We start from the raw sequence: 144,179 nt of genomic DNA, 5'->3' as shown, positions 1-144,179 counted from the left end.
TCCAAATAGAATGTGATCTCTCAAAAATGAGATAGGTTATTTTAGGCCTCAAAATCACTATCATGTAGCATTTTATTATTCATCAATAACCCTCATGAGCTCTGAGTTATGACCCTCAGAATATTGACCTCGAAAGGCACTTAGAGCACCTTGGAGACTCCTTAGTACGGGGTGGCCACAGATGATGGATGGTCTTCGTGGTTGGAACAAGGGTGTGACTAGGGTTCACCGGCACACTTGGAGCTAATGGCACTAACAATTTGATGCCATGATTAGTGGTTTCAAATTTATGTTGTGGTGCACCTATGAACTGAGGCACACTGTGAGTTTTGACATTGAGCGAGATCACTGTGCCAAATCTAAACAGAATGTGATCTCTCAAAAATGACATAGGTTATTTTAGGTCTCAACATCACTGTCCTATATCATTCAATGGTTCATTGATAGCCCTCACAAGGTCCAAGTTATGACCGTTGAAAGATCGACCTCGAAATGCACTTAGACAACCTTGGAGACTCCTCAGTACAAGGTGGCCACAAATGATGGATGGTCTCCATGGCCAAAACAAGAGTGTGACTAGGTTTCATCCACCCATCTAGAGCTAATAGTGCTAAAAATTCAATGCCAAAATTAGTGGTTTCAAAGTTACATTATGGTGCACCTATGAACTGAGGCACACTACAAATTTTGGCATTGAGCAAGATCGTTGTGCCAAATTCAAATAGAATGTGATCTCTCAAAAATTAGATAGGTTATTTTAGGCCTCAACATCATTGTCCTATAGCATTTGATAGTTCATTGATAGCCCTCATGAGCTCCAAGTTATGACCATCAAAAGATCAACCTCGAAATGCATTTACAGCACCTTGGAGACTCCTCGATACGAGGTGACCACAAATGATGGATGGTCTCTATGGTCAGAATAAGGGTGTGATTAAGGTTCACCTACCCATCTGAAGCTAATGGTGCTGACGATTCCATGCCAAGATCAGCAGTTTCAAAGTTACATTGTGGTGCACCTATGAATTGAGGCACACTACAAGTTTTGGCATCAAGTGAGATCATTGTGCCGAATCCAAATAGAATATGATCTCTCAAAAATGAGATAGGTTATTTTAGGACTCAACATCACCATCCTGTAGCATTTTATAATTCATCGATAGCCCTCATGAGCTATGAGTTATGACCCTTGGAAGATCAACCTCAAAATGCACTTAGAGAACCTTGGGGACTCCTCGATATGGGGTGGCCACAAAAAATGTATGGTCTCCATGGCTGAAACATGGGTGTCACTAGGATTCACTCACCCACCCGGACCTAATAACATTGATGATTCAAATAGTTCTAGCCGTTAGGATTTAGATTTTGACAAGTTGTCAAGAAAATTGCAAAAGTTGCTAAGCAACTTTTTGCAGTTTTTGCGCTAAGACAAGTTTTACTGCAAATTTGATTGCAAATAGACTCTACAAACTCTTTGGGACCCTAATAATGTTCTAAACATATAGACTTACCTAAAAAGTGTTAGAGTAAATAATTAATTATTTATTATTTATTCTATTACTTAAGCTTACTTAGGTTAATGCATTTATATAATATTTTGTATTTAATGCATGTAGTGGTTAGTTGTTGACAACATGAGAGTTTTCTCCCTTCTAACATGTTTCACATTTTGTGGATATGTGCTGAGTTGTCATTCTTATCTTCTACCACCTTCCAGCTTGTTCTACAAGGTTCCATGAGCTCTTTATAAGTGGGCTCTCTCTTTGATTTTTATAACATATCATAAGGCATTGTGCATATTGTAAATACATTTTCTCCTTGTGTTTGCACATATTGTCTCTCATGTCCGTTTAGGGTTTTTGCGTTGCTCCATGCTCTTCCTCTCCTTGGCTTCTCTTTGATAGATTCTCTCATGTAGGTGATCTTGGGCATCTTCAAAGTTGGCTTTCATCAACTCCAACATGGTATCAGAGCCTTCCTATTGTTGCTTCGTTGAAGACTTTTTGAAACCGTGATTTGAAGTCACAAACCCTAGTTTGTTTGTGCAATTTTTTTTCAAATCAGGGGATTAGCAATTTTTTAGAGCACATTGGAGCCAAATGGGCATAACCATTGGATCTGGAATGTCGTTTGCAGTTAGGATTCATATAAAGTTTTTCATTTTTGGAGACAGAGCTTTGGGAGGCAAAAAAATTTTGTTGCAGGCCATTTTCATACGGATGGCACGAATTTCTGAGTGGAAAATTTTTTTTAAAATAAAAAATGAACACTACTGCTGGGTAGCCACCCAGCAGCTGCCGCCACACCACTGTGGCCTAGCCTGTAGTGGTAGCGCAACTGCGAGGCAGTCGCAGCGTGGCCGCTCCTCAGCGGCCCTCGCCACCTAGCCAGTAGGCCACCTCCTCCTGGTGGCACTTCAGAACCTCGCCACCTCCACCATCTACGACCATCGTGCTGCCTCTTTCCATCGGTGTCCTCCACCTTCACCTCAGAGCTTAGCTTGCCCAGTCAGTGGCCCTCCAGTGTCCACATCAATAGTTTGAAGTCAATCGCCACTTGACACGTGGCAAGTTCGCCACGTGGCAATGTGTCAGTACCTTTGCCACGTGGCTGCCATGTGGACTGCCATGTGGCGTACCACATGGCTTTCCTTTTTGTTGTGACAGCTTCAAAACTATCAAATTTTTTGTAGCAATTTGTTGATGTCATCATGATGTCAGCGTGATGTCATCAGACCTTCTTGCACATCGCCTTCAGGGTCATTTTTGGACCTACTCTTGGTTTTTTGGCTATAACTTGAGCATACGGAGGTATTTTTCCGATCTAAAAGAAGCGCTAAAAAGTTGATTCCAAGACGGAGACACTAGTATAGGTATTTTTAGGTTTTGATGCATTTTCATTGCCCTTTTTTCAATTAAAGTCCAAAGTTCTATTTTTGACTCCGAAAAGCATATCTTTTGAATCCCATGCCTATTTTTTGAAAACTTTATATTTTTGGAAAGCTAGTTTTGTCATATTTTTAGAAATGTGGTCCTTCTTCTAAGTTTTTGGCCCATGCTCTTTCTATCATAGTTTTGGCATTTTTTCTATATGGTGGATATCTTGAGTGTTTTAGGCCGAAAGATCATTTTCCTGGCATGGACTCTCTTGTTTTTAGCTATACTTTGTTTTGTTGTAGCATTTTTTCAATTTTGATCATTGTAGTTATCATTTTGAAGCACTTTTTTGTATCATACTAAGATAAAGTGCCACTCTTGCATTCTTGGGGTCATGAACGTTGTTTTGAGTTAGTTGTACATGCACTATTTTCATAAAGCACCATGGGGGAGATAGTTGTTTTCTGTTTTAGGCCTTCTCCTTTTGTCAAGTGAGCATCCCTTCCATGACATTAGCCCCATGTAGAGTCAGTTTGACCATGTCTTTACAGGTGTTTGTACCTCTTTCCCTCTCTCATCGTTCTTGGTTCATCTGTAGGAGACTTTGGCCTACCTTCTCAGTTGCATGTCATCACACCCCGTCTGCATTAAAGGGGGGTATGCTATTGTTCTAATGCATCCGTGGTTTGATGGTTCGTTAGTGTGAACTATGTATTCAGTGGTTGATCCTATATACAAGGTGATTGTAGTGGCTGGCTACCTATGCATTTTGGTGAGATGGATCATCTACCATATAGACATGCTTGGTTCGTGCTTTCTTCTTCCATGGAGGTTCTTCAAATCAGCAGTTTGGAAAATTTGCGGCTTCTTCATGCTTCAGTGATGCTCTTCATGACCACTCCTTGTTCCTATTTTAGGGGACACTTCCCTAGTTGGAGGCTTCTTCAATTCTTCACTAGGTTACCTCTTTTTGGGGGAGGGTTTTTCCCACGTGGTTTTCTCTCTTTCCCCATTTACAGAGGTTGCATTTTCTTGCATTGTTCATGGGTACCTAAAATGGCCTCGTTGCCAGGACCCATTTTGCATTCATCTTAGTTTTGTGAGCTTAAGGCATTTCCCTAAGTTGCACTTAAGGGGGGTGTTAGAGTATATAATTAATTATTAATTATTTATTTTATTACTTAAGCTTACTTAGGTTAATGCATTTATTTAATATTTTGTATTTAATGCATGTAGTGGTTAGTTGTTGACAACACGAGAGTTTTCTCCCTTCTAGCATGTTCCACCTTTTGTGGATATGTGCTGAGTTGTCATTTTTATCTTTTACCACCTTTCAGCTTGTTCTACAAGCTTCCATGAGCTCATTATAAGCGAGCTCTCTCTTTGTATTTTCATAACATATCATAAGGCATTGTGCATATTGTAAATACATTTTCTCCCTGTGTTTGCACATATTGTCTCTCATGTCCATTTAGGATTTTTCCCTTGTTCCATGCTCTTCCTCTCCTTGGCTTCTCTTTGACAGGTTCTCGCATGCAGGTGATCTTGGGCATCTTCGGAGTTGGCTTTCATCAACTCCAACAAAAAGCATGGAATTTACCAAAATCCACTTTATTGGACCAATTGATGGCCAAGGCTTATAGTTGCACCATGGGGTCTTGTGTCCATTAAAAATTTGGATGGTCACACGAAGATCATTAGATCTATCCCTAGACCTTATTAAGTAAAGAAAATAAAAAATGATTAGGTGCTTTGCACTAGTGTTCCCTGTATTTGATTAATGTTATTGGACTAAGAACTAATTTTCCTCTCAGTTGGGAGGGTGGGCCTAAGGGTTCAACACTAATGGGTGATGTTGAACCACTTTGGTAATGACTAGTTCATTTGGGGAGGCTTGAGACTCCATGAAAATAAATTCTTATCTATTTTACTCTTGTTTCAATGGGTGGGCCTAAGAGCTCAACATATTAGGATGATGTTAAATCACCATATTAATGAATAGCTCATTTGGAGATGGTAGCTAACCAAAGCTTAGAAGATTATTTTTCTAGTATTGTAAAAGTTTTTGTGAGAACCTTGCTACTAAAAATTTAGAGTATATACAATTTTTCCAATGATTCTAAGCATGGTAACCAGTGGAGGAAGAGTTGGCATGGTTGTAATAATGCATGGTAATCATGATGAACCAACAAAAAGAAGAAACACTATGAACCGTGATGCACTTGAACATAAAAATGATTATGGAGATGATCAAATGCAACATGTTGCTTTAGTCCCAAATGTTGACAATATACAAGTGATAAAGAGGATAGGGTGATGGACCAAAGTAACAACCTAAAATGAGTAAATTTGTAATAATGTGCCAAGTGACCCTTCTAGGTCCTGATGGTCAAATCCCATAAATGATCAACTCCAAGAGGTTTTAAGAATTCAATGAGTTTGTTTTGACATATTCACCATATTCCAACACTGACCCTTGAGTTTCAATATTTTTCAAGCCAAAATGTATAACATGCCAAAATGTTGTTTATGCAACTTTACAATTATGTAACAACAACAAGACAAATAGGTTGATAAATTTTTATTTTTTTCAAAAGACTCCTTGAATAAATGGATTTTTTTGATACCCTTTATGCTTTCACAAAACATATATAAGACTTAGATACCCTTCCTTTGGAAAATATCAATGAAATTTCACACATCTCTTATTTTTTAACAATGTAAAAAAGATGCATTTACAAAGTAACCAGTAGAAGGACTTAAGATCTGGACTCCAAACTTTTCATGGGCCCCTAAAATGACTTAAATTAGACAAATCCACTCTCAATTTTATTCTATGGGTTCCCTAACCCAAAAAGCCCCAATTCACCTTCTCAAAACCCTTATTCCTAGGGCATCACCAATCTCACACATGCCAATCCTTCTTAGACTAATTCAAAATTTAGACATCTATGTTTTATCACCACAAACATGAACCAACTCACAAAAACTTCCCTCTTCAAGGAAAATCTCTTCTTATAGGACTGTCCCCTCACTTTCAACCCTTTTTTCACCCTTTTATGTTTGGTGGCCACCAATCACTTTGGTTAGTTGATCATTTTGGGGTTAGAAGACATTATACATGTTAGGAAAATGGCATTCCATGAAGAATCAGTTAAGCATTTCATGGAATGACCATGATTAGATGAAAAAATTGTCAAAATGCTTATGAAAAGGACTGCTACAGCCAACAATCAACAAGTTAGATGAATAACCCTTCAAAAATGAAATCAAAACTTGGTCCTAAACTTCCTTACAGATCTTAGAAGATGCCTCAATGCATTAGAATATCATAAAGAACTCATAAACTCCAAAGGACCTACAAATTGCTATTAAAATCCAAGCTTTTTTATTCAACATTCTGAATTAGTCCATACATACTGCCCGTATAGTTCGTACAAACACTATTTATAATTTTCAAGGGATGCTTAATAACCCCCTCAACCACCTCCAATCATTTTCACTTCATAATCCTTCATAAAATTTAAACTATGGAGTTTCCCTCCAAAATGCTTATGTAGCTGTTACATTCAAGATTTGAATTTTCTAAAGCAATAAGCTAAATTTTAAGTGACTTATTGAATGTTTCAACTTATGAAATGACTTGAGACTATTATGATACCTTATTAGGACCTATCTAATGACTCACTTACCCTATGCAAACCTAGACATTACTAAAATTCAAATATCATGGTCCTTTACAACTTTTCAATATGAAAGTCTTTCAAAACATTATACAATATTATGACTCTTTATGCTTTCAAATGCCATGATTGATTGCAAAATGGAAAAAATAAAGTATTCTAATTGTTCATCCATACTTTCTAGATTTTTCTTATTTGATTAGTTTGATAAAAATAGTTTTAATAATCATAATGTTAGCTTTATGTCAAATAAGGAAAAAACCAAACTTGTAATAAGATATGTGCAAGAAATTATGTTTCATATAGTGATAAATGCTCTTAAAATTGTCCTTATAGCTTTGTATCACATGCAAATATAATTTGCAAGAACTTGTTCAATATATTCCTCTTATAATTCCTTACAAAGAACCTACCAAAATACAAATTAGAATGTACAACTAATTTAACCTATCTTTTTCATTATTATAAAAACCATATACAAAAAAAGTTCACATTTTACATCATAAATCTTAGGAATTCTCCCCAATACCTCCCCCCCCCAACTCTTCATGATGTACCCACATTCCAATATCATAAAAAAAATTAGTATTTTATTGTATTAAACAAGATAATCATCAATCCATCGAATCATTATGAAGAAAATAACATAAGAAGTAAATATACCTAGTTGAGTGTTCCAATAGGGTCCTCTCTCTATTTTAGGGTCTCCAACAGGGCTTCATGATCAACATTAGCAATAGTAAAAAGTTCTTTTACTTTTGGTCTCTTCAACAACTTTACATTTTTTGCTATAATAAGATGCAAATATATGAGAATTATTTTGTGCTTCTAACAATCTTCGAATGCAGGAATTTCATTCCTTCTAAGCATGTATGTCCACTGCCATGTTCTAGTGACAACCACTGAACTAGTAGGATATGTGAATCCATTATCATCTGTGATCATTTGTGCAAGTTTTTGCTTACCCCTTACACAACATGCTAACCAATAATCAGATTTCTCATCATTCCCCTATGGTGCAACCAATGCAAAGACATGTCCTGGCTAACGTAGATCTGATAGATGGTTATGCTCAAGTAAACTTTCCATGTCATCATTTCTAATAGAGTGTATGATAGAAAATGGAGTAAGATAATGTGGAGCCTGTGTGTCCACCCCCTCACTTGACTTACAATGATCCCAATCACACTGAAAACAACTAGGACAAAAGCATGCTGGCTGTCGTGTCCAAATAGTCCATGTACTAGAATCAGAGCTTTGGAATGAATGCATTTTTGATGAGTCTCTCACTGTAGTACAATTTGATCTATTAGCTACAGACCCTTCCTCAACCAACCAAAAGAACCTACATACCACTAAATCAAGAGTCCCCCCCCCCCCCCCCAGTGATAATGCTAAACTACACCAATCAACAATGCTACGAGCATCAAGAAGCTTTGTTGCTGTAATATTTAGTTGCTCCTTAACTAGAGCCCTCTTCACACATGCCCCTGCTCCATCATGTTCCCCTTTTCCATGGTCGGACTCAAAAAAACTCCAAATATGAGGCACCCCTCTATCTACATGCATCCTACACAACCAATAAAACATGCAAGCATTCTTGAATTGACCTATACAATTATTTGACCAAATGATATGTCTATCCATAGCAATTGCATGCTCATGTAAGAAATCAAAATAATTCTCGAAACAATGTTGCACAAACTCATGAGAGTGAGATCTATCATCACTCATATAAAAATGATACTCTCTAATAATCTTTCGATTATCTTTCGCACTATCAGGGGCATGTCTATATGTTATGTGAATAAAAATAGCAATTTGAATAGAGTTGTAATACTAATATTGTGTCTCATTTTGAGGTTGCAATGTGTAGTTCTCAGAAAAATCAACAACTGATATAATAGTGCCAATGGAAAAAGTCTCCTTGCACATTCTAAATTGTTCATCCAACCACTGAGACCTATGACTATATCTTACATACTTGTAAAAAAGATTTTTCCTAAAATCTAAAAATAAAACTAGCCACACTTATATCAATTTCCAACCAATTCACATCTAGAGCTCTCACCTCCACTCTTCAATGTGTATTTCACCATTTTATATACCTTTTTTTTCACTATTGTCTTTCCAAGATCTTGTTCACACCCCTCATGGAAACATGTATCAAACTTGGATAAGCCACCACATTCTGAACACTTCTCATTTAAGCAAGCATTTCTATAAAAGAAACAACCATCAACTCTATGACATAAAAGTTGATCTAGCAAGTCTGTTGATGATTTTGAAAGCCCACTAGCACCACAATCTTCCAACATTTCTTTACTATGAAAAGTAGAACGGATGGAGCATAATAGTTCATAGTGCATAGAAAACTCAATATGATATTTGCAACAACATGTATTTTGAATTTTGAGTGGCACACAATAAAATGGCTTCAAAGATTCAAAATCCCTTTGTGATATATGAAGACTTGGATGACTCTCTCTAAATTGTTTGAACACATAGTCTGACTTACCTCCAAATAGTGTTTAGGATGTGGCGTGCGGTCCTTGATGCCAATTCTCAACTTTAACATATCTTTAGCATTGGGTGATACTCATGAGTTAGAGTGAAAAAATTGTGTAATTTCTTCCGTCACATCATCGGATAGCTTCTTATCAAAATGTGGAAGTCTCCCACCAAATGCCCATGTTTTATTTTGAAGAGGATCGTCAATTTTCTCTCGTTAACTAAGTGCTCTGCTCAAAGTAGTATGATTTATATTCAAATCAATACAAGTTTGTCTCATATATCTACCCCTTCTCAAATGATGACTTACCAAAGAGGTTGTAATAACCCTTTGAGCAGCTCTATTATCCTTCGCCCTGCTATTTTTTCCAATGCTATTGAGAGCACTAAAAAGGTTCTTCACAATAATGGCATTTCTTTTCAAGTTTTTATTGACATGAATCTTCAATTTGGAAATCATAGGTCTTATCTTTTGCATCTTTAATAAGTGCATGAAAAGCCGACATTTCTCTAACACTGTCTTGTTGTTGAAAAATATTTGATATAGTCTTGAAGCCCATAACTGAATGGTTCTTTTTGATTTTTTCCTTTCCAAATTAGTAATAATCATTTCATCAATTTCAATTATCCATTTTGGTGTTTTAGAACCTTCATGTCAATTATAATTAGGAGATATGTAAGGTTCTTGTGCATTAGGTTCCTGTGCATTGTCATGTTCGACATGGTCAATTATGCAATTTGGATTATGACTTGGTAGCATTTCATCTTCAAAATTTTCATTCTCTAAATTTTACATTTTGGCATTATCATTTTCAATAGGTACATTTTCATTCCCCAACTATACATATTCATTATCTGACTCTATGATTTCACCTTTGACTAATTAATTCTCAACCTGACTAATATTTAGCATACCTTATCTTTTTCTTCAGTGTTCCATTTTGTCCCTTTCCCTATATGCCACAATGTCTTCTTTGGATATCTTCCTTTTACATTTAGCCTTTCGACAACTACTGCTCCCCATTTAGATGAAACTATCGAACACCAAATGTTATATTTTCAAACTATTTTTGAATGGTTTGGCCCCAAAATGCGAATTTTTGTAAAACCCATGAAAAAAACTAAAAAAAGTGATGTTGTTAGGTCTACAGGGACATGGAATATGTTGAAAATTGATGCCAGTAATATTAGATATCTGATATCAAATTTGATATCTGATATGCAACCTAGGGACTTTTGGAAGGAAACCTGAGTTTGGGAGTTATAGTTTATGATTTATAAATTATTTCAATTATATTACTATGTAAAGATGTATTGTAATATATTATATACATATATTAATGTAACATCAAGGTATAACATATAATCTATTAATATATAGTAATATATTATGTTATTCTTATTATAATCTATAAATATAATTTATACTATTATTATTTTTCCTATATTTTTATTAAATATAACAACGTACTATATATATTATATATTATATATATATATGTGTGTGTGTATGTATGTTATTAATATATATTATTATTATAATCTATAATATATTATTATTATGAGTTATGTTATAAATATATCATAATATATTATCTTATTAATATTATAATCTATAAATATAATATATATATATGTCCCTAGGGGTCCTATGACTCCTAGGGACATATTATAATGCTTCATATGGGTCAAAAGAGGTCATAGGTTGACCTATGACCCCCTTTGATCTATTGCATGATGACATATGTCCGATCCTAGGACCCATAGGGACATGATAGAATATTTCTTATGGTCCAAGGGGGTCATAAGTCAGTTCATAGGTTGACCTATAACCCCCTTCGATCCATTACATGATGACATATGTTTATAGGGGTCCTAAGACCCCTAAGGACGTATTAGAATCATTTAAATGGGTCAAAAGGGGAAATAGGTTGACCTATGACCCCCTTTGACTCATTAAATGATGACATATGTCCCTAAGGATCATAGGACCCCTAGGGACATAATAGAATTATTCTTATGGGTCAAAGAGCATCATAAGTTGATCTATGACCCCGTTTGACCCATTACATGACAACATATGACCCTAGGAGTCCTAGGACCCCTAGGGACATATTAGAATCGTTCAAATGGGTCAAAGGGGGTCATTGGTTCACCTATGACCTCTTTTGACCCATTACATGGTGACATATGTCCCTAGGGGTCCTAGGGACATATTAGAATCATTCTTATGGGTCAAAGGGGGTCATAGGTTGACCTATGACCCCCTTCGAACCATTACATGACGACATATGTCCCTAGGGCTCCTAGAACCCCTAGGAACATATTAGAATCATTCTTATGGGTCAAAGGTGGTTATAGGTTGACCTATAATCCCCTTCGACCCATTAAATGATGACATATGTCCCTACGAGTCCTAGGACCCCTAGGGGCATAATAGAATCATTCTTATGGGTAAAAGGGAATCATAGGTTGACCTATGAACCCCTTTGACTCATTATATGATGACATATGTCCCTAGGGGTCATAGGACCCCTAGGGACATATTAGACTCATTCAAATAGGTCAAAGGGGGTCATAGGTTGACCTATGACCCCCTTCGACCTATTAAATGATAACATGTCTCTAGGCATCCTAGGACCTCTAGGGACATAATAGAATCATTCTTATGGGTCAAAGGGGGTCATAAGTTTACCTATAACCCCCTTCAACCCATTAAATAACGATGTATGTCCATAGAGGTCCTAGGACCCCTAGGGACATAATAGAATCGTTCTTTTGGATCAATGGGGGTCATAGGTTGACATATGACCCCCTTTGACCCATTACATGATGACATATGTCCCTAGGGGTCCTAGGACCCCTAGGGACATATTAGAATTGTTCTTATGAGTCAAAGGGGGTCATAGGTCAACCTATGACCCCCTTCAACCCATTACATGATGACATATGTTGCTAGCGGTCCTAGGACCCATAGGGACATATTAGAATTGTTCAAATAGGTCAAAAGGGATCATAGGTTGACCTATGACCTTCTTCGACCCATTACATGATGACATTTATCCCTACGGGTCCTAGGACCCTTGGGGACATATTAAAATCGTTCTTATGGGTCAAAAGGTGTCATAGGTTGACCTATGATGCTCTTCGACCAATTAAATGATGACATATGTCCCTAGGCATCTGAGGACCCCTAAGGACATAGTAGAATTATTCTTATGGGTCAAAGGGGGTAATAGGTTGACCTATGACCCCTTTCAACCCATTAAATGATGACATATGTTGCTACGAGTTTTAGGACCCTTAGGGACATATTAGAATCATTCAAGTGGGTCAAAGGGGGTCATAGATTAACTTGTGACCCCCTTTGACCCATTACATGATGACATATGTCCCTAGGGGTCCTAAGACCCCTACGAACATATTAGAATTGTTCAAATAGGTCAAAGGAGGTCATAGGTCAACCTATGACCTCCTTGACCCATTAAATGATGACATATGTCCCTATGGGTCCTAAGACCCCTAGGGGCATAATAGAATCCTTCTTATGGGTCAAAGGGGGTCATAGGTTGAACTATGACCCCCGTCGACCCATTACATGACAAAATATGTCCCTAGGATTCTTAGGACCCCTAAGGACATATTAGAATCTTTCAAATGGGTGAAAGGGGGCAATCAGTTCACCTATGACCCCCTATAACCCATTACATGATGACATATGTCCCTTGGGGTCATAAGACCCCTAGGGACATATTAGAATCATTTTGATGGGTCAAAGGGGGTCATAGGTTGACGTATCATTACCTTCAACCCATTACATGATGACATATGTCCCTAGGGGTCCTAAGACCCCTAGGGACATATTAGAATAATTCTTATGTGTGAAAGGGGGTCATAGGTTGACCTATGACCCCCTTTGACCCATTACATGATGACATATGTTTCTAAGGGTCCTATGACCCCTAGGGACATAATATAATCATTCTTATGTGTCACCCATTACATGATGACATGTGTTGCTAGGAGACCTAGGACTCCTAGAGACATATTAGAATTGTTCAAATAGGTCAGAGGGGGTCATAGGTTGACCTATGACCCGATTTGACCCATTACATGACGACATATGTCCCTAGGGGTCCTAGGACCCCTAGGGACATATTGGAATTATTCCTATGGGTCAAAGGGGGTCATAAGTTGACTTATGACCCCCTTTGACCTATTAAATGATGACATATGTGGACATAATAGAATCATTCTAATGGGGCAAAGGGGATCATAGATTGACCTATGACCCCCTTTGACCCATTACATGATGATATATGTCCCTAAGGGTCCTAGGACCCTTAGGGACATATTAAAATCGTTCAAATGGGTCAAAGGGGGTCATAGGTTGACCTATGACCTCCTTTGACCTATTAAATGACAAAATATGTCCCTAGGGTTACTAGGACCCCTAGGGACATAATAGAATCAGTCTTATGCGAGAAAGGGGGTCATAGGTTGACCTATGACCCCATTCGACCTATTACATGATGACATATGTCCCTAGTGGTCTTAGGACCCCTACAGGCATATTAGAATCATTTAAATGGGTCAAAGGGGGTCATAGGTGTCCTATGATCCCCTTTGACCTGATAAATGATGACATATATCCCTAGGGGTCCGAGGACCCCTAGGTACATAATAGAATCATTCTTATGGGTCAAAAGGGGTCATAGGTTGACCTATGACCTCCTTCGACCTATTACATGACAACATATGTCCCTAGAGGTCCTAGGACCATTAGAGACATATTAAAATCATTCTAATGGATCAAAGGTGGTCATAGTTTGACCTATGACCACCTTCAACCCATTACATGATAACATATGTCCCTAGGGGTCTTAGGACCCCTAGGGACATATTAGAATCATTCTTATGGGTCCAAGGGGGTCATAGGTTGACCTATGACCCCGTTCGACCCATTACATGATGACATATGTCTCTATGGGTCCTAAGATTCCTAGGGACATAATATAATCATTCTTATAGGTCAAAGGGGGTCATAGGTTGACCTATGTCCTCTTTTGACCAATTAAATGACAACATATGTCGCTAGAAGACATAGGATACCTAGGGACATATTAAATTTTTTTAAATATGTCAAAGGGTGTCATAGGTTGACCTATAACCTGCTTTGACCCATTACATAACGACATATTTTTCTAGGGGTCATAGGATCCCTAGGGACATATTATAATCATTCTTATGGGTCAAAGGGGTCAAAGATTGACCTATGACCCTCTTTGACCCATTAAATGATGACATATGTCCCTAGGGGTCCTAGGACCCCTAAGGATATAATAGAATCATTCTTATGGGTCAAAGGGGGTCATAGGTTTACCTATGACCCCCTTCGACCCATTACATGATGACATATGTTCCTAGGGATTGTAGGTCCCCTAAGGGCATATTAGAATCACTCAAATGGGTCAAAGGGGGTCATAGGTTGACCTATGACCCCCTTCGACCCATTAAATGATGAAATATGTCCCTAGGGTTACTAGGACCCCTAGGGACATAATAGAATCATTCTAATGGGTGAAAGGGGGTAATAGGTTGACCTATGATCCCATTCAACCCATTATTGATGACATATGTTCCTAGTGGTCCTAGGACCCCTATGGACATATTAGAATCGTTCAAATGGGTCAAAGGGGGTAATAGGTTGTCCTATGATCCCCTTTGACCTGATAAATGATGAGATATGTCCCTAGGGGTCCTAGGACCCCTAGGGACATAATATAATCATTCTTATGGGTCAAAGGGGGTCATAGGTCAAAGGGGGTCATAGGTTGACCTATGACCCCCTTCGACCCATTACATGATGACATATGTCCCTAAAGGTCCTAGGACTCCTAGGGACATGTTAGAATCGTTCAAATGTGTTAAAGGGGGTCATAGGTTGACCTATAACCCCCTTCGACCCATTAAATGACAACATATGTACCTAAAAATTCTAGGACCCATAGGGACATAATAGAATTATTCTTATGGGTCAAAGGGGGCCATAGGTTGACCTATGACCCCCTTCGACCCATTACATGATAACATATGTTCCTAGGGGGTCCTAGGACCCCTAGGGACATATTAGAATCATTCAAATGGGTCAAAGGGGGTCATAGTTCAATCTATTATCCTCTTTGACTGATATGAATAATTCTAATATGTCCTTAAGTGTCCTAGGACCCCTAGGGTCATATGTCAACCTATGACCACTTTCGACTCATAAGAATGATTCTAATATGTCCCTAGGGGTCCTAGGGACATATGTCATCATGTATTGGGTCAGAGGGGGTCATAGGTCACCTTATGACCCCTTTGACCGATAAGAATGATTCTAATATGTCCTTAGGGGTCCTAAGACCCCTAGGGACATATATATATATATATATATATATATATATATATAAATATATAATAAGATAATATATTATTATATATTAATAACATAGCTCATAATAATAATATATTATAGATAATAATAATAATATATATTAATAACATACATATATATATATAATATTACGTTATTATATTTAATAAAAATATAGGAAAAATAATAATATAATATAATAATATATATTATATTTATAGATTATAATAAGAATAATATAATAAATTATATGTTATATCTTTATGTTACGTTATTATATATATAATATATTCTAATATATTTTTACATAGTAATATAAATCAAATAATTGATAAGTTATAAACTATAAATCAAAAACTCGATTTTCACTCTAAAATGTCTTGCAATTTGAAATTTCCCTCCAAAAGCAGATGGGGACTCACCGATCCATATCATATATCATATTTGAGATTGGATATCCGATTAGGCCTGGTATTTAACAAGCCTACTCCGTCAACCCAAAAAATGTGTTTGAGGAGGGTTTTAGTGACACTTAGACTTCGGGTAGCCATCTAACAATGTTATTTTGATCGAAATTGAATGAAACAAAAATTATTTTTTAATATCGATCTCTAGATTCCATTGATATAATTTCTGTCAAATTCTAGGTTTGATAAGTATTTATTAGTTAATTATCAATGAAGATTATTGTAAAGTGTTGATTGACGTACTGATTGAAAAATAGCTATAGCTTTCAAACAGTATAACATTTTTTAAATCTAAAAGTTGCGTCACATTCTATGCTTCGTGTGGTATAAGAAAAAAAATTAAAATTAAAATTTGGTAAAATTTTCTATTAGTTAAGGTGGTCAGACACGAGAGTTTTTTTTTCAAAAAAGTTTTAATAGAAAATTCATATTTAATTATTTATTTGGAATAAAAATACCAAAAAATATGCATCACATCCGCGCATGAGTCTACTTTTTAAATCTATAATTATATTAAAAAAAATTATCATTTGATTTTGATTAAGGTGGTCAGACATACACCTACTTTTTATTTTTGCCTTGAAATTTTTGTACTACTGCATTAAAATCCAAACTTTTGACCAATCAATTATTTTTTTCTCCTGATAAGGCCTAGTAGTTTAGAAACTACATTCAATTTCATACAAATTATTTTCTTACAACTTTTTGATATAAAGTCCATAACCACTTTAAAATTGTGTCAAGTTGACATAACCCTGATTTGTTGATTTTTCACTACCACTTAAGGCCATAGTTTGGTACACCATGATCTTGCACATACCCTTATGAAGAAGAATCATTTAAATTGTCAACCCGCTAATGTATATTTGAAGCATGTCTGCAAAGTATATGCACTATAAAAATCTCTTAGTTATTCTATCATTGTAAAATATAAATGATAAAAATGATGAAAATAAATAAAAATAAATAATGATGGCTATAGGAAATGTATATTCAAAACTACAACTTTCTATATATCTATCTATATCAAATGCTTAATTATAATTTCAAATATATAAGCTTATTGACACTCTAACAACCATCTAACAAGTGTCACATCATTCATTTAAATAAGAAAGAGACTTATTCTAAAATAATAACCAAAGAAAAGAGTTCTATTAGAAGTTTTCTTCTTGGATGATTGTAAAAGGAGTTTATTTAGACTCTTTTATGAAAAATGTTTATTTCTTGGATATTTGTGTTGATTTTATGTTCTACCTTTTTAGAAGTCTACTTCAAAAGCATGGTGATCTTGTATTATTTTAGATTACATCAAATCCTTCCACAATGTTATACTCCTCCTTTTTAGATTTCCTGATCATTTGGAAAATTTTAATTTCATTAATAAACATAGAAGATATGACCATCTTAGTGAAAATGGATTTCTACTACCTTCAAACATGCCACCTTTTACTCAGTCAACTTCTGATCAATACTACTCATTAACTATCTTGAACTATCTCAAAAGATGAAAAGGGTCTATGTGCCTTGTTGTCATCTTTCAAAATCTATAATCTATTCTTAATTTAATTAAGAATTAAGTGAGATATGCCCATTTTAGTGAAACTACCTTTTTTATTTTTTATGCATTTCTTGCAATTGCTCAATGTTGACAAGTGTCAACTTGGTTCTCCTTCTTCCTCACTGCATGACTAATTGTAATATCTCAAAAAATTTTTTTAATCATCTCAAGATAATTAATATTCAATAATAACCATTTATCATAATAAATCATCACAACTAAGCATTAACTATCTACACATACAAATGCTAATCAATAAATCATTCATCATAGCTAATGCTTCACAAATAAAGTTAATGTATGGAAAGAACTTGAAAATATATTATAATCATGGAATAAGTTATAAAAATAAATGGATATGCATATTATAATTTATAGGCTCACTAGCAATTGTATCAGGAATTAATCCATGAATAAGATTACCATTAGAGAAAGGAAAGTCATACATAGCAGGCTTAGTATTAAATCTATTCTTATCCTTCCTCCTTTTATCAAAACAAAACCTTGCCATCTTATCCTTTGGTCCCATTAATTATTCTTAGCAAATTGGAGACCATTCAATCCATTTCACTAAATCCCATGATACAACATATCCCATACTAGACATATACCTGTTGAAAGGATCCATTTGATCAAAAGGTATAACAAAGCCACAATAGGTGTTATTCATTGGAAAAGGCTTAAGTGAGTTAGCCAATTATCAACACTAAAATAAATATCATCCTTCAACTTTATAACATAACTTCATACTACAATCCCAGTTTTCGAAAACTAGAAAAATAAGAATAAGTCTTACCTTGGTTCATGTTCTTTCAATAGTGTCAAATATTTTTATTTTATTTTGTGAGTCCAATAAGGATTCTCTTATTGAAAATTTTGCAATGCCCTCTTTTTTTGACTTCTTATATTGGTAAGTATCTCAAGCTCTACCTCGTAGTTCATTGACATTTTATACATATGAAATATTTGTTAGACTATGAAATCTATTTTTAATTGTTACTTCTCCTTGATGTCTATCAACCTTCCTTAAACTAGAGATAACAATAGTGCATAGTGCACTCATGCAATAGGTTTACAATCCTTTGGTTCATAAATCATTTACCCATTTACCGATATTATAAAAAAGTGGAAGAGAAGTTATGGAAGTTAGTTTAGGTAGCTTGGATATTTGTTCGTCCATATGTGATTAATTAGCAAATATTTCTTAATTAATTGACTCTTTTTAGAAGAAACTAGTAACCTATTGGTTAGGTTTTTTTAATCAAGATGCAACTAGAAACTCCTTGGTTGGGTTGTCTTAACCAAGAAGCAACTAGAAACCTCTTGGTTAGGTAGTATAAAAGGGGGTCAAGGGAGGCATTTGGTGAACAAAGGAACAAGAAGATGTAGAAGCATTTGCAATGTTAGTAAATGATTTTGTAATGATAGAAAATAGTCTTGCAATGTTAGCAAGGGCACAGTGATAGCATTGGGGATAGCAATGGGGAATATCAATAGGAGAAGTTAGGAGATTATCTAAATTCTATTAGTGAGAGGCAAGGAATTTTGCATCTCTTGATTTGCTGAAGTTAATATATTCTCCATCTATAGAACTAGTTTCCCCTTAGGGGATTTTCCAAGGATGATTTATCCTAAAATTTTGTGTTCATTATGTTGTGAATTTATTTACATATTTTATTGGTGAATTTGAAGTTGTGTTATTTTTTGCTAGTATTCATGAATTATTTTTTGGTACTTTAATAATCATCTGCGATGGGAGATTATTAATCAGTGACTACAATAGAAATTTTCACATGGTATCAGAGCATTACTGATGGTAGAAATTTTTTTCCCTAGGAAAGAAATTAAGTTTTGGTCTCTTAAGAATTACTATTTCTTTAATCCCTTGAGATGGTTTCAATTGGTTTGAGAGATCAGGACATATTGGATGGTGCCTCGAATTTTTATGTTTGGAAGGCCAAAACTTCTTTATTGTTGGAAGAGAATGGTATCAAGGATTATGTTACCAGTGATGTACATGTACCAATGGATATGACATAGCTTACAACATATAAGAAGGATGATGCCAAGGTGAGGAGGATTACCCTTGATGGTGTCAAGGATCATATTGTTCCACACATCTTAGAGCTAGACATGATGAAGAAGATGTGGGATGTTATTCTAAATCTATACCAGAATGTTACCACTAATAGGAAGATGATTCTTAGATAGAAGCTAAAGAATAATTGAATGAACTATGGAGAAGACATTACAAGTTACCTCACTAGGCTTAGACTTGTCAAGGATGAGTTAAAAGTTGTTGGAGATAGTCCTAGTGATAATGAGCTAGTGAAAATATCTCTAAATGGATTTTCTAAATAATGGAGTGTCTTTGTTCAAGTTGTTAGTGGATGAGATACCTTACTCAGTTGGGATAGACTATGGACTAACTTCACTCAAGAGGATTTTAGACTAAGTATTGTCAATGGGGCCAACAAGAGTCTAAAAAGTGAGGTGGAACTTGAGAACATTGCCTTAGCAAGGAAAGGAAAAGCAAAGAAGGGATCTAGAAAAGGATAGAACTCACAACATGAGAAGAAGAAGAAGGGTCTTTCTAAGATAAAGTGTTTTGGATGTGACAAGTATGCTCACTATGTTAGAAATTTCCCAAAAAGGAAGGAGACAAGGAAGTAGGTGGTAGCTTCAGCAAGTGTAGAAGAACCCTCTAATAGAATGGAAGATGAGTTTTCACTTATATCTTGTATGGTAAGCTCAACCTCATAGACTATTTGGTATATAGATAGTGAGGTGTCATTTCATATGACAAGAGTTAGAGAATACTTCTCTAGTTATAAGGAGGAGAAAACCAATATCCATATTTCTATGGGAAACTTGTCCAAACTCAATCCAGTTGGGAAAGGGACTATTCAATTTCAAAGGGAGAATGGAAAGATAATTCTAGTTCATAATGTATTGCATGTTCTAGGCTTAGGTATGAATTTGATTTCCATATCACTTCTTCAAGATAAGGGGTATATTGTAATCTTTAGAGGGACACATGTGTTGATTAAGCACAAGGATTAGAAATCACCCTTAAATATTGGAGTTAGGAGTCATTTCTTTTATAGGTTACAGTTCGATACTCCTAAGGCATTCATGAGCAACTATAATTCTAGAGATTTTGGAGAGCTATGGCATAAGAGGATGGGCCATATTCATCATAGAGCACTCAAATTTCTTCATGAGACATGATAGGTGTTTCAAAGGTGAGCATAGAGCATCATTATGTATGTAAGGGATGTGTGTTGGGGAAGTTTGCAAAAGCATCTTTTCCAAGGACTGACACCAGATCTAAAGGTGTTCTTGATCTAATACATTTAGATGTTTGTGGACCAATGTTTTCAAAGTCTCTTAAGGGATATGAGTACTATGTTACTTTTATCAATGATTTCTCTAGGAATACCTATAGAGGAGTAGGTAGTAGATGTTATGACTAAGACATTGGGGAAGGCTAAATTCATGTTCTTTAGAGATAAGTTGGGTGTCATGCAGAACAACTTCCTTGCTAAGTGGGAGTCTTTGTTTAGGTAACTTGGATAACTATTTGTCAATATGTGATTAATTAGTAAATATTTGTTAATTAATTGACTCCTTCTAGAAGCAAATATTAACCTATTGGTTAGGTTGTCTTAATAAAGAAGCAACTAGACACCTCTTGGTCAGGTAGTATAAAAGAGGCTCAAGAGAGGCATTTGGTGAAAAAAAAAATCTATAGAAGCATTTGCAGTGTTAGAAAAGGAGTTTGCAGTGATAAAAAATAGTCTTGCAATGTTAGCAAGGGCACAGTGACAACATTGGGGATAGTAGTGGGCAATATCTGCAGGAGAAATTAAGAGGTTGTTTGAATTCTTCCAGTGAGAGGCAAGGAATTTTGTATCTCTTGATTTGCTATAGTTAATATATTTTCCACTTGTAGAACTGGTTTTCCCTAAGTAGTTTTTCCAAGGATAATTTGTCTAAAAATTTTGTGTTCATTATTTTGTGAATTTATTTCTATATTTTATTGGTGAAGTTGTAGTTGTGTTATTTTTTTATATTACTCATAAATTATTTTTTGGTAATTTAATAATAGTTTATGATAGGAGATTAATAATCAATGGCTACAATAGGAATTTTCACAATGGACTAATATGGGGGATTAACATCCTTTCAAACATAAAAAATTCTCTACATTGGCATAAGTTGTACAAGAGAAATGGTTTTTTAGCAAGCAAGTACTGTGGGCTCTTAATCGATTGAGTGTATGTCCATGCATAGAAAGGGATAGAAGAAGATCCAAAACAAAATTTCATTTTTAAGGTTTGATTTTTAAAAGTTTGTATTTAGTGATGAAAGTATATTTAAGAAAACATGAATATGAAAGTGATGAAAAGAGATTGATGCATGATAAGTTGTCGTTAAGTCACCTCATGTTAACTTTTTCACATGAATTCCCTAAACCCAACAAAAGAACATGAAATGAGAATTTCTATTAAACAAAGCTTCTTAAAAAAAAATGGAATTATGACTAAATACATTCAACTATCTTATTTACAAAAGCAATAACTAAATAATGATCTTATTCAAATTAGAGTATATCATATCAATTGTCTATATTCATCTTATACAAGTATAATGAACTTTTCAACTACTTTTCTAAATAAGGGTCAATAAAAAGACCCAAATCCATCCTAATATAATTTGCAATAAAGAAAATATAAATGAAAATTTAATAGTTATATGGAATATAATAATTTGTTTCTTTTAAAGAAGAAGGAACATGTAGAACAATTGAATAAGTCACAGAGGAGAAATTTATAACTAATAATAGAAATATTCATATATATTCCACAAGAACATATATGCCACCATTGTGGGACACTTTCTAACCCTAGAATTACAAATAGGTAGACTATCTATTAAAAGGAGGATGAAAGGAGAGTGGTGCTAATAGCATAAGCTCTTGAACTTGTTTTTTAACATAACCAATATATAACTCCCTTGAAAGAAATCTATGGTCATTTGTATTGCTGATTCCCTCCATGTTGTACTATTTATTTAATCCTTAACAAGGAATATTTTTGTGGTTACTCATAGAAATAAACCACTCTAGAGAAAATCCTAAGAATTAGGGATAACTTTAGTGGTGAATATTCACAAAATGCCAAATTTCACTCATCAGGGACCCCAAATTTGACAAAAAAATTAGCACTTTCATTGTGGCTATGTAACCTGCTCTTTATGAAAATTGAGTCCAATGATTGTACCAATTGCAAATAATGATACATAATTATTTTTATTTTGGTAATATCTTTGCCAATGGAATTTAATCTTTCCACATAGTAAATCAAATATTTTTGCCAATAGTTTTTGAGGCTTGTCTAATTTGGTGGAGACATTCACCAATATGTGGTAAATCTTTAAGTTAGGTTATATGTTAAGTAGAGATACTTTCCATGTGTCTCTATTCTAGAGATATTCCAAGTAAGGTTTTATCCTTTTAATCTTTGGCCCAAAATAGGTTTGATTGTAAATAGGTGCCATTATTCTAGAGGCTTTCTTTAAAACTTATTCTTTAAAAATTTAACTCAAAATAAGAATTATACCATTGATTTAGGACCATCTGATGATTATTATAAAGGGTTACTATGTTAGATGATATATAATTTTGGTTTCTAGGTATTTATAATTTTGGTTGTGAGTTTGTTCAATAGTTTAAATTTGCCAAGGTTTTATAGAATTTTTATGTAATGGAAACAAAATTGCTAATAAAACTAGTTTTTTTCCTAGTTTGAAAAAATATCCCCAATAGAAAAATTTTCCCCCTAAAATAGTGTTGGATTCACCATAATTTTGTACCTTTTTCCAAAGGGGGGTTTCTTAAATTTATCCCTGCTAGGAATAAAACCATCAACAATAAAATATCAAAATTTCATACAACCACCTGGAGGGGATGTAGCAACATTAGAGTGAAATATGCATGTAAACATTTTTAATCAACACTAAGATGAGCCATATGATCCAAAAGACAAGTCTTGGACAAGCTCAGGAATATATGCCATAAGTATATCATACAAGCTATCCATGGGAATTGTTAGACTTGGTGAAACAACAATGTTGGATCATCTTATTGCTTTAGAGAAACCATGTAACAACCATAAACAAGTATAGTTATAGTTTATGTTTCATGATTTTACATTTATAGATACCCATTTTGGATAACTAGAGATTATAACTCTTTGATTTTCATGACTACTTTTCTAGGTTGACCTTTCTAAAACATGTGAAAATATAGGAGGGCTATAATTATAAAGAAATAGAGGGTGTGAGTTCAAAGGAAGATGGTAATTATAATTTTAAGCATTGTTGGAAAAAAAATGAGTCAAAATATTTCATTATTGAAAGTTATTATAATTGTATGTTGTTTGAAGATCTCCTAGAATCCCTTCAAGGTCATATTTGAGGCACTAAATGGCCTTGTACAACCATAAAAGAGGAGATACATCCATAGATCATCTACAACACTCTAAAAAACTCATAGATATTTTCAATGGTGTAAAATCAAGATCAAAATCTATGTTTCCCACAAGTAAGACCACTTTTTCTCAAACCTTCTATTTTGGCATGTACTTCTAATTTGAATTATAGGTTGTCTATTTTGGAAATCTCCCACAATTTTTCATAAAATAAATTTCATTCTTTACCCTAACCCTAAATTAGGCTATTTAAGGTTCATCCATATAGTGAAAATAAATTTTTTTGGGTGCTTTTGAAGAAGGTACTATGACAAGGATTTTTCTAGGATCTAATAATACTGAAGCCAATATGGGTATGGTTATTCTATACATAATTTAATAACTTCTTATTTTATATAATATCAACTTTTTTTTCTATTGTGTTATATTAAGTTAATTTTTATGTCTTGATTTATTCCCTCATCAAATGGTATAAGAGAAAGAGTTGTTACCTATATAGACAAATCACTAATTGTGAGATAGTTTTCATTGTGACTATTGTTGTGGGTTGTTAGATAAGTGGGAAACTGCCTTCATGAAGGAACCTTAGTAGAAGGCTCAAAGGTGTTATATAAGAAAATTTTAGATCCATCTAGAGGTAAGTCCAAATAATTGCAAGATTAACTATAAAGAGGGATTGATATCTAGAGAAGAGACAAAAGTGAGGACCAATATGAAGAAGAGCAAAAAATTAAATAGTTTAAGGAAGAAAATAGAGATCTAGAGGTTCATAAGGTTATGAGGATTGTTTAAAAAATTGGGAAAAGACCCAAAATTAAATTTTTCACATTTTTAAGGAAACCCTAATCTAGAAAAGTAAAGCAATTGGATCAATGATATGGAGGATTACTTTGAGTATGAAGATTTCAAAGATTTTGAGAGGGTGGAGTTTTTGAAGAAAAAATTTAAGGGTCAATGTCATAAATGGTGGTAGGAGGATTCGTTGGGATAAGAGGGTTAGAAACAACAATTATGTGCAAATATAACTAATATTAGAAAATAATAAAGCACATAGAATAGAACAAAAGACACAAAGATTTAAGGTGCCTCGCCCTATCCCTAGGATATGTCCACTAACAACAAGTCCAATATTGTTATTATCTAGTGATTACAACTTGATTACAATCTATAATCCCTTGTAACTTAATATACCATTGTAAGAATCTACTAAATCATAATATATCATTAAATCCCTAACTATAAGCTATATTATACAATTATTTTTCCTCTTATAAAATTAGGGATAAAAAATGTCATCCAGTAGAAAACAACTCCTAATGCCTCTTACAATAATAAAGTTATTTGATCTTTTCGGGGTATTACCTCGAAAAACATCTACAGGGTTTTCCCCTTGATGCTACCCTATATTGTTACAGGGAGAACTCATAAGGATTTTCTTGAAGACTCTACAATGGCCATTTCCCCTTGACCCATCTTAGGGGTACTACAAAACCACAAATAATGATGTAGGAAAAATTAATGTTTGAGTTTGATTAGGCATGAGTTTGATTAGGCACTACATAACCACATGTTATCTATAGACTAATTAAAAAGGAAAGGAGAAGCTAAAAATGTGAAATCTAATAATGGAAAAATTTAGCAAATAATTCATTCTCATCAATTATGATATTGAATTGTTCAAGAAGATGAAAGATTTAAAACATGAAAAATGTCAATTCAAGAACACATAAAGAAATTTTATGAAGTCCTCATCAAGTTAGGTCATACAAAATCTAATAAGGAGAATGTTTCTCATTACCGTAATGGATTAATCAAAAGAATTCAAGAGGAGGTAATTTTGGTAAGAATAACTAGCATTCAAGAGGCATACTAGTTTTTCTTGAGAGTTGAGAAGAAGCTAAATAAGAAGTTCTAATAAAATTAAAGAGGGTGAGGTCAATGAGGAGTAGGTGGTGGTAAGACCTTTGGATGTGAAAATGAGGATGCAAGGAAAATGGAGATACGGGTGCTATCTAAAACCAATGGAATGAGGGTTTCAACCACTTTCATGACTAAAGTCATGGAGTATAAAGAGGACGAGGAAGAGGAAGGACTAGATAATGACTGTAGTAAGTCATTTTGATAGGAACTTGTTTTCATTGTGCTAAACAAGAGCATCAAGTTTATGAATTTCATTGATTCCAAGGAAGGGAAGATAGGAGAGAAAACTACCAAGAGAGAGTGGAACATGGAGATGAAGAAGCCCATTATGATAATTAACATTATGTAGAGATTGGAGAAAGCCTTGGAATTGGGAGAACCCCAATTAATTAGGAAGAGTTAGATATGAGAAAGATTTTTCTTTGTTATTAGTGCAAGTGTGAGGATAAATGATTTTATGGTATTACCAAGAATAAAAAAATTGGCAATTTGGTATTAGAGAAGATGGTAGAAAAGTTAAAATGAGAGAGAGAGAGAGAGAGAGAGAGAGAGAGAGAGAGAGAGAGAGAGAGAGAGAGAGAGAGAGAGAGATGTGAATATCCATACTATATAGCTTAGTTGTAGGATGAGCAGGAGATCATGGTTAATGAATTGTGACATTGTACCTACATGAATGCATGTGATATGTTATTGGGATGTTCAAGGTAGTATGACAAACATGTTATACATGATGGTTCTGAAAATACCTATCTTTGACTAAGGATGCATATCATTAGTAAAAATGGAAACTCCCAATGAGTGAAGATGCAAAGGTATGTGTTGAGAAGTCATTTTATACAATGAAAATCATAGAAATATTTATGAATATCTCTATTGAAAAGTTGATCAAATAACCAAATATAAGGTTCTAGATTCTTATTTTTCAACCGACTAGGTATCTCAATTGAAGATAAATTTTTCCATTCCTAAGGACACCTTTGGTGGTATCTATAAAGTCTATAATACTTCACAAACTTGATCACCAAAAAATTTTATTCTTTTTATTTTTTAAAATTTATGATGAATGTAAATTTTCTAACCTTGCAACTACATGGATTTCTATTATAACAAGGTGTTTGAGAAAAAATTTACTGAGATAGCATTAGCATTAACTACACATAAATAAAAAATACATGCAAATATAACCAATATAAGAAAATAAAAAAGTGCATAGATGAGAAGACAAGACACACAAATTTAGCATGGTTAACCTAATCCATAGGCTACATCCACCAATAGCAAGTCCAATATTCTTATTGTTCTATAATTACAACGCATTAAAAAATATAATCCCTTACAAATAAATACCACCACAAGAAGTTACTATCACATCACACATCAAGAAATCCCTAAACCTAAGCAGTTTTATACATGTTTTTGCTTCTTACAAAGTTAGAGCTAGATAATTTTTACAAGTTAACCTAAGAAACCTTCATCACTCAACCCTGGGCATGGTTGATGAGACAACTCAAAAATCCTTAACAATTCAACAATAATTTTTTTCCATAGTACTTCCCTGATTAGTCACCACATATCAATAATCTCCCACTTTGGGAGTGATCAAGATCCACACTATACCACCTCCCACTTAGATACTGACCTTGTAATAATATAGCTACCACATTAGGCTCTCACTAGATTGAACCACCCCAGGCTTAGCTATTCCTTTATTCTATTCAATCTACAAGACCAATACTTTTGTTAAAATAATTTATTGGTTATAATATTTATGTATCTTGTTTAACTTTAATTGTCCATCATCTAAAACTGACCAAATAAAATGGTGTTGTAACTATATATATTTTTTCTTTGAACAGAGAGAAAAAATAGTAGCAATATGAATGGCACCCTAACTATTTGTCTACAAATAATTATCCCTTTGTGGATGTCCCAATTCTTCCATGAAGAACAGGAGCCATATCATCTCTTGAATGCATTTTTAGAATCAATATAATCTACCACTATAGTGGATAAAGTATTAAAATTATATTACTAAGAAACCCATCTTACTATTATCTCACAAATAATAAATACATAAACTTTAGTACTTCACTTGGTATCAAGCACCTCTACCAAATCTTGGTCAACATAGCATTGCAAATCAGTAGTAGAGACCCAAAAAATATAAACATTTACTGGATGTTCCTCTCAAATATCTAAGAATCCTTTTGACTACATTCCAATTCTTTATCCTAGGATGATTCATATACCCACTAAAAACTCCCACTACATGTATAATATCTAACCTAGTACATACCATGCCATACATTAAGCTCTCTACATCTAAAGCATAAGGTTCCTTAGACATTTTATTCTACTCTTTCCATGTCTTTCAGCACATCTCCTTAGTAAATTTTGAAAGACCAGGAAAAGATGAGCTTACAACTTTGGCATTCTCCATAGAGAAACATTAAACACTTTTTCACATCAGCACGACAAACCTAAAAGCATGAGTCACTATCACAAGTGCAACAAGCAAGGACATCAAGCACATGACTACAGGACTAGGACTATTAGAACACCAAGATTTGAAGGTCACTGCTACAATTGCAAGAAGTATGGACATCAAGATTTTTAGTGCAAATCAAAGCCTATGTGGATACCTAATCAACTAGCAAGGGGAAATAATCATGGATATCACTATAATTGGGACTACAACACTAGGTATAGCTGTCACTACTATCAGGAATATGGACATATCCCTAAAAATTAAGACTATGAAAAAATTATGTATTGATAATATACTTAAAGAAATAGAGGTTGGCCACACTTAGAAACTTTAGAAGTATAAGTTAGAACAAGGCTATTTGCAAAGCTTGATTAAGTTCATTAGTGAGTGCCAAGAATGCTAGTTCATGCCGAGTAGATCTTCAGTTAGTGCTAAGAAAACAAATAATCTAGTGTGTGCTAAGTGAAACAAAAGGAGCCAAGAAAGTAATAAGTTCCAAGAATAAGAAAAAATTAGTGGATGCCAAGTGAATCCATAGTAGGTGCTAAGCATTAGTAAAACATAGTTGGTGTCGAGTAACACAGTAGGTGCTGAGCACCAGAATTTCAATAGTGCCGAGTTGCTGCATTATTTGAAAAGTCAAAGATTCACTAGATCTGAGCCTTGTTCTAACTTGATAGGTCAGGAACATCCTTCACAATTATAATTTATATAGATGTAGGTGTTCCATGTGGAGGACTAGGTGGTGGAAATTGTGTGTCTTGGACACTCTATTCTTGTTGATAATCCTTAGTTGTTGCCATGTCACCTTTCTATGTTTCCTTCTCCACTATTACCTCTTCCTTTTATTTATTTCCTTCTTCCTTTTGTTTCTCTCCTTCTTCCTCTTTTTCATTTTCCCCTTCCTCTTCATCATTATTTCTTCCCTCAAAGCTATCTTCTTTTCCTTTCTTTACTATAGTTAACCCAAGGAGATACTGTAGACATTTGGTATAGAAGACTCAAAACTAGTTAGTACACCAAAGGTAATAGGACATAAGTTATCTAAAAATGATGAGTCAATTGAAGTAAATTAGACAATGTATTTTTCTGTTGTCAATATTGCCTACCCAGTCTACATCAGTGTAGGCTTTCAACTCAAACTATCATTCTCGCTCAATTATTTACACTTTTCCTATTGTTTGCATGCTTTCTCCACTTTTCTAATGGGTTGCATGTTGATTACATAGGGAATCCAAAATATTTGATCTTATCTTTTAGATCCTTTGAGATTCATCTTGATTCGGCTCAAAACTAGTTTACATCTTCCTATAGTAACTCTATCTTGCTCGACATCTATAATTCACTTGGCACCTATAGTGACTCACCACTTGAAACTTGCCTTGCACCTAAAGTTTAATTAACACCTATTGAATCTCTAGTTCAGCACATATTATAGCTTGACATCCATATCATACTCGGCATCAACTTAGAAATTGGTTAAGTGTTTTAACACTCAATTTTCAACCATTTCTAATTAACATAAAAGTAAAAACATGCATGAAAATAGATAACACAAGATTTTGATCACCCAGAAACCCTCCAAAATGAGAAGGTAAAACTAGGGTGGGGATGACACCCACAAATTATCACTACAACAATATGTAAGCGATTAAGGTTACAAAGTTTGACCACTTCCAATGGTCTGCCCTATGAAAGGCCTACCCTGTTAAAGGCTTTACACCTTGTTAAAAGTGACTTGGCTAAAGTATTTAAAAACACTCACTTGGAATGTTACCCTATTAAAGGATTTAGCACCTTGTTAAAATTTTATAGCATGGTTGTTAAACCAACCTATCTCCATAGGATTTTCATTTCTAATACAATGGCTAGAGAGTATTGGAATGTATTGACCTAATGACTTACAATCTTTAATTGTTGATTCTAGATCCTTATTTTTCTCAATCTGATTAGATATGTCTTTGCTCATATTGTTGATGCTCTATTCTAACTAACTAGATTCTGTAATGCTACTCTTCCTCTAAGTCATTACACCCATCTGAATTTCACTAGCATTCTACCATATATCTCTCTTCCATATACCTCTCTTATACACATGAATTATGGGGTATCAACCCCATTGTAAAGGTTTGGAAGACATAGGGTCAGGTATGAATCCACAAATGATATTTATCCATCTTTCCCACTCAATTCTTTACACTTTTCCTATTGGTTGCATGCTTTTCCCATTTTTCTAACTGGCTACATGCTAATTACATAGGGAATGCAAAAGATTCGATCTTATCTTTTAGATCTCACAAACTCATATGTTGATCCTGTGTTACTCAAAACTTACTATTTGTTGATGCTCAAGACATATAGGAATTTTGTCTCATTCAACTCCTATAGTATCTCTATCTCACTTGACATCTATACTACACTCAACACCTATAGTGACTCAACACTTGAAACAAGCTCAGCACCTAAAGTTTACTCGACACATATTGAATCTTTGGCTTGACACATACTATAGCTTGGCATCCATATCATGCTCAACATCAACTTAGAAATTGGTTAAGTGTGTTGACACTCAATTGTCAAAACTGATCTGAGACCAACAATCTCCCCCTTTGACATGAGCGTCAAAAACAATTAACTAAATATTATGAATTTGATCTTTATGAGTATAATACACATTCTATTCTACATATGTACAAAACTTCAAAATTTTGTAGAAGGTTATATACCTCAAAATCTTATAACTCTCCTTGAACTAATGTACCATCTTTGTATCCAAAATTCCTTATGCTAAATTTGTCTCATGTTGATGTTTTTGATATTCTTTATCTCTGCCTTATCATATTTTCTCTATTTCTACTCCCCCTTTGTTTCTTCTCCCCCTTTCACACATCTCCTTGTAGTGTTTTTGTATCCTTTTGGCTATGTTTCCTTCCTCAAAATTCAAAATTTGATTCTTTTCCCCTTTGGGTATATCTCCCCATATCTTATTTTCCATTTAAAAAATGTATTTCTCCCCCATATCTACATAATGTATTATCTCCCCCTTTTTGAAACTTATGTCAAAGGGTCCTATGAATGAATGGAATACTTAGCCAAAAAGGTTTTATTCACCTCCATGATAATCTTTAGAGAAGCATCCTAGTTGTCTAAGGAAATTTCTAGCGCTTTGAGTTGGATAGTTGTCTCTTCTGCAAGGTGTACCAGTCCTTCTAATGTAGAAAGATTTGGATCTTTCTTCAAAATATTTTCTACATAGGTCATTTCTTTATGCAAAAATTACATGCATGGGGTGATTGCATACTAGATCTTTATTAACTTGGCCTTGATGTTAGCCTCTTCTGCTATGAGTACAACTAATTCCTTTTAGGTGTGAAGTGTTGTAGCAAAATGCTTCTCACTTTGAGCTAGATCCTTGGGTAGTGGTGTGCTTGATATTTTGAGGTTCCTCTCCAAGCTCAATATTCTCTGGCTAATCTCTTGTGTGAAACATTAGGAATCAAAAAAATTGGAGTACAATGAGAATATGTTCTCAAGTACTATTTTCAACTTCTCTACCTTCTTAGCCAGTTCAACGTATGATAGTGCTATTTCACTAGATATTTTCTCATTGACCTTCATTTGAAATTTCTTCTTGGACCATTCCAATAATTTGACATTGGTATCAAGGTCTTAATTTTGTACCTGGTCCACTATGTTGGATAATTGCTCCATAACAAGGTAATTTTTAGTGGCTAATATTCGTAAATTGGCTAATTTTAGAAAAATTTTGCTAGTAATTTGACTAATAATTTAAGATATAGTGCAACCTAAATCGCCACATTTTTACTAAATTTAGCTCTAAAATATTTAAAATCGCTCAATAATTTATTTTATTCAAAAATTTAAACTCAACGATTCGCCGCAATATTCAATACATGATTATATTTGATTCACCTAAATATTATATACTAAATAAAAGACGTTGAAATTTAATTCACCAATAATTATCATAATTATTAGTTACTTTAGGGATATATCATCAATATTTAGTTTTTACTATTGATTTAAAATGTAATGTAATTATCCTCATAATTTTCATGAGATAAAACATGTTCAATTTTGATTTGTAATACTCCATGATGATTACCAGACTTCCTATTATTATTGAGATTTTCAAATATTTTATACTTAAATATTATGATTCCAAATAATTGCCAATGTAAATAATATTTAAAATTAAGAAATAGAGAGATTCGTCAATGAAAATAAATTGGTTTTTTAAAATAATGAAAGATTCGCCAATATTTTATATCTTTTTCTAGAGGGGGGTTTCTTAAAGTTTACCTTGCTCCATAATGGGCTTTATTTCATCAAGTACTAGAAAGCTGAATGCGTCAAGAAAAATGTCTTTGATTTGTATTAATGCTTTCCTTTCTCTATACTCATTTCTAAGTATCTCCTACTTCTTCTTCTCTAGTGCCTCTTGCACTTCATTAATCTATGCTAAGTTCATTTCTTTTTAGTCATAACTTGGTATGACTATCTCCTCATCAAGTGTAGGGTCTCCATAATGAAGTACCCTTGTGAGCTTGAGCCTAGTGCTGATAGTTGTAACGGTTTTGCATCGATCCTCATCTGCTTAGTAGGATTCCCTATAGTAGGAAAACTGACTAATGTTTGTATTGCCTTTTGTTCTCTCTCCTTAGGGGTCCTCTCCTCTTTAGTTCTACCTTGATCAATTATAGTGACCAGAGGAGGTGTACCTTGACTTTGTGTTCAAGGAGTAGAAGTTTCCTTCTATCCTATTTTCTCCTTTGTTTGCTTCTTGGTAGTTGAAGTTATTGTAACCATGGAATCAACCTTAGCAAATGAGTCTTGTGCTACTTGCTCTTGTGGTTGGCCACTTGTAGCTATAGGAGTTTGTGAAGGTGGTTCTTATGTATTCACCTTCTCCTTGGTTATCTTAGCTATAACCTTTTGAAGTTCCCCTACACTCAATAGAACTAGATTTGTGCATAATTGTTCTTGTAGAGTAGTCTGGTGAAGGATCTTTTTGAGATCCTCTATAGTTAATGGATTAATGTTCTGACTTGAAGTGTTAGGAACATCCTTCACAATTACAGTTTCTACAAATGTAGGTGGTGCATGTTGAGGACTAGGTGGTGGCAATCGTGTGTCTTGGACACTCTATTCTTGTTTTTGCTCCTCAGTTGTTGCCATGTCACCTTTTTGTGTTTCCCTCTCCACTATTACCTCTTCTTTTTCTTTCTTTCCTTCTTTCTTTTCTTTCTCTCCTTCTTCCTCTTTTTCATTTTCCTCTTCCTCTTCATCATTATTTCTTCCCTTAAAGGGATCATCTTCTCCTTCCTTTACTGTAGTCATCCCATAAATTAGTTTCCACATTTTTGTGGACTTCTTTACAACATCCTCAATCTTATTTTGTAGAATACTAAATGCTCTATATTTGGGTGCAAATTTTCTCCCATGTTTCTTGCTAGCCTTGCTTATTTGACCTTTAGTTAGGTTAGGCATTACATGAGCCAATGTTGACTCTCTTATTTGTTTCTCCATGTTTAGGCAACAATTCCATTTATTTTCAACAATGGAGTATAGCTCCTTAGGCATAGTATATTCTAATTCAAGTGGAGTAGTCTTGAACTTGGCCATCATAGTGTAGATTGATTCTTCCACTATGTTATGCTCTTCTCTACTTAGCTTATTAAAATAAATATCTTTTAGCCCTAACAGATCTACATTATCCCTAATATTATCACAAATATTTTCTAACTTTGATTTGGTAGAGTGTCTTACCACTCTAAATTGCTCATTATTAGATTATGTCCTCTCCTCATCTAACTCTGGGGGTGCTACATATTTTCTTCTCTTTTTCTATGCTGGTCCTTTTAGCTCTATTGCTTTCTTCTTTTTCTATTCTTTTGTCACTTTTTTTGTTGCCCTTGTGTCTTCCCTTGTGGTAGGCTTTATTGGGATAGGCTTGGTCATTTTCTTCTTGCCTTTTAGCTGTGTAGCAGGTTGTTTCTATGCTTTCCTCTTCTTGGGCTCTACCTTTGGTGCTTCCTTCTTTGTACCTTTTTCTTCCTTAGCATCTTCATGCATGCCTTAGGTTAATGCTAGTGTCCCCTATCCTTCTTCTTCTTATTCATCATCTACCTCTTCATCTTCTTCTGCCTCCTCTACCTCTGTTGTGCCTTCTCCAAATTTGGCTTTGAGCTTTTTCACCAATTTATCCATTTTCTTTAATGTGGAAGTGGTTTTCAATTCCATATCTACCTTTGATCTTACCACATCATAAGTGCCAAAATGTGGTGCACTCTTATCTACTTTTTTTGCTAGTAATGTTGTTATGGTTGCAGATGCCTTATCAATGTTTATCTCATATCCAAGAGGTCTTAGCCATCTGACCCTTGGTATGGCTGCTCAAATGTAAGTATAATCAATATCTATAAGAAATAAAATTTCATTTACATGTTGTTAAACTAATGAAACATGTATCCTCAATCTCTATTTCATGGGTTTCTTTAAATCTTCAAAATAACTTGTCATAAGTGTCTAAAAATTTGCACCCATTTATTCAATATACTCATTTACCTAGGCTACAATGAACCTATTGGTTTTCTAGCTAACTTTTCCAAAGGATGGAAATTCATTTTGTACATAGAAAAATAGACAAATAAAAATTGCACCAAATTTACATTGTGCTCCCTTATTTCTCCTTATAGCTCCTAAGTTCTCATTGATTTGTTGCAGTTGCAATTTTGCTAGGTCATAGGTATGATCCTTTTTGACTAATTTGTAGCCAACATCCACTACTATACATGGAACACTATTAAGTCTACTAGATTGGTAAAACTTGTAGGAAATGACTCTAATAGAAAAGTCAAAAAGAGGATCCTAAATAGTATCTATGGTCATTCCTCTCTTGTTCCATTTGGCTCCTATATTCTTTTCAATAGCTTCCTTGGAGTCACTTCTTAGGGTCTTGGGCTGATCTAGGATTAGATACCCTATTACCCTATGTACAATCCTCTTTGATATCTTTATTAGGCCATCTTCTAACCATAAACTGTCACCATGAATCCTTCTCAACACTATTTTGATCCATTTAGTCTTAAAGATAGTGGAGAATTCTAAGGCACGAGTTAAACCCTTCCTTTCAACAATTTGAAATTCTTCTTTCAAAACTCCATTTTCACACAACTTGGCATAAGCTTCTCTAATCTCCATATCTCCAATAGTACCTATCTTGTAGTTATAACATCTCCTAACATCTTGCACCATTACTACCTTAGGAGGAATTATGAATAGGGCTTCAACTACATCATTTTTTATGCAACTTAAGGGATAGGTTGAAAATCTAGTTGTTCAACTTCATTTGACACTAGTTTTACTTTAAATGGCTCTTTCTCCTAAGGTTTCCTAGAATAGGAGGCTATTTCTTCTATCTAGGGTTGTAGCACAAAGAAAATTTGAAATTGTATAACTTGGCACTAGTGTAAATACCTTGGAATCAATGAAACTATGCTGAATCTATGTAGAAATTTTCTCAAAAGTTGAATTCTCTTCTTGGAAAATGTTCTACACTCTTCTTCATATTTTCTCTTTGTTTACAATGAAGAAAAATAATTCAAAATGCAATCATATACCCTAATTTCATAGTAATTAATCCTTATTATGTTTACATCTGTCCACTCGACTTTTTAAGCATTTCTACTTTATTTAGCTTCCATTGATTTTCAACACTCAACATACATAGGAGTTTTCCCTACTCAGCTTCAACTAAAATTTTCCTTTGCTCAGCTTCCACTACAAACTCAGCTACAATTAACCATTCGACTTCTACTAACTTTGGCAATCAACTCGACATGTATTGGGATTTTACTAGGCATCTGAAGGCAACTCGAAAACACTTATGAAATATTGAAATTTTAACTTTGCATCTCTATTCATGATGATCTCTCCTTTTTAGTACTTACTTGTCTTGGAACTAATGTATGATAAAGCATTGTATATCAGTCCCACATACCCTCTTTTACTTAGTTGGATGAAGTGTGACCACTTGACTATTTGGGAAAAGTGATCCCTTCATTAGATGTGTTGCTTCCATCTTTCTTCTTCCATGTCTTCTTCATCTCTCCTCTGATGTGTTCAACATTTACCTTTCCTTTTCCTTTGTTGAACTTTGAGTTAGGTGCCTTTAACATTGTTGGGAAATTTTTTCTTATATGACCAGTCTTAAAACAACTAAAACATGTGGTTTGATTGAGCCATCTACTATAGTTTCCAGTAAAATGTGTTCTTATAATTTTTTTAGGGATATGTCCATATTCCAGATAGTAGTAATAGCTATACCTAGTGTTGTAGTCCCAATTATAGTGATATCCATGATTATTTCCCCTTGCTAGTTGATTAGTTGTCCACATAGGCTTTGATCTACACTCAAAAGATCTATGTCCATACTTCTTGCAATTATAGTAGTGACCTTCAAATCTTGGTGTTCTGATAGCCCTAGTCATGTAATCATGTTCTTGATGTCCTTACTTGTTGCACTTGTGATAGTAACTCATTGTTTTAGGTTTGTCATGCTGATGGGAATTCTTGCTTTGCACACATTAGAGGTATGTCCTTTTTAACCAGAAAAATGAAAAGTAGGTTTAGTATTCTTACCTTGGTCACTTATTTCATCTACAATCTTGGATGATTCTCCTTTTTTAGTGCTAGTGTATCCTAGTCCTGAAGTATCATTGTTGGCTCTTGGTAATTTTAGTAGCTATTCAAAGTACTTGATGACCTCATTAGGTTTGTTGAAGTTCTCTATAATTTCCTTCTCTCTTTTTAGGTCATTTGGTGGTTGTTCATTTTACATCTTCAATGTGGAGATCTCAATCTCCTTAGCATTTAGTTCATGATGTACATTCATCATTTGACTTAGGGTGTCTAGCTACATATTGGAAATTATTGCAAGCTCAATTGAATTTTCTTCCAACTTGTAAGCAAGGTTTCTCTTTCCATGTTCTAGCATAGCCTTATCTTTAATAACTCTTTTCTTCTATTTAGTCACTTCACAAAGCATCATGGCTTGAGATTCTTGTTCAATCTTGAGAGTTCTGATCTCTTCTACTTGAGCTCTATTCTTCTCCATCAGATCTATTATTGCCACATCAAAATCTTTAGAATCTCCATTTGTAAACACCGTTGAGGTGTCAATCTCCTTGTATTGTTTATTATTCTCAGCTATGGCAATTTCTCTTCTTCTCTTTAAGGATTTCTTCAGTTCTTCCTTGGCTTCGTCCAAAGTATGTAGAGCAATTTGTATATCAATCACCTAGTTTTCTATGACCTTCCTAAGTTTGTAGACTTCCATTTCTAGATCTTTTCTCCAAGTTGTAAGGATCCTCCTTGTGAGAACCTAGCTTTAATAACAATTATTAAAATTACAAGTGGGAAGATTTACTTCTGAGAGGTGGGAGGGGAGGTGAATCAGAAGTAACTAACTTTAACCTTTAAAACTTTTAACTGAGATCATTCACATGCATATACCATATCTAATTAACATAAAATTAAATACATGCATGAAAATTGATAACACAAGATTTTGATCACCCAAAAACCCTACAAAATGAGAAGGTAAAACTGGGGCAAGGATGACACCCAAAAATTATCACTGCAACAATATGTAACTAATTAATGTTACAAAGTTTGACCACTTCCAATGATCTGCCCTATGAAAGGCCTGGCCTATTAAATACTTTGCACCCTATAAAAAGTGACTTGGCTAAAGGATTTACAAACATTCACTTGGACTATTACCCTATTAAAAGATTTAGCACCTTGTTAAAGTTTTACAACATGGATGTTACACTGACCTATCTCTATAGCAATTTTCTTCCTAATACAATGGCTATAGAGTATTAGAATGTATTAACTTGATGACTTACAATCTTTAATTGCTGATTCTAGATCCTTGTTCTTCTCAATTTAATCTAATCCTTCCTTAATCTAATATGTTTCTACTTGTAGTTCTAATGCTCTATTCTAACCAACTAGATTCTGCAATACTGCTCTTCCTCTAAGTCTTTACACCCCTTTAAATTTTGCTAGCATTCTCCCATATATCTCTCTTACATATACTTCTCTTACACACATGAATTATGGGGTAACAACCTCCTTATAAAGGATTTGAAGACTTAGTTTTAGGTATGAATCCACAAACAGTATTAATCCATCTTTCTCACTCAATTCTATACACTTTTCCTATTGGTTGCATGCTTTCTCCATTTTTCTAATTGGCTACATGTTGATTACCTAGGAAATCTAAAAGAGTCGATCTTATCTTTTAGATCCTTCAAGATTCATCTTGAGTTAGCTCAAAAATGGTTGACATCTGAGTTTATGAAAGCACAAACTCATATGTTGATCTTGTGTTGCTTGACACTTGCTAATTGCTAATTCTTGGCACATATAGGAATTCTATCTCACTCAGCTCCTATAGTAACTCTATCTTGCTTGGAATCTATACTTTACTTGGTACCTATAGTGAATCAACACTTAAAACTTTCTCAGCACTTGAAGTTTACTCGGCACCTATTGAATCTCTGGCTTGGCACATACTATAGCTTGACATCCATATCATACTCTACATCAACTTAGAAATTGGTTAAGTGTGTTGACACTCAATTGTCAAAACCAATCTGAAACCAACACTTACAGCTTTGGTATTCTCCATAGAGAAACATTAAACACTTTTTCAATATAATCAACATAAGATAATGTTATTTAATGTTCTGTCTATCTCTACAAATTTTCATACAAAAGATTTGTTTTTCTACCCCTAAATCCTTCATAGAAAATGAATGTACTAATTATTATTTTAACTCCTTAATGTAATCAATGTTACATTGATATGAAAACATAAAATTAATATATAAACATAAAATAATATAGTTGTCATTATACAATCTATTAAAAAAAAATGCAATTATATGAACAATACCTAGTGTATCCATGCTCATGTATAAAATAGTTAGAACCAAGATACCATTGCATTTGATTTCTTTAAGCTGTATAAACTTTTCTACAATCTGCACACTAAATTGTCTTTACCTTTGACCTCAAATTCCTATGGTTAGGCCATATATATCTCTTTTTCTAAATCACAATATATAATTTTTTTTTTAACATCAAGATACTCCAAATGAGAATCTTCAATAGCCACAATACTAAATTATTATAAATGGAAGTCATTTTAACAACAAAGAAAATGTCTTATCAAAATGAATTCTATTTTCAGTTTAAATCTTGTTACCACTAAATTGGCTTTAAATTTTTAATTACTTCTATCATCTTCTTTCAACAAATAAGCCCATTTGTTCTGTAAATCCCTTTTAGCTATAGGTAATGTATACATATCACAAGCCTTATTTTTCAGCAAGGAGTCCATTTCTTCTATTATTGTAGACTCTTACTAAAGCTTTGTATCCACTTGCAGGGCTTCACCACATTATTCAAGTTCACTAAAATCTATTAATAAAATAAAATACAAAGAGGGAATAAATATTTTTGGAATTCTATGTAGCCTTGTTGGCTATCTAACATTTACTAGCATGTGTAGTATTTTTTGTGAGTATGATGGACTTCTAGAACATCATCCTTTTGAGTATAATCCATTACTACATAATCATTCACTTTCTTCTCAAACCTTTTTAATAGACCTTTTTACATCACTTTAACATTAAATATGACATCCCTTCTTCTTGTCATTTTATGATTTTTATAATCCCAAAGCCCATAACCAAATTCATCAATTTTGTATCTAGAAAATACATATTCATTTTACTTAGCTTCTAGCTTGTAACTACTTGTAGAATCTATGTGTGCAAATGCTTCACTACCAAAGGTTATAAGAAAAGAACAACTCACCTTTTTAATAATTCATGCTTTCTTTGGAATACCACAACCCAAAGGAGTAGAGGGACATCTATTGATTAAATATAAAATAGAATAATTTATTTCATGTACTAGCATGTTTAAGGGTATCAAAACATCCATCCTCATACTCCTTGCATGCTACATAATTAGCTTGTTCATGTGTTCAACTACACTATTTTCTTGTGGAATCCTTGGAATTGTTTTCTACCTAAGAATACCATTAGTGTAACAATAATTGTCAAATTCATTTCTACAATACTCACCACCATTACCAGATTTGAGACATATTAATATTTTACCTATCTCATTTTTAACCAATCGTTTACATTTCTTAAAAGTTATAAATACATAAAAAAAAATTCTAAGGAAATAAATCCATACTTTTCTAGTTCCATCATCAATAAATGAAACATAATAATATAAGTGATCGAGGGAGAATTCCTTAGATGGTCCCTATACATTTGTTTGCACAAGCTCTAGTTTCTCATTTTTATTTTTCTTCGCAGTCTTAACAAAATTGACTCTCTTTTGTTTTCAATACACAAAAATTTCATAGAAATCCACATTGGCACATTTCAAACCAAGTAAAAACTTCTTTTATTAAATTAATTTAATACCTTTCACTCTTACTGCCCAAGTCTATTGTGTCATGGTGTTGTATAACAATCAACAATATATGTCTGTTCTCCCTACACAACTATAATAATTATTCATGAACATTTAGTTTTCTCCAAACTAATTAAATTATAAAGAATAATATAACTTGTGCAAAGATATAAGGTGCCTACTTTAACACCTTTTTCTACTATAAGGGAACCTTGTGAAACCTTTCAATTTGAATCATTAAATGTAACCATGCAACTCTCATCACCCAATTTCTCTACTGAAACTAAATTCCTACTCAGCCTTGGAACATGTCTTACATATTGTAGTAGCCAATGATTCCCATTCTACAAATTAATATTTAATCTTCCCTTTCCAAAAATTTGACTAGGTTCATCATCTTCCAAATAAATAAGTAAAAAATCTCCTTTGACATAATAAAAAAAATAACCTTGATGTGGAGTAGCATGAAATGAGGCCCCTGAATCTAAAACCCATGATTCATTAATACTTTCTAAATAACGAAGAAAAACATCCTCTTTTGATTAATTACTTACCACATTTACCTATGCATCCTTGATTTTTCTTTTGAGTCCAGCAATCTTTCTTCTTATGTCCTAGTTTCCCATAGTACCAACAATCTCTTGGTCTCCTATATTGAGGCCTCTTTCCCTTTGTATTTTTTCTTAATTTTCGATGATTTCTAGAATTTTTTCCTCTCATTTGTTCTACATATTCTTTGTGCATCCACTTTCTTATGTAGATCTAGCTGGTCCTTTTTTATAAGTTTCCTCACTCATAATAACACTAATAACATCATCAAATTTTACTATATTAGAACAAGAAACATAATTACTCATAACCATTACTAAAGACATCCTAGATTTTAGACAAAGAACACAAAATAAAGAGAGCCAAAATTTTTGCAATAAAATTAGCATTTATAGAAGATAACTAACAAGTAATTTCATATTGAACTCATTTAAATGATCAACAACTATTACACCTTCTTCCATGTTCATATTAAATAAACATTTTATGAGAAATACCTTGTTTTAAGTAGAGGGATTTTCATACAACTTTAGTAGGGTTTGCATCAACTCTTCAACCATTTTTTCTTTCCTAATTTTAAATGCCACCAATTGTATTAGGAATAAACAAATAATTCCAAATTCCTTTCTGTCTAATATATGACAGTCCTTATCTTTCATAGTTGTCAATTTCTAGGATTTTCCTTGCAATGAATTCCATAAATCCTTCTAATAAAGATAATCCTCCATATGCATTTTCCATTACTAAAATTTCTTCTCACTAAGTTGTTCAACCTTCATCTCACCCTCATCTTCCATCACTCCCACTAAAATGTGAGACTTTCATTTAGAGGATAACTAAAAAACTAGGCAGTGATACAACTTGTTATGATTAATGAGACAAACATCACAATTAAATACAAATATAAACATCATAAAATAATAAAGTAGAAAAAAGAAAACACAAGACACAAATATTTAACATTGCTCACCTAATCCCTAGGCTATGTTGACTAGCTATGAGTCCAATAATCTTACTATCTAGTATGATTATAATTTGATTATAATCTACAATACCTTATAGTTCAATACTTCTACTAGAAGTTACTATCACATCACATAGAAAGAAATCTCTAACCCTAAGACATTTTATACATTCTCTTGCTACTTACAAAATTAGGGCTACATAATTTTGACAAACTTGTTAACCTAAAAACTCTTGATGAGCAAATTAAAATATCATTGATGAGTCAACTAGATTTAATTTTTGAGTTATGAAAAGTGTATAGTACTTGCTCGATCAATCACCACACATCAATGGATAAAATAACAAGAAATTACTAAAAATTAAATTTAAAATTAGACATAAGTCATCATAACAATGTGTCTGTGAATGAAATTTTCAAAAGGATCAAGAATGAAAACCAATGAAATTAGAAGCAACATGTCCCTAAATACATTAATGCAATAATTGAAGGAAATAATGAAAACCATATAATGTTTCATAATTCATCAAGTTGTGCAGCCATGAAAAGTGTGCACACACAAGACAAATAACTATGCATAAAGTTGTAGAATGATATAATCTCAAGTTTGTCACAATAAATAAATTATTCTACCAAATATGACACACCAAAAACTAAATAATCATATGAAAATTAAAACACAAGGAAACTATTGCTTACATTATTGTTCATGAATAGAAAATTCATTAAGAATACACACATTCTAGTAAGAAATATTATACATAGAATGAGAGAACCAATAATATACCTTATTGCATCAAAATACTAGCATTGAATACATATTACTTCTCTCTATTTGTGAGAAATTCTATCCTTCATGCAATTTTTAGATTTAGGGATTTTTCCTAGCAAAAAGTGTGTTAAAGACATATTTTTTTTTCAAAAACTATATACAAAAAGACTCCTAACTAGGTTCTAAGAAGGCCTAAAATCTTTTTTTCATTCATTAAATGGTGCATAATCCTTAATTAAAAAACAAGACAAGAAGAAAGGAAAATTTAGATGGAACTTGTTCTTCTAGGACTTCTAAAAATGGGAACTCGACTTTCTCCATGTGTTTCTACTAGTTATCTATTGTAAAAAATTACAAAAACATGTTTTTAGTGCATGAAATACCAAAATCCTAGAACTATAAATTTACTATTTGCACAACTACAAGTGTTCAAAAATCATCACACCTACACACCTTAGCACCTACAAAAATAAAATCTATTCCTCCACCAAAATTTTAAAATGTGAACCTCCATAAATACACACCTTAAGAGATGTCAAGATCAAAATTGGAAGGATTTTTCTAATTCTAGAATCTTAGCTTCCATCATCTAGGTATTTTTGATCTTCAACCAATATGATGTATGGATGGGCCACATCAAACTTTTGTATGGCCAAAGTTATCTCTTAGGGATCTAGAAAATCTAAAGATTGGTACTTAGCACTCACTTCCCCATAAAAATTGTGAACTTCTTGTCACACTTCAACAAAATCACCCAATTTGGAATCTAACTCATTTACTATCTCATTGGCCTCAAACATATGTAAAATATTATCTTTAAAGGACACTACAAAAGATGCTCAAAATTATTGTTAATTTGTTTTCCATCAAGAATAAGTGTGTTATAGGAGTCATCATAAAATGTATCAAGGCTAGTCACACTATAACATTTATTTTCTTCTAAACATTGGGCCTAACTCCTACCTTGCATCTCTTGGATATCTTCGTATATAGCTAACATGACATTACTAGCCTATATCTTCTCAATCTAATAGTTTATTATATCCAATTCTTCCCTTGTATGCACATCCAACAACATCCTTTATCTATATACCCCTTTATTGTCCATAGCAATTCTAGATCATTAGTCCAGTAGGACAATTTTTCTACTAATCTAAAATTATGGTTGATAATAGTCACTAATTTATCTTCATTCTTTTTATGCTATGTAATAAATGCATATTTGTCTCTATGATTTCTACTCCTTTCTCATATAACTAAGATTCCATCTATTGTATGCATTCAAAAATAAATCACTTGGTGTAAGGGATATATCTCATTTAGGAAGGGAAGCTTCTTGAGAAAAATCATGATGAACTAGGTCAATGGATTATAGTACCTCTCTTATGAATTCTCACAAAACATAATTTTATTTCCTTAAACTCTAAATTTCTTCTTTATCTTAATCTAAATAATGAAAGACATGTTGGAGACCAGTGGTTGTCAAAAATTTGGTTGTGTCCATGGTATCATTACCTAACACAACCTCTTGCATCTAATAATCTTGAGGAGTGACTTTTCAAGATCCTCATGAGGAGGAGGAATGGTTATATGTTCCACCAAATCCAACTACTTATTCTTCATGATAAAATTCAATTGGTTTGGGTCCTCTCTCATGACCATTTTCATCTTCATTACCTCCATCAAGGTTTTTATTTCCTACTCATTATTCTTTATATAACTCCTTTTTCATGTTTCTACATCCTATTTTATCCATGCTAGAGTAGTGCCCATCAAAGACATATACTCACTAGATGACATAATCATTGCAAATGCTAGTCATTTTCGATTGTTTTTCCTCTCTTTTGAACCTTTTCTACTCCCAACCATTCTACAATTAGGGTGGTCATTATATTTCGAGGAAGAGAGAAGTGGTTGTTCTATAAGGGGATATTTTTTCTTGGTCACAATGACCTTCCCTTCTTTAGGAATTTCTTCTATTTGATGTATTATACACCCCATCCTCTATTATCTAGCTTTGTTTCTCTAAAATAGGAAAAGGAAATAACATGACATCTAGTTCTTGCATTGGGAGAGGAAGTCTCTCTATCTTTCTTGGAGGTGGAGGAGGTATCCCTACTAGGTCATGTGGGACTAGAGAAACCATATTTTAATCATCACCTAACATCTCTTGGTGTTATGTATCCCTTATTTCTCCTTCCTCAAAATGGGTCCTTATGGTAATAAGGTAAAAGTTACCAAGATCAAACTGATCTAAACCCTCCCCTAGTATGGACTCTACCCGTCCTTCCTACTCCTTATCCATAGATTCTTAAATTTGGATCAATTGTTCTTTTATTGTTGGCAAGGACTATATTGAACTTCTACTTCATATGGATCAACTTGATTGATCTTCAATGTATTTAGGTTGATACATCACTAATCTATACTCTAGTGAGAATCAAATAGGGGAATGACCCCTATATTTTTTACAAGATAAAAATATACATCCTTAGTTAATGGTTTGGTAAATATGTCAATAACCTACTCCTTTGTGTTCACATATTCCAGTCTTACCTCTTTATCTTGAACTAATTCTCTCACAAAATAATACTTGATTGCAATGTGTTTTGTCTTAGTGTTCATCATTGGATTCTTTGATATATTTATTGCAATTTTTTTATCATAATAGATGACCACTGGGTTCTTGATTTCTTCCTTCATTCTTGACAACGATTGCTTGATTCAAAGTATGTTGGAACAATTAACTGTTACAACAAAATATTTTTCCTATGTTGTAGATAGAGAGATGCAATTATTCTTCTTACTTGTCCATGATACTAACATCTTTGCAAGAAAGACTACTCTTCCACTAGTTCTCTTCCTCACATCAATGCTTCCACCCCAATCTACATCAGTAAAGGATCTCAAGTCAAAGTTTCCTCCTTTCTTATACTATAGGCCATAGTCTATAACTTCTTCTTGAACATATCCTTTCCTTGTTCCTTGATACTTTGTCATTTTTTTCAATTTGTTTCTAAATACCCACTTTTTACCAATTACATTTTTTTCCTTTGGTATAGGAAAAAGAGTCTAGGTATTGTTCCTTTCAATTTTCTCAATCTCTTCATTCATTGCGTCTATCCAAAATTTATTATTTAAATCATCTTTTATAGTTCTAGGTGCAAATTCAATAAGCAAACATGTACCTTTTAGTTTGTTCCTTATCATTATGTCTTCTATCTAATCTCCAATTATTTTTTTGGGTGCATGATGCCTTCTAACATATATAGAAAGTACAAGTTCCTTTATTCTAGATTCTAGACTTGTTTCACTTGGTTCACCATGCTCAAAGGTTCTATGAAATTTTGAACTCTTCTCTATTCCCATTATCTGAGACTTAGGTTCCTCTCTTGTTATAAATGTCTCCAACTCAGTTTTCTCAAGCTGCAACTTGGGTTGCACTGGATGCAACTCAGGTTGTATTGGCTGCAGCTTGGATTGAATAATGTATTGGGGTGATGCATTTTGTTTTTTCCCAATCACATTTTCTTGTAACTTCAGTAAAGTATCATGATCAATGTAAACAAAAATTTTGTAGTCTTTAGGCTCCTTGCTACTTTATTCTTCACTCTTTTTTGCTAACTCATCAATTTTTACATGTACACTTTCTATAACCTTGTGGTAGCAAGATTCAAACATTTATATTCTTTTCTCTTAATGGTGTACCCTAGGAATATGCCTTCTTCACTTTTTACATCAAGCTTTCCTTTCCTTGTCTCTTAAAAGATATAACATGTGCTTCAAAATACTTTGAAATAACATACATTAGGTTTATAGCCATTACATATTTCATAATGAATTTGATCTTTACATTTCTTTAGGTGAACTCAGTTCAAGGTATGAACTGTTGTGTTGATTACTTCTTTCTAGTGTTTGGATGCAACATTTTTCTCTATCATTAGTGTTCTTGCACAATCCATGATGGATCTATACATTCTTTATTCTATGCTATTCTACTAAATTTGTACCAGGTGTAGACACCTATCTTTTGATTCCTCTTTCAATGCATAATTCATTGAATTCATTAGAGATGAATTCTCCTCCTCCATATGACCTTTCACATTTTTAGTTTTTTCCTGTTTCTTTTTCAACTGTAGCCAAATACCATTTGAACTTTTGCAAATTTTTAGATTTTTATTTTAGGTACATTACTATCATCATCCTAGAATAATCATCAACAAAAAATAAAATATTTATCTCCACTATAGCTTTCTATGCCTATTGGTCCACAAAGATTTGAATCAAATAGCTCCAAGACTTCTTCAATAGTTTTACCCATATTTCAAATCTGTCTTGTTTGCATATGGCTATTTTAGGTTTCTTCAAATTTGGAATACCTCTTACTCTTTTGTTCTTACTTATAGTAACTATATTATCAAAGTTTACATGACACATTTTTCTATGCCATAGCTAACTTACCTCTACTTGTGCCAAAAGGCATGAACTTTTAGTGAGATCTACATAGAATAGATTACCTTTTGTTTAATTTCCAATTACAACTTGATTTCCTTTACCATCTAGTAGGCTATCCTTCCCTTTATGAATTTTACCTTGTATCCAATGTTCTTCAACTAAACCACACTTAGAAGATTGTGACTCATTACTTCAACCTAGTAAGAATTGTCACATTTTAGTTCATCATTCAATGCAATGCATCATTTTCCCTTTGCATAACATGGTTCATTGTTTCCAAATTTAACACTTCCACCATCATAGTGCTCCAAGTGTTCAAAATTAGTTTTACCACTAGTCATGTGATGAGAACAACCACTATCTATTATCCATCTATCATTTTTTCTAACATGAGAAATAAGTGCCGTGTTTTCATTATCCTCCTCATCTAACTCATATTTAATAGTAATGTATACCATTTCATCTTCATCATATTTTTTAGAATTTTTAGCAATATAACAAGATTTTTTATCTTTATCTTTATACTCTTTGTAGCTATTGAAATCCTTCTTTCCTTTGAACTTGTTGAATTTTTTGTCATGTTTTTTTTCTTTGTGTGAAGACCTTTCAACAATGTGGCCAACTCATTCACAAGAGAAACAAATTAATAGAATTTTTCCTTTATATTTACCTTTTCCTTTTGGTAACCTTCATGAAAGAAGGGCTTCAATAGCTTCAAGGTCATCACCTAATTCTTCTTCTTCTTCTTGATTTCATTAAGGTATTTCAAGTTGAACATGATGCAAATGGTAGTGCAATAGGAGTTGTGTTAAGTCAAGAAGGTAAATCTATTGTTTTCTTTAGTGAGGAGTTGAATGATGCTAAATGAAAGTATTTTGTGTATGAAAAAGAGTTTTATGGAATTATTCAACCATTGAAGAAGTGGAGAAATTCCTAAGGAGTTTGTGTTGTATACTGATCACAAATTCTTACAATACTTGGGAAGTCAACATAAGTTGAATTAGAGACATATGAAGTGGGTTGACTATTTGTAGAGTTTTACATTTGGGATTAAGAATAAGAATGGATTCACCAATCGAGTTGATGATTCATTGAGTAGAAAAAGTTCTTTATTGACTTAGATGAAGGTTGAATTTCTTGGTTTTGATGAGATAAAGGAGTTGTATGATACTGATCCTAATTTTTCTGAGATGTGCAGAGAGTGCAGAGCACCTAGCTTGATAAAAAAACCAAGTAAGTTTTATGAATATTGTATTCAAGAAGGTATGCTTTTTAAGGGTATTCAATTGTGTACTCCTAAATATTCTAAGGGATTGAATTTGATTAAGGAAAAATATAGTGTTGTATTGGTTGGAAATTTTGGAATTGACAACCCATTAAGTTTGTTGAAAAGAGAAGTATTATTGGCCTTAGATTTATAAGGATGTTCAGAAGTTTGTATAATGTTGTGGAGTTTGTCCAATTGAAAAAGGAGTAAGTCAAAATACTGGATTGTATACACCTATTTTTGTTCTTGAGAAACCTTGGAGTGACATCAATATAGATTTTTTTCTTGGATTTTCTAAGACAATGAGGAAGTATGATTCTATATATGTTGTTGTGGATATATTTTCTAAGATTGCTCATTTTATACCTTGTAAGAAGAGATAAATGTCAAGCATGTTGTTGATATATTCTTTAAAGAGATTGTGAGTTTGCATGGATTACTAAGAATTATTATTTTTGACAAAGATAGTAAGATTGTTGGTTATTTTTGGAAGAATTTGTGGAAAAAGATTGGTACTGAGCTGAAATTTAGTTCTACATTCCATCCACAAATAGATGGATAGACAAAGGTTGTGAATAGAAGCTTGGGTGTTTTTTTGAGATTCTCAATTAGGAATGAATCACATAATTGGGAGGTGATATTGGCACAAGCTGAGTTTTCATATAATAATTTTGTGAATGGGAGTACATTGAAGACACCTTTTGAGATTATTACTAGAAAAAAACCTAAAGGAGTATAAGATTTAAGAGATGTTGTTGTTGAAGAAAAGAGAAGTGTTGTAGGAGAAGAGTTTTATGATTTTATAAAGTTTTTGCAAAAGGAAGTGAAGCTGTAAGTTGGAAAAAAGTAATCTGAAGTATAAGGAGAACACTGATAAGTCTAGGAGACATCATGTTTTTGAATTTGTTGATGAGGTAATGGTTCATTTGAAGAAAGGTAGATTTCCTATTGGAACGTATAATAAGTTGAAAATGAAGAATTTTTGACCTTGTATGATCTTGAAAAGGTTTGACAATGGAAGTTCTCATGAAGTTAAGTTACTTGATGGCATGAGTATATCTCCTATATTTAATGTTTCTAATTTGTACAAATATCATGAGTCAGATGATGAAGTTGTTATATCAGATAATTATCCTTAGAAGAAGTTTTAAGAAGTTGAATAGGTACTAGATCAGAGAGTTGGTAAGACCACAATAGGAAAATGCTACTATGAGTATTTGGTAAAGTGGAAAAATAGACCAGCGAAAGATGCTACATGGGTTTCCCAATTTGAGTTGGATTTAGCTCAGGTTGTGACATCTCAATGATTTAGGAGAATCATTTCTTTCAACCTTAGTTGTCTAATGTAGGAGCATCTTGGGTTGCATGTCTATCCTACATGTTTATCAAGTTTCTTTATTACTATTGAGTTGCAATGTCTTGCATTACCAATTTTTTTATGTTTGTTGAGTTCATAGTTGCTTTTGAGTTATCCTTTGGTTTCCAAGTGGTTGTCAGGTTCCTTTGGTTGCTGAGTGTTGCTAAATTCCTTTAGTTTTTGAGAGTTGTCAAGTTCCTTTGGTTTCTAAGTGTCGCTAAGTTGGCTAAGTTGCAACATTTGTTTTGTTACATAATTTTCTAAGTTGTCTGTATGCAATTTTTTGTTGGAGGCAACCTTTGCATTTAATTTAGTGATAGGTATTTTCTAAGAGCTAACTTGTGGCTTGTTTTAGCATATAATATAAGGACCTAATTATTGGTATTTGCAATAGGCTGACTTGTGGCCATGCATGTATTTAAAAATGTCTTGAGTAGAGTCTTAGGAATGGATGTTAGATTGAGATAGGTAGGAAGAGAAGTAAAAAAATGCAAAGTTTATCTTTGAGGATTGAATTTGAGTTGTAATTTTGGCCATAACCTAGAATGCCTTACAACTAGGCATGCATTTTTTATTTTGATAAATATATGAAAGGATTGGAACCTCTATCTCTTGTTTTTATTTCATTGTATGTTTTTTTCTATTATTTTAACTTCTACTAGTGGCTTGGATAGTTGGGTGAGCCTTTGGCCCTAGTTTTATTCATCCCTCCTTCTGTCGCTTCAGAAGAGTTAAAATTGGTAGCATGTTACTAGCAGTTTTTCCTAAATTAGGTTTTCACATAAAATCCTTCTATCAAAATGTGTGAATGATTTTGTGGTATTTATTGTTTACATTTCTATAAAGTTCATTTGACCTAGGATAGTAATATACTATGGTTTGAGATATTGGATGATCAATGCATGCACAATTATTTTTTAAGTACTAAAAAGTTTTATCTATACATTTGGACCTTGGATAACTGATTCAACCTCCCCCCCACCACCTCTCTTAGTTATTCTAAAATAATTCCAATAGCCACTCCTTCCAACATCTAAATCACAATAGTGGATCAATAGATTATTCATAAATCAAAATGGAATAGTAACTTATAACATTGCTTTGAACTCTTGTTCATCCATCTACACACCTTTTTCTCCTAAGCCATTGGACTATGTATCATCCATATATAATTCTATATATGAGAGTATAATCTAGGTTCTTTTTCTACTAAACGAAGGAGTAGTTAGCTCCCATAAGATTCATCATAAAATAAAGAGCACACTAACCCTATATAAGAAACCTAACAACTTAATACTTGTGGATTAGGAAAATATGGTGCAACGATGAATCTAGCCTCCTATAAATATTTACGATGTAGAAATCTTAAATAGAAGGTGACAAAGACAATGAAACAACAAAACATTAGGCATATAAGTGAAACATAAGAAAAATAGAACTTTTTTCAAAGAATCAATTATCCACCATAATCAAACTACAAGTAAACAAACAACCATTTAGCCTTCTCATTCCATTATAGATTATACACCAAATATAAGGAATATTTTCTTTTAACAAATAAAATTAATATAGAATTGAGGGAAAAAAATTGAATTCAATAAATCCCTAATTTCAATTTTAACCTTCCTTAAAAAAATAAAAACTAAAAATCACCAACAAGTCTTCAATTTAAGTATAGTATTTCTTTCAAATTTCATGAACATTAGTAGTAAACTAAATTCTTTTATTTTTATTGCAAAAAGAATAACTAAAAATATAATGTAAATAATTCAAAGTAGAAAAAAGGCTTGCACAATGAGATGTAGACTCCAAGAAACTCCCTCTTGTTCATAAAATAATGATATTTAATTAAAGAACACAATATCAATAATCACTATTTTAAATTAATATCTCCCCAAGAATTATGCAATTTATCAATATCCCCAACAATTCTACAATTATTTACTCCATTATCTACAAGAATCCTTTATGGATGTTCATGAATATTAATAATAAACTATTTTTTTTCATTGCAAAATGATTAACTAAAAATATAATGCAAACAATTCAAAGTAGAAAATAGGATTGCACAAAGAGATGCAGACTGCAAGAAACTCTCTCTTGTTCATAAAATAATCATATTTAATTAAATAACTCAATAGAAATAATTCCTATTTTAAATTAATATCTCCCCAATAATTATACACTTTATCAATATCCCTAGAAATTGTACAATTATTTACTCTATTATCTACAAGAATCCTTTATGGATGTTATAAAATATAGAGAGGAAGAAAGTAATTGTACCATCCTCTACCAAGGCCTTATTATTTTTTTGTATATCTTACATCTTTTCTAGTGTCTTTCCTCCTACCCAGAATATTATTCTATTACCTAGTCATGTGTCAAAACCAAATCCAGTGTGTATGTTGACCTTCATCCCTAATGTCCATTTAGCCCCTTAGAATTCCTCATCATCTAGTGGTAAAAAGGCTAAGGATCCCCACACTGTGTCATTTTCCAAGTTGAACCCTAAGCTAGATCTATTTATGGATTTGGGTGAAGTTTGGATTGAGTCAACTAGTGGTAAGAGATGTTCCCATAGGATTGCTTCCAAAGCTTAAAAGGAAAAAAGGGTTGATAATCAAGAGAATCAAATGGTGGTGGAGTCAAATTATAGATCAAAACAAAAGTGAGGAAAAAAGGAGACATGTTATGAAGAAACAAAATTCTAGGAGGTTTGATGCATCAAAGAGGATAACAAGGACACTATGAATCATGAGGCTTCCTAGGAGAAGCATATTTCACATGTGTCAGCTAGTTTCAACTTGGAAATAGTGGATCTCTCTTCTAAGAAAAAGGATTTGGGCCATAAAGATATCTCCATTACAACAACCACTTCCCCTCTGACAATATCAATTGTGGATTCCCCTACTACTCCCCATGAACACCCCAACCCATAATCTTGGACCTCTACCCTCCTACCCCAATGTACAAAACACCTCTCCTATCGCTAAGGAACTTAAGTTTGGAAAAGGAGAGATAAATGACCTAAGAACAAAGATGGAGAAGACAAAGAAGATGGTTTCAAAGATGAATACAAGGGATGAGGACAGTAGTGTCTGATTGCTCTATAGATTTCTCATTAATGACTTGTTACAAGAGGAGTTGTCAAAACCACTTCCCCAAAAGAAGGATGAATGAGATATCGACCTCATTCTGCTCTATTTAGCTTTTTTTTTTTAATGTTTAAAATTGTGTCCTATGTATCACTTAATACTTTTTCTTTAATTTCTATTTTTGAAAATAGAGTGTTGCATGCTATTAGTTTAGCTTATATAATTTTGATACTATGTTTTTGATGTTGAAAATGGGAGGCTAATAAAAAATTTCTTAGTTAGTCTATCATTAATCAGTTGTAATTGATTTTGTTATTTATTGTTTCTAAACCAGACACCCATTATTTATTTCTTTTTAATATCAAGCTACTAACTCACAATATATGGGCACTATGCACTATTGTTCTCTCCACTTTACAAGAAACTAGTAAAAATTAAGGAAAAACAATCCCTAAAATATTATTCATAGCCTAAGACACATTTCATATTTATTAAAATCCAATGAACTCCTAGGAAGATTTTGAAATGACAATCAATGTAATATTTCAAAAAGAGGGGGCGTTGAAAAGCTTTGAGAGAGAAGCCTTATTTAAACTTGCATAAAACAAGGAAAATTGCATGCACTTAAACATTAAACCATAATACAAAAAGTTATTGAAATATCACTTTGCTTTATCTTTAGTGTTATGTTTAAGAGTTGTTAAAATCACATTAAAAATTTATATTATTCTTCCATCCCCAACATAATAGGCTCCTATACCTATTCACATTTATCCTTTAATTATATGCTAGGAAACAATTTTCCATTGAAAATTGAGTTTATTTCTTTCACACCAAAGGAAATAGGATTATTTATAATTCCAACTATCGAGTTTCTATAATAGGAAAATCTTTGCTAATTTTAATTTTAGGTACAACTACCTTTCTTAAACATATTCAATAACTTCTCCCTATGTGAGAGAATTTTGTCGTGGGTATTTTTAACTAGAAATCAAAAAGGTAAAATACTCAATTTATTGAAATGATAAGAATGTGCAATCTCAAAAATCATTTAAACATTATAACAATAATCAGCCACATAATTTTAATTATTACTAAATCTAAATTATAACTTTAATTTTTCTTCCCTCTATAACTTTAGATGAAAATAAAAATATATCTATGATAAAATGTGAGTATCTTCATATATAATTTATGTCCATAAGGAATCAACTCGTATACTTTAGTGGACTACAATATCCAACATTCATAAAATCAGATTGTAAAACTAATAGAATTTTTATATCTTTCATCATAAAGTTCTTAATTTAATTAGCATGTAGATATCAAACAAAAATGGTTTCCTTTTATCTACCTAGAGTCAACCTTAAACTAGTATCAATTTCTTACTTATATAGCCATGCAGGGCTGAAATTGACCAAAGTAAAATTAATCCATTGGGAGTAAATAGTTTTTAATTACCTTAACTACTTAAACTAATAAAGAATAACATAAAATAAAACTAAACTATAGCATTCTGTGTCTTCCAAGCATCACTAGGTTTGTCAAAAACCTAGGACTTCTACACTAAAGGAGAAGCCATTATTCTAGTTTTCATAGATGAAAGTAAAAGAAAATTTGATTCATTGATGTGGTAGTCCAAGATATGCAATCTTGTATTTCCATACTTCATTGTATTTGTGAATTTTATTGACCTTTTCCTCATGCATCTCCAATTTTTTTGGGTTAATTATCACCATAGCTTCCACATGAGAGATCTTTGAAAATTCATGTATTAGCACTACTTTCATCTCCTTCAGCTTCTAGAACCTTCTCTAATAATATTTGGCAATTTCTTCACCAAACCTTGCCAAATTCTCCTCCATATTGGTATACTATTTATCAATTCATTTCAAATCCCCCTGAATGATGTCATCTATGATTTCTAGTCCATTGAGAAATTTCTTGATGTTAGAAATTCCTTGTGTGATAGAATTTTTCCTTCATTCAACGCAATCCTTTATCACATAGAAAGTTTTATCATCAAGTCTTGGTACTTGTCATTCTATAAGAAATTTGTGTAAGCTATATTCATGTAATTTTTCCATCCACAAGACCTCTATGACCCAATTTATTTTCTCCTTCTCATGGGACTCTATGCTTGATTCTATTTCCTTGATCACATTAGCAACTTATTTCTAAGCTTTGCTCATAATACTAACATGTTTGATTTCCTCTACCTCAACCAACTCAACCCATTCCTCAAATGATTTGGTGTCTGCCTTTTTCCTCTGCAAATGATCTAGGAATTTTTTATTAATTGGGGGCTTGATTTCAATTTCTATAGTAGTATGCATTTCATTGAGTGTACTAGTTTAGGGTGTTGAATGGCATTGATATACTAAGCCACACTTTCCATAATTTCTTTCATGTCCTATTTTTCCTTGGCATCCTTCCAGACTCATTCAGAAATCTTCTTGTTGGTGTTGGAAATGTATGTGGGCACACTTTGGGGGGGGGGGGGGGAGAGGTCGGGCATGGGCGTGAATCAAAATCAAATAAAAATTAAAGTTATATTTGCTAATTAATCCTTCATAAGTATTTCTAATCTAAATGAATGCATGAAAGATTAAAAGTAATAAAACATTCATAATACTTGATGTAATTTTTGGTAACCTAGAAACCTTCCAAATACAATGTAAAATTGGGGTGGGGATGATACCCACAAGCTTTATGACTATAGTTTAAAGTTGGTATGTTAAGGCTTCCAATGATCACTTTTGGTGATCTTCCCTATTAAGAGCAATAAGAATGTTAGATCCACCTTGTGAAAGGATTTATATAATACAATAAAGTATGCACTCGGTTAGGAGATTTATCATAACATTGTTAAGTCCACATTGTTAGAGAATTTTACTAATGCACTTGTTAGGATGAACCAATAGTTGATCTCTAATATGCAACTTGGTTTTTTGTATGAGATTCATTTGTTGTAAAATGATCACCTTGTTGTGATAGATGAGACTCTACTTTCCTTTATACTTCTTGTAGCCTTTGTCTTCTAAGTTGCATCCATTATGCTTCTTACTTGTTATACACTTCTTTTTTGGATATATGATAAGATGTATTACATATATACCAATCATATTAATTACCTTCTAGAGTCAACTACAACATCAAATTCAAAAACTCTTCACTAAGTTGGCTTATTTCTATAACTTAGATTTTGAAGACCAATCAGGTCATATTCTAACACTCAAAAACATTGTCAACTTAGCAAGGTCTGGCATTCACTCATTTGACATTGGTGCTTGGTCCACATTGATCAATCTAGAGTAGCATGAATTTAGATAGCATTGGGTGACTTAGCAAGTATTGAAGAATTTGGTAGATACTAAAAAACTTGGTTGACATTGAAGTTTGATCAACACTACCTTTAGTCTACTTCACTAACACTACCATCTTGATAGAGACTAATAATATCGGTTAACATTATAGAGCTCGATTGACACTACTTCCTACATGGTTTGCACTAATGAGCTCGATAGAATATACAAAGCTCAATAGGCATTGCTATCTAAATGTGAGGCTTGATAGCAATTGTAAATCTCAATAACAATGTAGCTAATAAAATTGATTGAGTGCTTGGTCAATAACTAAAAAATGATTTGATTGTTAGGTAAAAAATCTCCCCCTTTGGAATTAGTGACAAAGAACACTTATCATATAGAAATATGAATACTCAAAATATAAGTCAAAACTCCCACTATCAATATTTTTGGGTCTACAACTTAGTTTTGATTGTTGTACTAACAACTCGATAAACATTGAATTTGTTTTCTAATTTTCAAAATTGTTTTTGTACCTTTTTTGTACATAACTATATTTCCCTTTGGATTCCCTTCCATATATATACATATGCACTGTAGAGTATGATAATAACTATTTTCCCCTTGATTTTGACACAAATGCCAAAAAAATGCCTATTTACTAGATAGTACCAAAATGTGAGAGGAAATCACTATGTACCCTCAAAGTTATGAACATGGCTTTATCCCAATTCTCTTGCAAAACTTATAAAGCATGCAAAGATATCTGCACTTGTGTTGATAGTTCCATCATGTGATCAACAATTAAGAAATTATTCTCATGAATTAATGTTTTGGCATGCATAATATGTTTCTACATTAAATCCATATTGGAAATTATCAAACTTTGTATATCATCAAGTGTAGCCCTTATTCTAGCTTATTGCCTTAACAATTCTACTTGTAAGTTTGTCAAATACCTAATTTTTACAAAATGTGTAGAACTAGTGCTAGGGTCAAGTGATAACTGATGTGCACTTTCCTTCAAATAAGTATCTATTTGTGACAATGTATCCTTTATGTCCTTGGTAAAATTTGATGTATCACTCAACTTAAAAAATAAATAAACAACATTATTTACATAATTTTCAAAATTAGAAATAATGGTGGACAATTGCACTTGATCAATGAAAATCTTCTGAACCATTCTCTCCAAATCTTTGTTTTCAAATTTCCTCTTTTCTCTACACTGAACTTTTTCCTATCTACTCAATTCTTCATTAAAGTTGTGAACAATATCAACAAGTTGATCCAAAATGGGTTGCTTCTCATCAACCTCTCTACTAAGTACATCAACAAATATACCTTTAATGTCTTCAAGCACTTGATTTCTTCTTCTTTTCTTCTCTGAGCTTCTATTATCTAGCTCTTTCTTCCATAGCTCACCAAGGGTATCCATTTGATCAGAAGTTTGATAGAAAAGATCCTAATCTGGTATAACAATGTCTTCCTCTAGATCAATTTCATCATTAGAGGCTTCTACCTCTTTATCCTTTTATTTTTAGTAGTAGAAGGAATAATCTTCTTTCCTTTTCTCAAATATTAAGTGCTTAGTTTAGGATTAACCTCATTTATCATTGCACTTGCAATAGTTGAAAAAATAGTAGAAGAAACAAGATTTCTCAATGTAGAAATAGTAGTAATAGTAGGAGAACTTGCTATTCCTTTCTGAGACTTGGTCTAGCCTATTGCTGGTAAGAAGGGAGCCTGCTACTCAATACTACTACTCAATAGATGAAGTGGTGGAATTAGCACTCATCATTGCACTTGGTAGAAATGATCCAATAGTCAATTGTGTGTTTGGTGGAACAATGTTTACCTCAATTGACTTGGTAGCATCCTTCTCTAAGCTAGGTGGCACTAAGGCTTTTCTCAGAGAGAGTGGGAGGGAGGCCATTACCTCTATTTCTATCTTCTTAGGATCTATGTCTTGAACACTCCTTATTTTAGGAACATCTCCACTTGTTGCATGTTCCTTCTCATCTTCTTCATCATTACCTTCTACATTAGCTATCTCCACATCATCTTTCTCGACATCCTCTTTCTCATCATCCTTTTCATAATCAATTTGTACAACCTTGTTAATATTCTTATGCAATCCATATATGTTTTTCCATGTTATTGTGTTTGGTTTCACAAATAATTTGGTAACTTTTGATAGAATTAGGAATGCATTGAACATAGGAATTAGTTAATGTTCATTCTTTTTCAATGCTTCCTTCACTTCCTTGTCATAAAGGTTTGGGATAACCTTTCTCAAATTTTTTTTCTAATGTCTCTAAAAATATTTAATTCATTTTCTCAATGATGTGTAACAACTTTAGTAAGGTATCAAGAACTTACCTTGTTAGTTACATTGGAGAGTACTTCTACTTAGCCATTTTAGTAGCTAAGGCTTCTTCAATTTTTTTCTTTTCTTCCTTAGTTCTTGATTCATACTTTCAAAACTCTAAACAAGACATACCTCCACCATCTTTTAGTATTTTTAGTCTTTGTTCAAAGGTGAGGGGAGACATTTTGAATGCAACTTTCTTCTTTTCATCTTTTTCTTCATCATCCTATAATTTTCACATCTTTCTAGATTTTGTAGGTCTTCTTGTGAATATTTTAGGAGAAGACCTTGTAGCCCTTGTGATTGTAACCCTCCTCTTTTTCTTAGGAGGATCTTATTCTTTAGGTTCTTCTTCTTCTATATTATCCTCTTCTCCTTCATCTTCTTCAATATCATCTCCCCTACCTTCTATCATCAAAAAAGGGGAACTAGATTTTTTGTTCTCCTTCAAAAATTTCTCCACCTATTTTATTTCTCTCTTACATGGATTTGACAAGTTAAGAGTGATCCAAACTTACATGCATTTGAATTTTTTGTCTTGATGCTTTTCATATTTTTTCTTAGTTGATTCAGTTATTACTCATTAATGTCAAATCATGGATTGTTCTTGACCACTTTGAATGTTAGGTCAATAGCTTCACATGGAACATTGCTCAATCTACTTGAACAATAGATTTTTTGGACAATAACATGTATCCCAAACTTGATCTCTACATCTATGACTCCATTCAACTTCATACCCCTTCCATCCCATTTTGCAAGAGTCTTCTTTGCTAATTCAACCCAAACTAAAGTTTTTGTTGTCTTTCTTTTGTTGAGCATCGACAACCTAGTAACCCTATGTATTTTTTTCTTGGTGATTTGAATAGGTTGATCAAGCTAAAATTGCATATCGTAGACATAACTTAGGATAAATCTAATCCATTCAATTTGGAAATCCCTAAGCATATGCAAAATGTGAGTTAAACCATTTTGTCTCCTAATGATTATGCTTAGGTTTCAAACTCCCACCCACACATAACTCCTCATATTCTTGACTTATCTCAAAGGTACCCAATTATAGAATTGAACAATGATAGAATGACCTACCAACATGAATCAAAAATATCTTTGGAGGGATTTTTGAATGACCTCTGACTAGATCAATTTCCTCTACTATTGTTAGACATAATTTGAATGTTGGGGTTCTAGGTTCAACACCTCTGATCAACATCTCATAACCTTTCTTTACTTTATAACTAGATGAAGACACCATCACACTTGGTAATTAATTATTAAAACTATTGAAAACTTCTCACCAAATTACTCTAAATCTCTTGAGGTCTCATAAATACTCTTCTCTATTAGCTCTAAAATTTACAATTAAGAATAATCCTTTCAATTTCATCTTTTAACCAAAAAAAATTCTTCAATTCATCATTAATACATCAGATAAGAAATAAGTTGGTGACATCCTATTCAAATTAGAAGTCATAAGATGCTTGGCTAAGTCCATCAACTTAGTATGCACCATAAACACTTGATTGTATCTCCAAACTCACCATTTGAATTCAAGCTTGGTTAGATCTAGTAACCCAACCTTGCTCAATAAGGTCTTAATACATAACTCCAACTATTATCTAACTTGTTACTACCAGTGTATCTAAATTACCATTTTGGATCTTCTTTCTTTTTGAATGGAATTGATGTGAGATAACTCCTTTGAATCATAGTTCTAGTGATCTCCATGGCTAACCTATTTGAAATGGTTGATTTAACCAAGTCATTGTCTTAGGTTTCAACATTTTTAGGACATTTATTTGTATTCTCTAGAGATTTATTTTTCCATTCCTGCCTTATTTGACTTCTAATTTTTTTGGCCATTTCTTTCTTCTCATCTTTAACTTTACCTCGATACATACAGTTTCTAATTAGATGTCCAAGTTTTGTACATACATATCATCTCTTTGTATGGTCTCTCTTCCTCATGTGATTTCTTATGCAATTTTCTCCAATATGACCATGCTCGCCAAAATAGTGACATCGATAGCATGTGTTATAATCCCAACCAATAATAGCTTTCACAATTTTTTTTGTTGGATTCCATTTCTTGGTCTTACATTCTAAATATTTGGTTCTTTATTGTTGAAATTGAAACACTTTCCTTCAAACTTAGGTTTCTTTATGCATTCACTTTCTCCATGTCCTAGCTTGTTACAACTATAACATTTTCCACTAAATTTTGATTACCCATTGCTCCAACACTAGTTTGATGTATGCCCTATCTTTTCATAATGGCTACAAGTAGGTCTTTTTTCCTTTTGAGCTCCTTGCTGATATGATTCACCATCATATTTATAGCCTAATTCTTCTTTACCTCTGTGTCTAAATTGAGTTTTCTTGTCCAATTGATTTATACTTTCTTTAGATTTAATTATCCTCTCATTGGTTTTCTTTTCTATGTTGAGATCATTCTACAAACTTTAATTCTTTGTCCTCAAGATGATAAGCTCTTGATTTATACAATTGATTTGATTGGTCAAGTCTATTTTCTAAAGAGATAGGTGATGAATTCCATTGTTCTCTTCTTCTATTTTTTTTAGCAATCTTTTCTCTTCTTTGGATTTTCCCTTTTGTTCCATGTCTTCACACATTCTGAGTGATTGAATTTTTTTATCTCTTTTTAGTTTTCTATCTTCTTCATGAAGAGTAAGATACTTTTCAACTAGATCTTTGATTGCTGCATCAGCTTCATCTAAACTTCTATCTTGGAAAATTTCTTCAATTCTTTCTTCAAAGTAGAGATTGTCATTCATTTATGTTGCAAGATATGTTCTTCTTTTCAAGGATTGAGAGAGACACTCCTTCATTTTCTTGAATTTTTCCATGGCCAATTGTAGATCTAACTTTTCATTCTTGATAGCTTTCTCTAGTTTATACACTTCCATTGCTTCTGATCTTTTCTCAAGCTACTAAACTTTTGATGTGAGAACCAAAATCTCTAATACCAATTGTTAGAAATGTATGTGGGCCCAAGTGACTGAAAGGGTTGTGGGGGGGGGGGGGTAAATCATGTACCAATAAAACTTTAAATTCTATTCACTAATGAATCCTTCATAAGTTATTTTAATATAATTGTATGTATGAAAAAAGTAATAAAAAAATTTATAACACTTGAGACAATATTTGGTAACCTAGAAACCTTCCAAATAAAAATTAAAACTAGGCTAGGGATGATACCCACAAGCTTTATTACTATAGTTTAAAGTTGGAATATTAAGGCTTACAATGATCACTTTTGTTGATCTTCCCTATTATGATCAATAAGGATTGTTAGGTTTACCTTGTGAAAAGATTTATACAATACAATGAAGTATGCACTTAGTTAGGAGATTTATCATAAGACTATTAAGTCCACCTTTTTAGATAATTTGACCAATGCACCTATTAGGATGAACTAGTAGTTGATATCTAATTTTAAAGTTAGTTTGTTGTATGAGATTCCTTTGTTGTAAAATGATCACCTTCTTGTGATAGATGAGACTCTACTTTCCCTTATACTTCTCATAGTCTTTGTCTTCTAATTCACATTCATTTTTCTTCTTACTTTTTATACACTTCTTATTTGGATATGATAAGATGCATTACACATATACCAATCCAATTAATTACCTTCTGGAGTTGACTTCAACATCAAATTCAAACAATCTTCACTACATTGGCTTATTACTATAACTCAGATCCTTAAGACCACTCGGGTGATATTCTAATACTCAAAAACACTATCAACTTAGAAAGCTCTAGCATTCATTTGACATTGGTGATTGGTACACATTGGTCACTTTGGAGTAGAATGAACTTGGTTAGGATTGGGTGACTCAAAAAATACTGAAGAATTTGGTAGATATTAAAGGGCTTGGTTGACACTAAAGCTCCATCAACACTACCTTCATTGTTCTTCATTAACACTATGATCTTAGTAGACATTGATAAGCTTGGTTAAAAATACTTGCTACATGGTTTGCATTAATGAGCTTTGTAGACTCTAGGAATTTCGGTAGACACTACTATTTGAATGTGAGTTTTGATAGCAACTTTAAAGCTTGGTAGCAATTTAGCCAGTCAAATTGATTAAGCCTTTAGTCACTAATTGACAAACGATTTGACCATCAAATCAAAAATTGGATAAAAAAATATTAATATCATTTTCTCTACTTTTTTTTTTAAAGGACTACCTTTGAAATTTGATAGTTTTGAGTTTTAATTTCATTATCTTCCTTATCCTAGACCGGTTTGGAAATTCTTTCATATAGTGCCTTGTTTCCTCATTGAACCCAAGTGTGGACTTAGTCTTTGGATTTTTTTCCTCTTAGATGTCTTTCCCAAGAATTTACTTACTAGGTCATCAATAGGAAAAGAAAGAGGCACAATACTTCTTTTCTTGGTAATGCTATTTGGGTGCTATGATGGTCTTCTCTAGTGATGTGAAGTTGTTAGTTAAGGTGAGGGAATCCATAGGAATGTTTTCTTTACCACTCAATGCTTGTTTATTTTCAGCCATATTGGAAGTGTCATAGTTAGAAACATATTGTGTTTCTTGTTTTACTTCTAGAGGACGAAAACCTACAAATGTATCACAATATTTCTTGGAATTACTCTCCCTTTTTTTCTCCATGGTGCTTGAGCAAGTTATCCTTTTGATAGGTTCCATTCTATGTTCAACTTGAACCTTTGGTTTAGTTGGTTCAACTTCAACTTCCTAATTAAATGTTAAAAAATATTAACAACATAGTTAGTGAGATTAATCATTCTTTTCAAAAACTTATTTTCCTTTAACTACACATTGTTTTGGTGACTGGGTGATAGTGTTAAGGGTTCTCTTCTTCAAAAGTTATTACAATGTTCTTTATATCAGATAGAAAATTCTAGATTATAAACCATCTTCTTCTCTTCTACTACAATTGATCTTGGGAAACAAAAAACAGTAAATCTTTTTTAGGTACCATGGGTTTGATATATCTTCTTTCTCATCATCTTTGACTCCATTTATGTCTAGGTCAATTTTGAAGGTTACAACCTACTTCAAAGTCATTGTTGACCACAACCTCTTTCTAACTTTGAATTCATCTATCTAGACAATTATCCTAATAATGTTCCATATATGGAATGTTCCTAAATATAGGCATGACATCTATATTTTCTCTACTAAACTCTACATAATCAAACTCTTTCCTTGGGATGTATGGCTTTAGATTCAGGTTCTAGAGTTTATTTTCTACTACCATGCCATCTTTGAAACTTTTACATCTATAATGACCCAATTCTATAGGGAAGAAGACCCCTGATGCCCTTTTAGTGTTTAATTATTTTTCAATGACAACTAGCTACCTATGTACCTCCAATAGTATAATATTATCTAGAAAATATTGGGGTAATTTAAGATGTTCACCATCAAAAGCCCCAACTCTAATTTAGGTAAAAAATTTGAATTGGTTAGATAAAATGAAAGCCATAGGTATCAATTACCTACATAGCTTCCTCAGAAATCCTACTATTTCCTCTCCCCTTTATCTCAAAGACTAATCTCCCCAAAAATACATCATTGACCCTTTTGTATTCTTGGTAGGGCTTCCTGGCTTGCAAATGTTTGTAATACTTAAAAAATTTCATGTCTTTAGTCTATGGCTCATGGGGAATCACTTCTCAATATTTTGAAAAAATCAAAATATAGAATAGGTAGGATGAGAGGAAGAAAGTGGTAAAATTGTTGAAAGTTTATTGAGAAGGTGAGATACTAGGACAGGTGGGGGTTGAATCATGATCTGTAAAACTTTCATCCTTCAAAGGAAATAATAAATTAACTGTATCAATCACTTAATACATATCATATCTAGATCTTAAATAAAATAAATTTTAACTTGAAATAGTGAAACTAAATCTAAATTATTCATCACAATAATAAGCTTAAAATAAATACATAACACCAAAGGTTTTGGCTACCTAGAAACCCTTCAAGGTGAAGGTAAAACTAGGCTGGGGATGATACCCACAAATCTTCACTACTATAATTTAAAAAAATTCCTGTTATGGTTTCATATGTGATAAATTCTAATGATCCACCCTATTAGATCTCTACCATTTTAAGAGATTTCAATACTATTAGGTCTACCTAGATTAAAGAAGTTAAAACTCACAATGAAGTAAGCGATCTATTAAGAGATTTACTTATGCCTATTACAATCACTTTATTAAGATATTTAGCCACATACACTTTCCAAAATGTATTAGTACTTATTTCTTTGATTTTTACTCACAATTTTGACTATGGATCTTCTCTTTCCATGTATGTGCAGGATCATGGTGTGCCAAAAAGTAGTGATCTAGAAAATATGTAGTTCAAAAATGCCTCAAAGAATTTCAAAATATATTCCAACTTTTCTCCCACCCATCTTCATACCAAACCAAAAAATTAACACCTTTATAAGGCCAAGTATATCTTTGGCTTCCAACCCTACATGGTAAACATAAAATCTCCCAAAATTTTATTTTTGGCCTATTCTTGTGTATTTTTACTTCAAACATGTACTTGATAACCTTTTTTTAGCCAAATTTGATGAAATGAAAAGGATTTTTTAAGAATGTTCTTAGCTTTCCATAATTTTTTTTTTTTTGTCAAATTATGAGTTCACAAAGTAATTATTACTCATTTTCTAATGGAGTTATATATAAAGTGCTAATTGACACACAGATTGAAAAATATCTATAACTTTCAAACACTACAATATTTTTGAAATTCAAAAGATGCATCACATTCTATGCTTCTTCTACGATAAGGAAAAATTAATAAAAATTAATTTTTGTTGAGTTTTTAATCAGTTAAGGTGATCACACATGAGAGGTTTTTACTCAAAAAAATTGTAGTAGAAAATTTGTAATTAATTAATTATTTAGAATAAAAATACCCAAAAATATCTATCACATCTAGGCATAAGTGTACTTCTTATATGTAAAATCTTATTAAAAAATATTATCATTTGATTTTGATTAAGGTGGTCAAACATACATCTAATGCTAATTTTTGTTCTAAATTTTTTGTAATATTACATTAAAATTAAAAAAATTGACCAATCAATTTTTATTTTGTTTCATATAAGGCCTAGTATTGTAGAAACTAAATTCCATTTCCTACATATTATTTTCTCTAAAATTTTCTATAGAAATTTAATAATAATTTGTAAATTGCATGTCAAGTTGACATAACCCTAATTTGATTATTTTCATTGCCATTTAAGGGCATAGTTTGGTTGACCATGATCCTACACATACCCTTCCATTCTTTGATCTAATATCCTATCTGATATATCATTACTGTACTCGTCATTGCTTCACTCAGTCAGTAAACTCTATTACTTCACAACTTCATCTGCATCCTCCAAAACATGACTCCTTGACATAAGAATTTACAACACTTTGCATATATATGAAATAGGATTTGGATCTACCCTTAAATAGACATCTATAGAGTCTTGTAAAATTAAATCAACAATCTAGATGCTTGTTAGGATAAACCACAAATAGAAATAAAAACTACATGCAAATATAACCAATAATAGATCACATAGAAATGAACACAAGGCACCAAGATTTAACGTGGTTCACCCAATCCCTAGGCTACGTCCACCAAATAGCAAGTCTGATCTTATTACAATCCAGTGATTACAACCTGATTACAATCTGAATCCCTTATAGCTCAATACCACCGCAAGAACCAATTTCGCATCACAACATAATGAAAAAATACCAAACCCTAAACCCTCTTATACAAGTATTAAACTACTTTAGGGTTATAACATGTCAGTCATAATTAGCCATAACTTTAGTGGTGAATCTACGAATGGCGAATAGTACCAAAACGATTGGCAAATAGTACCAAAAATTATTTTTTTAGGGCGATGCCCCAAATACCACTAATTATGAAGTATGTACAGTACTTTCCTGATCAGTCAACACAATCTTACAATCTCCCACTTTGGGACTGATTAGGCTCCACACTAAACAACAATGCTTCCCTTTTAGCATCTTAATCTAATTGGCCAACTTTCCTTTATAGGGATTGGTGATCCATGTCAAAATGCATAAAAAAATCTATAATAAAATTTAAGATTATTAAATGTCATTTATATGTTAGCTCAAAATGATTTACCTCAAAGTTTGTGACATTCTTGTTCAATTTTTTTTACTTGGCACATACTATTTATGATGCTAAGTCATAACTATTCTTCCTATTGACACTCTACCTCAACTAGCTCAACTCCTTCTACATGACTCAACATCAACTCACTTTGCTTTAATTGGCATTCACTGAATTGATCTTGCATAGGAATAGTCAGTGACCATAGACTTTCTCATCTCCTATAGAACTTAGTATATACGATAATATTTACAAGTCCAACAAATGCATAACTCAACCTATATAGAGTGACTCAATTGCAATGATGAAAAAACCAACTCTTCCTTCTATATGACTAAGTGTTTGATACTAATAGACAACAAAACTAGAGAGATCAACAATCTCCCCTTTGCACATTAGTGGTCAAAAACCTTATCATGATTACATCATTGTAGTACAATTCAAAAAAGATAGTACTAACCCTATTTCTATGACTTGAACAATATAGGACTACAAAAATATTTACATCAAACTAATATACACATTACATAAATTACATTACTCAAATAGTTTGATGTAGCTTAATCATACCTTTGATCTTTCTTTTGTTGAATGTTATCATTTTTTTGTTCCTATTGGTATGATTTTTTATAGGATAAATTTTTCCCAATCTAGGTATAAAAAATCAGATTTGAGTCTATTATTGGAGGCTAGGGTTTCTAATTTTTGGTTTTGCAATTTTGATAACCTTTGAAAATCTTTGTCAAACCCTAGGTCTCATTTCTTCTAAATTTATTCAGGCACAAAACTTTTAAAATATATATATATATATATATATATATATGCAAATATTCCATGTCTTGTTCAAATATTTTGTGCCCCCAAGTGCCTTTTTCCTTTTTGTTTCACAACGTTTGATCCTTGTATGATCTATGGTAGTCGCATCATTGCTATAGAAAGATGTAAGTGTTTTAACCACAGTGACATAGAGACTACCACAAAATTAATTAGCAGTGTCATGAAATGGAGGCATGGTAACATGAAAGTGCTTTGTCTTAGAAGGTTTTAGTCGCATGCTTCATGTCATAATTGTCAATGTTAGAAAGAAACCACTTGGAATAGTTTGTAGTTGGAATCACTAGATTTTAGTTTTTCTAATGAGTCACTATGTTGTGATCAAAAAATCTTTGTGCCCTACTGGTAGTGATGTAGCACCTTGCTAGAGAATGCAGAAAGTGATAGCTTTTGAAAATAATAGCAACTGTGAAGTTCCCATGTAATATCATGAATGTGTGCATTCATTGTTCTGAAAAATGTACTAATTAATATAATCATGATTGATAGATAGTCATTCTCCTACCACAAAATTTTAATAGATCACCAAAAAGTTGCAATGTCATCATTAGAAAAGTAATGGATCTTGCTAGTAGTGACATAGCGACTCATCGAGAAAATGGTTTTATGGTGGCAAGTCTTAAAGGTGGGTCCCAACATTTCCTTCATCAAACTTGAATCATGGCATAGTGGCATCTTGCTAAGAATTTGGGGATACCAAAATTTTTGAAACCACCAGAGGTTGCTATGTCATGATCGAGAATTTCTTATGCATCACCAATAGCGACATAGCGCCTAGCCTGAAAATGAGAAACATGATGGGGCCTAGCAAACTTGATGTCACAACAAGGATTAAAGTATTAATATATATGCTAGCTTGATAAGACTTTCCCACATCATCAATGATGAGGACCCATGCCCAAGTTAGATTTCAGATGCAAGATAATGATCATTGGATCAAGATCAAATCAACAATCATTGCCAAGATTTTATGAGAAGTTGTGCACTATTAATCGAATGCGACTTGGTGACTATGGGACCCACCATAGTTATAAGGATGAAATGTAGTTTCCTCACCCTTAGATTAAGCTAAGATCTACCACCATCACTTTATTGTTATGATGAGTTGCTCAAATGATAAGGATAGTGATATAGTGAATAAAGAAAATGGAAACATGACCCACCATATTTGTATTAAATGATGCATCAAATGTCCTCCACTCAATCAAAATGGAACCAATGATCATCACTTTGTTGCTATTAGAAGTTCCTCACTCTTTATGTATAGCAATATAGAAAACAAGGAAAATGTAGGAGGGACCCACCACTCTAATATTAAAAATGCATTAAAAGACCTACCATTAGATTGAGATGAGATCAAGGGTTGTCACTCCATTGCTATGGAAACATACTCATTTCTTATGTATAGCGAGGTAGCAACTCAATGACATGTGTCCTCAAGGATTAGTGGGTCCAATATGTGTTACCAACAATGAAGGAAAGGTACATATGGAAAAATCTCATTGGATTGACTACGAAAATGTCAAGTGGAATGTGAGTCATCCCTATTTGGATTCCTAGATCGTATAATTTTTTAAGATCAACAGTGTAAATTTAAACATAGGAGGTGGTGCCATTTTGTTTCCCTTATAGTTCATTTATGAGGAATGAAATCTTTGTGTGTGAGAATAATAGAGTATATTGCAAAAGATTTCACCATTTTCATTCCACACAAATAACTTTTCAATTTTTAGAGCAAAAGAAACAAGTGAGAATTAGTGCTTCATCAAAACATGAAACAGTTTGCCATTGTTGGCAAGATATTGTAGAGTTATATAGCAGAACAAGTAGAAAATCAGGTAAGTTCCCATATGCTATAACCTCTTTAGCATTTTAGTTTTTGCAAATTATAGTCAAGATACCTCCAAAGAAGTTTTTTTCTAGGTAAGAGAATTATTTGGATAGGAATATCCATGATGACCTGCTTGAATTGCTCCCTAAATCCACCACTGAAATTGTGTAAGTTAAAAAGTTAACTTCGTTAAACCCTAGGCTCAAACTTGTAGATGGATTATATGATAAAAGGAATTGGGTCCAGGATGCTAGCACTTCTCAAGCTAGTTTTCATATAGGAATTTGTTTGCTCCACATGCCAATATTTGGAGTTTTGATTTAGGGAAATTAGTGGTTCCAAGTGTCTTTATGGATTATAACCTCCTTGGGGATGTGGCAAAAAATTATGATCGAGCAATTAGGGTGGTGAGAAGGATTTATGGTGAAATACTAATCATAATCATCCTAGAGGAAATTAGGCAGGTCTTTGGTTTAGGTCCTTTGATTGGTTATCATATGCCCATTGACTCAAAAGAATTAGAAAAGGAATACATGTCAAAGAAAGATATAGTTAGGCAAGGTGTACTAAGGGCAGATATAGGAAAAATTGGAACTTTTCCAGCAATAACAACATCCTACAAGGAACCCTTCAAAAGGGCGTACTTCAACATGAGGGATGTGGAGGCATACATGACTCCATGTAAAGTTTTTGGAGCAGATGAAGAGGAGTTTATACCCATGGGTTTTATGTAGATGGTTACTCAAATTTCCTCCTTTGGTGTGGACATAATTTTTGATTTTGTTTCTTATTTGGTGGAAGAAATTCATAATGGCCTGGTTAGGATTGTGGAAGGCAAAGTGGAGAAGATTTTTTGTCACTATTCTTTGTTAATGCATATATTATTGTTAAAGGGAGCAATGTGTTTTGGTAAAGAGATGAAATTGAATAGGGAACAAGATGGGGAAGCATTGCTAGTCCAATTATGGAGTGTAGATATGACCTGGGAAGCAAAAAAGGCTAGTTTTGTCAATTTTGATAGATATTTTGAACCAAAAATTGAGATGCCTATTATTAAGTGACAATGCCAGAGTACCCAAGGCATTGTTAAGTTTTATTAGGCCTTAGGACAATCCTATTGGTTTGAAGGTTTCACACAATTGGGGAGACTCATCCCATATTCAATCTCAATTATCATTAGGATTTATGGTTTCAAAGGTACCCCACTTTAAAGGTAGGAGTAGCTGAATTTTTGTGGCAGCTAGGAGGATTAGAAGAAACCTATTTGCCAAAAAGACAGAGGGTCAATATTCCCCACTTGCATAGTGGTCCATCAATTTGTAATCACCAAAGGGGGTTGGCTTTCTCTACATAAGATATTAGATCAGTATAAGATGGCTATTTCTCACCCTCATTTTTGTGACACTGGGGGATTTTATCATTTGACTTTTAGACATAGAATATTTTATGATCAGCTATCAAAGACAAATAAACATATGGGATGAAATGAAAGCCAATGATGAGGCTATGAAGCCTATTGTAAATAAATGGGTAAAAAGAAGGAAGCAAATGATATTTTTGTGTTATTCTATCATAAGATTTTCACATGATCAAATTGAAAAGACTTATGACATTGTTAATGATCTTCCAGAATTTGATAATAAAAGAGCTGATCTATAGAGAAGAATAGTGGGCTACATGAATAAATATAAGAGCTAGAAATTTGATTTATTCCCTCATGCCCTAGATAGAAAGAATAAATTTTAAAAAAAAGATGAATGGGCTAAGGAATTAGATGATTTATTTTGTTTGAGAATGAATAAAATCATCAATGAAATGGGACATGCGTGATGGGCTACTAGAATAGAAGAAATGGTGAAAGCCCATATATTCTTTGATTCTTTGAAGCATGATTTTGTTGACATTGACAATGAAGCTGAATATGTTATTAAGAAGCAATAGGATATTCTACAATTTGATTGGCTAGATGACACACTTTATGACAAGTGGATTATAGATATTGCTTCTAGTGAATAGTTAGAAGAAGATGAAAGTGATGATGATGAAGTACATGAAGATGAATTACAACTTATCGACTCACTTCCATCAGCACCTAGGAAAGAAGAAGAAAAGGAAGGGTAGTCATCTCATGCAAAAGATGCAATGGATTAGTTGGATGACATGACAAAAATGGAACCAAATGTAACTGTCACCTTGATAGTACATGATGACATGAGTGTAAATTCTAGAGTGGAGGTGAAGTTGCATGAATCAGAGCCTAACACAACACTAGCAAGTTTGATAGCTACATATGCTAAGAACTCGGAGTGAATAAAGGCCAACCATGGGATTTGTAGCATACGAAGATGTAACAAAAAAAGGGAGCTACCAAGAGAATGATATGATGTTACCTTTTTGTTACATAAATTTTTGTCTTTTCTTGTTAAGAAAATGTAAATATTTTTGTAAAAGGACACCTATCAATTCTCTATGCCTAAAGCTTGTTGCATCTCGCACTATATAAGTAAGATTCTAGGGCTAGAGAAGGGTATGATTTCTACTAAATTTTTCGTTTTAAACTTGTTATGTTTTTGGTCCAAGTTATTGAGAAAACTTTATGATGTATCCTCTTTGAAATTTTTTTGAGAATACATTAGTGTTATGTGATCCTTGTGTTTCGTTCTAGAATCATTTTGAGTTTTACTACAATTGTACACAACTTTCAAGGAAAATTAATACAAAATTAAGTTTTCCCCATATCTTCTTGTTGAATTTTGTCTCCTTTTGTTTTACCTAGTTATTCTAATATTGTATGAGTAAAGCTCATCCAATTGAAAGCAATTCACTTAGGTTGTATGTTAATTCATTGGTGCTATTAATTCAATGAATTAAGTAAAAGGCTTTGATGAATGTGATGGGTTGTTATGGTAATAGAAAGGATGTCTGTAAGAATGAATTCCAATAAGAATTGCTGCTAATGTTTTTTGTAATGCAACAAATTAGATCTTTAAATTGGAGTAGACTCTGGATCCCAATGGAATAGGCACTGATCTAATCAGTCCAATCTATAGATAGGGAAATCTTAAATAAGTATCAAGTATAAAATCAAAATCACCTTTATTTTATAGTTTGAAGAGCATAAAAGATGGTCAAAAATTGTTTGCATGTAGCATTTTAGCTCTATTTAGTTGTTGTGGTTAGAAATACTTGCAAATCTGAGAAGAATTTTGACCAAATCTACTTATAAGGGATACCTATCATCTATAAGTGAAAAAAAATGAATAAAATATATATATGTTAGAGGTATGAGATGAGAATCAGAATGAAACTAATAGAATTCTCATGCAACAACATCCATTCTAAATTATCCCTTAGGTATACCCACCTTTTTCTTGCAAAACCTAAAGAGTAGAAAGCGAGTCCAAGTTTCGTTGAAGTTAATTCCAAATAATATGCAAGCATAATTGTTAATAGGAAATAGCTAATCCTTAGATGTGTGAGCATTATTATCTTAGTATTGAGCCTTTGTTATTCAGTAGTTGAAAAAAGCCAACAAAATGGTGACTCTACTAGGGAGTTGTCCAACACAAATGTAAAAAAAGGGTACTATAGTGTCTTTAATCTTGTTGTATACGTGTCTATTAGATCCATTGGTACAGTTTTTGGTCATAGTGGATGTGTTTTAGTGACAAACCTTGAGAATTTAAAAAGGAAAAAGAAAATCAAATTCCATAGATGTATAGCAACATTTACAACCCTTCCAAGTGTCTTATCTATTAAGCCAGAGTTAGATTCTTATGATCTCATTGATTGGTTCATTTATATGTTAGATATTTTTATATTATCTTGTGTCCTTTCCTTAAAGTCAAAAGTACTTTTCATTGTTATATTTTCCCTAGAATAGGGTGGTAACTCAATCAAGGTTTTGAAACTAGTGCTTATTTGATAAATAAAAAATATGGCTGATACGAGAAAAAATACAAGAGCTTACATAAGAGCCAATCCTAATGTACCAATGTATACTAATTTATCTCAAGGTGGTAGGAAGAACCTAAATAAGAAAAAGGTGGAACCAAACCCCACATGGAAACAAAGAGGTAGTGTGCTAATTAATTCTCAATAACAACCAGTGCTAGGGAGAGAGTCTTCTTCACCCAGTTCTGAATTAGAAACCACAAGGATTTTAGGAGGGCTATCTAGTACCCCATTACCAGATGAAAGAACATATCAAGACAAAGAGATGTCACTAGTAGGGAATGTGTCCCCTAGGCTAGATTGATATCTGAGATGAACCATAGGCTAGGACTTATAAGTTTATTTGGAGATCCTTTTAATCCCAAAGCTATCCCATACATTGAAACTAATGTCATAGACCTAGATGATCTTGCTGATTCAGAAGCCACTTCCACAGATCCTAAAGAAGTAAAATTAGAGATAGGAGTTTTGAATAAATGGGTTGTTGAGGAAGAGGCCAAACATGCTCATCTAGAAAAAGAAAGATAGCAAGCCACCCTAGAGGCCCTTGTTGAAAGAGATAATCTACTTAGAAGAATGGATGCCTTAAAGGGACAAAACAAGAAGTTACAAGAAAGAACTTTAGTGCTTCATACTGATGTCTTTGGAGATATAGATAGTTTGAGAGCCAAAGTTCAAGAGCAAGAAAAAATCCTAAGCCAAAAATAAGAACCTATTATTTCCCAAGTTCAACCCTACAAGCTTGTCCAGAGTAATTAGGTAGAACCAACTATCAAGCAGATAGATGAAGGAAAAGGCAAATTTGTAGGAATCTAGATAAATGAGCCCCAAGTAGCAACCAATAAATCTGTGAACCCTTCAATGTCAAAATTATATTTAGATCTAGAAAAAGCTAGGAAAGAGAAAGAAAATCTTAGAAAAGAACTTAAGAAGGTTGAGAATGAAGCTCAAGCTATAGAAACTAGGAGGAAAATCCAATTTATTAAGTCTAATTCTACATTGCCTTCATTGCCAAATTTGTCTATCCTAGCTCCAACTTTTGTACCGTCTAGTGGTCCAATAATTCTAACTCAAGGAATATCTTAGTCAGCCCCTACTTCATCATCCACCACTAGTACTCAACCCCCTTTTCTCCAACCTCAACAATCTCAAAATCTTGTTCTTAACCAAGCCAATGCAGTAAGCACCTCAAATGTTGCTATTTTTTAGAAAAAAACTTGTCTACATGGAAAAATATAAAGAAATGTCATTTGCAGGTATCCCTGGTGCTCCACATCCCATATCTTTTTATTTAAGAGGTAAAGTTGTCAATTTCTCTGGAAATAATGTTGTTATTAGTGAAGAGCACTTAAGAGTTTTCATAGATATGTTAAATGATTATGAAGTTGAACATGAGGATGTGGTGATGAAGTTATTTTTTCATTCACTAACTGAGGATGCAAGGGATTGGTTTAGAAGGTTACCTGATGACAACATTAGTTCATGGAGTGCTTTAGAGAGATTGGTCAAAGAACAATATGGAGATAATAATAATGATGGGTTCATGTTAAATGAATTCAATAACATCAAGAAGAACCCTAATGAGTCCACATTTTATTTCAATGTAAGATTCCAAAAGGGTATGTACAAATTGTTTGAGGTCATGAGGTTGAATGAAGATGTTTGCCTTACAACTTATTTTAATGCTTTTGACAATAAGTTGGCTTACTAGTTGAGGGATAAATGTCCTAAAACTCTGAGGGATGCCTATAAGATTGTAGTGAACATTGAGAATAATAGGAAAGCATCTGGTAAGCTAGGTAGGAGAGATGATCCAAAGTTGTTCAATCCAAAAAACAACAATAAGAAAGAAGTTGATAAAACCACTATAGGTAAGAAAATTGAAGAAGCCACAATAGATCAAGTATTGGAAATGTTGAAAAAGAACCCTACTGCTTTCAATTCATATAAGCCAAATGTTGGTGAGAAAGCCTTAGTGAACAATAATAACTTCAATAGACAATCCAGAATGTAGAATTACCCTTATATCACTCAATGGAAGAATGGTAAGTGAATTCCTAGCCAAACCTATAATGTAAAAGATAAAGGTACCCTAGATCCTTTGCAAAAAAGTTCTATTAATATGAATGATGATGTACCATGGTGTATCATTTGTTAATCACCTCACTTTTTAGAGTATTGTGCAATTGCTCAGTTATTTACTTCAGGTCATAGTGCACAAAATGAGGAAGAAGAAGGAGAAAAGATCCATGATGATGTAAGTTGTAACATGGTTAGCATATGTAGTGATTGCATGGATTTTGATTTGGAAGAGAATGAAAGTGATCTTGAAAATAAGAGAATTGTCTATCAGCTACACCATCAACAATTGTTCTTAGATAATGAAGGGTATGATGAAGATCAAGTATGTGCTACGTCTTCTTAAGTTGTTCATGTAAATTTAATAATGCCTTCTAAAGAGGAAATCGATAGGATCACTATAGAGATGATTTTCCAAGTACATAGTAATTACAATTTGAGAAACTAAATAGTGAACAATGATGTTGGGAAGCCTTCTAGTATATTTATAAAGGATGTAACATATAAGATGAAGGATGAAAACAAGGAGGCTAATGTGGAGACAATTAAAGTTAAAGATATCAAAACCAAGAAGCGGGAACCCAAGAAGAAAGTTCAATTCCAAACAAGTGAGACATCAAAAGCGATTGTGTTAGAAAAGGGATCAAGATTTGATATTGTCAAGAAAATAATAGTGCCTAATGCTCAAAAGATTCCTACTCCAGGTATGATTGTGAAACCCACTATATCTAATCCTATTGACATGATATCCATGTTGTCACAAATTAATATTAAAGTACCTTTATCTAAACTACTTAGGATTGAAGAACATAAGAGCAAAGCCTTATCATGGTTGGGAGGGATAGGAGGTAGTAGCAAAAATGTAGAACAAAATGCTACTCAACAAACCTCATTAGTAGTGGAAGATAGTGGTATTATGTCTCAAATTCCTCAAATATTCCTAGATGATTCATCAGTAGCATATATAGAGTATATTGACCCATTCTTTCTTAGTCTCATTATAAAGGGAAAAACCCTAAAAAATTGCATAATAGATTAAGGAGCTTCTAACACCATCATTCCTTTCAAAGTAATGGAAATCCTAGGGTTGAAAGTAGGGACTAAGCAAGGTAGATGTAGAGGTATGGATGCTAGAGAAGTCCCAGTTATAGGTACTATAAATGCTTTGCCATTTAGGCTAGCTGCATACCCTAAGGTAGAATTGACCATGTTAGTCCTTGTAGTTGGCATCCCTCCACATTATGGACTATTGCTCTCTAGGAAATGGAGTGCTGCTATGGGAGTTAGCTTACAATGTGACCTAACCTATGAAAATTTTCACATAGGAGATAAGGCTATTAAAGTAAACAGAGATCCAAGGGTTAGTCATATTTTGGCGGAAGAAATTGACAAGAATGTTACTTGTTTTCTAGACACTAATGTGAACGCATTCAGGGTTGAGTTAATTATCCAAGAAGTTGAGAAGTTTCCTACTAAGATCAAACATGAAGTTGAGATTTGTATGGATTCACCAATATTATGGACCATGTTCTTTGATAGGGCTAGTTCTAATGAAGGTGCAGGGGCAGGGGTATTTTTTGTTTCTCCTAAGAGGAACACTTTTAGATACTCCTTCACCTAAAATTTCTCATGCACTAATAATATAGCTAAATATGAAGCCCTGTTGTTAGGATTGAAAGTTTCTACCCACCATGGAATCAAATAGTTACATGTTATAGGTGATTCATAATTAGTTATCTCATAGATAAAGAGGGCATATGCATAAAAAAAGAAAAGATTGAAATGGTATAGAAATGTTGTCTAGGATCAGATAGAATTCTTTGATGCATTTGCTATGTCATGGAGAGATAGAATTTAGAACAAAATGGCTGACTTATTAGCAAATGTAGCAATTAAACCATAGGATATATCATTTTTAGGAGTTTCATAGATTGAGGTCCAAAATAGACCCTCAATACCTAATAATATTGAACATTGGCAAGTATTTGAAGATGACAAAGATATTGTTAATTTCTTGTTGAATGAAAATAAATACCATGGTCAAGAGTTGGATTGTAGTGATTTAGTTGAAACCATAGATGGGAAGGAAACAATCTTTGGTCAAGAGTTTATACAACTAAAGACTAATAAAGTACCTAAAGGTTTGGTTGTTTTGGAAAATATGTTTAATAACCAAGATAGGGTAAAGCCTAGGTCTAAAGATTATAAACCTAAAGAGTCAGAAGAGAAAAATCTAGGTACTAATAAGGCTCCTAAGAAAGTTTATATTGGTCATGATTTGTCAGCCAAAATTAGAAAGTTTTCGATTGACTTGCTAAGGAAATATAGACATGTTTTTGCATGGTCATATGATGACCTAAAAGTCTATAGAGAAGATCTTTTCCAACATGTCATACCATTGAAGGATAATGTAAAGCCTTTTAGGAAGAAATAGAGACCAATCAATCTCACTTTAGCCCCTAAAATGCAAGAGGAATTAATGAAGTAAAGGGATGGAAGGATAATTAAACCTATTAGACATTCCACTTGGGTCTCAAATCTAGTACCTATCAGGAAAAAGAATGGAGATATTAGATTGTGTGTGGATTTTAGAAATCTAAATATTGCTTCTCTAGAAGATAATTATGGGTTACCAAACATGGAAGCAATGTTGCAGCAAGTAACTAGGTCTGAGCTTATGTCCATGATGGATGGGTTCTTAGGGTAGAATCAAGTTCTGGTGAAAGAAGAAGATCAGTTTAAGACAACATTTACAACTCCTTGGGGAACTTATGTATATGTGAGAATGTCATTTGGGTTGATTAATGTTGATGCCGCTTTTTAAGGGGCTATGGATGTAGTTTTCCATTAGTATATCAATAAATTCATGGTTGTATATCAAGATGACCTTACAACCTATTCCAAGAAGTTTGAGGACCATTGTAGTCATCTAGAAAAGATTTTTATCAAACCATTGGAATATGGAGTATCATTAAACCCTAAGAAGTGTACATTTGGGGTGACTGAAGGAAAATTATTGGGACATATAGTATTAAAGGATGGAGTAAAGATAGATCATGAAAGAGTAGTAGCCATTGAAATGGTCCCTATGCCAAAGAGTGTGAAAGGAATTCAATCCTTCTTTTGAGAGTTAACTTTCTAAGGAGATTTGTTACAAACTTTTTTGAGATTAACCAAGCTACTATTCACTGGGATGGTGAACCCTCACAAGCATTCTAGGATATTAAGACTACCATAAAGAATGTTCTTGTCCTTAGGACTCTAGACTACACAAAAACAATGCACATATTCTCTTTTGCATCTTTTCATAATGTAGTTGCAGTCCTATTGTAGAAGAATGAGGAAGGATATGAACAGTCAATTTCTTTCTTTAGTAAGTCAATGCAGCCTTCTAAACTAAAATATGAGATAAATGAGAAACAAGAATATGCTTTAGTAAAGGATGTTAAGGCTTTTAGATGTTATTTGGTAGGTACCATTGTTATTGCATTTGTACCCAATGCAACTATAAAGGACATTTTTTCTCAAAAGGAAGTATCAGGTAAAAGATGCAGTTGGATTAACAAGATCTAAGAATTTAACATTGAAATACAGATAACTAAACTATTAAGAGGTCAAGGTTTGGCTAAGCTTATGGCTTAGTCTAATCTAGATGCTAATCAGATAAATATGGTAGTTGATGACCTTAGATCTGATTTATGTGACATGGATCACTATGAGTGGTATGCTAATGTTATCTATTATCTACAAGACATGGAAGCTCCTTCTCATTTGGCCAAAAATGAGAAGAGGACTACAAAGTTACAAGCCATAAAGTACATAATTGTCAAGGGTAGTTTATCATGGAGAAATTTTGAGGGAGTGTTACTGAAGTGTGTTGATCAAGAAAAAGCAAAAGAAATCTTGAATAAAATGCATGTTGGAGTTTGTGGAGGACATTATATGGCCAAGAGCACTACACACAAGGTAATGAGAGTTGGATTCTAGTGTCCATCACTTTTTAAAGATGCTCAAATCATGGTTAGGAAATGTGATGCCTATCAAATGTTTGCTAGAAAATTGAAGTTCTCAGGTAATACTCCATTAAAGCCAGTTGAGGTTCAAGCACCATTTCAGCAATGGGGTATGGATTTCATAGGTGAGATCTCTCTTAAATCTAGCACTAGCTATTCCTAGATTTAAGTTGCTACTAATTATTTCACAAAATGGGTAGAAGTAGTCCCTACAAGAAATGCAACTAGTAAAGTTGTCAACAATTTCTTGCTAAATACCATTATTTTCAGATTTGGTTGTCCTTAGAGAATTGTAACAGATAATGCAATGTGCTTTAGGTCTAAGGAATTCATAAAGTTTTGTGACAAATATGGAATTACAAGATCAACATCCTCTCCATATCATCCACAAGGAAATGGACAAAATTTGTATCGACAAATAAAAGCTTGTTAAAAATCATTAAGATGACCTTGGATGATAACAAGAAGGCATGGGATTCCAAGTTGTAGCTAGCAATATGGGCTGATAGGGTGACTGTGAAGAAAGCCATTGGTGTATCACCCTTTGATATGGTGCACAAAATCTAGGTAAGGATGCCTTAGAATAACTTGGTAGGACTCTACAATTACATCCAATTTTATGATGGAGATATTATAGATGACATGCTAGAAAGTTTGGATGAGCTTGTAGGACTAGTAGAAACTAGAAGAGAAGCATCTCTTTGGAACCAAAAGTTGCAATAATAGGTTAAGACATTATATGATAAAAGGATACTAAGAAAAAAATTTGAAGATGGAGACATAGTGATCATGTGGAATGCTAGAATTGATGATAAAGGAAAACATGGTAAGTTTGATCCTATATGGTTAGGTCCCTATATGATTGAAAATACATGGGGAGAAGAATCTGATATCCTCAATGATTTGGTCAGACAATATTCTTGAACTGCTAGTTCATGGATAGTTCTTGAAGAGATGATTTTTCTAAAGTATCTATTTTCCATGAATAATAGCTTTAGGGTTTCTTGTTCCCTTGTACATTTTGTATATTTTGTAAATCCTTGTAAATGTTCATATATAGTGTTGTTCCTTATTTCTGTTGTTTTGTTCCTATGCCCTCTAAAGATCTTGTCATTTTAAAAATTAGGTATGTGGTCTACTCAACCATGTATTCTAAATTCTTGCATAGACTTGAGTAGTCTATCATACCCAGATAGAGCCACTTTTGGTTTGATTTTTTACAAGATAAAATTTTCCCAATCTAGGTATAAAAAATCAAAATTGAGTCCATTATTGGAGGCTAGGGTTTCTAGTTTTTGGTCTTGCAATTTTGATAACCTTTGAAAAACTTTGTCAAACCCTAGGTCTCATTTCTTTTGAATTTATTCGGGCACAAAACTTTTTTTAAATAATATATGTGAATATTCCATGTCTCATTCAAATATTTTGTGCCCCCAAGTGCCTTTTTCCCTTTTGTTTCAAACTGTCCAATCCTTGTAAGATCTATGGAAGTCACATCATTACTATAGAAAGATGTAAGTTTTTTAACCATGGTAACATAGCAATTTCCACGAAATTAATTAGTAGTGTCATGAAATGGATGTACGATGACTAGAAAGTGCTTTGTCTCAGAAGGTTTTAGTCACATGCTCCATGTCAGAGTTGTCAGTGTTGGAAAGAAACCACCTAGAATATTTGTAGTTGTCATCACCACATTTTAGTTTTTATGATGAGTCACTATTTCATGATCAAAAAATCTTTATGCCTTGGTGGTAGTGATGTAGAACCTTGCTAGAGAATGCAAAAAGTGGCAGCTTTTGAAAATAATAGCAACTGCAAAGTTACCAAGTAATATCATGAATGTGCACATTTATTGTTCTAACAAATGTACTAATTAATATAATCATGATTGATAAGTAGTCATTCTCCCATCACTAGATTTTAACAAATCACTAGAAGTCACTATGTCACGATCGAAAAAGTAATGGATCAAATCGATAGTGAGCTAGCAACTAATTGAGAAAATGGTTTTGTGGTGGCAAGTCTTAAAGGTTGGTCCCAACATTTCCTTCATTAGAATTGAATCATGACATAGTGGCATCTTACTAAGAATATGGGGATACTAGAATTTTTGAAACCATCAGAGGTCACTGTGTCACGATTAAGAATTTCTTGTGCATCATTGGTAGCTACATAGTGCCTAACTTAAAAATTAGAAACACGACGGGGCCTAGAAAACTTGATGTCACAATAGGATTAAAGTATTAATATATATGCTAGCTTGATAGGACTTTCCCACGTCATCAATGATGAGGAGCCACACCTAAGTTAGATGTTAGATGCAAGATGACAATTTTTGGATCAAGATTAGATCAATGATCATCACCAAGTCACTATGAGAAATTCTGCACTATTTATCCAACATGAATTGGCAACTATGGGACCCACCATAGTTATAAGGATGAAATGCAGTTCCCTTGCCCTCAAATTAAGCTCAGATCTACCATCATCACTTTATCATTATGATGAGTTGTTTAAATGATAAGGATATCAATATAGTGAATAAAGAAAATGGAAAGAGGGTCCACCATATTTGTATTAAATGATGCATCAAATGTCATCCACTTGATCAAAATGGAACCAACAATCATCACTTTGTTGCTATTGGAAGTTGCTCACCCTTTATGTATAGTGACATAGTGAACAAGGAAAATGTAGGAGAGACCCACCACATTGATATTAAAAATGCATTAAAACACCTGTAATCAAATTGAGATGAGATCAAGGGTTGTCACTTCATCGCTATGGAAACATGCTTATTTCTTACATATAGCAAGGTAGTGACTCAATGAAATGTGTCCTCAAGGATTAGTGGTTCCAATATGTGTTACCAACAATGAAGGAGAGGTACATATGGAAAAATCTCATTGGATTCACTGCCAACATGTCAAGTGGAACATGATTCATCTTTGTTTGCATTCCTAGATTGTGGGATTTTCTAAGATCAATGGTGTAAATTTAAACACAGAAGGTGGTGCCATTCTATTTCCCTTATAGTTCATTTATGAGGAATAAAAGCTTCACATGTGAGAAAAACATGGTATATTGCAAAATATTTCACCATTTTCATCACATGCAAACAAGTTTTCAAAGAAAAAGAAACAAGTGAGAATTGGTACTGGATCAAAATATGAAGCAGTTTCCCATTGTTTGCAAGATATTACAAAGTTATAGGGTAGAACAATTAGAAAATAAAGTAAGTTCCCATATGCTATAGCCTCTATAGTATTTTAGTTTCTAAAAATTATAGTCAAGATGTCTCCAAAGAATGTTTTTTCTAGGAAAGAGAATTATTTGGATAGGAATATCCATGATGAGCTGCTTGAATTGCTCCTTGAATCCACCATTGAAACTATGCAAGTTAAAAAGTTAACTTTGTTAAACCTTAGGCTCAAAGTTGTAGATGGATTATATGATAAAGGGAACTGGGTCTGAGATGCTAACACTTCTCAAACTAGTCTACTTTTATTCAAGAAATGATTTTTAGAGAGGAAACTTTTTGCCCTGCATGCCAATATTTGGAATTTTGATTTAGGGAAATTAGTGGCTCCAAATTTCTTTATGGATTATGACCTCCTTGATGCTGTGGAAAAAAATTATGATCCAACAATTATGGTGGTTAGAAGGATTGGTGGTGAAATACTAATGACAATCAACCCAGAGGAAATTAGGCAAATCTTTGGTTTAGGTCCTCTCACTGATTATCATGTGCCCATTGAGTTGAAAGAATTAGAAAAGGAATACATGTCAAAGAAGGATACAATTGGGCAAGGTGAACTAAGGCCACATGTAGACAAAATTGAAACTCTACAAGCAATAACAACATCATCCAGGGAACCCTTCAAAAGGGCATACTACAACACCAAGGCTATGGAGGCATACAAGACTCTATGTAGAGTTTTTGGAGAAGATGAAGAGGATTTTATGCCCATGGGTTTTATGTACATGATTAATCAAATTTCCTCTTTTGGTGTGGACATAATTTCTAATTTTGCTTATGACTTAGTGGGAGAAATTTACAATGTCCTGGTTGGGACTGTGAAAGGCAAAGTGGAGAATGTTTTTGGTCACTATTTTTTGTTAATGCATATGTTTTTGTTTAAGGGAGTAATGTATTTTGGGAAAGAGATGAAATTGAATAGGGAATAGGATGGGGAAGCACTTCTAGTCCAATTATGGAGTGTAGATATGACCTAGGGGAAGTAGAAAAGGCTTGTTTTGTCAGGCTTGATAGATATTTTGCTTCACAATTGAGATGCCTATTATTAAGTGACAATCCCAAAGTAACCAAGGCATTTTCATGTCTTATTAGGCCCTTGGACAATCCTATTGGTTTGAAGGTTTAACACAATTGGGGAGACATCATCCCATATTTAGTCTCAATTGTCATTAGGATTTATGGTTTCAGAGGTACCCCCCATGTGTTACCTTACAAAGTGCCTTTAAAGGTAGGAGTAGCTGAATTTTTGTGGTGGCTAGGAGGATTGGAGGAAACCTATTTGTTGAAAAGGTAGATAGGGTAAATATTCCCCACTTGCACAATGGCCCATCAATTTGTAATCACCAAAGGGGGTTAGCTTTCTCTACATAAGATATTAGATCAGTATAAGATGGTTGTTTCTCACCCTCATTTTAGTGAAAATGAGGGATTTTATCATTTGGATTTTAGACATAGAATTAAGCTTGGAAAAATTGACCATGAATTTTATTTTCCTAAAGATATAATATGAAATGAATACTCCTTGTAAGAGAAAGAAACTAAGAAGGAAAAATGGAGAGTATTGTCAAAAGTTTGGATTTCATTCATTGTTTTGATGTAGATTATAGTTCTCTAGGTAATGCCATTACAGAGGAAGATAGAATAAATAAGCTGATGCTTACTTTTCTTGAAATAATGGAAATCATGAATGAGAAGAAGAAAATCCTTATTAATTCTTTCCTAGATAAGGCTAGGGAGGTAATGAGGAAACTGGGATTCACTCCCAATATAGGGGTAGGTCAATTGACTTTCTAATAAAGGCCAAGTTATACCATCATCCAGAATAAAAAGGCCGCTATTGAAAAAGGCAAATAAGTAATTGGATCTATAGTGATGACTAGGAAGAGAAGCCTCCTAAGCCCTACCCTAACAAGAAAAAAATAATAAGGGAAGAGGATCCTCACATTGAGGAATACTCACCTTCACAAACCCTCTAAGGATTGAAGAGGAACAACTTACTGGGGAACAAATTGAACAATTGGGGTCTCAAGGAGTAGTTTTTGTTACTCAATCTAAAATAGATGAAGGAAACCCCCAAGAGCCTCCTAAAGTTTTGAGTTGACAATAACAGATTATAAAGAAAGGGAATTTGACCCTATGTTAGAGCAAGCAAGTCAATATTTTTGGTCAGATGATAGTTTTGTGAAATCTTGAGCCTTCCACCAGTTTGCATGGAGAACCAACATGAGAAAATTTGAAGAAATATGGAATAAGCTAAGAACATAGCATTTAGAGATAGAGGAGGTAGCTTTGTAAAATCAAATAAAAGAAAAGATGATGCAAGAATTCCAAAGCATAAACCTAGAAGAAGAGAGATAGATGGTTAAAGCCAAAAATATTTTATTATTACCAAATTGGGACATAGTTGATGCTTTAATTTTTTAATTATGTTTCAAATAAATTTGATTTTCAAGATCCAAGTAAGAAGGAATTCATAGACACTACTTTTAGTAATGACCAAGTTGCTCTTATTATACAGTCATTGAGAAAGGGATCTATGGTTGTTTCATCATAGCCAGATGACTCAGGATTAAGGGGAAATATCATTTTGAGAAGAGTAGTAGAGACATCCCATGTACAAGAAGTTCATATGGGTGTAGGAAACTCTTAATTTGTTTTGGCCACTGTAGAGAAAGAAAAAATAATAATGTTTGACTTGTAGAGTAAGTATGAAAGTGTTTTGGAGGCCTATAATAAAGAAGTTTGAAAGAGAATTGAATTTGAAAATAAATTAATGGGGAGGACTTCCAGGAAAAGAATAATATATCCTCATCCTCTAGTGGAACCTTTTAAATCTACTCCTCTCATAGAAATTCCAAATACCCCACAAAGGCCAAAGTATTACACTGTTGAAGACTTTGAAGAAGAAAATAGCAAATAGTGGGCATTTCATGTAGAGATAAATGTACAGTATGAAGATAAATTGAGAAAATCTCTCACATATATGGGAGATAAAATTGAATGGCCACTATTTTATGATTAGCTATCAAAGACAATAAATATATGGGATAAAATGAAAGCCAATGATGAGGCTCTAAAGCCTATTCTAAATAAATGGGTAAAAAGAAGGAAGGAATTGACATTTTTGTGTTATTGTATCATAAAATTTTTACATGATCAAATTGAAAAGACTTATGATATTGTTAATGATCTTCTATAATTTTATAATAAAAGAGTTCATCTACAAAGAAGAATAGTGGGCTACTTGAATAAATATAAGAGCCAAAATTTTGATTTATTCCCTTGTGCCTTGGACAAAAAGAATAAATTTAAAAAAAAAAAGATGAATGGGCTAAAAAATTAGATGATTTATTTTGTGTGAGAATGAATAAAATAATTAATGAAAAGGGACATGCGTGGTGGGCTAACACAAAAGAAGAAATGGTGAAAGCCCAGATATTCTTTGTTTTTTTGAAACAAGATTTTGTTGACATTAATAGTAAGCTAAATATGTTATTACGAAGAAACATGATATTCTACAATTTGATTGGCTAGATGACACACTTTATAACAAGTGGATGGAAAATATTACTTCTAGTGAATAGTTAGAAGAAGTTGAAAGTGATGATGATGAAATACATGAAGATAAATTAAAAATCATTGACTCACTTCCATTAGCACCTAGGAAAGAAGAAGAAAAGGAAGGGTAGTCATCTCATGTGAAAGATGCAATGGGTCAGTTGGATGACATGGAAAAAATGGAACCAAATGTAATCGTCACCTTGGTAGTACATGATGACATGAGTGGAAATCCTAGAGTGGAGGTGAAGTTGCATGAATAAGAGCCTGACACATCATTAACAAGTTTGATAGCTACATATGTTAAGGAATCAGAGTGAATAAAGGCCAACCATGGGATTTGTAGCATACAATGACGTAATAGAAAAAGGGTCCTACCAAGAGAATGATAAGATATTATCTTTCTGTTACATAAAATTTTGCCTTTTCTTGGTAAGAAAATGTAAATATTTTTGCAAAAGAACACCTGTCAATTATCTATAGCTGAAACTTGTTGCATCTCACACTATATAAGTGAGATTCAAAGGCTAGAGAAGGGTCTAATTTCTAATGCATTTTTAGTTTTACACTTAGTATGTTTTTAGTCCAAGTTATTGAGAAAAGTTTATGATGTATACTCTCTACAAATTTTTTGAGAATACATTAGTGTTATGTGATCCTTGTGTTTTGTTCTAGAATCATTTTGAGTTTTACTATAATTGTACACAACTTTCAAGGAAAATTAATACAAAATTAAGTTGTCCCCATATTTGTTGTTGTTGAATTTTGTCTCCTTTTTTGTTACCTAGTTATTCTTTGAATGTGGCCATTTCTCTTCTTTTCTTTAAGGAATTATTTTGTTCCTCTCTTGCTACTTCAAGTTGTTATAGTATGATATGGAAGTCAATCATCTAATTCTCAATAATCTTTCCCAATTTATAAGCCTTCATCTCCAAGATCTCAAATATAGCATAACTTTAAACTTGAAATTATGAAGCTAAATCTAGCTTATTCATCACAACCAAAAGCATAAAAATACATTAAAAAAAAAAAAAGATTTTGGTTACCAAGAAACCCTCTAAGGTGAAGGTAACACTAGGGTGGGGACGACACCCACAAATCTTCACTACCTATGGTAACAAAGTTCTCTTTTTAGGGATAAAAATGCGATCACTTATAATGATCTACCCTATGACTGATCTTTGATGTTAAAATATTTACAAGACTATTGGGTCTACCTTGATTAAGGGATTTAAAACTCATAACAAAGTAAGCTCTATATTAAGAGATTTACTTAGGCCTATTAGGACCACTCTATTAAGATATTTACCCTGATTCAATTACCAAAATCTATCCATATTTATCCTTTGATCTACACTCATAATTCTAATTATTAATATTCTCTTTCCACTCAATGATCTGATTTCCTATTTGATATATCTTTACTCTTCTCTGCACTTCTTCGCTAGGCCACTAAACTCTATTACTTCACAACTTTTCTCGTAGCCTCCAAAACACAACTCTTCACATAAGAATTGACAATACTTTGCATACATACAAAATAGGGTTTGGATCTTCCCTTAAATAGACATTTGTAAAGCCTTCTAGAATAAAATCAATGATTTGGATCCTTCTCATTTAGCCTCTTAATCTTATTGTCTAGATTTCCTTCATAGATATTTTTGATATATGTCAAAATGTGTAACAAACTTTATAAAAATCATTAAATGTCATTTACATGTATATTTTACTTCATAGTTTGTGCTATTCTAGACATTCATTTTCAAACTATGTTACTTGACATATTATGTTTCGGATGCTCAATCATAACTATTCTACCTACTAACACTTAGCTGAAATTAACTCAGCTCCTTCTTCATGAGTTGACATAAACTCACTTTTATTTACTCAACATTCATTGAACTCATCTTGCATAGGAATACTCAGTGACAATAGACCTTATCATCTCATATAGAGCTCAACATATACAATATTATTTACAAGTCTAAAAAATATATAACTTAACCTTTATAGAGTGACTCAAGCATAATTATGACCGAACTACTCTATCTTCTATATGACTGAATTTTTGACAATTATAGACAATAAAATTAGAGAGGTAAAAAAAAAATAGCTAATCCCAATAGCTCTCTGAATAATATTTTGGCTATTATCCCTCCCCAATCAATAATTTTCTTACCTCCCACAATTTTCTATATAAAGAAATACATCCACTACACCCAATGAAAATAATCCTATTTCTCTTCACCCTATTGAAGAGAACTAAATCTACAATCTCCTTTACAAAATGTTTAATACTCAAGGGCTTAATAAATCATGAACCGCCTTTTGCCAATTTCAATAGATAGCTTTGTGCAATGAGGGAATTATAGAATTTCTTCTTTCCTTCTTATATGTGTCTCACTTCGTTAAAGGTCCAAGGCTTGTAGGGTTCTTTATGGGGAATTTTCAAACATGTTATAATAGTAACCCTATCAATCCTTGCCAAGATTTCTCCTCAAACTTTTCTAATGCACCTATTTTGGGATTCTTATCTATTTTCACATTCTATCACTAATTGAGGGTATTCTAGAGTAGGACCTAAAAAGCAACAACTTCTAATAATCTATTATTGGTTAACTTTTCATAAATGGTTCCACTTTGGGCATTTTTAGTTCTCTCTATTAACCCTATCAAGTTCCTATTCACTAGGAATGTATCATTAGTTTCAAGGAGAGAACTCAACAAATAGGTCTCTTTTTCAAGTTTTGGGAGCTTTGGTAAAAAAAAAAAACATTTCAATCTAAAAATGAAAGAAACTCACAATGTTCAACAATCCAAATTTCTTAAAGAGAAACCAAAAATGGAAATTTACAGAAGAGAGTGCACGAACTCATTGATTTCCTATGTCAAAAACCTCTAGTAAATCATTGCCATCTTTGTCATCTCTAACCTCTAGGATAGACGATTAAGAAACAATAGTAAAAAGAACAATATTTATGGTAAGAATTTGAGTCAAATTAGCTATGGTTTGGATGAATAGTTCATTAATCTCATATTGGTTTTGACATATGAGTGAAATATACTTAAGTCATTTACTTAGTTCATGTTGAACAAGTAATATATGTCAAGCATCAAGTTGTCAAAAGGTATATATTTCAAGCAAGAGATATTTAGTATCAACCGAGAAACTAGTAAGTTTTGAGTAGATGGCATGTGCTGAGCTATTCAGATGCCAAGTGATTAGTGCATGATGAGTCAAATAGAGGCTAAGTTACCACATTGAAATTGTAGTTGATGTCGAGCATCATAGTTTTGACATAGATGTTTTTAATGGCACAAACTTCTATGTAAACCATTTTTGGGCTGACTTAAGGATTGTTTTATGATCTTTGATGATAAAGTTGAATCTTAATTGAGAATCTCTATGTATTATGTGCATCCAATTAGAAAAGGAGAATGATTAAGAAAAAATATGAGTGAATGACTACCATTGATTCATACCTAACCCTAAGTTACCAAGGTCTTCTTAAGGAAGAGAAACCCTAAACCTTTTATGAATACTTAATGAGAATTGAAGAGATTTTGCATGCACAAGCAAAGAATTCATGATAAGGTGTTATGATTTGAGTTACATTATAGAATTATTTAAAAGAGAACAAAGGAAAGTAATCAAAAGATAGAAGAGATACATCTGATAAAAAAGGATAAAGTATACATTAGGATAGATGTGATCTAACATCAAGAAATAGAGTGCTAACTAAAGGATCATTGCTGAGACATTCTAACAAGTGAATCAGTTAAATCTCTTAAGATAGTAGTCTTGACATGCTATTGTAAACCCTTTAATAGGGTTCTTACTAAACTATAAGTTAAAATCCTTTAACTAGGAACACTTGTAGCAAGGTGTTGAAATTCTTTAAGAAGGTAATATCTAACAAAATTACAAGCCTTTAATAGGGTAGACCTTTCATAGGGTAGATCATGTTTCATGATCAAACATTGCAACCTTCATTAGATACACTTTATTATTACAGTAGTGAAGATTTATTGGTGTCATCCCCACCCTAGTTTTACCTTCTCCTTGGAGGGTTTTTGGGTAACCAAATATCTTGTGTCATACATGTGTTGAATATTTTACTTTCATGCTATGGATGTATATGATTAATTTGGTATTTTAGTTTCTATGCATAGATTGTAATATGGATGTGTGGTGAATAGTTTTTGAGGTTAAAATTTTTAAGTGTTGATTCACCCCTCACCTCTTAAAGTTTACTTCCATATTGTATTTCTAACAATTGGTATCAAAGAATAGTTCTCTAGAAAGTAAATCTTTGCATCTTTGAGGAAAGATCTTGGAGATGGAAGTCTACAAGTTAGGAAAGACTACTGAGAACTAGCAGACTGAAATACAACTTGGCCTACATCAAATGAATGGAGCAAGAGATGAGTTAAATATATGACTAAAGAGAAGGAAGGAAATTGCTATTGAAGAGAATGAAACACATTACCAAGATATTGATACTACTGAATTGTTTGCAAATGGAAACACCAATGAATTTGATGTAGAAGTTGCAGATCTAATGGAAAAGAATGGAACCCTAACTGAAGGTTAAAAATCTCAAGAGAGAACAAGAAGTCCAATCATTATTACTATGTGAGGTGACCAAGAAAAAGAAAAAATTTGAAGAGGATAAAGTCATGATTGAAGATGACAAAAGGATTTTGACCAATAGACTAGAAGAAAATGTTGGAAATATAAGAGGACTAACTGAGAGAGGGGCTGAATCAATTACCACTAAAATATATCCTAGATCCCTTAGATGTCAACTATAAAATTCAAACTAATAAAATAGATTATTGTTGATACTCAGTAAACACATAGAAATTGTTGTAACCCAATAAATGTAGAGTGTAAATTACTTTACTGAATCTTAAGATGTTATCCGTTATTACTTGCAAGCATGAAAGAAATAAAATGAACACATGAGACACTAGGATTTAATTTGCAAACCCAATTTGGAAAAAACCACCAATGTAACTAGTTATTGTTTTTCACTCTTCTAAAGTGAGCCCTATTAGGAGCCAACCCTATTAAAGGTTATAAAACACACTATTAGGTGTGACCCTATTAAAGTATTTAATCACCCTATTAGTAGTGGCCTTGCAATGGGTCTTGAAACAATTCAATGGAATTGCCACCTTGTTAGAGGATTTACAAATGGCTATTAAACCAACTCTATTAAGAGATTTTAGATCATTATTACAATGGTTAGAGAGTAACAATGAAATGACCTGGTTATGATGCAACTAAATTTTTTATTATAGATTTTTTTTTTGGTTCATACTTGATCCTTTATTGATTGAATAATACTTTTCTACTCCACAAGAATATCTCCTTATCCTTCAAGTTTTCTTCCTCCTCTTATATCTTTTAACTTATTCAACTTGCATCTCACACACCTTGAAATCATAGCTTGACCTTTTACTTATACATTTTAGATTGTCAATTCAACTCAAATACAAATTAGAATAACCAATATTCATCACCTCAGTCAACTAGAATCAATAGGTAAAATAATTAAGCTTTACATGCAAAAATAAAAAAATCCTATGGTAGCAAACCCACCTTGGTAGAAACTAATTTTGAAGCAATTTCCTATGTCAACTAACAGAGGCTCAGTTAACACTGCAAACTTACAAAATTCCTTTGGTAAATCGAGTGAACTTAGTCAACACTAACTCTATTCAACTTTCTATTTGCTAACCAAGTGAGCTCGGTTAACACTCTTTTCTACTTAACTTCTTTTGATGCCTAAGTGAGCTTGGTAGAAATTGCCTTCTACATAGAGTAAACTTAGGAATGCTCAATAGACTAGGAAAACTATCTTTATTGATCAAGTGAGCTCAACATGCACTAACTATCAACTAATATGACATTTTTCTAACATCAAAGAAAACACACAATTAATAACTTGTATCCAACAATCTACCTCTTTGCCATTAATGGAAACACAACATCTCATAGCACAATGAAATTTTGAGAACAAGTTTCTCCCTCTTTCATTTTATGTAGAAAATTCTCTTGAAGTGTTCTCCCTTTGTGAAGGAACTACCTAACTTCTCCCTCTACAAAATTTCAAAAAGATATGATAGTAAACTTCTCCCTCTTTGACAAAACATGCCAAAGACCATTCTAATTTTGTATCAATGTACCTTGAGTATAGATTCATCTGCAATATGTCCTTGTCAACACTACATCAACTAATTGATCTTTAACTTGGATCATGTTGATGCATCACTAAATTTTTATTTAGTGAGCTTTAGATAAGGGAATGACCCCTAGCTTACTTCTTAGATATAAAAATAGATCCTTATGTAATGGCTTGGTGAATATATTTGCAATTTGTTCTTTTGTATGTGCATATTCTAATCTGATATTTGATAGCAATGTATTTTTTTTTGGAATGCATCACTAGATTCTTTGATATGTTGATTGCACTAGTGTTATCACAATACATCATTATTCAATCTTTGATTTCAACCTTTATTCCATCCAAAAACTATTTGAACCAAAAAATGTTAGAGCAATGTACTATTGCTGCTACATATTCTGCTTCTACTGTAGACTGAGATGTGCAATTTTTCTTCTTGCTTGTCCAAGATACTAACCTTTTACCAAGAAAGAATGCTCCACCATTGGTGCTCTTTCTATCATCAAGATTTCCTGCCTAATCAACATCTATAAATACTTTTAGGTTGAGGTTGCCTCCAAGTTTGCACCATATGCTATAGTCTTTAGTAGCTTTCAGATATCTCAAGATTCTTTTTATTTCCATCATGTGGTTTCCTCTAGGTTTAGCTAAGAATCTTGCTGCTATCCTAACTGCTAAGGCAATGTTAGGCCTTGGACATACCACATACTATAGTTTCCCAATCATTGATCTATATAAGGTCTGATCTACTTCTTTGGAGTCATCATCTTTGGTAAGATTAAGTCTAGTACACATGGGGGTTCCAACTAGTTTTGAATCTTCCATTACAAATTTCTTGAGTATCTCTTTGATATACTTAGATTGAGTGATATAGATACCATTTCTATTCTGTTGTATTTGCAATCCAATAAAGAATTTTGTTTCATCAAACATAGACATCTCAAATTCTTTATTCATTTATTCTATTTTTTTTTCATAAGTCATCATTTCTTGTGAATAGAGTATCATCCAAAAATATTTCTACCAACACAATCTTCTTATCTAGTCCTTCCTTAATGGATAGGCTATAGTTATCATTTGTTCTTTGAAAACCAATCTATACTAAATAGTTATGTAGTCTTTCATACCAAGCTCTAGGAGCTTGTTTAAGACCATATAGAGCTTTGTGTAATTTGTAGACCATGTCCTTTTTGTCTGGATCAACAAAACCTTCTAGTTGTTCAATGTAGGCTTTCTCATCAAGAATGCCATTTAAGAATGCAGATTTAACATCCATCTAGTATATTTTGAATCCTTTATGAGTTGCATAAGAAAGTAAAGTCCTAACACTTTTTAATCTTGCAATAGGGGAAAAATTTTCACCGTAATCAATACCTTCTTCATGAAAATAGCCTTTACATACCAACCTTGCTTTGTTTCTTGACACTTTTCCATCTTTATTTAGCTTATTTTTGAATATTCATTTTGTACCAATTACATTTTTATCTTTAGGGCCTAGGTACAAGAGTCCAAGTTTTATTCTTTTCTATATGTTCTATTTCTTCATTTATAGTCTCAATCCAACTTTCATTTTCCAATGCATCTTTAACATTTCTATGTTCAAATTTAGCAAGTAAACATGTACCTTTTAGTTTGCTTCTTATCATTGTTCCATCTAATTTATCTCCAATAATTTGAGCCAATGCATGATGTCTTCTAACATATTTAGCCAATATAGGTTCTTTGACTTTTGAATGAACAACACTATCTTCATTTTGAATTTCAACTTCTAGCTCGGGTCCTTCTATCTATAGCTTGGGTTCTTCAAATTTTGTATGCACTAACTTGATAGTCTCTGAATTTGACTTGGGTCCCTATAACTTAGTTCAAACTTCCTACAACTTGGTAGCTGATGGAGATTTGGAGAGCTTAGGAGATGAAGTCTCATTTTTGTCAAATGTATTTGGCAATGTATCAAGTTTGTAGTAGACAAATCTTTTATAATCTTCTAGTTCCTTTTTGCTTTCTTCTTCAATCTTTTGTACAAACTCATCAATTCTCACATGTGTACTTTCTATGATTTTGTGAGTAGACAAATTTAGACATTTGAATGCTTTACTTCTGTAGGAATATCCTAGAAATATAACTTTATCACCTTTTACATCAAATTTTTCTTTTCTTGATTCTTTCAAGATATAACATTTACTGCCAAATACTTTCAAGTAACCTACATTGGGTTTGTATCCATACCATAGTTCATAGAAAGTTTTTTTTGAATCCTTCTACAAATAAACTTGGTTTAAAGTATGAACTATAGTGCTAATAGCTTCCTTCTAGTATTTGATAGCAACATTCTTCTCAATCATTAGTATCCTTGCACAATAAATGATGGATTTGTTTCTTCTTTCAAGTATTCCATTCTACTTAGAAGTACCAAGGGCTGATAATTGTCTTTTGATTCCTCTTTCAATATAAAAATTGTTGAGTTCATCTGAGATGAATTCACCACCTCTATCTGATCTCAAGCATTTCAATCTTTTTGTAGTTTCTTTTTCTACTCTAGCTAGATACCATTTGAATTTCTCAAAAGCTTTTAATTTTTCTCTCAAATACATAATAGTCATCATTCTAGAATAATCATCAACAAAAAGAATGAAAAAATTCTCTCCATTATAAGTTTCTATTCCAATGGGTCCACACAAATTATTATGCACAATTTCCAAGACATCTTCTGACTGATAGTTTTTTCTTTTAAAACTAGTCTTTCCCATTTTACCAATTTGGTAGTTTTTGCATAATCCAACATTAGGTTTCTTCAAATTAGGAAGACCTCTTACTCTTTTGAGTTTGTTGATCTTGACCATATTATCAAAGTTTACATAACATAGTCTTTTGTGCCATAACCAACTTTCTTCTACTTGAGCAATAAAACATGAACAATCACCAAGATCAAGGTAAAATAGGTTACCTTTTGTTTGCCTACCTAATCCAATCAGATTTCTTTGGTTATCAAATAGTGTTTCCTTGCCATTCATGAATTCTACCTTGAATACAATGTTGTTCAATTGTACCACAGTTAGAAAATTATTTTTTAGTCCTTTAGCCCAATAGGCATTGTCACATACAAGTTCATTGGTTAATGAGATTTGTCCTTTACCTTTTATGCAACAAGGTTCATTATTTTCAAAATTTATACTACCTCCATCATAGTGTTCAAAATGTTTAAACTTAGTTTTTTCTCCAATCATATGGTGAGAAAAACCACTATCTATGATCCATGTGTCATTCTTGCTAACATGAGAGACAAGTGACATCTTATCTCCATCATCAAGTTCATATTTTACAACACTATACACTATTTCATATTCATTGTTATCAGAATCTTTAGCCATAAAACAAGTATTCTTACCTTTGTCTTTATACAATTTGTGACCTTTGAATTCCTTCTTTCTTTTGTACTTGTGGCTTTTCTTCTCTTCCTTTCCTTCTTTGATAGGGCACCTAGCAACAATACGACTAATTTCTTCACAAGAGAAACATATTAGAGGGATTTTACCTTTATACTTTATTCTGCTCCTAGAAAATTTCTTTGCAAGTAAAGCTTCAATAATTTCAAGATCATTGTCTAAAAATTCTTCAATTTCTTCCTCAATTTTTGATTGATTATCTTTCATTTTCTTTCCTCTTTCTTTGAGTGAGAGTTTAGCTTCAAATGGAAATTCAATATTCTTGGAAGTAGGAACATAGTTGTCAAAGCTGTCTAGTTCAAAACCTGTCAATCTTCCTAGTAGGGCATCCAAACTTAACTTGTGATTTGGATCACATCTCTTTTCTTGAATAGTAGATACTCTAATTGCATAGATATGAAGCAAAGTTCTGAGTACTTTACTTACAACAATTTCTTCTTTGATTTTTCCTCTAGATGCTTTGATTGCACTAACACTGGCCTTGATTCTTTCTACATATTTTGCAACATTTTCATCTTCTCTCATTCTCATTCGATCAAATTGTCCTCTAAGGCTTTCTACTTTGGCTCTTCTTACATTGTCATCTCCTCCATAGATTTCTTTCAATTTGTTTCACATATTAGAAGTTGTTTTATAGTCTTTGACCTCATCAAATTTAGCATAACTGAGAGCAAATGCAATGTCAATCATCATGATGTTATAGTTCTTCTTCTCAGCAATATAATTGGCTGATAATGTTCCAATGGGAGTTTTATATTATTCATTAAGATATTTGCATCCTAAAAAATTGATGGTAGCCAAATGAAGCCTCATAAATCCTTGCCATGCTGCAAAGTTATCTTTGTTCAACTTTGGAACCTCTCTCTTGTAAGACATCTTGATATTTAGCTTAGGTCCTTGAAACCTTCACTACAAGAACCAAAGGTTTTGATACCAATTGTTGGAAATATAAAAGGAGTAACTAAGAGGGTGGGTGAATCAGTTACTACTAAAATATATCTCAAGTCCCGTAGATGTCAACTATAAATTTTAGACTAATAAAATAGATTATTTTTGTTACATGGTAAGCATATAGAAATTTTTGTAACTTAGTAAATGTAGAGAGTGAATTACATTAGTGAATCTTAAGATGTTATTAGTAATTACTTGCAAGCATGAAAGAAATGACATGAATGCATGAGACACTAGGATTTAATGTGGAAACCCAATTTGGTGAAAACCACCAATGTAATTAGTTACTATTTTTCACTCTTCTAAAGTAAGACTTGTTAGGAGCCAACCCTCTTAAAGGTTACAAAATAAATTGTTAGGTGTGACCTTCTTAAAGGATTTAATCACCTTATTAGGATTTGCTTTGCAAAAGGTCTTAAAAAAATTTAATAGAATTTCCACCTTGTTAGAGGATTTACAAATGGTTGTTAAATCAACTCTGTTAAGAGATTTTAGATCACTACTACAATTGTTAAAGAGTAACAATGAAATGGCCTAATTGTGATGCAACTGAATTACTAATTACAAATCTCTATTCTAGTTCACACTTGATCCTTTCCTGATCAAATAATACTTTTCTAATCCATAAGGATGTCTCCTTACCCTTCAAGTTTGATTCCTCCTCTTATCTCTTTGAACTTATTCAACTTGCATCTCACACACCTTGAAATCATAGCTTGACCTTTTACTTATACATTTTAGATTGTTAAGTCAGCTCAAATAAAAATAATAATAACCAATATTCATCACCTCAATTGGATAGAATCAATAGGTAAAATAATTAAGCTTTACATGTCAAAATAAATAAAAATCCTTTGGTAGCCAACCCAGCTTAGTAGAAACTATTTCTAAAACAATTTCTTGTGTCAACCAATAGAGGCTTGGTTAATAGTGAAAACTTAAAAATTACTTTGGTAACTAAGTGAACATGTTTAAAATTGACTCCATTCAACTTTCCCTTCATTAACTGAGTGAGCTCAATTAACACTCTTTTCTTCTTAACTTTCTTTGATGCTCGAGTGAGCTTAGTAGAAACTACATTCTACATAAAGTAAACTTAGGAATGCTCGGTAGACTAGGAAAACTATCTTCATTAACCAAGTGAGCTCAGCATACATTGACTATCAACTAATATGACATTTGTGTAACATCAAAGACAACACACAATTAATCAATTGTATCCAACAAAAAAAAAAATTAGAGGTAACTAAGATTGCTAACATGCAATTGGAAACTTTAGGTCAAATGATTATTGCAAATCATGAACTGAATGCAAAGGATATTGAGATCACAACATTAAAGTTGCAGAATGAACAACTAAGAAATGATCTAAAAAGAGAAAAGGAGTTTGCTAAAATTTTTGACACACCTAGTGAAGCCATCAAGTACTTTGAAAATTTATTGATGAGATTCCCTAGATCCAACAATGACACTTCTACATTGGGTTACACTAGTACTAAAGAAGAAGAATCATCCAAAAGTGGTGAATAAAGAAGTAACAATGGTAAGAACTCCAAACCTACTTGTCATAATTGTGGTAAGATAGGTCATATTGCTTATGTTTGCAAGAGTAATACTATAAATCAGAATCCTAAGTAGAAGTTCATGGGTTATTGCTAAAAATGCAATAAACAAGAACATTAAGCACATGAATACAAAAACAAGACCATAAGCACACAAAGATTTTGACGATACTACTATAACTATCATAAGTATGGAAATAGAGCATATGAGTGTAGATCCAAGCATAAATGGTCATCAAACAAGTAGACAAAGGTAAATCACAATGGTAACTCTTATGATTGGCTGTGTTGATGAAAATTGCATAAGAACACATTTCAAAAGTGACTACAAAAGATGGTTGAGCCAAACCACATGTTTTAGCTATTTGAAGATTGGTTACATAAGTAGGAATTCTCCAACAAGGTCAAAGGAAAAGGAAAGGTAAATGTTGAGAATGTCAAAGATAAGATGGACAAGACATGGAAGAGAAAGGAAGATTGCATCACATCAAGTTTAGATGGGATCACTATTGACATATTAGTCAAGTTTATTATTAGTGACACACACTTATTCAAATTCTATATAGCTACTAAGCTCATTGAATAGTTTATAGTTTTTGCCATGTAATTCAATAGCCATTGATTTCTATAGTTCCTAATGAGTCTTTTGGACTAATCCTAGTGGTTACCGAGCAGATTTAGTTAGTGTGAAGTCCAACAATTTGAACTGTACATTTCATTATACACTAGGTTTATTAGCTGTTACTAAGCATTGCAGTATTTACCTAGTTTTCAAGTCATGTGATGCGAAGTCAGTGTTAATTGAGATACTTTATGCTAACCAAGTGACTCAGTGTTTGTTGAGTTGCACAATATCTACCAAGTCACCAATGCAGACCAAGTTCAAGACTACTTGAAAGTGATCAATATGGGCTAAGCTTCTACATCTATTGAGTGCATGAAAATGCCAAGAATTGATAGTGGATGTTGAGTATTAGAGCCTCACCCAGTCAGTCTTCTGAACCTGATTATCTTCATGTGGGCTAACTTTGTTATATTTGTGTTAACTTGTATCATGGTCGATTTTGATATTATGTAATTTGGACTAGTATATATATGTAATTTATTATACCATATCAATATGTAAGTATATGTATTGTAATGTAAAAGTAGATGCAAAAATTTCTTGAGTTATGAATGTAGTAGATAAAGAGAAAATTGAAAAGGCCATATTAGTATAAGGAGCAGCAAAGACATATCTATCATAGAAAGATGATTAGTACACTAAGGAATATCTAGCAACAAACTCAATTGCAAATCAGAGATCTACTACTTCATCCTAACAAGTGAACTAGTCAAAATACTTTAACAAGGTAGATGTAACAGTCTTTTATAAATCTCTTTACTGAGTGCATACTTCATTGTATGTTTGTAAATCCTCTCACAAGGTGGAACTAGTAGTTTTGATTTCTCCTAATAGTGTAGATAATCAAAAGTGTTCAATGTAAGCCTTAACATGGTAACTTTATGCTGCAGTACTAAAGTATGTGGGTATAATCCCCACCCTAGTTTTACTTTCTATCTAGAAGCTTCCTAGGTCACCAAATCTTTATGTCAAAGTGTTGTGGATGCTTTCATATTTTTAGTTTCTCATGCATGCAATTATATCAGATGTGATGAATTAAGTGCTAGTTGATTTATTGAATTAAGAATATAAATTGTTAAAGTTTTAGAAGTTACTGATTCACCCCTCCCCTCTCAGTAACTTAGCATAGTCTTGAATATTTCCAACAATTGGTGTCAGAGCATTGTGGGTCTCAAGAGAAAGTTTAACAACTTGAGCAAAGATCAAGGATATGGAGATATTCAAACTTAACAAAGCTATTGATAATGAAAAGTTAGATCTAGAAATGGCCATTTCCCAACTCAAGAAATCTAAGGAGCAACTTTCCCAATCCCTAAAAAAGAAGAAAGGAACATGCCAATAAAATCAATGATCATCCTCAAATTGAAGAAAGAATTGAAGACTTTCACCCTTCAAGTAGCTCAGATGAAGCAAATGATGAAATCAAGAAACTCCTAGAAAAGAATGGTTCCCTAAAAGAAGAAGTAAGAAAGCTAAAAAGAGAACAAGATATTCAGTCAGTAAGGTTATGTGAAGTCTTGGAGTAGAGAAACAAGATAAAAGAAGAGATGGATGGAAGGAAGAATGAAATTCAGAACCAATCCCTTTGGCAAGTAGACCTTATTGATCAGCTCTCAAATGTAAATGAGGAAATTATGAGACTAAGATTTGAAAATGAAAGAAGAATGAACTATCTAAATTATGAAAGAAAAATCAATGAAAGAATTAAAAATGATCTTAGATCTAAAAGACAAATCAATGAAAGATTGAGGAAAACTCTTAGAAGAAAATCAATGAGAGAATGATGAAATCTCGAGCAAACATGAATCAAGTAAATGAGAAAAACCTCTATAGGAAAAAAGAAAAATTAGGAATTGGATACAACAAAGAAGGTGAATCCTCCAAACAAGGTGCTCAAAAGAATCAAAGATCTACTTGCAATCACTATGGTAAGATAGGTCATACATCTAACAAATGTTGGAGCAATGGAAAAGCAAGTCATAGGGCTAATGAATGGCAAGTGAAACCAAGATTTTAAGGCAACTTCCAGAAATGTAAGAAACATGAACACAAGGCATCAAAATGAAAAACAAAGACATTGAATCCTGCAAAAAAAATTGTGAAAGTAATATTTGATTGGAACTACAATACCTAGTGTAGATGTCATTACTATGGAGAATTTGGAAACATTGGTATGAATTGTATTAAACATCATATGAGGAAAAGAGATACTACCAAAAGATGTTTCATTTGTACAAAACTTGGTCATCTTGCCAAGAATTGTATGAATACTGATAGAATTGAAAATGAGAAGAAAGAACAGGCTAATAACATCTAAAAGTAGATGAGACAACAATGGATTCCTAAGTCTACTGAGGATATGGTCTAAGAAATAATGGTCAAGTCATTCAAGAATTGGGTGACTCTACCATTTCTAATTAAGTTCTCAAGAAAAACTAGAACTAGGCTATCAAAGAAGACATCAAAATCAATTCTAGTTGAAAAGTGAAAAAGATCCAAATCTGTATACAAGATACAAAGGGGTCATTGAGCAAATCAGTATTGGTTATTAGCAAGTTACCCTCTCTACCAAGTAAGGTTAGTTCATAGACTCTATTGAGCAAGTTCGGGAGTAGCAAAGGCACTTATGGTTATTGAATCATGGAGATATCACAGAGTAATCAATGCCATATAGTGGATGACAATCTATCAACTTATCTACCTCCATACTAAGCATTAATGGAAAAGTTTTAACAAAAGGCATGAAATCAAATTCATTTCTTACCATGAATTTTTGAGTGATATTGCAAAGAGCTATTTTTAGTGCCATCAAAGTGACTTGAGTGAATTTCTTGCAAAAGTTTTTTGAAGTTCTCTCAATCTATCAAGTGAAAATGGTATCTAGTAGCAACAAGGTCAAGAAAGGGTCTAACATGTTGGTTTGAGGAGTTGAATGGAAAGCATTAGATTTTGAACTCGCTCCCACAATTATTAAAACCCTAGGTCAAAGTGGAGCTCAATCCCAAATCCCTCCTAAGGTACTTCTTGTTAACAACATTTGTACTCATTTCAAATGTGTTATCTAGGAAATTGGTACTTTAGAGATGGATAATGTCGTAGGATAGTTATGTGTTGATGGAACCCTAAAACCTAAGCATCAACATCTAGAAGAAAAAGGGTTGACACATATTCCCCATATGCCATGAAAAGTTTAAGTTAAATGTTTTACATTTATCCCTAGCTGGGTGCATGATAGATAACTATGGTTAGAGAAACCAATTTTCATAACAAATAAGATGATTCATTGAATCACTAGCCTCCCCATGCTAGCACAAGCCAAAAAACCTAAAACCCTAGGTCAGGCAGAGTTGGAGAAGAAAACCCTATCCAAATGGGATGGCCAAGGTATGAAAATCAACAATGTTATAGATGTAGAATTTAAATTTGGAATTCATGTTATTGTGCATAAGATATATAGTTCAAGCCAACTTAACACTATGTCATGTGAAGCCATAGATTTGGCATATAATGTGGTTAAGAAAAACTTATCATATGACCTTGCTGACCTATTGTTGGGGCAATTCAATAAAAAAATGGAAAGTATTAGAACATCAAAGAACGACCTATGCAGATTTGGTTCATTGTTAACCTATCTATTCTTTTATGTTCAAAAGTTCTTCCCTTCTAAAGGCACTTTAGTTTGGAGAAAAGATGTGCCTGTAGTTCACCAAATAAATGAATATATTGCAAAAATGGGTGAGAACTATGGAAGCATCATGGACAACTACTTATATGTATTGAAAGAGAAAATGAAAAATAGATTGAGGATTCTAAAGAAGTTAGTTGAAGATTATGAGGATGATGTGTGCTTCGTGGTGGATAGTGACAAGGTATATATCCAGGTAGTTAAGCCTAGAATTGTGTGGGTGAAACCTTTTAGCTATGACGTGAATATTGATGGGAAAAAGGACATCATTGAAGCCCTTTTCAATGAACCTATGGATCCCAAGGCCCCTTATTTTGGAGCTTATGGTAAAGCTAAGGCTAGAATAGAGCTAGAAATAAATCTCCCACAAGTGGTTAACAAAGGGAAAAGAAGGATAGAAAAGCTGAAATCAAGTGAACCTCTCTTGTTAACCAAGGAAAAAGGTGAGGATGTGGAAGAAGAAAAGGATGAGGAAGAATATGAGAAAAGAGGAACCTTTGAAGAAAAAGGGCAAGGTGATCATCACTAAGCTTGAAAAATCATCCACTGCAATCTTCACAAGGAGGTCACAAAAGAAAGGAGGTGACATTGTATCTAGAAGACCGCCACCCACCTTCTAGAATAGGTTAAATAAAATGAAAGAAGGAGCCGGAATAATTTTTTAAAAATCTTTGAAATATGAAATCAAGATTGAGGTAGAGCAAAAGTAAGTTGAAGACCTAGTGCTGAACAAAATGGGTTAGTGGAAGTACTCACTAGACTAGGTCACTTCTCAAGTCTCTAGTGAATTACTAGATAAGATAAAGCCAAGATGAGATTTTTCAATACAAATAGTCAAAGACATTTATGCACAAACCTAGAGACAGTTACTATCAAGCATAGAAGATGCTGAGGTAAAAGTCTCATTAAAGAAAAATGAAGAAAAATTGACTCTAAGGTTTAAAACTTGTTTGGTTTTGATTAAAGACATTGAGAATGTTGTCAGAAATGCTACAAATACTTGGAAAAGAATTTATCATCTTCATAAATCAAGTGAATTTCTAGTTGAAGTAAAGGATGATGAAGAAGAAGAAGATAAGGAGAAAGATGAGGAAGAAAATGTTAAAGAAGTGACTCACTTTGATAATGAAGAAGATGAAGAGGATCAAGGTCTAGAAGTTACCAAGGAAGAAAAGCAAGATGATGAGGAGACAAACCTAGCCAAGATAGCTATAGTAGTCATTGACTCACTTCCTCACTCCCTAAGAAAACCATTGACTAAATCAAGTATGGAGACAACTTTAGCAAGTTTGGTTGTGACTACTAGTGATACATTAAATGTCCAATCACTCTTTGCCCCAACTCAGCTCAGCATATCATTTATAGAAGTGACTTACACTTCATCCATTGAGCTATAGAATCCTTCTTCATCTACCAAGTTGAGTTCTTTAGTCTTCACTTCTCCAATTTTGAGTTCTTCAATTTTGAGTACATCCACAATAAGCTCTCTAATTTTTACCTCTTCAGTTTTGGCTACTTCAATTTTGGATTCTTCAAGTATTTGTGTAAGTATTCCATTAGTTAGTACAATATTAGTTTTTACTAGCAAGTCCAAGTATGTCTACTATTGTTTCCATTCTAGGTACAAAAGCAATAAGTACAAGGATAGTTGAGCCTAAGGTTCAACCAAGTACAAGATTTTTGGGGAAAGGAAAGGAAATAGAGGAAGACATAGATTTAGATGAGGAAATAGTAATTCCCAAATGGGATATTTACAATCTTTCTATAGACCAAATGCACACATTTGGTGAACTCCTCTAGAAAAAGGCTAAATAGAAAAGATTAAGAGAGGAGAGAGAAAAAGAGTATAATATAATAGATGATGCCCAGAATATTTTTACCGAGGCAATAAGATTTGAGGTTGATTCTTCTCAACCTATTTTGTATCAGCTAGGATAAGTAGTCCAAAAATTCAATGAGGACACCAAAGGTCAAGATAAGCTAGTTGAAAAGGCTAAAAAGAAATTTAATAATAAAGTTTTGGAGCACACTACATAGCAAATAGTCATTTATCAAGTTTAGCTTTCTACAATTTTTGTCAATCTTGAGATGTCTTGTTCAAATGTCTCATCACTTTTTGGGGAACTATGTGATGTCACTAAGTATACAAAGGAAGTAAAGGACAAATTGTCCAAAATTGATATAGATCTTAAGGCTAATGCTCTACAGTTGCAGCTTGACCCTAGTTCAAGCTCTAATCATTTCAATAAGATCAGATTTTTGTCAGACATGCAAGCTAAATTGCTAAGAGAAGAAGCAAGGATCTACTCAACAATGATTGACATACAAAATATGATCCTTCCAATCATGGATGCTATGCAAAAACATATTGTATATTCAAAAACTTTGATCCATGATAACAACTTCTCTGTTATGGATCATATGATTGAACTATCAACAGAGGTGCAAATTACAATTCATACATGCTAGGTCTTGCAAGAAAATTGGGATAAAACCTTGGCAATCACTCTCAAGGTACATTTTGAATTCTTATCCCATTTTGGTGTTTCTATGTAAATATGTTAGAATAAATATTTTGCATTACTATAAAAAAGGGGGAGAAAATTTATATTAAAGAAAGTCATATGTATATGGAAGAAAAGGTTATACATTATGATGAAGCAAGATATGTACATAGAGGGACACATAGTAAAAAAATATGCTATGGTGAAAAAATTGTATTAGTAAGACATGTTGTATACACCAAAAGATGTATGGTATATTGTATATACTTACAAAGATCAATATTGAAAAGTCTCAAAAATTTATTGAGCTAGTATCACATGGTGATGAATACAAGGTATTAAGTTTTGGGCTAATAAGTGTTTTTATTACTAATGTCAAAGGGGGAGATTTTTGACATATTACTAAAGTTTGATATTAGTGACACACATTTATTTAGATTCTATATAGCTACCAAGCTCATTCAATAGTTTATAGTGTTTTCAATGTAATTTAGTAGCCATCAAGTTCTACAGTTGCTACCAAATATTTTGGACTAATCCATGTGGTTATTGAGTAGATTCAGTCAGTGTGAAGTCCAATAGTTCAAATTGTGCATTTTAGTATACATTGAGTTTATCAGCAGTTACTAAGCATTGCATTATCTATTGACTTTGTAGTTTATGTGATGTGAATCTAGTGTTAATTGAGCTACTTTATGCTAACCAAGTGATTTAGTGTTTTTTGAGTTGCACAATATCTATCAAGTGACTATTGAAAATTGAGTTCAAGACTACTTGAAAGTGATTAGTATGGACCAAGCTTCTACATCTACTAAGTGCATGATGATACCAAGAATTGATAGTGGGTGTCAAGCATCAAAACCTCACCAAGTAAGTCTTCATAACTTAAGTATCTTCATGTGGGCTGACTTTGTTATATTTTTGTTAACTTGTATCATGGCCAACTTTGATATTATGTAATTTGGATTGGTATATATATGCAATGTATTGTACCATATTAGTGTGTAAGCATATGTATTGTAATGTAAAAAGTGGATGCAAAAAGTTTAAGTTATAAATACAACAGATAAAGGTGAATTGAAAAGGCCATCTCAGTATAAGGAGCACCAAAGACTAATCTATCATAGAAAGTTGATTAGTACACTAAGGAATCTTTATCAGAAAACTCAGTTGTAAATTAGAGATCTAGTGCTTCATCCTAACAGGTGAACCAATCAAAATCCTTTAACAAGGTAGCCCTAATAGTCTTTTATAAATCTCATTACTAAGTTCATAAATCATTGTATGTTTGTAAATCCTCTCACAAGGTGGACCTAGCAGTTCTAATTGCTCCTAACAGGGAAAATTATTAGAAGTGATCAATGGAAGGCTTAACAAGCCAACTTTATGCTATAGTACTAAAGTTTGTGGGTATCATCCCCACCCTAGTTTTACTTTCTATTTGGAAGGTTTCTAGGTCACCAAATCTTTGTGTCAAAGTGTTATGGATGCTTTCATGTTAACAATTTCTCATGCATACAATTAGATTAGATGTGATGAATTAAGTCCTAATTGATTCATTAGATTAAGAATTGAAATTTTTTAAGTTCTAGAAGTTACTAATTCACCCCTCCCCTCTTAGTAACTTAGCATAGTCTTGAATATTTTCAACAATCACTTCACCCAATGGGTCAAGTGATCACACCTCCTCCAATTAAACAATCAAGAGGTATGTGGGACCAATATTTAAAAAAGATATACTATACATCATTTCTAAGGATTTTGTTCTAAGAAGATTACATATACATGAATAAAGATACAAGGTGTTGATTATAACCTAGAAGAAATCTTTAAGTTTTGTTAGTTTTCGTGTTACTGCCAACCACAAAAATTTTCACTATGGTTGTCAAGTGAAATGTTAGTTAATTTTGAGCTATCAAAGGTGATAGTGTTGACCAAGCTTGTAGTGGTTGCTAAGTGGAAAAGGAAACTTCATGTAATCTGAGTGAGTCAAAATATCTATTGAATTTGAGCTTACAGCTATGTAAGCACTAATAATTAAATTCAAGGTTTTAAGTTGTATATGATCAATTTCTACTCATTTTACATCATTCAAATTTGAAGGACACTATGAAGAGTGAAAGGAAAATTGAAGAAATCATTCCAAAATTTTCAAGTAGGATTTAACAATTGCTCAACACCATCACAAAAAATTTACAAAGGTATTTATCATATTTTGAGCTATGCAATTTGAGTTTTCGCAAACCCTAGTTTACATAATGGTGTCTAGTTCTTCAGCTCCTAAGGTTAAAGAGGGTAAAGAAGTTTTAAATGTGTAATAGATAAGAAATGAGATCAGACAACTAGTCATTCTTGATATTTCTTACAAGAAAGATTCATCTAGTGCATTATCAATGATGCCACCTCAAGTTTTGATGATTCAATATGTAAGATGTTGCTACACATGCAAGGTGGGTAGCATAAGAGACATGACGATTAGGGAAACCTATGGAAAATTATGTGAAAATGAAGCATTGGAGGATGAATAATGATAAAAGGGTTGAACTGTGCCTTAAATTTTCTAAATATTTTGAAGACAGAATAGATCGAGATAGTCCTAAATAGAATTCATGTTTATTCTATATGGTTGGATAATGGACCAATGAAATTCACAAGGAAAATTTTACAAAGAATAATAGGGTATCCAACACTTGGCTGACCTAAAAATATGAGGAGTGAATATAAAGAGGTCATTGAGAAGAATATAGAGGCAGTGTGGAACAAAAGAAGCATGACAATTGATACTATCTCAGATCTCCTAATTGCATTTGCAATGAGGATAATAGCACATAAATTCTGCCAATCAAGTAGGCTTAAAAGTGTACCATGTATTATTGTTCACATGGGCTATAAGATAGTTAAGAAGGATCATATCTATGACCTTGTCGAGTTGCAGGTACAATGATTGTCAAAAAAATTGGGAGTAATAAGGAAGACCAAAAGTGCACAATGTAAATTTTGTTCAATTCTTGTATGTATGTTATTTTATGTATAGAATACATTCCCCACATTTTTTAAAGTTTCCTAGAAAAGAAATAGATCTATTCCAGTGCAAATAGGAAAATTTATTGAGCAATTTGGAAACAATTTTGGGTAAGTTATGACTAACTACTTTGAGGATTTCAAGCAATCAATGAAGAAGAGACTAAGGATACTAGTTTCACTTGTTGAGAAACATTTTAATGACATTTTCTTTCTATTTGAAACTAATTTTACATATGTTCAAGTTGGTGTTCCAAGGGTAAGGTAGCTATGGCCACTAGGCTATGAAATCAATGTTGATGAAGCCTCTACAACAATAAAAACACTACTTGTAGAAGATATAGATGCTAAGACTATTTCCTTTGGGAACTATGACATGGCTAACTCTAAGATAATAATGGATTTAAAGATAACTTTAGCCATTAGAAATAAGAACAAGATTGTCAAAAAGTTGAAGCAGAAATTTGATTAAGAAGCAAATCAAGAAGAAGAAGATCTACCTATTCAAGCACCATTGGCCTTAACTCAAGGTCAAGGAGAAGACCAACTAGAAGAGGTAAAAATGGAAGAAGGTGTGGAAGGAGAAGAAGCCAGTTAAGCACCTGGAAGGAGAAGAGGCTAGTTAAGCACCTGAGAAAAAGAAGAGGTAAGCTAAGACCCCAACTGTTAGCAAACCAAGGAAGGTTGTAAAACCTAAGCCTATTGTTTCATTGATAAGAGAAAGCAGAAGGGCTACTACCAAGAAGGCTCAAGAAGTAGATAAGACAAAAGACAAGAGGGCTATATTAGCTAGCAATGAAGAGGAACTTGAGAAGAGATCAAGGTACATAGCTCCAGCTAAATCTATTGAAGAGAGGACAAAATCTAATGAAAACAACCAATTTCAAGTGGTAAGTCACTATCCTTCTTCAGATTTAGACAATATATGTGAGAACATAAAGAATAATGTTGATTTATCTAGTCTCACACATATTGAATTTGATAAACTTGAAAAAAATGAGATGAACCAAGTCATAACAACTTAGTTCACCTTACTACCAAGATGAACATCCAAATCAAATCATTGGAGGTAGCTTGTGATAATTAGGATGTTGCACTAAAAATCATGCTTGAGTTCCACAAAGCATTTTTGGACAAACACATTATAAGTGTATAATCCTTTGACACCAGTATCAAAATAGGGGAGAAATAAGAAGTATAGGAGAAATAAGAGATATGATGGAGAGATAATATTTATGGGGGAGATACAATTTTTGAGAAAAGTTTAGCTATCACAAAAATAGAGTACATAGATAAGCTAATAGAAATCTACTCAGATAGAGGAATAATTATGAGTTTGGATACAAATCAACACAATAAACTTAGGAGGAGTTATTGAATTTTGAGGTATGATTGATGAGTTGTAAGCTTTTACAAAATTTTGAAGTTTTGAAATTTTCTATGTAGATGGATATTATCTGAGTTATGCTTGAAAGGCTAAAGTTTATTCACACATGATCAAGTATTTTTCCACTCATGTCAAAGGGGGAGATTATTAATCTTAGATTGTTTTTGACATATGAGTGATAATATACTTAAGTCATTTACTTAGTTCATGTTGAACAACTAATACATGCCAAACATAAAGTTGTCAAATAGTATATGCCGAGCGATAGATATTTACTATTAGCTAAGTAACTTGTAAGTTTTGAGTCACTCAAGCACCAATAAAATGGTATATGTTGAGCTATTTAGATGTTGAGTGATCAGTGGATGGAAAGTTATTCAAAGGTTGAGATAAAGCATTAAATTATAGTTGATGCTAAGCATCAAGGACTTCAGCTACTGAGTTACACAATTTTGACATAGATGTTTTTAATGACACAAACTTCTATGTAAACCATTTTGGGATGACTTAAGGATTTTTTTAGAATATTTGATGATAAGGATGAATCTTAATTGAGAATCCCTATGCATTACTATTAGAAATAGGGAATATTGAGAGGGAGGTGAATTAGTACTATACAAACTTTTGTCATCAACTAGATATTATTAATTACTTTGAACCATACATAAGAAAGTAAACAAGTAATGCTAAACAATAATAATAAAAATGCATACAGAGAACTCATAACACCATATTTTGTTAACTAGGGAAACCCTTGCCAAGGAAAAATCCTAGTGGGGATGATACCCACTACATAATACACTGATATATATGTTCCTTGTTAGAGGATGGATAATGTTAGGAGTTAATGAGAAAATTCAGTAAAGAGAGTCCTTGTTAGGAGACTTTGAATCCTTGTTAGGAGATTTTGACACTATTAGGAGTTGTAGTACAGTGGATGCAAGAAGAGCTCACTGCCTAAACGTTCACTCCAAATTACAAGAAGAGCTCACCACCAAAATAAGTAATTAATTCTCAAGAATATAGATGTTTTACCATCTTTCATGGCTGATCTCTAACCTCATGTCAATCTTGGATCATGAAATTAGGTTCTCAAACACTTTGCATATATTGCTTCACAAAAAGTTTGCATATCGCTTTTCATATTACAATTACACATTACTTCACTCATAAATTTTTAAGATACCTTTGCATAAATACCATGTCTTTTCACAAATTTCTACTAGGTTGGCTAAGACCACAATATACTTTTCCAACTTAGAGTAAACATCTAGAATGTTAGCCCTAATTGGTCAAGTAATTATTTTGTAAGCAAAATAATTCCCTTACCTTTAATTTCATTGTTTTGTTTCATTAGTAAATCATGAATATCTCTTTTTTATACTATCTGTACTAATGTCTGAGGTTATACACATCACTACATAAAGCCAATTGTCAACAATCTACCCCTTTGGCATTGATGGAAACAAAGGAAAATTGGCTAAGTGACAAAACCTTAACAAAAACTTACAATAATTATCATCTATTTCATTACATATACATCATATTACAAATAATTAATTGCTAAATTGATCTCCCTTTGGATATGATTGTTGCACACATAACTTACTATGCAATTTTCTTCTCAAACTTCTCCCCCTTTGACATCAATGATAAAGGTCATGAAGTTAAAGAAACTATGAAAAAAGTTGTTTTTTTGCTATCAAAATACTATCTTGTTGCCTCATGCTACTAATGTCTTCATACAATCATCAAAATTTACCTTCAAACTATTCATAAATTTCTCTCACATTTCCTTTTCTACTTTGGAAATAGTGAGCATTACACATAAGGTATACGATGCAATCTTACCTATATTAAGGTCAGAGTAGGTGAAGTTTGCATAAGCATCTTTTTCTTTGACACATTCTTCCAACTAACTCTCAACAACTAATATCTTCAAAGAAATAGACTCTCTGAATTCTAATAGTCTTCTCAAAATTAGTTATTTTTCAAGTTCCAATTTCTTGATATCTATGTGAACACTGACAACTTGTCCTTCCAATTCATCAACTCTACAAGAGGGTTGATATATTTGACTAGTTAGAACTTCCAGCTCACTCAACTTCCCTTGAATCTTTCTATCCAAATATTTGGTCAAATTATGAGATAAATAAAATTTTATATAAAGTATCTTGCCAACTTGTTGATGTCTTTAGAGTTCCTTAATACAAGTATCAAGACTCAATACACCATTTTGAATATTCTAACAAATGGTGGTAAAAAGATTAGCATCATGTGAAATATAAGCTTTAGACTCAACAACATTCAAAAAATTTGTAAATTCATCATCAAATTATTTTACAACCACTTGTACTCTTTGTTTGGGGTCTTCATTAGTGTGTTTAGCTGTGAGGGTGTGGTGTAATCTGTCTGTCATCTCCATTAATGCTCTTTTTAGACGTTTAACCTTTTTGTTCTTCTCAAATAATTTTGTCTAGGATGAGATTAGGTTAGATTGATTTTTATCATCACCTATAATGTTAGCAAGAGATATAGGAGAGGATAAGCTAGATGCTTTCACCTCATCTTCCATTTGTTTCTTCTCTATTATCTTCTTAAATTTTCTCTCTTTTTCTTCATTTTCTTCTCTTTCCTTCTTTTCTCTTTCTTTCTTTTCTTCTTCCAACTTTTTTTCTTTTTCTTCTTCTTTCCTCTTTTCATCTTCTTTCTACTTCTTTTCCTCTTCAAGTAATTTCAGATTGGCTTCTTCAATCTTCTTCTTTTCTTCTTCTAGCTATCATTTCTCTTCTTCAATTAGTATCAACTAATCTTGAATATCTTCGAAAAGGGGAACAAGCTCAGCATAACTTACGAAAGGATTATGATCAATGTTAATTGTGACACTAGTTTGATCAACTTTCATAGTATCACCACTTATTTATACCTCTAAAATTTTCTCAGTAGTGGTAGGAGCTATCTCTAACTCCATCAACATTTTATTGATAGCTACAACAATTTCACTTCTTATTGTATTCTTATCACCTCCCATAAATAAAATAGGCCTCATTTTGTTCCATAGATAGGGTGCTAGTTTACTAATCAATTTCTTTATTTATTCTTCATCTTTAGTCTTGCACATAATTCTTATTATTGATTTCCAAAGTTCCATATCTTGTTCCTGAACAAGTGTCTTCTTTTCTATAAGTCTATCATAGACTTTTTGATTGAAAAAACTTTTAATATCCTTAAGTTTTAAGTTATTTAGAATCATATATCTCATAGTAGAGATATCAATATGTTCCTTCTTAATATCACTATACAAATCATAAAATTGGTTCATCTACATAAAATTCCCTTCATTAACAATGGCTATGTTAATCTTCTCTATCTTTGGTTTCTAGGGTTTCCTTATTTTACTTGCTAGCTACTTGGAAATAGTGACTTTCTCTAGCTATTTTTCTTCTTGTTCCTCTTCTTCTTCTTCATCACTAGAGTCTTCAATTGTCAGCAACAAGGTAATTTTTAGTGGCTAATATTTGCAAATTGGCTAATTTTAAATTCTTTTGGCTAGTGATTTGGCAAATAATTTAGGATTTGATACAACCTAAATCTCCATAGTTTTATAAAATTTTGTTCTAGAATATCTAAAATCACTCAATAATTTATTTTATTGAAAAATTTAAACTAAAAAATTTTCCACAACATTCGATGCATGATTAGATTTGAGCCACCTAAATATTATATTATTGGAGAAATTAAATTGAATTGACCAATAATTATCATAATTATTAGTTACTTTAGGGATATATTACCAATATTTAGTTTTCACTATTGATTTAAAGTATATGTAACGATCCTCAAAATATTCCACAAGGTTAAAAAAAATGTTCAATTTTGATTTGTAATATTCCATGATGATTAATGAACTTCCTATTATTATTGTGATTCATCAATATTTTATGCTAACAAGTTTTGTTTCAAAAATAATCATCAATATTAATCATATTTAGGATAAAAAATTGAGAGATTTGTTGATAGATGTGGTTTTGTTCATTCAAAATAATGAAAGATTCATGAATATTTTATATCTTTTCTTGGAGGTGGCTTTCTTAATATTTACCCTAGTCAACAATTTCTTCTTTCTTTTCCTTGTTCTACTAGCTTGTTGCTTAACTCTTTTTGACTGCCTTTGGATCCACTTGGTTGTTTGGTTGATACAACAACATATGGGATGCTCTATTTTTTAGGTGTTTCTACAATAGATACACTAAATTTTTAGCCAATTGACAAAGGTGTCAAATAAATTACACCTTGTAAAGTAGTTTGTTGAAGTCCAAGGATTGTTTATCTAAATACTTGTGATTTTTCTTCTAACATACTAGCCTCCAATAATTCTTTCTTCATTACTGATGCAATCTTCTTATGAGATGGGTTTTCTAATGATGTTTGGTAGGCTAACTGGGTTGTCTCCTCATAAGTTCCAAATCTGTATGATACTTGATCTATTTAGGATTTCAAAATTAAATTAATATAACTAATAGCTATATCATCACTCAATTCATAACATAGGGGCACTCAAGAAATGTTTCCCAAGGTTGTACTACTTCAATATAGGTTAAGTTTGCTGAATTTGCAATCATGCTTTTATTAGTGACACACACTTATTCAGATGAAAAGTATCTACTGAGCTTATTATATAGTTAACAATGTTAATCAAGCATTTTTGGCTTTACCAAATTCTATAGTTGCTACCAAGTTCAAGGAATAGCTTCAAGTAGTTTTTACCATGATGGTGATCAACAGTGTAAACCAAGTCTCTTAGTGTTTACTGAGTTCCTCAATGCAAACTGAGTTGTGTAGTTCTTTCCAAGTTCATAGTTGCAGTGATGTGAATTTAGTGTTAACTAAGCCACTTAGAGTTAACCAAGTGATTTAGTTAATATCAATCTCATTTCAATAGCATTGATCAAGCTATGCAGTATGAATCAAATGATTCAGTTTATATGCCAAGCTTCATAGTATTCACTATGTCACTAGTATAGATTGAATTCAAACTACTTGTAAGTGATCAATATGGATTAAGATTCTATGTCTACCAAATACATGATGATGCTAAGCATTGATAGTGGATGTCAAGTATCAAACCTCATCGAGCTAGTCTTTAGAACATGAGTTCTTGTGGTTGAGGCAACATTGTCTATTTTTGTGTAAACTTGTCTTGTAGCTGACTTTTTTTATTTGTAAATTGGATTGGTATATATGTAATGTATTGTATCACATATAATAAGATGTAATAGAATGTAACTTGAAGAGAATAGTAGAAGTGTGAAATACAAAGGCTACAATAGTATAAGGAGTAACAAAGATTTATCTATCATAGGAAGGTGATCATTACACTCAAAGGAATCTCATTCAGGAAACAAAATTTTAGATTAGAGATTAGCCACTATTTCATCCTAATAGGTGGATTAGTTAAATCATTTCATAAGGTAAAATTAATAGTCTTTTGTAAATCTCTTTACTGAGTGCATACTTCATTGTATATTTGTAAATCCTTTTGCAAGGTGGACCTACTAGTCCTTACTGCTCCTAATAGAGCAGGTCATTAGAAGTGATCATTGTAAGCCTTAACAAGTCAACCTCATACTATAGTACTAAGGCTTGTGGATATCATCCACACCCCAATTTTACTTTCAATTTAGAAGGTTTCTAGGTCACCATATTGTGTTTCAAAGTGTAATGAATGTTTATTGCTTTTAGTTTCTCATGCATGATCAAAATTCACATGAAGGATTAATTGGTAAATAAATATCAAGTTTTATTAGTTACTGATTCACCCCTCCCCTCTTAGTAACTTACTCTATCATATATATTTCCAAAAAAGTCAATATCCACCATAAAACATATATCATTCTTAAATCTACCAACAATTGCAAAGGCAATTTAGTATTTCTATTTCATCTCATTTTGAAATGTTCTCATAATCAATTTTTTGTTGTCCAATATTTTCTCTATTGGATGCATTTTGCATACATATTTTATCTTTTCCATAGTGCATCTTTCACTACTCATAATATCAACAACTAATAAAAGTGGAAATCTCTTAAGGACACGAAAGAAATGTGATTAATCAAATACTGGAATCTAAATACACCATTCTTATTTCTATTAATTTTCTCTAAATTCTCAAGAAGTTGTGCTCTTAGAATCTCACTTAAATTCACTTGTTCTTACTCAACACAAATATTATAAGTTGCATAAATGAAACCTGCTAACAACTCATCACTCTTAGAACTTGCACAAATAGAATATGTAATCATTCTAGTCAAGAATCTCACATCATGTTGTCTAATGGTCCTGGTCACCATTTCTTTATCATTGTAAACTACTTTAGTGTAAGTTTCAATCTTTTTCTTAACTAGTTTATCACCAATAGGTACACTCCCTTGTTTGCTAAGATCATTGACCTCATGAATAAGGTTGGTGAGATGTTGACTACATTGTCTCCCTTCCAAATTTTTCCATTATGAATTTTTCTCAATATGATCTGAGTCCATCCTTTTATATCAAGTTCGTAGTGAAAATGATATCTAACTAAGTCTAAGTATTTCAAATCCTCATATCCAAGCTTAATAGTCATAGCATGATTGAAAATAATTTCCATATCTTTGTTCATAAACTCACTTCCAATGGTTTCAAACTTAGTACACAGGTATCTTCCTACATCTTCCATGAAAATTATGTTGTCCAAAGTAATTGATAAAGCCAAATTTGGGTTTTCCTCTAGGGTTTTCACAAGAACAACTTTTAATTTGGGTTTCACAATATTTCCAACATTATGAACTATAAACATATCCATGATTATGCCAAATACAAATTTATAAAAGAATTTATGTGTAGAAAATGATAAAACACCTTTCTTGGAGTAGGGTTTTTCTCGAAATCAATTTTCCAATTTGCTTCTAGGTCCTCTAAGCTTTCAAGATGATTAGAATCTAGAAATAATCAGTTCATACTCTATTTATTAATCTAGAACTTGCATTAATTGTCTACTTTACTAAATTGAAAAAAGCTATTTATTTCATTCTAAAATAAAATATTTTCTCAAGATCAATTATCTAATCTTTGAATGCTATATGAGATTCACCATAGCTTCCTTTCATCATGAATATACTTCACAAAACTTCATTTCACAAAATTTTATGTGGAAACATAGATTTCATCTTCTGTTACAGAGTAAACTTTCTCTATTATAATAGTAACTCTTATTTCCTTTGTAACTTGTTTCAATAAGCTCAAAATTTAAAGTGAGCTGAACTATAGTCCAAAATCATTAAGATACATCTTCTCTCAACCTCATTACTCATAGATCAATTTCTAAATGAATTTAACAATTCTAGTGCTATGAACAAGCTTAATTCAACTTGGTTAAATCAAACTCAATTACAGACTTCGATTTTCCTATCATAGAATCATCTAACATTTCCATTGAAATATCTAATCCCTTTGCAAATGCCTCATTAAGTTCTTCTCAAATTTCATTAACTAAATTTGTTTTTTCTTCATTGTCTTTCTTAGTTTTGGAGCTACTTTCATGATTTCTTCTATTATTTTTGAAGTTCCTCCCATCATTTCTTCTATTTCCAAAGTTTCATCCATTATTCCTTCTATCATTTCCAAAGTTCCCTCCATGATTTCTTATATCCATTCTATAGTACTTTATTGTATGTCTGAAGTTGTTGCATAATTGACTTACTCGAGTTCTGCTTCTAGGATGTTGTTGATCAATAGGTGCTTGACAATTCTAGGCTATGTGACCAAATTTGTTACACTTATAATACAAGATCTACTTCCTTTCTTCATAATGTCAACTTTCTCTTCATGTACATTCATTAGATCTTCATCTATCTATAGGGTTAGTGTTTCCAAACATTCTACTATTTCTTCTATCATTATCATATTTATGTTTCCTACACTCAATTGCATTATGACCAATACCATGACAATTATGACAATAAAATTTTGTAACATGATTAAATGATTTATTTATACAATCTCTTTTCATATGACCTATTTCATTACATGAAAAAATTTACCTTTAACTTCATACCTAGTTTCCTTAGGAGATTCCACTTGCTTAGGTTCATCCAATTTCTTAGTTTCCTTCTCTTGTCTAACTTCTTTGGATTTATCAAAAGATTGACTAGATTAAATCTTATCATAAAATTTATCTTTCTCTTTCAAATCTAATTTACTTTTAGGTTTATTTGTAGACATGTTAAATAGAACTCGTCTTATCATAGGTAGCTCTTTATATTGATTTTTATTCATCAAGTTTTTCTTTGCTAGTGTAAAGCTTTTCAAAGTGTTTCTTGCACTTAGTTAGTTCACCCTTCAAAATAGGGTTGTACTTATGAAGTTCTTCATGATCTTCTTTCAATGTTTCAAATTCAGATGTCTTCTTCACTAGAGTCACTCTAAGATCTAAATTTTCAATCTTCAAATTAGATTCAATTTTTCTAGGATCATTCTTCAAACTGAACTTTAAATTGGTAATCTTCAATTCATGCTTCAAGATCTTGTAGTTTATTTTTAATTTTGAATATTCATCATCACTAGTGGATTCAGTAGATTTATGATTGGATTCAAAATGTTCAATCTTGTCCTTCAATTATCAAATGTATACTTTGGAGTCTTCATATCTATCTTTTAGTTTATCTTTTACTTTAGTATGGAGATCAATTTTCTCAAGTGGTTGTTCAAGGTTCTTCATCAACTATTCCATATCCATAGGGATATTAATAGAGCTATTAAGCCTCTTTTGAGTAACTGTACTCTGAGACCAATTGTTTGAAATGGGGAATACTTAGAGTGGGAGTGAATCAGTGTTATAAAAACTTTAATTGCAAACTAGATATTATTAATTACTTTGAACCATGCATAAGAAAGTAAAAAAGTAATCCTAAATAGCAATAATAAGAATCCATAAAGAGAAGTCATAACAACTTATTTTTTTAACTAGGGAAACCCTAGCCAAGGAAAACCCTAAAGGGGATGATAACCAGTAGATTATATACTATTATATATATGTTCCTCATTAGAGGATGGACCCTATTAGGAGTCAATGATAAAATTTAGTATAGAGAGTTCTTGTTAGGAGTTTTTGAATCCCTATTAGGATATTCCAATCCTATTAGGAGTTGTAGTACAATGAATTCAAGAAAAGCTCACCACCAAAATATGCACTTCCAATTACAAGAAGAGCTCACTACCCAAAAAAGTAATTAATTCTCAAGTATATAGATGATGTACCTTCTTTCTTGGCTGATCTCTAACCTCAAATCAATCTCGGATCACAAAATTAGGTTCTCAAACACTTCACATATATCGCTTTATCAAAAGTTGACATATAGCTTTTCATATTACAATTGCACATTAATTCACTCATGAATTTGCAAGATATCTTTACATGAATTTCATGGCTTTTCACAAATTTCTACTAGGTTAGCTAAGACTATATTATACTTTTCTAGCTTAGAGTAAACATCTAGGATCTTAGCACAATTGGTCAAGTAATTATTTTGCAAATAAAATAATTCCTTTACCTTTAATTCCATTATTTTGTTTCACTAGTAAATCATGAATATGTATATTTTTGTACTTTCTATTTTGATGTATGAGGTTATACACATCATCATCAAAATGTATATTGTGTCCATCTATCTTCCCTAGTTATAATATGATGTCAAAAACATTTTACATATAAAATAACATACTACTATAAACCAATTTCATACTTAGACAATTTTATGAGTACCAAAAGCTAAGTATCTTTATTTCTAAGGTTTTCTAAAAGTAAGTACATCATGTGTTACCATTAATGACAATAATTACATCACTACATAAATCTAATTGTCAACAATTACATGAACATCCAATCAAAAAAAGGGAAGGATTAACCAATAATATGGGTGAATCACTACCATTGATTTATACCTAACCCTAAGTCACCTAGGTCTTCTTAAGGAAGAAAAACCCTAAAAAATTTATGAATGCTTAAGGAGAATTGAAGATAGTTTACATGTGAAAATAGAGGATTCGTGGTGACTAAGGTGTTATGATTTGAGTTACATTACAAAATTATTTAAAGGAGAACATAGCAAAGAAATCATAAGACAAAAGAGATACAACTGATAAGAAAGGATCAAGTATACATTAGGACAGAGGTGATTTGACATCAAGAAATAAAATTCTAACCAAAGGACTACTGTTGAGAAATTATAATAGGTAAATTAGTTAAATCTCTTAACAAATTAGTCTTGACAAGATATTGTAAATCCTTTAACATGGTACTTACTTCACTGTAAGTTAAAGTCCTTTTACCAAACACACTTTTAGCAAGGTGTTGAAATCCTTTAATAGGGAAAGATCTAATAATCTTGTAAGCCTTCTATAGGGAATACATTTCATAGGGTAGATCATGTTTAATCATCAAACATTGTGACCTTCATTGGATACACTTTATTACAATAGTAGTGAAGATTTGTGGGTGTTATCCCCACCCCAGTTTTACCTTCTCCTTGTTTTGGGCAACCAAATATCTTGTGTCATATACATGAGTTGAATATTTTACTTTTATGCTATGGATGTATTGTTAGTATTAAACCTTAGATAGAAATAATGATTTTATACAAATATAACCAATATTAGAAAATAATAGATCACACACAAAAGAACACAAGGCACCAAGATTTAATGTGGTTCACCCAATCCCTGGGATACATCCACCAAACAACAAGTCCAATATTATTACAATCTAGTGATTGCAACCTTATTATAATCCACAATTCCTTATAGCTTAATACCACCACAAGATCCAATTTTTGTATCACCCACAATAATAGAATCCCTAACCGTAAGCCCTTTTATACAAGTATTTTTAATGCTTTAGGGTTATTTGAAGTAGATGGCTTTTCACACAATTTCTTTATGGTTTCCATCAACTCTTCCATCATCTTCACTTTTGTAATATGAAATCCCAAAAATGGTGCTAGGCATAATCAAATGCTTCCAAGTGCCTTTTTATCTAAAAGGTCCCAGTCATCATTTGTCATAGATACCTGATTCTTAGTTTTTCCTTCCAATGGCTTCCATAAATCCTTCTGATAAAGATAGTCTTCCATAGCTAAAAGTTCCACCCATTAACTTGTCAACCCTTAGCTTACCCTCACCTGCCATCGCTCCCACTCAACTATGTGACTTTCCTATAGAGAATAACTGAAAAAATAACATGGCTCTGATACCACTTGTTAGAATCAAACCTTAGACAAAGATAACACTTACATGCAAATATAACCAATATCAGAAAATAATAGATCACATAGAAAAGAACACAAGGCACCAAGATTTAACATGGTTCACCCAATCCCTAGGCTATTCCCACCAAACAACAAGTGCAATATTATTACAATCTAGTGTTTACAACTGACTACAATCTATAATCCCTTACAGCTCAATAATGTCACAAGAACCAATTTTCACATCACCCACAATAATACCATCCCTAACCCTAACCCCTTTTATACAAGTATTTTTACCAATTTAGGGTTATAATTAATAATTACATATCAGCCCAAAATGTTGATAAAATAGGGACCAAAAAATTTTCTTAGAGAATTATGGAGTCTCTATAATACTTCCCTGATTAGTCACCACAATCTAACATGTATATGCTTAATTTGGTATTTCTGTTTATATGCATAGATTATGAGATGGATGTATGGTGAATAGTTTCTAAGGGTGAAAGTTTTAAGTGCTAATTCCCCCGTCCCCCACCCTCCCCTCCCCACCCCTTAAAGTCTACTTTATTATTTTATTTCCAACTTAGTCTTATGACTAGATCTTCTATTGGAATTTCCAAGACACAACATGTTGTGCTAAAAACATTAAAATGCTCCATAGAAAATTTCATCCTCTCTTTCCTGAATTTGGTTAAAACTTCTTATGCTCCTTTCTTGTGCTCCCTTAGGTAATCTTCCCAAATTGCCTCCTAGATTCAAAGGGCCTACAACTACACCTTAAGGCTTAATTATAGACATTTTTGGTAATACCATATGAAGGGTTGTTTATTTATGGAAGAAGGGATTATAGTTCTAAGAATAAGAAAGAATTAGAAGGAATTTGATTGAGGGGTGGCTTTTGTTGGGGACAATGACCTATTAGTGGTTTTTGTTTTAGTTCTCTTCAAAGAAAGATTCAACTTGAAATAAATTTTAGGTAGGTCTTCAAAATATTTATCTAGTAATCATTGGAACTTATTAGTATGAGTGTACATTCTTTTAGCTAGGTTCATTGACTTTTCTACTACCTTGGACTACCTTATAGATTTATGACACTGATTCTAATAATGAGTACCACTTATTAAGCCTCAAAAATTCATCTAATCCTCTCATATGTCTCCTCTTCTCTTTATAACACCCTTTGAACATGACGGTATTGATGATTTCTTACTTTGTTATCCCAAGCGCATGCATTAAGATCTCAATAAGGTCTTCTTGTTTGTTCTCAAAACCTAAATCTGGATACAAGATTGGAAATTCATTATGATTAGGAAGGACCATGTTTTAAACATTGTATGACTTAATTGACCACCAAAAATTATGATTTCATTCACTAGTAGAGTCAACAAATCCTATTGGAAAGCAATTTTTCCCTTGAAAATTAAGTTTGTTGCTTTCATGCAAAAGGAAAGATGATTATTTATAAAGCCAATTGTTGAGTTTCTATAATCGGAAGATCTCTAATATTTTTACTTTTGGGTGTAGCTACCTTTCTGAAAGATATTCAATAACTTCATTACAAGAGAGAATGTCTCTCACAGTTTTTTTAAACTAGAAAATACAAATGTAAAATACTCTAGATTCATCAAAATGAAGCAAATGTGAAATATAAAGAACCATTCCAACTTTACAATAATAAATAATCAACCACATCATTGATATTATTATTGAATATGAATTATAAATTTAACAATTCTTTGCTCCATTATTTTAGATTAATATAAGAATTTATCTATGATAAAATGTGAGTATCTTCAAATAAAATTCATCTCCATAGGAAAAAATTCATATAGATTAGTGGACAACAATAGCCAACATTCAAAAACTCTTATTATAAAACTAACTTTATATATGTTTCATCATAGAGTTTTTACTTTAATTAGTGCACACACACACACACACACAAGTGTTTCTTTGTATCTACCTAGGGTCAACCTTAAATTAGTATCAAATTATTAAATATATATTCACTCAATGCTAAAATTAACCATATTCAAAATTACTCCACCAAGAGTGAATAATTTTCTAGTTACCTTAAGTAATTAAACTTCTAAAGCATAATAGAAAATAAAACTAAACTATGGTGCTCATCATCAAAGAAGAATATCCATGTGTCCCAAAACCCTAGGATTTCTTTGCTAAAGTAAGTGGTAGTTGAGAAATTTTCAATTTTTCTTAGGTAGAAGTAAAAGAAGAGATGATCTATTGATGTGGCAACTTGAGATACACAATCCTCTCTTTGTATACTTCCTTCTCTTTGTGAATCTAATTGGCCTTTGTCTCATGCATTTCCAAATGTTTCTGGTTGACTATTAACATTGCTTCCACATGAGAAATCTTTAAAAATTCTCATATTGTCTATGCTTTCACTTCTTTCAGCTCCTCACAAATCTTTGACAATTTCTTCACTAGACATGGCCAAATTATACCCACATTTTGTACGCTATTTGTCTTCTCCATTGAGAAATTCCTTGATATCATAAATTCCATGCATGATAGATCTGTTCCTCCATTCAATGCAATCATTTATCACATCTAGAGGTTTTTTATCATCAAGTCATGATACTAGTTATTCTATAAGAAAATTTTGTAAGCCATATTCATGTACTTTTCCTATCCAAAAGACCTCTTTTACCCAATTTATGTTCTCCTTCTAATGGGACTCTATGCTTGATTCCATATACATAATATTCCATCCCGGTGCATGAATAGAAAGCCATTTGGCCAAACAATCAACAACTCTATTCCATTTGTGAGGAATTTAAGTAAAACTAATGAACTCAAGAGAGGTACAAAATAGATCTTGATTAAGAAAACTAGCTAGTTTCCAACTAATGTCCTGAAGCTTCTACGAGATAAGAAAGTTCACCACCACTTGGGAGTAAGACTACTAGATAATCTTGTGCCATCCCCTCAAACAAAATTTTTACACAACATATAAAATGGGTTGAGCCTCTATGAGATTCTTAGAATAGTAACCCTTTTGGACTAAGAAAAAGAATTTAACTTCACCAGAGACAACAAGGCACTCCCCAAATACTAGTAGGTCCTTGATTCCCCTAGGAAGCATCATCAGTGTTAATTTTAAGAGCTCCATGAGAAGGAGGAGTCCAATATCCCTCCCAATTTACTTGTCCCTTCCCCTATCATTAAGGATATTTGGGAAATATTTGATACCATTTATTTTTTGCCCCATTCTAAAGATGAAAATTGAGGCTATTTCATATAGAAAGATCAACTAGATCCATACTCCCATCAAGTTCATGCTTGGCATGAATAGATTCCTAAAGCGAATGTGAGATCTTTTACCAAAGATGCATAATGCTAATTTGGACATCATGAAAGATTCATTAATTCCTCTCTAACCAAATATGCCAAAGAATGAGTGATGGGCTAACAATCCAAGAAACATAGAAAGATCAACTAGATCCATATCCCCATCAAACTCATGCTTGGCATGAATAGATTCCTAAAGAGAATGTGAGATCTTTCACCAAAGATACATAATGCTAATTTGGACATCTTTAAAGATTCATTAATTCCTCTCTAGCCAAATATACCAAAGAATGAATGATGGGCTAACAATCCAAGAAACATAGAGAGGAGAAGTCTTGGAGGGAGCACTCCCCAAGTAGGCCCATAAGTTAGACAAAGAAAAAGCATGCCAACAAGAGAAACCCAAAAAACTCCACCAAAGGTGCCATAAGTGAGCAAAAAGGAGCAATGGAAGAAGAGATGAGAGACAAACTCTTCCCCAATACCATACAAAACAAAAAATGACGCCTTGAGATCTACATTTACAAAAATTATCCCATGTATGAAAATGACTTTGAGCCACTAGACACATGCAAAATTACACTTGGACCAAGAAAATTTACTCCAAACTTGTTTCCACCAAGGGATCTCAAAATCCCCTAAGAGTTATGTAGTTATCTCCTAATACCCAATAGAGACAGAATATTTACTAGACAAGGTAGTGCCCCAAGCCAAAACATTTGGTCCTACTAGATAGGAACACACCCTAGAGGCCAAACTTTGAGAAATATCTTGATGATTTGTGCCTCTAGGAGGCTAATTTGAAGAGTACTTCCATCTATAACTAACAATAGGTCCCAACTGATAAGGATTCTTGTAATGAGCCACTTTATCCCTTCCAAAATAAATAAATCATAAATATTCTAAAGATGAGGGTACATAGATAAGATGGAGGGGAACCCATCCCAAGCATTAGACCTAAACAAATCCTTGGAGCCCCTGTTACATATCTAGAAAAGACCATCTTAACTAAAAGAGCACCAATCTTTAGAGTATGCCAGGACATAGAGCCATGACCTTCAAGAGGAAGTGCATAAATAGAGAAATGATCAACACGTCTAAAATATTTATGAGTAATAATGCAGTCCCAAAGTTGATATTGTCCAAAGCACCATCGCCAATAAAGCTTAGTAGCCAACACTCAACTACTCAATATAGCTGATCAAAGACCAAGACCACCCTCCTTCATAGGCTTGCAAATAGTCTCCCAACTAATCAAACTTCATTTAGAGCAACACAAATTACCACTCCAATGGAATTTTTGAGAAAGAGCATCAAAATCCTTGAGAAAGTAAATAGGAGAAACCTTAACCATGCATCTATAAGTAGGAAGAGCTTGAATAAAATATTTAAGAAGGGTATCCTATGTAGTAGTAGAGAGCCATCTATAAGTCTAGTACTTTTCCTTTTCATGAATCTTATTAATCAAATTCTTCCAGAAGAGTCGTGGCTATCTAGAAACAACAATAGGGATGCTGAGATAAGTCAAAGGAATGGAGCCAATCTAAAATTGTAGGATATTAGTAATCCTTTGTTGAATAGATTTAGGATTTTTAAAAAAATAAATTGAAGATTTTTTCTCATTAGCTTTTTGATTACTGAAGGGAGTGACTCTAACCATGAAAGTGATTTTGTGAAGGAAATAGTGAGAGATTACTAGAAGAAGAGGAGTGGTGGTAAGGGAAAGGGAATTAGGGGTCAAAATGATGATAGGGTTTTGATCCCATTAGATGATAAACCTATAGCTCATAGAATGGAGAGGAAGTGAAAATATTTGAGGCTTCAAGAGCAGATGATTCAAAATTCTATGAAGAATGTGGAGCCAAAAAGAGAGGAAGATGGGGATTAGGAGGAAATTCTAAATTTTGACATTACTGAGGGAGAGATTAGATCTATCAAAGGTTTTTAGGAAACCCTATGACCATTCTAAAGGAGATTGGAATTATAAAACAACAAATATAGTTTATTGGAAAGGAAGTGGGGTAGGTTACCAAACTAGCTCGAGGGGAGTGCACTTTGGGTCAACATATTGTCAAATTTCTAAGGTAATTGTAAATACTGAAGAGGTTAAAAACCTTATGCACAAGATTCCATAGATTGAAGCTAAAAATAGGGTGTTGGAGAAGGCTAACAATTATTGTCAAAATAAGGTGACTAATCTAGAGGCCAAACTGAATAATATTGAAAAGATGATCAAGAAAATGGTAGACAATAATAGCAACTCTCTAAAGATTATGGTAGATAGTGTGAGCTATCTCCTAAAAAAGTTTGAGCAAGATAAAGGATAGGACTACCCTTTAGTGGTTGAGAACCAAGGTCCTAGAAAACACACTCGAGCCCACTCTAAGAAGAATGAGGAAATGAACAAGATGGATGAGGTGAAGGCCACTATAGATAATATGCACATTTTGGTAGACGAGACTGCTGACCTGATAAAGACTATTTAGCTATTTGGGTACTAGTCTATTGTTTCCTTTTTTCTATCCTTTTTATCTCTATTTTTGGTTGGCCTCCTATTTTCTCTTTTAGGAGGTCTATTTTATGTTAATTTGTGCTTTTATACTATGATGTTAGCTTTATGCTTCTCTTTTATGAATCTTGTTATTTTGTAAAAGGTTTTGGGTCCTCTAAAACCTATTTTTACTTAATCAAAACTTGTTGTCCTGATGTTGCTAAATAAATATCCAAAGTATATTAAAAGGCTTCAACTTCCTTGATTTGAGCAAGTCTCACAAGAGTAGAATCATCCACAATTAAAGGTGAGAAAGAGTAGATAAATCATTATCCCACCACCACCCTTGAATAGAGTTCTAGGACACCTAATACTTAATAAATCTTCCCAAGCCCTCAACCATAATGATGAAAGTATAGGAATAGAGAGGATCACCATGGCAGAGACTTGTAGAGGCATCAAATAGCTAGGAAGGTTAATCATTAAGAAGAACATAAAAAGGAAGAAGTGAGACAACTCATAGTCTAACTCACCAAGGCATAGCTAAAGAAAAAGGTAAGAATAATAATCCTCATGAAACTCCATTTAACTCTATCCTAGGGCTTATCCATATCCAACTTTAAAAAAACATAGATCGGTTCCTTGAACTAGCCATAGAGTGGAGAGCCTTGGTAGTAATAACCACCCCATCCAAAAAAATTGTTTCTACAACAAAACCAATTTATTCCTTTGAGATAATAATGGGGAGCCACTTTTTAATTCTCATAGTAATCAACTTAGTAATGACTTTGTAAACCACATTACATAAAGCAATAGGTCTAAAAAACTCTAGTTGACTAGCCCCCTCTCTTTTTTGAATAAGTGTTAAGAAAGAAGAATTCAATGCTTGAAGAATCTGATTGCTAGAATTGATTCCTTAACCATCTCAAAACATTCATGATTAATGATGTCCCAAAATTCCTAAAAAAATTCAACTAGATATCCATGGACACCAGGATGTTTCCCTTAGGCATGCCAAAGACCACCTCCTCTAAATTGTCCAAAGAGATCAGTTGCATGAGATAATCATTCATTTCCTTGGTAATAAGTGAAGTAATGAGGGAAAAAATACAAGAAAAAATAATATTCTCTTCATTATCAGCAAGAGGAGAGTCTTGAGATAAGAGGGTAGAGAAGTATTGAATAGCCTCTTAGAAAAAATCTAACAAGGAAGATAATTAAATACCTTTAGAATTAACCATTGAAAAAATATTGCTTTGATTCTCGCAAGATTGCATAATTCTTTGAAAAAAAAGAAGTGTTCTTATCTCTTTCCTAGAGACTATAAAATTTAGCTTTATTCTTTCAAAAAATTTCCTCTTGAAGTTCCCATTCTTCCAAAACTTTAGAAGCAAGGGATTTAGTCTTGCCAAGATCCTTAGAAAGACCTCAATCTTTAATCCTCCTAGTTATGACATCTTGATGTTCCTAAAAAATTATCTTCCTACAGTAAAGGTTCTAAAAAAATTTTCTATTTCGTATCATGATATGCCTTTTAACATATTGAATCCTTTTCAAAAATTAAAACATAATAGTACCATATGTAGGAGCTCCATCTCTCCATGAAAAAAATACAAGACCATGAAGAGAGGAGTTATGAATCTACATCAACTAGAACTTAAAAGGTGTACACTTTGGAATAATAACCCTAGTTGAAGAAAATTTAAATAAAGAATTTCCAAATAGAGAGTAAGGGTGCCACTAACCTAGAAACAAGAAAAATAAAATCTATCTAGATGTTTTGAGATAGCATCATTCCTAGTCCTTCTATTATTCCAATTATATAGACCATTAGAATGCTTAACACTAGAGAGGTGCAAAAATGCTATGCATTGACAAAGAAGAGTAGAAGAAGGCCCTAGTCTAGCCAAACCACATTTTTCTCTTCTAGACTTAAAACTAAAGTGAAGTCTCCTACTAACACCCAAGGATGAAAAGGGTGAAAATATCTAACATATTTAATATGCCTCAAAGGTTCCTCCTTTCACAAAAAATAAATAGGTGCATGCACATTAGTAAGATCATGATTACCTCACTAGAGTCCAAAGAAGAAGCCACCAAGAGAGAGCTAAGTGAGAAGACACCCAGCCAAAGTGAGGAATTTTTTATGGATCCCAAAATATAGCCAAACCACTAGCACTTCCCATAGCCCCAACACACTAGGATTATCAACGAGGCCAAATTCTAGAGGCACATTAGATTGTAGACTCCATAGAAAGCTTATTGTATTGGATACAAAAATCATCAAGAGAATGATCAACCACTAGATTATGAATAGCCTTTTTTTCTAGGGATGTTATTCAAAGCCATAAAATCCCATGAGAGAATAATAATAATTGAGTAGAATGGGGAAAATGAGAATCCAATGGTTTCACTTACCCAAACTCCTTAGAGGAGGAGAAAAGGAAACCCTCTTAAAGGGTCAGTGCATCCACTCCAAGGGGAGAGGAGACCTCTTACCCTTACTAGATGCTAGCACATCCTTAACCAAGTTGGTTGAAACAATGTAATTATCCTCAAGAACCATAAGTGTCACCAGACTTTTAGACTTAAGAGCCATAGGGACCTCACTCTTCTAGTGTACCAAAACTTGGCATGCCCCATAAGTGTCATGAGGTGCATCTCCCTCATTTGAGAAAATTGGATAAGAAGAGATAGTAGGAGGAATATCCACCTCTAAAACCATACTATCTAGCACCTTAAAATGAGTAAAATTGAAATCATATTGTCAATCTTTCAAAAGCCTCTTCTAACCATGCCCCTTAGCTCATTGGAAATCATGGGTAAAATATATCCATCCTTATCCTACATGTGAACCTTTCCTTTTCTTTTATTATCTAGTTGAGTCTTCTCCTTAGTTTTATTTTCCATCTGGGCTTGTCCTTTTGATACAACATCTTCCAAAGAGCCTCCATTTGTTAATCATAGAACCATCCACTTCTTTGGAAGTCATGTTTTGAGGACAATGATGGTGTAAATGACCATAATCATGACATATCTAGCATAAAAAAGGAAGGTATTCATAATCTAATTATTTAACCTAGGAAGAAGACCCAAGAAAAATTTCCAAAGAATCTATTAATGGATTATTCAAGTCAATTTTAGCACAAATTCTAGAAAAAGAAATAAATTTTTAATTGAGGGATTGATGTGCAATCGTAGTTGGTCTTCCTAGAAAAGCAACAATTTGATGGAGAATGTCTTCTCACCAAAATTCTAGGGGAAGGCATGGCAAGTGAACCCATATTGGCACTATTGAAGGGAGATCCTCAGTAGAATTAAATCTTGAATGCCAAGGTTTGACAAATAACCTAAAATGGTTGTAAAAATAAGGGCCTTCTTCAAAAATATGATCATGATCATCCATGCATAAGAATACAACAAAAAAATAGCTATTCCTATCTATCTTTACCTCCATATCTCCTTCCACCTTCCATAAGTGATGAATCCATGCCTCAAGAGCTGATAAGGAAATCCAAATTACTAGAAATTTTCATATCTCGATATGATTATTCCAATATTTAATTTTTTCCATCATTTTTGTTGGAGGAATAACCAAAACGAGGTGATCATGGCTGCATGTAAAATAACCATTAACTTTTTTATTATCTTTGAGCTCTCCCCTAAATAAAATGATTTAGATCTTGTTAAATGCACATTTACAGATAAACCATTCATCCTGACCAACATGAAAGTTGATTCCATATTGTTGATCACATTAGCAGTTTCTTTTCAAGATTCACTCTTAACACTAACATGTTTGATTGCCTCTTGCTCCTCTACAAATGATCTATTAATGTTTTATTATTTAGGGAATTAATGACTACAATAGCAGGTATTTCATTTTTTGGTATTGGTATAGGGTGTTGAATAGAATTAGTATATTAAGCTATGATTTTCATAAATTGTTTCATGTCATGTTTATCCTTGGAATCCTTCTATAATAGTTCAATAATCTTTTTATTGGATACCTCAAAAGTCTTCATATCAGCCATTCTACTTTCTTTTCCAAGGTCTACCTTTGATATTTGATACTCTTGAATAGTCATTTAATTATCTTCCATATCCTAGTCCTGTTTGGCATTTTATGTCATCTAGTGCCCTGTGTTCTCATCAAATTCAAGCCTACACTCAGTTTTTTGAATTTTTCTCTTAGGTTTATTTATTAATAATTTACTTACTAGGTCATCAATAGGAAAAGATAGAGGTACTATACTTATTTTCTTGGTAATGAAAGTTTCAAACCATTTAGGTGCTATGAGGCTCTTCTCTAGTGTTGTGAACCTACTGGTTAAGGTGAGGGAATCCATAGGAATGTTTCCTTCACCACTTAGGGCTTGTTAATTTTTAGCCATATTGGAAGTTTTGTAGTCATGAACCTATTCCTTTTTTTGTTTTACTTATGGAGGATAAAAAATACTAATGTCTCATAGTCTTTCTTAGGAATACTTATGCTTTTTTCTCCTAGGTGCTTTAGTGAGCTATCCATGTGATAGGTTGTATTATGTTTTGAACTTGACCCTTTGGTGGAGTTGGTTCAACTTCAAGTTCCTGATTACCTATTGTAGAATCATTAACAATAGGATTAGTTTTGAGGGTTCTCTTTTTCAAAAGCCATCACTTTGGTCTTTTGATCACATCGATAGTTCTAGATTACATGTCATCTTCTTCTCTTTTACTCCAATCTATCTCAAGAAGTGGATACCATTCAATGTTTTCTAGGTACTATGGGTCTATTACATATTTTTCTCATCATTTTTTATTCCATTCATGTCTAGGTCAATTTTGAAGGTTACTATCTACTTCATAGTCATTCTTGACCATAGCCTCTTTCTGACTTAGAATTCATTTGGGAAATTGGCCCAATAATCTTTCACATGTGGAAATTTTTTGAAAAAAATATTTCCTTGGGATGTAGGGCTTTAGATTCAAGTTCTAGATTCATTTTCTACTAGCATGGCATCTTTGAGAATTTTACATCTATAATGACCTAGTTCTATAGGGAACAAGACTCTTGATGCCCTTTTAATTCCTTTCAATTGTTATTCAATGATAAAAAAAGATGCCATTATACCTCCAATAGTGTGATATTATCAATGAAATATTAGGGTAATTTAAGACTTTCACCATCAATAGCCCTAACTATGATATAGGTTATTTTGGTAATTGTAAAAAATGACAGCCATAGGTATCAAATACTTCCATAGCTCCCTTAGAAAGCATGTTTCTTTATCTCCCCTTTATCTCAATGACTAATCTCTATAAAAATACATCATTGACCCTTTTGTATTATTTAGAGGGTTTCTTGTCTTGCATATGTTTGTAATCCTCATAAATTTTCATGTCTTGAGTTTATAGCTCATGGAGAAGCCCTTTCTAGTATTTTGAAATAGCTAAAATATAGAACAGGTAGGATGACATGAAGAATGGGGTAAAATTGGCTAATGCTAATAGCTCTCTATACAATATTTCATCTATTAGCTCTACCCAATCAATAAATTTTTCACCTCCAACAATTTTTTGTATAAAGAAATACATCCAATTTTCCTAATGAAAAGCATGACTATTTCCTTCAACCTTATTTAGGAGGAAAACCACATCTACAATCTCCTTTGTGAAATATTGAATAGTCAAGGGCTTAGGAAATTGTGAGCCTCATTTTCTAGTTTCAAAAGGCATCTTTGTGTGATGAGAGAATGATAGTATTTCTTCTTTGATTCATATATTTGTGTTGTCTCCTCAAAGGTCAAGGCTCATTGGGTTCTTTATGGGAATTTTCAAATTTGCTATAATAGTAATCAAATCAATGCTTGCCAAGATTTCTCCTCAAACCTTTTTGATGCATCTATTTTTTGAGTCATATCTATTTATACATTTTATCATTAATTCAAGGAATTTGAGAGAAAGAGGACAACTTGTGGCTTCTAATAATCTATTGGTTGTTAGATTTTCAACAATGGTTCTACTTTGGTCATTTTTATTCTGTCTATTAATCTCATCAAGTTCACATTCACCAAGTATGTATCAAATATTTTAGAGAGAGAACTCAAAAAATATGTCTCTTTTTCATGTCTGGGAGCTTTGGTCAAAAAGAGACATGTCAATCTAAAAATGAAAGAAACCCAAAAAATAAAACAACCCAATTTTTCTTAAAGAAAAACCAAAAATGGGAAATCATAGAAGACAATGCATGAACTTACCAATTTCTTGTGTCAAAACACTCCTACAAATACTTACTATCTTTTTCATCTCTGACCTAAGAAAAAATAGTGAAAAGACTATTATTTATAGTAAGAATTTGAAAAATATTGCAAACTAGTATGGGAGTGTGGAACAATCAATACATTCAAGTGGGAATATTTATTTTTCAATTCCTCCTGTCAAATACACATGTATCTCCTATTTTTAATGACCTAATCTTACTATCACACTTTTCTAATGATGACCTATACTCTGTCATGTAATCACCAGCTATCATTATCAAAATATTTTATTATTTGGTAGTTCCATTCCATCCTGTATGACATTCTAGATTTGGGAAGTCTTTGTAATGATTTGTAGTCGATCTCTTATTAGAAAAGAAACACCTACAAATAAAAATCATCATAGAATGGTAAATTAATGAAATCTCAATGTTGGACTTAAACTTGAAACTAGGAGGTTCAAAGTTCAAGTTCAATATCTAAGCTTGGTGGACTACCAACTGAAGACTAAAGGAATGAGGCTTTCAAATTTCTCACAAACAACTTGGTGCAGCCCCTCATAAAAGTATATAGGTTACACTAATGCTCAACAACCAACTCACCTACTATCATCCCTTCTTCCCATCCTCAACATAAACAAGTACTTTAGTACATCCTCAACATAAACAATTACTTTAGTAAACAAGTACTGACTAAAGAGGTACTTCTATACAAAATTATACAAGTTACCTATTTTATAACACACATTTCAAATAAGTTCTATATTGCTTAACCCAATGAATAAGACTAAGTTGAAATAAAGAAAAACTAGTAAAAACCCAAAATAACTAATTATAGTAAGCATGGAAGAAATCAATTTAAAAAACAATGATTGATACATATTTTTGTCAAGAAATTACCTCAATTTATTCTTTAGGAGTAGAAAAAATAGTTTAAATAAATAGATACAAAGTTAGCATTAAATATCTGATAATGATGTTATCAACAAACATAGAGGGAATATACAATAAAAAGATATTCTATTATAAAAAAAAGTAAAACTGAAATCCCATACTATGAATAGAGTATTTTTGAAAATAGATGAGAATACTTAGGTGGGTTCTCAAAGGAAGTCACTCAATTCATTGGAGTTGATAAGAATAATGACTCAAATACTAGTTTTGAGTTTAGTATTTTGATTGGAGTTGTAACATGGGTAGATTTGTATAAAAGAAGACATTTCATTCATATAATTTATGGAATCCAATTCATGGTTCATGCAAAAGTGGACATTAGATTTGTGTTCTTCAATCTGATCAAGGATGACCAATGAATTCTTATACCTCTAGATATTGTGACCTACAATGATATAATTATATTGAAATTTGAAGAGAACATGAAACAAGGTATGAATTATTCTTATTTTTCTAGTATGCAAAAACTAGGATTGCACTATTATTAAATGTTATGAAGGTGGATGATAATATTTATTTTAGGGTTGATAAGTTGGCTGAGTCACTTAAGCCTTTCTAAATTAATAAAACTTGTTATGGCTTTGTTATACCTTGTGACAAAATAGATCCTTTTGGCAAGTATATGTCTAGTATGTGATATCCCCTATCATGGGTTTTTGTAAAATGGATAAAGGAGTCTCCAATTGCTAAAAATAATATAGAGGGGACAAAGGATAGATCATGAGACTTTGGTTAGATGAAGGAAAGAAGGATAAGAATAGGTAGATCACTAAGCCTTCTATGTATGACTTTTCTCTGAGTAATCCTTCCTTTTCCCATGAATTGATTCTTGATATCATTGATGTATACAAGCTAAAAGACAATGAGATATGCTATACTGATCTCAAGTATTTCAATTTTATTTCTTCTCTCAAGGAATCAAAGTTGTATCATTTATCCTAGGATGTAGAATATGTGTATGTGGGAATTGTTCTAGTAGAATAAGATGAAGTAATGATATAGTATACAATGAATTATCATTAAAGAGGGTTAATGTGACTTACCTATACATTACTGATATTGAGTTTGAATAGTTTCATGTGACTTCAACTATGTGTAGTATGTTTTACTAATGATTATAATTATGTTTGATCAATCTAAGTTTAGATTTGAAGGAATCTAAGTATATATTTCAATAAATTGTTGTAGTTTATATGACTAAGTTATTGATTCAGTAATTCAGATTCAATGTTTCTTTATCTATTTTATTAAATTATAAAGAGGAAATTATGGAATATGTTTTTATATACCTGTCATAGGTTTAGTTAAAATATGAACTATGTGAAGAATCATCCCAAAATATGTGATCTCTATTTTTATTTCCTTGCAAGATTCACTTAGCAAATCCACCATTTCCATGATCTTAAAATCAAGAGGAACTCTTGGTATATAAATATCATGTTTTGGGAGTTTACACAAAGTCTAATTTTATATTCAAAAATAAAATAAATGTTCCTTCTATAAAACTAATATCATGATCCTCTATAGATGATTTAATAATGAAATCTAAACTACTAGACTCAGTGAAATCAATGCATAAAAATCAAAATTAAAAAATGTGGCAATATATGATATACTAACTTTTAACAAATGAAATTGTCACAATATTCATGTTCTAATGTGGAATTTCTTTCATGTAAGAATCAATATGAATCTAGCAAAGATCATAATGAAAAGAAGTCTTCCCATAAAAGATGTTACTTGTTGTGGGGTTTTCACACGATCACCCAATTGCAAATGGGGAATCCCTATTTTCTCTTGGTCTTGTCATTATGGCTTTATTTATTTTTAGTCTTGGGCTCAAACTTCTAAGGTCCCTTGTTTTGAATCAGAATTTGTAAAATTGGCCAAGTTTAGAAAGTGTTGTCCATATGTCTCCCATAGTGGAAAATATTTGTTTGTCTAAGAATTGAATGTCTTAGCATGCTATTCTTATCTTGATTACTTTTTAGAAAGTTTATTTATAGTAAATTCCATTGCCTCCCAAATTAAGCTTATTTTTACTTTGGAAAAACTTACTCTTTTTAGAAAGTCTATTTTTAGTAAGTTTTCTATTATTAAATTTCATTCACTCTCAAATTTAGCTTACTTTGACTTTGGGACAACTTCATACTTTTACAAAGTCTTTTTTTGGCAAGTTTATTTTGGTAAAAAGTGAGCTTTGGTTGATAAAGAGACAAAAGGGTATCCATTTCCATATCAAAATGAATGAATATTGTCAATTAGAAAATTGTCAAGTCTAGAATCACCCTTGAAATATCCAAAAGTGGAAAGACATGAAAACATTAGGAAAAATGGTTCTCGTGGAACTCTTCCATCAAGGACAAAATCCTTGACCACTAAAAAAATCTTGCCTTCGAGAAAGATGGTTGTTGTAGAAATCTTCCATCATGGACTAAATCCATGACCACTCAAAATTTCCTAGAATAAGAAAACTAAAAATCTTGGAAAAAAATAGCTCACATTGGAAATTTATCCTTCATGGAAGAAAAAATAGCCAAGTCTTAAAAAATTTCTCCTTCAATAGAAGGAAAAATGGTTAAGTGTTGTATATTTTCTCCTTCATGGAAGAAAAAATGTTGATGTGTTTGAAAATTTCTCCTTCATGGAAGAAAAAATGCCTAAGTATTGGAAAATTTCTCCTTCATAGAAGAAAAAATGGCTAAGTGTTGTAAATTTCTTCTTCATAGAAAAATAATTGTATAAGTGTTGGAAACTTTTTCCCTCATATCTCAAATTTCACCCTCCAAGTGTTCGAATTTTCTCCTTCATGGAAGAAAAAATGGCTAAGTGTTAGAAAATTTCTCCTCCATGGAAGAAAAAACTACCAAGTGGTGGAAAATTTCTCCTCCATGGAGGAAAAAATGGCCAAGTCTTGAAAAATTTCACCTTCATCAAAGGGAAAAGTGGCTCCTTCATGAAACACAAATGATTAAGTGTTTGAAATTTCTCTTTCATGGAAAGATGAAAAATGCCTAAGTGTTGGAAAATTTCTTCTCCATCAAAAAAAATTCAAGGAATAGATGATATTTGGTTAAGTGTGAAATTTGGCTAATTGTTGGAAATTTATCTTTCATGGAAGAAAAGATAGCTGAGTGTTGGAGATTTATCCTACATGGAAGAAAAAATGAGTAACTATAAAAAAATTTCTCCTCCATATCTTAAATTTCACCCTCTTCAAGTGTGTACACATGACTAAAAAATGCTTGATGGTGATAAAAAAAAAGGGGGAATTATTTACAAATATAAGGAAAGGTGTAGAAGTGAATTAAATCATTTGAAGAGAAAGGTGTCAAGAGAGTGAAAGGGATATTTTTTTGATAAATAAATTAATTTTCTAGAGAGAGAGAGATAGAGGTCTATATGTTTCATTTTGAATTTGTTGCATGATTCTTATATCAATTATTTATATTTTTCAAGAGGAGAAAGCTCTAGTTCTAGAAATTCAAGAAAGATGCTCAATTAAAAAATTCTAGTATCAACATCAAAGACATCCAAGTACTAAGTGATCTAATCCAAGGCATTCAAGGTTCAAAGACCAAAGTTCAAATTAAAAAATCCAAGAACATGGTGAAGGAAGTTCATTATGAGGAAATCATAATGTGACCAAATTATTAGCAACATATTCCAATCCATTATAGGGAGATAAATATCAGAGTAGGTACATTTAAGATGGGAAGTTTGAGGAGAGAGTTTTAGAAAAGTCAATCACAGTTTCATTTTAGCTATAAAAAATGATGCAGTTGGAATAGAATCAAACACACATCACCTCCATCATGATTTTGTTCTCCAAGTTAGACTTCTATCCATGAGGAATATAATAAAAAATAATCTATTCAAGGAAGACTGGTCATTTATCAAGGAATAGACATGCACAATGGATATTTATTGCATGTCACTCTCTTTTGGTGCATACATGCATAGTGGGAATTTATTACCCATTATGGTAGTGTATTTCTTATTGCATTAATGTAGATTTCTTTTCTTTTCTCTAACCCTAATTAGAGATGATGTGGCATGATCTTGGCCATTAATTATTGTTATCATCTAGGCCATCTATTATAATTGAGGATCTATATAAAGGCCCAACACCTCATTTGTAAAGGGAAGGATTTTATGAGATTGTTGCTATGAGATACTAAGATAATAGAGTTCTCATTGAAGCTTGGTGAATACTTGATGTGTCTTTGTGAGCTTACTTGTTCTATAAAAATCCCTCATTTAGATTAAGTCTAGTATATTTTAAGTGTTGTGATTTCAATGGAGAAGATCATAGCTCATTGATGAATTCCTTTGGTTCATACTTTTGATGTTTTACTAATTATAAATCATTGTGCCAAGCCAGTGTGAAACTCTTTCATGCATATATTTAACTTTTATCATTCGTATACATTGTTTTTTATGATGGCTTATTTGTTGTTATAAAAATATTTGGCATAACCATTGAAGATTGCACTAATTTACATGTAGTTATAGTATAACTTAGCAAAGCAGAGCTTGGTAAATTGAGGAGTTTGTGCACTAGAATACCATCTATTATCATCACTTCCCTTAGGAATAGAATAGAATCTCTAAACCCTATCCCATTTCATTCCTACATATTTGTGAAAACCCAAAAGGAACTTCGTTGAATTTTTTTGGATAGCTCCCACATCTAGTATGGCCTGAAATGAATTTTACTAAACACACATAAGGCCCCATGTGATCATTAGAAAATCACATACACCACTCAACTTATCCATAGTCAAGACCTAACATTGAAGGAACCTTGGAGACATTGTATGATTATCTTTCAATCTTAGCATAAATGAGACTATGTTCAAGAGAGGATAAGATATTTCAGTATATTGTGCTACTATTTATGGCTCATAAAACATGCATCAACATTACTCTACTAAACGCTACACAAGAACTTCTAGAACTTCTAGCTCATCTGTAAAAATAATAATAAATCATTCTTTATGATATTGGAGTTACTCACTTAGCCAAATTAATCTCTAGTGATTTCATTTAGAACCATTTACATTTCCACTAAACCAAGAACCCATTGACCTCATTTCATTTTTTTTTATTACAATAATACCTTAAAAAATGAATTTTTAAAAATAGAAATTATAAAATTGATCTTTACGCTTGTGAAACTTTATCTTTTTCTTCAAATTAAGAACATGAATATAAACTTTGCATTAATATCAACCCATTCTCTCTCTTTTTATTATTAATTTAAAAAAATAGCTATAGTTTTTGGCTTGTCATTGTTAAATGCACAATGGATCAAACTTTGAAGACAACCTTGTTGAAGTTTGCACTAATTTTCTTACTTGTATAACTAGAAACTAGAATTTCCATATTTATGTCACACCATTTTCTAATAGTGAAATCAGTTTAGAAAATGTATTTGGGGTTTTCCTAAGATTTCAAGGTTTGGAGTGATTCAAAGTCCACTTAAATGTTAATTATGATTTATCGAATACACATTATACATTAAAGTATCAAATGCTGGTAAGAAACAACATTTAAAAATATGCCCATTAACTAATTATGAGACATAAAATATTATAAGTTTAGAAATGTATCTTAGAATAATTATAAGTAATAAATAAAAAATAAGAGAATGTATATAAGTAAATTATTCATAAAATGGCCTTAAGGTGTAAATTGCATTTAAAAAATGTTTTCTTAATTGTTATTGTATGTGAATTAATTATTCATAGATATTGCTCCCTCATCTCAATAGTAAAAATAAGATTGTGTGATCTATTATGGGTGTTAGGGTCAAAAGGTGGTAACTTCAAAGTGTCACTAAAAGTAGGTTATCTATAGTATTGCTAATTTGTTTTAACAATTTTGCATAATTGATCTATTACTTTTACACAAATATATTAATAATCTCACATGATTAATAACAATAAAATTGTGCTCCAAAAAAAAAAAACTATTAACTCATAAATCTTTTTCTAATCTTTTAAATCATAATATATAATATAATATAATTCTAACATAAGCTATAATTGATACTCTTCATCTACAAAGCAATGCTAAACTAAAAACATCAGTAAATAGATTATGGTCTTGGGCTCTCTATTGAAAACCCATGCACAACCATGTCACTTGTATATATTAACATGCTTCCACTATTTGCAAAATATAACTTTTTCCTGATTATAGCTCAAACCTTTGGAACTTCAACTTCTTTAATGTCTGTCATTGCCAACAAAAGCTGATGGAAAAGATATGAAAATAATTAATGCATCACTTTTCTTTACATGGCCCTTTTTAAATCCAAGTTTTGAAAAACACTAAGCATCAATCTATTGATCAATGAAGAATGGCATTACCTTTGTTCATATTGTGAATTCATATTTTTTATTAGAAGAAATGAAAGTAACCTTTTTTCATGTTAACTCATATAAATTATGATAACATGTATTTCAATAGTCGATCACACAATGGTTTGAGTCAAATTTTGGGAAGGTGCTGGGGAGGATTTTGCTCTGCTAGGGTTTCACATGATCTTTGAGTTTCCTTGCATATGACTCTCTATCTGAGCTCTCCTTCTATGTTTTCCACTTGTCAAACTACATTTATTGTGAGATTTTTTAAGCTAGTTTGTAATGGCCTCGATCAGTGGTGACCCAAGTGCTAATACTAGTGTTCACATTGCTACTTCAGAAAGCCATGGCACCTCCATTGAAAAAACTTCCTTGCAAGTTTGTCCCAAAGATTTTTCATGAGGTAATCCTAATATTATCATTCCTTTGCAAGAATTTGATGTTGCTTGTGATTGGTTAGAACAAAATACCTTGATAGGGTATTTTGTGGGTAGGACTCCTCCTCAAGCTATGCTTTGAGAATGGGTTAACACTCCTCATGGAGTCCACCTTGATGTTGTGTGAAACCTTACTAAAGGTTTTTTTTATTTCTCTTTGCCAACCCATCACAAGAAGATGTACTTTTTAGTAATGGTCCTTGGTTTTTGCATTCTTCCCTACTTATTTTTCAAAGATGGTCAAGAGATTTCACCATCCTTGATGACAAAACATTTAGGGCTCCTGTGTGGGTAGAGTTCCTAGGTTTACCCCTGCCATGTTGGCCTTTTATTAAGTCCATTGCCAATAATATTGGTAAAGTTATTACAAAGGAAAATGAAATTTTTTTAATGCTTGTCCTCAAAAATGTGTTTGCATTAAGCTTGATCCTTCCAAGGATCTTAAGGATTCTATGGAAATACATATTAGTTCCCAAATCTTCTCTTAGAAGGTGCTTTATTTGATCTTTTCTAACACCTGCTATAGGTGCTAGTCAATCGAACACAAGATTAGGGATTTCCCTTTGGCTATGCCTAGGGTTAAACCCCTACCTAAAGAGGTTCCTACCAAACTAGTACAAGGGAAAAAGGAAGAATGGACTACTTTTGGGCACAACGAAAAGGCTCCTTTGGCTCCTAAATAGTCGTATGTGACTATCATTTTAGTTCCTCCTATCTTAATAGGAGCAAAAACCCTAGCATGTGTAGGGATGCAAGCTATTTTTTTGGAACCAAACCCTGGTGTTTCATAGGTTTCAAACCCCAGTTCACAAGGGATTAAGGTAGCCACTAGGGATAACACTTCAATTATGATTTGCACCCCTCTTGTTGTGATTTGCACCCCTTAGAATGTGTGATGTTCTTCTAGTCCTCCTGGACATGTTGAGAAACAAGAGGAGACATGTCAGGCCATCAATCGAGAGAATTTTTCTTTTAGCTTTGACTTAGTTTCAACTTTCTTGTAGAATAGTTACTCCTCTCTCAAGGATGAATAAGATATGGAAGAATTTTTCATGAATTTTTTATCATGGAAAGTGTGAGGTCTTATAGACCTCTCCATAAAGTACTATGTCATGGATACTTTGTAAGGAAACTCAGGTGTGAAAACATCTTCCTACACTAATCTCTTAAGAGAAGTATGGTGCAAATCTTATTAAAATCTTTTACACTTACAGATTCAATACCATGTGAACAACAATATTTCAGCCAAGCAAGCATAAAGAAAATAGACAGAGAAAGAAACACATAACACAAAGATCCTAGTTGTTGGGTAGGGTTTTTTGAGCTAATCTCAAGTTGAGTGGGAGTCTTGTGTAGAGCATCTTGAATCTTATTTGCAGATTGAGATGGCGAGTTCATCATATGGAAGAATGGAGGTGGAGAAATTTAATGGCACTAATTTCAAGTTGTGGAAACTCAAGATGGAAGACATGTTGGAAGATCGTGACCTATGGGAAGTGACTTCAAATGCTACAAGACCAGCAACTGTAGCTCAAGTAGATTGGGATATCAAAGAACATAAAGCTAAGGGTCTCATAAGACTCTATTTAACCGATGCAGTTCTTCTAAATTTCCTAGATGAGAAAACCACATATAGTTTGTGGGAAAGACTTGGGGTCATGTATCAAGCCAAATCTTTGGTGAACGAGTTGTTCCTGAGGAAGAAGTTGTACTCTCTATGAATGGAGGAAGGTGGATCAATAAAAAATCATTTAAATGCATTTAATCTATTGGCTACACAGTTGACATCAGCTAGTGTCAAGTTAGAGGAGGAGGATGGTTGCTACACACTTTTGTGTTCTTTACCGGATTCATGGGAACATCTTTTCATGGCTCTTGGAAGCACATTAGTCACTTTCAAAATGGATGATGTGGTGTCTTCACTGCTATCAGAGGAGATGCAAAGAAAGGCTTCCATTTTGGAAAAAGAAGCCCTTGCTATTCATGGGAGATCCATAGAAAGAGGGAAGAAAAATGAAAATAAGGGTAGATCCAAATTCTGTGGGAAGTCAAAGACTTCCAATAAGTCCAAGGAAAAATGTAGGAATTGTGATAAACCTAGGCACTTTTGTAAAGATTGCAAAGAGCCAAAGAAGAAGAAGAAAGGTTCAGATTCAGCTTTAGAAAGATCTCAAAAAGATGGTGATGCATTCATTGTATCTTTGGCAGCTCATGTATATGATGATGTGTGGTTGGTTGACTCGCGTGCATCTTTTCACATGATCTCTCATCAAAATTGATTCTTAAAATATGAAGAGTTCGATGGTGGAAAGGTGTACTTGGGTGATGATTCTCACCTAAAGATAGTTGGACATGGAAGGGTCACTATCAAATTTCTTGGTGGACGAGTAAAGGGAATCAATGGAGTTATGCACATTCCAGGTTTGGCATGAAACCTATTATCTATAAGTATGCTGAATGATGTAGGTGTGCAAGTTGTTTTTTTGAAAGAAGGATGCAAGATGATGAGAGGATCAATAGTGCTTGCAAGGGTACTAGAAGAGGTACCTTATTTCAGCTACATGCATGTATTCCTCTATGTAATAGTTCTTCATCCTCACCATCTGAGTGAGCAGTGAAGAATACTGTGGTTATTGGTTCCGATGGCAATGTAAACACTTTGGAAGGTAAGCTTCCTGCAGAAAAGATAATGTTATGGCATTTGAGATTTGGTCATATTGGTGAAAAGGGTCTCAGAACCCTGAAAAATAAAAATCTTGTTGAGGGGTTAAATGATTGCAATCTCGAGTTTGACTTCTGTGAACACTGTTTCTATGGTAAACAAAATTGTGTTCAGTTTTACTCTAGTTCTCACAAATCTTCTGATGTTTTGGATCTTATTCATTTTGATTTATTTGGTCCTGTAAAAGTTCCTTCAATCTCCAAGTC

General features: G+C 32.7%; 1 pseudogene; it reads left to right on the top strand.

Moving 5' to 3' along the window:
* Positions 1 to 76,463: 76,463 nt before the first annotated feature.
* Positions 76,464 to 135,385, top strand: LOC149553325 (uncharacterized; annotated as a pseudogene).
* Positions 135,386 to 144,179: the final 8,794 nt, after the last annotated feature.

This window comes from Cupressus sempervirens, chromosome 6 (genome assembly GCF_028749045.1).
Source record: "Cupressus sempervirens isolate cs-2001-9-10 chromosome 6, ASM2874904v1, whole genome shotgun sequence".
In the NCBI taxonomy this organism is placed as follows: Eukaryota; Viridiplantae; Streptophyta; class Pinopsida; order Cupressales; family Cupressaceae; genus Cupressus; species Cupressus sempervirens.
The sequence above is the reverse complement of the archived record's forward strand: the minus strand, read 5'-3'. Positions and strand labels throughout refer to the sequence as shown.